Source organism: Salmo salar, chromosome ssa11, assembly GCF_905237065.1.
Source record: "Salmo salar chromosome ssa11, Ssal_v3.1, whole genome shotgun sequence".
Taxonomy (NCBI): Eukaryota; Metazoa; Chordata; class Actinopteri; order Salmoniformes; family Salmonidae; genus Salmo; species Salmo salar.
This window is the reverse complement of record NC_059452.1, coordinates 72720962-72865140: the sequence shown is the minus strand read 5'-3', so window position 1 is coordinate 72865140 and position 144179 is coordinate 72720962. Positions and strand designations below refer to the sequence as shown.

At 42.0% G+C, this 144179-nt stretch overlaps 6 protein-coding genes across 7 annotated transcripts; 4 read left to right on the top strand and 2 right to left on the bottom strand.

Moving 5' to 3' along the window:
• The first annotated feature begins 31461 nt into the window (after positions 1–31461).
• On the top strand, positions 31462–36708 carry LOC106563034 (proteinase-activated receptor 1). Of its 2 annotated transcripts, none has more exons than XM_014128241.2 (3): positions 31462–31742; positions 32480–33373; positions 33589–36708. In XM_014128241.2, the coding sequence occupies exons 1-3, from the start codon at positions 31652–31654 to the stop codon at positions 33978–33980; spliced, it is 1377 nt and encodes a 458-aa protein (XP_013983716.1). In that variant the 5' UTR covers positions 31462–31651; the 3' UTR covers positions 33981–36708. The 2 variants fall into 2 exon arrangements, with proteins under 2 accessions (XP_013983716.1, XP_045545867.1); XM_045689911.1 differs by having other exon boundaries at positions 31483–31742; positions 32315–33373.
• A 1337-nt stretch (positions 36709–38045) lies between these two features.
• Positions 38046–41358, top strand: par-2 (proteinase-activated receptor-2a). Its single transcript, NM_001142721.1, is given in 2 exon segments — positions 38046–38226; positions 39657–41358. Coding segments are annotated over 2 exon segments (1155 nt in total). The 5' UTR covers positions 38046–38150; the 3' UTR covers positions 40736–41358.
• A 2937-nt stretch (positions 41359–44295) lies between these two features.
• Positions 44296–46922, top strand: par2 (Proteinase-activated receptor 2). The gene is given in 2 exon segments (NM_001140517.1): positions 44296–44397; positions 44857–46922. Coding segments are annotated over 2 exon segments (1155 nt in total). The 5' UTR covers positions 44296–44327; the 3' UTR covers positions 45942–46922.
• An 8449-nt stretch (positions 46923–55371) lies between these two features.
• LOC106563107 (cholesterol 25-hydroxylase-like protein 2) lies at positions 55372–57143 on the bottom strand. Its single transcript, XM_014128331.2, has one exon. It carries the CDS (start codon positions 57024–57026, stop codon positions 56067–56069), a length of 960 nt encoding a protein of 319 aa, XP_013983806.2. The 5' UTR covers positions 57027–57143; the 3' UTR covers positions 55372–56066.
• A 1151-nt stretch (positions 57144–58294) lies between these two features.
• LOC106563094 (protein S100-A1-like) lies at positions 58295–63596 on the top strand. The gene is made up of 4 exons (XM_045688883.1): positions 58295–58357; positions 58513–58543; positions 60260–60414; positions 63438–63596. The coding sequence occupies exons 1-4, from the start codon at positions 58295–58297 to the stop codon at positions 63594–63596; spliced, it is 408 nt and encodes a 135-aa protein (XP_045544839.1).
• A 25474-nt stretch (positions 63597–89070) lies between these two features.
• LOC106563108 (corticotropin-releasing factor-binding protein) lies at positions 89071–142729 on the bottom strand. Its single transcript, XM_014128333.2, has 7 exons — positions 142427–142729; positions 142016–142109; positions 141245–141402; positions 138838–139048; positions 137140–137288; positions 136630–136747; positions 89071–89817 (listed from the first exon to the last, which is right to left on the bottom strand). The coding sequence occupies exons 1-7, from the start codon at positions 142505–142507 to the stop codon at positions 89663–89665; spliced, it is 966 nt and encodes a 321-aa protein (XP_013983808.2). The 5' UTR covers positions 142508–142729; the 3' UTR covers positions 89071–89662.
• Between the last annotated feature and the right edge of the window lie 1450 nt (positions 142730–144179).

Below are 144179 nucleotides of genomic sequence, written 5' to 3'. Positions count from 1 at the left end.
CACCAGCAAAGCACCCCCACACCATCACACTTCCTTCTCCATGCTTTAAAGTGTGAACCACACATGCGGAAATCATCCGTTCACCTACTCTGCGTCTCACAAAGACACTGCGGTTGGAAGCAAAAATCTCAAATTTGGACTCATCACACCAAAGGACAGATTTCCACCGGTCTAATGTCCATTGCTCTTGTTTCTTGGACCAAGAAAGTCTCTTCTTCTTATTGGTGTCCTTTAGTAGTGGTTTCTTTGCAGCAATTCGACCATGAAGGCCTGATTCACGCAGTCTCCTCTGAACAGTTGATGTTGAGATGTGTCTGTTACTTGAACTCTGTGAAGCATTTATTTGGGCTGCAATTTCTGAGGCTGGTAACTCTAATGAACTTATCCTCTGCAGCAGAGGTAACTCTAACTCTCCTTTCCTGTGGCGGTCCTCATGAGAGCCAGTTTCATCATAGCTCTTGATGGTTTTTGCGACTGCACTTGAAGAAACTTTCAAAGTTCTGGATTGTCTGACGTTCATGTCTTAAAGTTATGATGGACTGTCGTTTCTCCTTGCTTATTTGAGCTGTTCTTTCCATAATATGGACTTGGTATTTTACCAAATAGGGCTGGCTATCTTCTGTATACCACCCCTACCTTGTCACAACACAACTGATTGGCTCAAACACTTTAAGAAGGAAAGAAAATCCACTAATGAACTTTTAACAAGGCACACCTGTTAATGGAATTGCATTCCAGGTGACTACCTCATGAAGCTGGTTGAGAAGAGAGAAGGCTTGGAGTGTGCAAAGCTGTCGTAAAGGCAAATGGTGGCGACGTTGAAGAATCTCAAATATAAAATTGATTTTGATTTGTTTAACCTCTCTAGGGTATGTGGGACGAAATCATCCCACCTAGTCAACAGCCAGTGGAATCGAGTGGCGCGATATTCAAATACCTTAGAAATGCTATTACTTCAATTTCTCAAACATATGACTATTTTACACCATTTTAAAGACAAGACTCTCATTAATCTAACCACATTGTCCGATTTCAAAAAGGCTTTACAACGAAAGCAAAACATTAGATTATGTCAGGAGAGTACCCAGCCAGAAATAATCACACACCCATTTTTCAAGCTAGCATATAATGTCACAAAAGCCAAAACCACAGCTAAATGCAGCACTAACCTTTGATGATCTTCATCAGATGACACTCCTAGGACATTATGTTATACAATACATGCATGTTTTGTTCAATCAAGTTAATATTTATATCAAAAAACAGCTTTTTACATTAGCATGTGACGTTCAGAACTAGCAAGCATACCGAAAACTTCCGGTGAATTTACTAAATTACTCACGATAAACGTTCACAAAAAACATAACAATTATTTAAAGAATTATAGATACAGAACTTCTTTATGCAATCGCGGTGTCAGATATTAAAATAGCTTTTCGGCAAAAGCACATTTTGCAATATTCTGAGTAGATAGCTCGCCATCACAGCCTAGCTAATTTGACACCCACCAAGTTTGGCGTTCACTAAACTCAGAATTACTATAAGAAAAATTGGATTACCTTTGCTGTTCTTCGTCAGAATGCACTCCCAGGACTTCTACTTCATCCACAAATGTTGTTTTGGTTCAAAATAATCCATAGTTATGTTCAAATATCCTCTGTTTTGTTCTTGCGTTCAAGACACTATTCGAAGGGTGACGCGCGGACGCGTATCGTGACAAAAAAAATCAAAATATTCCATTACCGTACTTCGAAGCATGTCAAACGCTGTTTAAAATCAATTTTTATGCGATTTTTCTCGTAAAATAGCGATAATATTCCAACCGGGAGACGTCTTTTTCGTTCAAAGACTGAAAATGTAAAATGGCCTCTTCACTAGCACGTGCGCACCCGTCTCATTGTTCTCAGATCGACCACTATCCAAATGCGCTACTGTTTTTCAGCCATGGGCTGCAAAGTCATCCTTCAACGTTCTGGCGCCTTCTGAGAGCCTATGGGAGCCTTAGAAAGTGTCACGTTACAGCAGAGATCCTCTGTTTTCGATAAAGAGAGTATAGAAGGCCAAGAAATGGTCAGAGAGGGCACTTCCTGTACAGAATCTTCTCAGGTTTTGGCCTGCCATATGAGTTCTGTTATACTCACAGACACCATTCAAACAGTTTTAGAAACTTTAGGGTGTTTTCTATCCAAATCAAACAATTATATGCATATTCTAGTTTCTGGGCAGTAGTAATAACCAGATTAAATCGGGTACGTTTTTTATCCGGATGTGAAAATACTGCCCCCTACCCTAAAGAGGTTAACACTTTTTTTGGTTACTACATGATTCCATATGTGTTATTTCATAGTTTTGATGTCTTCACTATTATTCTACAATGTAGAAAATTGTCAAAAAATAAAGAAAACCCCTTGAATGAGTAGGTGTGTCCAAACTTTTGACTGGCACTGTACTTTCATTGCAGTAGAGTACTTCAAACATCTTTGGGCTATCAAGTTAATGCTGCCAGCCTAATTTTCTGCTGCTGAAGAACTAGTCTCGCAACATCCACAATAAGCAAACACCACCCATTAGTGGTAACCAGTCAATCCCTGTCATGTGTCGTTTAGAAAACATTCTTTTGCCTGGAGTTGTGCCATCCTCTCAGTGAAGCTTTATTGATGGGAATGACGTTTACACCTGCTAAAGGAGCAGGACTATGACACTTTTTATAGATCAGATAAACAAAAAGGGTGGTTAAGAGAACTACTCTATTGGTGTACTGATCAAGTCACTTGAGCTATTTAGTCAAACAGAAAGTAACACTCCAGTAAACTTCCATTTGATGTATGATCTTATCTTAGTAACAATACTTCTAATACTGATTCATAAACAGTGAAATATATGACGTGGTAAAATGACACACATTTCTGTCTGTTTCCTGTTTGTCAGTGAGGCCCTTCAGTGACTTTTTCAGCCAGTACAGGGGACTGCAGAACGAGGAAGGAAATGCCTGTCTGAAGCTGATAAGCTAGTCCGAACAAGAGCCTTTCTACTCATATTTTACATATCTTTACACGTCATCTTCACATATCTTCTGAGGGAACTGTTGCCTACAGAACAAAGCGTTTTGCTAACAAAAAGCCCCCTGCTCTAACTGTAGGAGGCAATTAGACAAAACCAATCATATTTTTACAGATCACCAAAATAGAAGTCTAGAATAAGCCCCCTGATCTAAAGTGTTGTATTTATTTTTTTATTTAGCATTTTTGTTATTTCGATCAGGCTCCAGCAGCTCCAAGGTGTGACCCTGTGGCACGTCTTGTTGTGTCTGTGCCTCTGACGCACAGGATGCTAGCTGACAGGAAAGAGATGAGTGTATTCTAATCATGTCTGAATGATCCTACCAGAGACCCAAACCACGCGGTCCTGTAGACATTTCTGAGACGAATGATTCTCACATGTTACAGACAGGGAATAAATGCAATATTTTGGGTGAATACTGTAGGACATGGTGGTGTAATTGATATATGACTGGATTGGGTGAATACTGTAGGACATGGTGGTGTAATTGATATATGACTGGATTGGGTGAATACTGTAGGACATGGTGGTGTAATTGATATATGACTGGATTGGGTGAATACTGTAGGACATGGTGGTGTAATTGATATATGACTGGATTGGGTGAATACTGTAGGACATGGTGGTGTAATTGATATATGACTGGATTGGGTGAATACTGTAGGACATGGTGGTGTAATTGATATATGACTGGATTGGGTGAATACTGTAGGACATGGTGTAATTGATATATGACTGGATTGGGTGAATACTGTAGGACATGGTGGTGTAATTGATATATGACTGGATTGGGTGAATACTGTAGGACATGGTGGTGTAATTGATATATGACTGGATTGGGTGAATACTGTAGGACATGGTGGTGTAATTGATATACTGTATAATTGGAGGACTACAGTGACTCTTGGCGTTTCCCTGACAATATAGGGTGTAGGGGGTGAGTCCCAAAGACCCTCCCCATTATTGATTAAGGGGACCTTAAGGTTCATATGTTTTGCTGCAAATATTGTCTGATTGCTAATTTCACCAATAAACCAATGATTGACAAGGAACAAGGAACCTACCCCGACAAGGGCTAGTCATTAACAACGCACATGTTTTTAACACCCATGATGTTGCCATGCGTTAAAAACATGAATGCTTTTAGTGCTCCCATAATACAATATAACGTATTATGTTATGTTACAGCAGTGCTGGGCACTCTTGGCCTGGTACATTCTGTAATACGACCCCGAAGTAAGTAATCAACAAAGATTAAGCAGAAGAATCCACAGGTTCTCTTTTCTCTGCCTTCCTCATTTGACCACTAAGGCCTGTCAGATCAGATTGTATTACAGCCTCTCTGGTCCTGATGACATTCTGTTAGTCTGTATATTACTATTGTCTGGGGAGTTTTGCTATTTACCATTTAGTCAGTTATCTGATGTTGATTTAGGTTTTATTATGTTATTACACAACATGGCATGGATTATGTAGCATTGCTATTCACATCATCAATGCATTGATTGGTTCACTGAGGTTTATAAGTGTCTATTGCATTAATCTGTATATTAATTGGACTGCGTTTTCGTAGAGATATGACTGGGTTTGGCATGGCTTGATTTTAAGGAAACAGCTAAGTATCTCCAACAGAGGGCAGTGTTGCCCAATTGGCTTTTTATTAGGGCTGACTACAAACTGGAAGCTGCTTCAATGATGCACCATCCATGTTGGTCAGCACTGTGTCTCTTTCAGTGGCAGACATAATTGGTCAATTTGGATGTTTTCCCAGTGCTACCCCATTCCTGGTAGTCTAGCTGGTCATTATGTGCCTGTTATATAAATGTATTTAGATCTGGGCTGCATCACAAGCCAGGAGAGTTATCCCCTGGAAGGATCCCTAGCCAACTAAAGTATGCCAGGGAGCTAAACCCTCTGGCATAGGTGACAGCATTAGTGCAGAAACTGGTTCTATCACAGCTGTCCAAGTGTCTGAGCTCTGTAGAGGGCAGTGAACAAGGACAGAACTATCTATAGGGAACAGCTTTCTGGAATGGAACGCAGCACTGGCCTCATGCCATAGAGTTAACCCCTGTGCTCTGTGTTGTCATGGTCAGTTTCCTGCCTTCTCCCTTAGCAAGAATGAGCTGGTGTTAGTGGTGAATCAGTTAGTGGTCTTCTGAGCAATGTGACCCAAACACAGGGTACTGTTTTAAAGTCTAGCTGCACCTTCAGTGGAAAGAACAGAATATGACGTAACACACACATGCAAGCACCACACACAAACTTAAACCCATAACTGAATATATAACATTACTGTGATAAATGCAACACATTTTGGGACCGTTCCACCTCAATGAAAATCCTAATGTTTCCCTAATAAGTAAAGCATGAGGCAGTTGAAAGTGAGAGAGTGTGCATTGCTACTGTAGTAGTAATGTGAGTGAGTGTGTGTGTTCTTGTTTGAACCCAGGGTGTGTGGTTCTGAGTTTTCACTGCCTTCTCACTGTCCCAGGGTAAATTATCCATGCTTCCCCTCTCCCTCCCACACACACTCCTATTCCATCGCCCCACACACACACATATAACCTTTCCCTCAGCCCTCACACAGCACCCATGAATAGTCCCCCATACAGCCAGGACTAGCTCAACATGATCTGATAGATGAGGATTCACTGATGATTTACAACATTAAAGTACAGGTGCAGGAAACTGCTTAAACATGTCTCTATTATTTCAGTTTTTTAGGAGTTTGTAAAGTGTTAATATTTCAATAATTTCACTGTAAATTGTGCAATTGTACAAGGATTTCTTGAACATATGTCTTTCTATAAGGGCACAAGGCGAGACCCAGATGCAGACACATGAGGCAGATGGTTGGGGACTTAGATGTTTACTCATTCAAAAAGGGGTAGGCAGGAGAATGGTCGTGTACAGGCAAAAAGTCAAAACCAGTTTTGAGTCCAGTAAGTACCGAAGGGCAGGTAGGCTCGAGGTCAAGGCAGGCAGTCAGGCAGGCGGGAATGGAGTCCAGAAAACAGGCAAGGGTCAAAACCGGGAGGACTAGCAAAAGAGAATATAAAAAGGAGTACAGGGAAAAAAACACGCTGGTTGACTTGATAAACATACAAGACGAACTGGCACAGAGAGACAGGAAACACAGGGATATATACACCGGGGAAAATAAGCGACACCTGGAGGGGGTGGAGACAATAACAAGGACAGGTGAAACAGATCAGGTTGTGACACTTTCTCTCTCTCTAATTCTGGATAGCAATCTTTGTGAATATCTGCCTTCCTCTATCATCAGAGGAGTGTTCAGGTCAGATTGCTGTAAACCACTCAGGCCCGATGCAGTGCAGACAGACAGTAGTTGTTCAGTACTGTAACTTCAGCAACATTTTAGGATTGGTTGAACTGGCCTTTACACCTAATTTCCTATCTCTGGCTGAAAAATGTCATGTGATCTCCGGGAAATAGCGGAAACCCAAACCCATGAAACAAAGACACCACCCTAAACACACACACACACACACACACACACACACACACACACACACACACACACACACACACACACACACACACACACACACACACACACACACACACACACACACAGAGAGAGAGAGAGAAAGAAGACAGTCTGTCTGTGCAGAAAGCTCTGTCTGGATAAACTAGCATCATATTTAATCTGCCTCTCTAGACAGGAAGGACATTAACAGATAACACCAGATGGACCCTGGTGCTGCTGTAGGTCAAAGTTTGACTATCCAGCCTCTTCCGTAAAGAACCATGTTTTTCTTACATGTTTACTTTGTAACTGTCTGTCTCCTACTACCTTTTCCCAGCAGTAGTGGCAGTTATCATGAAAATGTCAGATCTGAGAATCCTTAACCAAACTGGAAGGCAGAACCCACCTACTGTTACTCAATTATAAGCCATCACTATGAGTTAATTGCGAACCAGATTCCCGGTAGTGTGTCTAGGGTCACAGTTACGTTCTGGTACAGTGACTTTATTGCAAACACCGCTTGATTATTTCCTTGCCTTGTGTGGCTGGGAATGGTTTGATAAATAAAAAAAAATAGGACAACTATTTTGTGTATGCCACAGATAACGACCATAAGACGTCAAATATTTCAACGTTGTTGTGCGTTTCTGGCCAGTTGCCCTCATAGAGCATTTTTGTTATTTCCTTACTACGCTGAGAAATAATCATTTGCTTACATTCTGTTCAATCCTTCAGACTGAAGTTGGCAACGAGACTTTCAGTAACTCCACAGCGAAAATAAGATGAGCACAACTTTGTCACACTGAGACAACATCAGAAATTCTTACCCAGAGTGCATACACTTTTATACTGGTCCGCCATGGGAATCGAACCTACAACCCTGGAGTTGCTAGTGCCATGCTCTACCAACTAAGCCACACGGGAGCCATATGAGACAGCTTTGTATATAACGTACAGAAAGACCAAGGTTAAGGCTTATCCTTCCACAGCTACTTCAGTAGTGGACTCATGCCTTCACGGTCAGACTGTTACGTAACTCCCTCCCCCCCCCAAAAAAAACAAATTAGAAGAAAGGCGAAAGAGAGAGTTGTGGTACTTCGTAATCAAAGGCTACGTTCCAATGTACTGTACTAGCATACCACTTTAAGACATCCCCAGTACATTGCTCCATTTTAAGAGCCACTAGGTCTACTATGGATATTGGAAAACAGCCTTGCCACGCCTCCAAAGCCGAATAGACTTCTATAAACAACATCAGGGTAACCACTAACCAGAGTCTAAGTAAAAGTTACGCAAGTGACTTAGTCACTTATTAACTCTGATATAATCAATGAAGTCATCTGTGGATGTGGATTAGATGGACTGGATAGAGAGTGGACTCTGACCTATGGATAGAGTGGGGGCTTATGTTACCCTACAAGGAGAATTTAGTCATATCCAGTGCAGGGTGTGCTGCAGCGCAGTCAGATACAGCATCTCAAATAAAAATGTATCTGTCACATACACAGTTTACAGCCGGTATGAGAGGAAATGCGCTAGCTCCCTCAACAAGGCAGTAACAATAAAAACAATAACATTAATAAAAAGAGTAAAACATAGCAAGTAATAGAAGTAATAAGAGCGGTAGTATGCATAATAATAGCCTGTATTAGGCAACACTGTATTTACAATATAAAGTGAGCAGTGACCTTGGTCACGCAGTTGAATAAATAGTATATAATAGAACAGCAGCATTGACTGTCTGTGTGTGCAGTATGTGTGTGTGAGTTCTGAGTGTGTGTGTGTGTTTATGAGTGGTTGTGTGTAAGTGTTGGTTGTGTGGGTAGTCAGAACATGATACATTGGCAATTTTGTAGGGCAATATTGCCAAGCCATGTTGCTGGCAACAGAGTGGGGCATGAGACACTGGATCAATGATGAGCATTGATGAGCATTGATGAGCAGCGATGAGCAGCGATGAGCAGCGATGAGCAGCGATGAGCAGCGATGAGCAGCGATGAGCAGCGATGAGCAGTGAGCAACAAGGACATGAATAATAGATTTCATATGAATCAAATCAAACTTTATTTGTCACATGCGCCGAATACAACAGGTGTAGACCTTACCGTGAGAGAGTTGCTTACTTACAAGCCCTTAACCAACAATGCTTTAAGATGTTTTTAAGAAAAAAAAGTGTTAAGTAAAAAAATCGAAAATATAAGTAACAAATAATTAAACAGCAGCAGTAAAATAACACTAGCGAAGCTATATACAGGGGGTACCGGTACAGAGTCAATGTGCGGGGGCACAGGTTAATCGAGGTAATTGAGGTAATATGTACATGTAGGTAGAGTTAAAGTGACTATGCATACAGTGAGGGAAAAAAGTATTTGATCCCCTGCTGATTTTGTACGTTTGCCCACTGACAAAGAAATTATCAGTCTATAATTTTAATGGTAGGTTTATTTGAACAGTGAGAGACAGAATAACAACAAAAAAATCCAGAAAAACGCATGTCAAAAATGTTATAAAATGATTTGTATTTTAATGAGGGAAATAAGTATTTGACCCCTCTGCAAAACATGACTTAGTACTTCGTGGCAAAACCCTTGTTGGCAATCACAGAGGTCAGACATTTCTTGTAGTTGGCCACCAGGTTTGCACACATCTCAGGAGGGATTTTGTCCCACTCCTCTTTGCAGATCTTCTCCAAGTCATTCTCCAAGATTTCGAGGCTGATGTTTGGCAACTCGAACCTTCAGCTCCCTCCACAGATTTTCTATGGGATTAAGGTCTGGAGACTGGCTAGGCCACTCCAGGACCTTAATATGCTTCTTCTTGAACCACTCCTTTGTTGCCTTGGCCATGTGTTTTGGGTCATTGTCATGCTGGAATACCCATCCACGACCCATTTTCAATGCCCTGGCTGAGGGAAGGAGGTTCTCACCCGAGATTTGACAGTACATAGCCCCGTCCATCATCCCTTTGATGCGGTAAAGTTGTCCTGTCCCCTTAGCAGAAAAACACCCCCAAAGCATAATGTTTCCACCTCCATGTTTGATGGTGGGGATGGTGTTCTTGGGGTCATAGGCAGCATTCCTCCTCCTCCAAACACGGCGAGTTGATGCCAAAGAGCTCCATTTTGGTCTCATCTGACCACAACACTTTCACCCAGTTGTCCTCTGAATCATTCAGATGTTCATTGACAAACTTCGGATGGGCATGTATATGTCCTTTCTTGAGCAGGGGGACCTTGCGGGCGCTGCAGGATTTCAGTCCTTCATGGTGTAGTGTGTTACCAATTGTTTTCTTGGTGACTATGGTCCCAGCTGCCTTGAGATCATTGACAAGATCCTCCCGTGTAGTTCTAGGCTGATTCCTCACCGTTCTCATGATCATTGCAACTCCACGAGGTGAGATCTTGCATGGAGCCCCAGGCCGAGGGAGATTGACAGTTCTTCTGTGTTTCTTCCATTTGCGAATAATCGCACCAACTGTTGTCACCTTCTCACCAAGCTTCTTGGCGATGGTCTTGTAGCCCATTCCAGCCTTGTGTAGGTCTACAATCTTGTCCCTGACATCCATGGAGAGCTCTTTGGTCTTGGCCATGGTGGAGAGTTTGGAATCTGATTGATTGCTTCTGTGGACAGGTGACTTTTATACAGGTAACAAACTGAGATTAGGAGCACTCCCTTTAAGAGTGTGCTCCTAATCTCAGCTCGTTACCTGTATAAAAGACACCTGGGAGCCAGAAATCTTTCTGATTGAGAGGGGGTCAAATACTTATTTCCCTCATTAAAATGCAAATCAATTTATAACATTCTGCATTTTTTTGTTGTTATTCTGTCTCTCACTGTTCAAATAAACCTACCATTAAAATTATAGACTGATCATTTCTTTGTCAGTGGAAAAACTTACAAAATCAGCAGAGGATCAAGTACTTTTTTCCTTCACTGTAGATAATAAACAGAGAGTAGCAGCAGCGTAAAAGAGGGGTCTGGGTAGCCATTTGATTAGCTGTTCAGGAGTCTTACGGCTTGGGAGAATCTGTTAAGAAGCCTTTTGGACCTAGACTTGGTGCTTCGGTACCGCTTGCCGTGCAGTAGCAGAGAGAACAGTCTATGACTAGGGTGGCAGGAGTCTTTGAAAATGTTTAGGGCCTTCCTCTGACACTGCCTAGTATGGAGGTCCTGGATGGCAGAAAGCTTGGCCCCAGTGATGTACTGGGCCGTACGCACTACCCTCTGTAGTGCCTTGTGGTTGGAGGCCGAGCAGTTGCCATACCAGGCAATGATGCAACCAGTCAGGATGCTGTCGATGGTGCAGCTGTAGAACCTTTTGAGGATCTGAGGACCCATGCCAAATCTTTTCAGTCTCCTGAGGGGGAAAAGGCTTTGTCCTGTCCTCTTCGTGACTGTCTTAGGATGTTTGGACCATGATAGTTTGTTGGTGATGTGGACACCAAGGAACTTGAAGCTCTCAACCTGCTCCACTGCAGCCCTGTCAATGAGAAGGGGGGCACGTGTAACAGTGTAGGTTCCGTCCCTCTCTTCGCCCCAACCTGAGCTTGAACCAGGGACCCTTGCACACGTCAACAACTGACACCCACGAAGCATCGTTACCCATCGCGCCACAGTTTAGTCATTTAGCAGACGCTCTTATCCAGAGCGACTTAGAGTAGTGAATACATACATTTCATGCATTTTTTTTTGTACTGGCCCCCCGTGGGAATCGAACCCACAACCTTGGCATTGCACACACCATGCTGGCATTACAAACACCATGCTCTGCCAACTGAGCCACAGGTTGTGGGCTCAGTTGGGCCACAAAAGCCGCGGCCCTTGCAACGCAAGGGGAACAACTACTTAAGGTCGCAGAGCGAGTGACGTCACCGATTGAACCGCTATTAGCGCGCACCACCGCTAACTAACTAGCCATTTCACATCGGTTACACATGCTCGGTTCTCCTTTTCCTGTAGTCCACAATCATCTCCTTTGACTCGATCATCATTGTTGGTGATCAGGCCTACTACTGTTGTGTCATCAGAAAACTTGATGATGGTGTTGGAGTCATGCCTGGCCATGCAGTCATGAGTGAACAGGGAGTACAGGAGGGGACTGAGCATGCACCCCTGAGGGGCCCCCTTGTTGAGGATCAGCATGGCGGATGTGTTGTTACCTACACAACTCTTACCACCTGGGGGCGGCCCGTCAGGTAGTCCAGGATCCAGTTGCAGAGGGAGGAGTTTAGTCCCAGGGTCCTTAGCTTAGTGATGAGCTTGATGTTGAACGCTGAACTGTAGTCAATGAATAGCATTCTCACATAGGTGTTCCTTTGTCCAGGTGGGAAAGGGCAGTGTTGAGTGCAATAGAGATTGCATCATCTGTGGATCTGTTGGGGCGGTATGCAAATTGGAGTGGGTCTAGTGTTTCTGGGATAATGGTGTTGATGTGAGCCATGACCAGCCCATGACCAGCCTTTCAAAGCACTTCATGGCTACAGACGTGAGTGCTACCAGTCAGTAGTCATTTAGGCAGGTTACCTTAGTGTTCTTGGGGACAGGGACTATGGTGGTCTGCTTAAAACATGTTGGTATTACAGAGTCAGTCAGGGACAGGTTCAAAATGTCAGTGAAGACACTTGCCAGTTGGTCAGCGCACGCTCGGAGTACACCTCCTGGTAATTTACCTGTTTAAAGGTCTTACTCACATCGGCTATGGAGAGCATGATCACACAGTCTTCCGGAACAGCTGATGCTCTCATGCATGCTTCAGTGTTACTTGCCTCAAAGTGAGTACAGACGTAATTTAGCTCATCTGGTAGGCTCGTGTCACTGGGCAGCTTGTGGCTGTGCTCCCGTTGTAGTCTGTAATAGTTTGCAAGCCCTGCCACATCTGATGAGTGTCGGAGCCGGTGTAGACGATTCAATCTTAGTCCTGTATTGACGCTTTACTTGTTTGATGGTTCGTCGGAGGGCATAGCGGGATTTCTTATCAGCTTCTGGGTTAGAGTCCTGCTCCTTGAAAGTGGCAGCTCTACCCTTTAGCTCAGTGTGGATGTTGCCTGTAATCCATGGCTTCTGGTTGAGATATGTACGTACGGTCACTGTGGGGATGATGTCATCGATGCACTTATTGATGAAGCCAGTGACTGATGTGGTGTACTCCTCAATGCTTTCGGAAGAATCCCGGAACATATTCCGATCTGTGCTAGCAAAACAGTCCTGTAGCTTAGCATGTGCTTCATCTGACCACGTTCTTATTGACCTACTTTAGTTTTTGCTTGTAAGCAGGAATCAGGAGGATAGAATTATGATCAGATTTACCAAATGGAGGGTGGGAGAGATTTGTACGCGTTTCTGTGTGTGGAGTAAAGTTGGTCTAGCGTTTTTTTCCCCCTCTGGTTGCACATTTAACATGTTGGTAGAAATTAGGTAAAATGGATTTGAGTTTCCCTGCATTAAAGTCCCCGGCCACTATGAGCACTGCCTCTGGATGAGCGTTTTCCTGTTTGCTTATGGCCGTATACAGCTCATTGAGTGCGGTCTTAGTGCCAGCATCGGTTTGTGGTGGTAAATAGACAGCTACGAAAAATACAGATAAACTCTCTTAGTAAATAGTTTTATCTACAGCTTATGATGAGATACTCTACCTCAGGCGAGCAAAACGCTGAGACTTCCTTAGATTTCATGCACCAGCTGTTGTTTACAAATATACATAGACCGTCACCCCTTGTCTTGCCAGAGGCCGCTGTTCTATCCTGCCGAAAAGCTTAAAACCTGTCAGCTTTATGTTATTCATGTCGTCGTTCAACCACGACTCGTGAAACATAAGATATTACAGTTTTTAATGTCCCATTGGTAGGATATACGTGATCGTAGTTCGTCTATTTTATTATCGATTGATTGTACGTTGGCTAATAGGACCGATGGTAAAGGTAGATTACCCTCTCAGCGACGGATCCTTACAAGGCACCCGGACCGTCGTCCACGATACCTCGGTCTCTTTCTCCTGCGAATGACGGGGATGAGGGCCTTGTCGGGTGTCTGAAGTAAATCCTTCCCGTCCGATTCATTGAAGAAAAAGTATTCCTCCAGTACGGGGTGAGTAATTGTTGTACGGGGTGAGTAATCGCTGTCCTGATATTTAGAAGCTCTTTTCGGTCATAAGACACGGTGGCAGAAACATTATGTACAAAATAAGTTACAAATAAAGCGAAAAAACATACACAATAGCACAATTGGTTACGGGATCGTAAAACGGCAGCCATTTCCTTCGGCGGCATTCTTTATACAGTGAGTATACGAAACATTAAGACCACCTTCTCTATGATATAGACTGACCAGGCGAATCCATGTGAAAGATATGATCCCTTATTGACGGCACTTGTTGAATCCACTTCAATCAGTGTAGATGAAAGGGAGGAGACCGGTTAAATAAGGATGTTTAAGCCTTGAGACAATTCAGACATGGATTATATACAGTATGTGTGCCATTCAGAGGGTGAATGGGCAAGACAAAATATTGAATTGCCTTTGAACAGGGTTCAGTAGTAGGTGCCAGGCACACCGGTTTGTGTCAAGAACTGCCACGCTGCTGAGTTTTTCACACTCAACAGTTTCCCATGTGTATCAAGAATGGTCCACCACCCAAAGGACAACATGGGCCAACATCCCTGTGGAACGCTTTTGACACCTTGTAAAGTCTATGCCCCGACAAATTGAGGCTGTTCTAAGGGCAAAAGCGGGGGTGCAACTAAATATTAGGAAAGTGTTCCTAATGTTTGGTATACTCAGTGTATATCAACTGAAAACTCAATTTCCACATTTATTTAAGAATATCCTATAGCTTTTTGTTGCCTGTTGACTGTCACATCTGTATGGAATTTATCAGCTAACAAACAAGCAACAAACAGGTGTTTCCCCTACCCTGGGGATCCACTCAACCTACTTCCAGTCAAGTCAATGACAACGCAGACAAAAGGAAAACTAGATTTTAGGTAGTGTAAATGGTATTCATCAAGCTAGCCCACTAGTAAATCATACAAAAAGCAATATAAAATGAGAAACGAAATGTAGCCTGTTTGTCCCATTGATGTAACATGCATGGGTTGCTGTTAGCGTGCTAATCAATTGGAACATTTCCAAATATTTTGGAACAGCAGCCTGTTCACATGACCAATATCTGTCCTCTGATTGGAGGATTCCTACAAATTGCCCACTAAGTGGAGCTGCCGATCAAGATCCCCCAGATAATAAAAAGTTGCTCATTTTCAATAAACACAACATGTAGCGCTGAAATTAAAGATCCCAGAATTGTTCTATACACACAAAATGCTTATTTCTCTCAAAATATGTGCACAAATTTGTTTACATCCCTGTTAGTAAACATTTTCCCTTTGCCAAAATAATCCCTCCACCTGACAGGAGTGGCATATCAAGAAGCTGATTAAACCGCATTTTCATTACACAGGTGCACCTTGATGCCGGGGACAATAAAAGGCCACTCTAAAATGTGCAGTTTTGTACACTGTAATAAAGCCTTTTTGTAGGGATAACTCATTCTGATTGACAGGCCTAACTCCCCAGTGGGTGGGCCTTTGACCTCCCAGGCCCACCCATGGCTGCGCTTCTGCCCAGTCATGTGAAATGAATAGATTATGGCCTAATTAATTTATTTCAATTTACTAATTTCTTTATATGAACTGTAACTCAATAAATCATTGAAATTGTCGCATGTTGCATTCAAATTTTTGTTCAGTATAGTTGCCAGTGTTTCATGGCCTTTAGGTGCAGATAGTCTATGAGGCCCTATTCCCACTACGAGAGATGAAGGAGAGTCTAAGGAGCGGAGTGCCGAAAGAGATTTCTACTTTTCAATTCACATTAAATCCTTGCCTTAACTTTCGTTATGGCTGGCAAAGCAACATTCTTGGCCTGCAGCTCAAATTGATGATAACTTTTACAGTAGACCCTACTAGCCAGTAAGCACAAACTATACTAACAATCCAATAAACTTTTCTTTTAAAACATATTACAATAATGCAACTTTTTCTCATCAATTAACATTAAATTAGCTGACTATACACAGCTAACTCCTTAGCTAGCTAGCTAACAGACAACATGCTTCATGATCAAGTAATGTTAGCATATCAATAATGAACATTGACCCCTCCCATTCGAATATAAAAGTACAATAACGTTATCATACATTTCCATTCATATTATAATATAGCAAGGCTACACAGCTAAGTAATGTTAGCAAGGCTACACAGCTAAGTAATGCTAGCTAGCTAGCTAGCTAAATAAAACAAAATAATGTCTGCATCTTTCTCACATCAACATACTGGCTATTAGCTGAATGCTGACGTTTAGCTGAACCATAGCTAGATTAGAGCGCTTAGGCTTACACTACCTTAGAACAAACCTGGCTTTATTTTGTCAATATCATGGAAGTGATTAGGCCTATATGTAATAGGCTGTTACTACAATTTCAGGTAAAAACAAAATAAAGTATCAAAAATAAGGAAAATGTATGTACATTTCAGCTGTTCCAAAAACATTGCTCTGTTATTGCATGTTTTACTGTAGTGTAAGGGTGTTGGCTCAATGTTTACACTGCCCTGCAGGGGGGTAACTGTCAGGCGAGTGTCCTCCAGAGGCAGTGTCCTCTCCAGTGGTAAACCATGACTTTAGGACCTAGGCCTTCAGAAGAACCAAATATATTCCAATATGTTGTATCAAACTAAAAAAATCTATAAACGTTACAGAAAACATAGCTTCACTTAATGCGCCCAACATTATATTGTAATGACCCGGCTGGGTCATAAAGGAAAAAGAGACGGACTCTAGGTGTGCAGGTCAGAACACAGGTTTATTCCTAAACTGGGCTATTGTTCAGGCCACAGCCCACGCCGCTAAATGCCGAATGTACACAACTATACCAAGTCTAATTAATGTTTACTCCCATAGGAACAGATCAAGGCCCCGAACAGAAAGAGAGAGAAGATGAGACAGTAATCCCTATTTATCATTTCCAAATCCCGCGGGATTACCCATCATACCCCCCCAACCTTTCCCTCTGTCCTGACATATTTAACCCCTGCTAGTAGCCATGAGAACCATAACACACCCACAAACACAGAACACAATACCGGGTCGTTAGCCCCTAGGGTTACACAACAAAATCCTTAAAACGACCCGGAGGTCGCATCAGTCTCTTGGGCCTCCCCGTGGCTCTCACCGGTGAACCCCCAGAACACTCATCTGCCCCAATGTCATTTCCAGCGCCCTCCGAAGAAGCAGCCCCCATCCCAGGCTCAGGTTGCGCTAGAGTCTCCTCGTTAGACTGTTCCCGTGGGCTCACATCAGAGACCTCACTCCCATTTCCTACCGTTTTCCTCCCTCTGTAGGGTGCCAATCGGTCCCGGTGGACCACCACCTTCCTGCTCCGTGGGGGGACCTCCACCCGGTACGTCACCTCCCCACTCTCTCTATCACCAGACACGGCCCCACCCATGCACTGTCCAGCTTTGGGCACCGCCCCTTCTTGCGCGTGGGGTTGTGAAGCCACACACATTCTCCCACTCCAAAGTGCCTCCCCCTAGCGCGCGAGTCGTAGTGGCGCTTTTGGCGCACCCCTGCGTTCTCGAGTTGCTCTCTTGCGAAGGTGTGAGCCGCTTCTAACCGGTTCTGCAGACGACACACATAGTTCGGGCCAGGCAAAACCCCGTCGTCATTATCAGGAGGGTGGCCAAACGTCAGTTCGGCTGGGGTGCGCAACTCACGACCTAACATTAGTAGCGCTTGGGAGCACGCAGTCGATTCTTGAACAGCCGACCTACATGCCATAACAATAAACGGTAAGTGGGTGTCCCAATCTCTCTGGTGTTTTGAGGTAACGATGGCCAGCTGCTGTGCTAACGTTCTGTTAAATCTTTCCACCAGCCCATCACTCTGGGGGTGAAGCGGAGTAGTGCGCGTCTTCTCCGCGCCTAACCGTCTACACAACTCTGAGAACACCCGTGACTCGAAGTTTCTCCCCTGGTCGCTGTGAATAGACTGTGGCACCCCAAACCGACTGATTATTCCCCCCACCAACGCATCAGCTACTGTGTCTGCCTCCTGGTCTGGGAGAGCGTAAGCCTCCGGCCACTTGGTGAAGTAGTCCATAGCGGTTAGAATCCACCTGTTACCTCTGTCTGTGGTTGGAAACGGCCCCACTATGTCTACCCCCAGTCTCTCCATGGGCTCCCCCTACTGGGAATTGTTGTAGGAGGGCGTGTGACTGACCTGGAGGTCCTTTTTAGCAGCACACTCGTCGCACTGCCTACAAAAGTCCTCAACATCCCTCCTGTGCCTGGCCCAATAGAAGCCTTTACGCATGCGCTTTAACGTTTTGGAGACCCCAAAATGCCCTGCGCCAACTCCCCCATGAAGCTGCTGTAACACGCTCCCCTGCAGCCTTTTGGGCACCACTACCTGCCACGTAATTTCTCCAGTCGCTGGCTTTTTCCACCCCCTCTGGAGCACTCCCTCAGCCACTCTAAGGACTGTGAATTTAGCCCACAGTCCCTTGGTGACTGGTGATAGAGGGGCTACTTCCCCCCACGGCGGTCGTCTTCTCTCTTCCACCCACCGCAGCACAGGACGCAGCTCTGCGTCCTCCTCCTGGCGACGCCTCCACTCCCCAACGTCCACAGCCTCAAGCTCCCGGCACTCTGTCACACTCAGCTGACTCACCGTGGCGGTGACTCCCTCCTCCCTGCACAGTTCTCTCTCTCGCTCCACCCGTTTGGCGCAGTACCCACAGCCATCCTCAGCACACGGGCGGCGGGACAAGGCGTCTGCATTGCTGTGGCGAAGGCCGGCTCTGTGCTCCACCTGGAAGTCGTAGGGTTGCAGCTCCTCCAGCCAGCGGGCAATCTGACCCTCTGGCTCCTTGAAGGAGAGAAGCCACTGCAGGGCGGAGTGATCCGTCCGGACCACAAACGGCAGGCCCCCAGGTAGTACTTGAAATGGCGTACTGCTGCCACGACAGCCAAAAGCTCTCTCCTTGTCACGCAGTAGCGTTTTTCAGCCTTATCAAAAGTCCTGCTGTAATAAGCTACTACGTGTTCCCCATCAGGACCACGCTGAGCCAGCACAGCCCCCAAACCCTCATTGCTTGCGTCGGTGTCCAGGATGAACGGACGGTTCGGGTCTGGTGAGGCCAGGACAGGGGCCTCCATCAGGGCACTTTTGAGAGCCTCAAACGCCCGCTGGTGCTCTTCGGTCCACTGAAAAACAGTGTCCTCCTTGAGAAGGTGGTTCAACGGAGCCGCTACCCCCGCAAACCCCTTCACAAACCTACGATAGTAGGATGCCAGCCCCAGGAAGCTCTTAACCTCTTTTTTCCCCCTGGAACTGGCCACCCCCTCACAGCCTCTACTTTGTCTGGCATCGTGCTGATGCCCTCACCACCCAGCTGATGCCCCAGGAACGCCACCTCCCTTTGCATGAAATGGCACTTTCCCGGATGTAATTTTAGCCCCGCCCCGAGATCCTCTCTAACACTCGCCTAAGTGCCCCCAGTGCCCCCTCAAACGATGTGCCGTGCACCAATATGTCGTCTAGGTACACAACACACTCGTCTCTCGGAACCCCCGCCAGCACTCTGTCCATGAGCCTCTCAAAGGTGGCAGGAGCATTACAGAGCCCGAAGCACAGCACCTTGAACTGCCAATGGCCCCTATCTGTGGAGAAGGCCGTTTTTTCACGTGCCCCTGGCGAGAGGGGCACCTGCCAGTAGCCACTGCGCAGATCAAGGGAGGAGAACCACGAGGACCCTCTCACGTGGTCTAGCGACTCATCAATCCTCGGTAGGGGATAAGAGTCTTTAGTGGTGACAGAATTTAGGCCCCTGTAGTCAACAAAAACCTAAGTTTACCCCCTTTCTTAGGCACCATGACGACCGGCGCGGACCATGGGCTATCTGATGGCTCAATGAAATCAGCCCGCAACATGTCAACAATAGCTGTGTCTGCTGCTTCCCTCCTGGCAAGGGGAATACGACGGGGCCGAATTTTAATGGGTCGGGCGTCCCCAGTGTCTATTTCATGCTGAACTAGGTGCGTTTGTCCTACCTCATCTTCCCCCAAGCGAAGCTATCTTTAAAGTCCAACAGCAGCTGCTTTAACTGTCTCTGTTGTCTGTCATCCAGACCCTGACAGTTCTTCAGCCACACAGCCTCGACGGCGTCGATAGCTTCCTCCTTCCCCCCGTCGGGTTGATGGGGTGAAGGAGCCAGTGTGTTTTGGGCTACTGAGCTGCCTGTGCTTGCACCATGATGGGGAGTGAAGGCCGTCGCCGCCGGAGACAGCTGCTGGAATGGCACAACGACCAAGGGAGCAGCCGGGATGACCGGTGGAGTTTCTGCAAGCTTGGAGGAAGACGGAGGGACAGCCCTGCCCCCTGCTGGCTCTCCCGAAGGCGACATTCCCACTGTGGGCCCCCCCGACAGCCTCAAAGTGCCCGACGCTAAGTCCAACTGAGCCCCACAGTTTTTCAAAAGTCCATTCCCAGTATACAGGGGTCCTGCACCGCTGCTACCCACGCCAGACACCCCACAGTTCTCCCCCCCACAGTCACAGATAGCTGACACTTCCCTAACATGGGGGCTAGCTCCCCCGTGACAGTCCGTAGCTGGACAAGGGTCGGCTCCACCCGCACCCCAACAGGTAGTATGTCTGGTCTCACCAGGGTTACTGTAGAGCCCGTGTCGACCAGGGCCAAACATTCCACCCCCTCTACCTTGACGATGACATTGCAGAAGTCCCCAACGGTGGTACGTCCCACCACAACTACCGGACTAGGAAACACGGCGGCAGCTACACCCTGGGGGAGCAGGTCCCCACCCTCTTGTCTGCGCTGCTGGGTACCTCTTTTGCTTACAGTGGGTTTGGGGGCCGGGGGGTGGGTCCGCGCTGCCCCCTGCGCGAGAACCCGCCGTCGTTTCCCTGGTGACGGGGGAATCTGCCACACTCCCGCTGAATGTGGCCAGGCTGGCCACAACCCCAGCAGACAATAGGAGTTGAGCTGACACTGCGACGCTGCCTGGAGCCCCTCTCCATGACAAGCGAAGCAGTCTTGACTAGCCCGCCCAACTCGTCGACCCTCTCTGGTTTCGTGACCCCTGGCACTCCAGCCACCACTGCTCTCACCTCTGGTTGACTGGCGACTTCCACTCTCACTCCCTCACCCCAGATCAGCTCCCTCTTCCTAGCTATCTCCACTGCAGCCCGCAGAGATGGTGGGTCCGCCATCTGAACATGCTTACCCAGTTCGGTGGAAGAGAGCGCTCTAATAAAACTGTCCCGTGCCAGCTCGTCTTGCACCCCAATCGGCATAGTTGCATAAGCCCGCCTGGTCAGGCTCAGAATACCACTTGCCAACGCCTTTAATGATTCCCCCTGAAGTCTCTTTTTGTTACTCAGTTCAATCCGCAGCATGTTGGGCTGCGCGTCGCTGCCGAAACGACCCTCCAATGCCTCCACTATCGCACCGTAGTCGCCCCTCTCGTCCGGGGCTAGCGTTAACAGGCATTCCGACGCCTCCTCTGTCAGGCTCAGGGCAAGCTGTAACGCTTTCGTCTCGTCAGACCACCTCCCGGCTCTAGCCAACAACTCGAATTGAGTGAAAAAAACTTCCCATTTACCTTGTCCATTGAACTTTGGCAGTTTAGCCGCTACCATGGCTAATGGCAATAGGCCGCTGCCATCTCTGTTTACATAAGCAGGCCCCGCCATTTCCGCACCTGGTGACGTCGATATCCCCGTCGCCGTGACGTCTGCTCTCGAGCGGCGTGAAGGAAAACCCGCCAGTTCTGCCATCTTGCTGACTGACAATTTAACTCCCGCCTTGTGGCCCTCCAGTTCTTCTACGGCAGTCGCCGCCCGACCCTCCCGACCGGGTACCCCCGAGCCCACAACGGACACATTGTCCGACTCTTCCTTAATTTTCCGCCTCGCCCCAAGCATCATGACCGTAGATCCGAGTCACGCTAAAGCTAACCCAGCCTATACTAAACAGCTAACTCGCCTAGTCTTGGTCCCGTAGTTCGAAAGCACTTCTGACGCCAATGTAATGACCCGGCTGGGTCATAAAGGAAAAAGAGACGGACTCTAGGTGTGCAGGTCAGAACACAGGTTTATTCCTAAACTGGGCTATTGTTCAGGCCACAGCCCACGCCGCTAAATGCCGAATGTACACAACTATACCAAGTCTAATTAATGTTTACTCCCATAGGAACAGATCAAGGCCCCGAACAGAAAGAGAGAGAAGATGAGACAGTAATCCCTATTTATCATTTCCAAATCCCGCGGGATTACCCATCATACCCCCCCAACCTTTCCCTCTGTCCTGACATATTTAACCCCTGCTAGTAGCCATGAGAACCATAACACACCCACAAACACAGAACACAATACCGGGTCGTTACAATATATTCTGTAGTGGGACCATTCTAGTTCTAGCATAGATAGAACAATAAGACATATTTAACCGGATGTATAAATGTGAAGCATCCGGTTGGCGGTTCCACTCACTACCAAATATGGTGATGAGAGGAAGCCCAGTGGCCGACAGTGGGAGAAGATTGAGCGAGATAGATTTTGGACGACATTCTGCTAATTTTCTCATCGATGAAACATTTTCTCTCCATACAGTTTTCTGTTTCCAAAACTATAATCTGTAACAAACGGAGTACACTCGACATACCTAACTGTTTATAGAGATGACTTTGTTTAGGACCATGTGCACTAAGTAGTGGGCGTTTTCCTAATGAACAACGTCATGCTCATTCAGTAGGGCACAAATGGTCCTCATCCTCATCTTGAAGGTAGTGTAACAGTGTAGGTTCCGTCCCTCTCTTCGCCCCAACCCGGGCTCGAACCAGGGACCCTTGCACACATCAACAACTGACACCCCACGAAGCATCGGCCCTTGCAACTTCAAGTCTCAGAGCGAGTGAAGTCACTGATTGAAACGCTATTAGCGCGCACCACCGCTAACTAACTAGCCATTTCACATCGGTTATACTCACCCCCCTTTGACCTCCTCCTTTTCCGAAGCAACCAATGATCCGGGTGAACAGCATCAATGTAACAGTGTAGGTTCCGTCCCTCTCTTCGCCCCAACCTGGGCTCGAACCTGGGACCCTTGCACACATCAACAACTGTTACCCATCGCGCCACAAAAGCCGCGGCCCTTGCAACGCAAGGGGAAACCCTACTTCAAGTCTCAGAGCGAGTGACGTCACTGATTGAAATGCTATTAGCGCGCAACACCGCTAACTAACTAGCCATTTCACATCGGTTACAGTAGCTAGCTAGCCTGTCCCCCGTAGATAGAGCTGGCTAGCCCATTCACAACTCACAAAAAAAACATTAAAAACGTGACCTGAGCCTGCCTGTCTGCCGTTCTGTACCTCTTGACACTGCCCTGGATTACTGACCTCTGCCTGCCCTGACCCTGCCTGCCGTTCTGTACCTCTTGACACTGCCCTGGATTACTGACCCCTGCCTGCCCTGACCCTGCCTGCCGTTCTGTACCTCTTGACACTGCCCTGGATTACTGACCCCTGCCTGCCCTGACCCTGCCTGCCGTTCTGTACCTCTTGACACTGCCCTGGATTACTGACCTCTGGCCTTGACCTGTCGTTTGCCTGCCCCGTTTCGCAAAATAAACATTTATTTTGAACTGTCTGGATCTGGGTCTTGTCCTGAGGTCTGATACGTAATCGGAATGGTCCCACCCATTGCAAGTCAAAATGTGATTGGTTCATTCCACTGTCACTCAAATTCTGCTCTAATGCCGTTGAACGGCAGAGGCCTTCTTTCCAGCTTCTTAAGTCCTAGCCAATGGCTGGCTGAGCTAGATTTCTCTACCCAGAGACCAACAAAAACCCTGATTGGATATTTTTCTTCAGTATTAACCCTTCTCAACAAACTGAAGAGAGGAAATCAGAAAATTACTGTAAAGATGAAATAGAAATTAAAACAGTATTAAATAAAAAATATACATGTTTAGGCCTTCTCTGAAGTGTAGTAAGTGTAAAGACCCTCTAAGGTGCAGGTCTGTGCAGGGAGACAGCTAGGGTTAGCTGTTCAGCAGTCTGATCACATGGGCGGTATTCGCTGTCTCGGATCCTGTTGGAGGAAGCTGAGCACGCACCCCTGGGTGGCCCCTGTGTTGAGGATCAGGGTGGCAGAGGTGTTTTTGCTTACCCTCGCCATCTGTTTTGGTCATTGTAGCTAAGGAGGAGTTTTACACATTAAATCACAGATCAAAAGTGCAGAAAATCCCAATTTTGTTTTGTCGTTCAATTTTACACCATGTTTTTCACTAGTTCAATCATCTAGAAATAGTGTTCATGATTGATTGAATCTGAACATGTACATGTAGACAACATTCGGGGGACTGTTTCTAAACAGCAAGGTCAGTTTACTTTCCCAGGGAAAAGCAGCCTCTGGGAATAGACAGGAAAACAGAGAAGTGTTTAAATGCTTGAGCGAGGTCAACATCAGTACAAACACATTCCTCTTACAGGATTCACACCAAGCCGGTATCAGACCTCAGGATAAGACCCAGATGTAGACAGTTCAAAGTAAGAAAAGTCTATTACAAAAACAGGGGGCAGGCAGATGACAGGTCAAGGACCTGCATCCCAGAACAGAGTCAGAACAGAGTCAGCAACCCAGAACAGAGTCCAAAAGGTACAGAACAGCAGCCAGGGTCAGGCCAGGCAGAATGGTCAAAACCTTCAAGATTAGAGCAAAGAAACAGGAGTACAGAGAAAAATGCTGGTAAGCTTGACAAGACAAACTGGCAACAGACAAACATAAAACACAGGTATAAATGCACAGGAGATAATGGGGAAAATGGGCAACACCTGGAGGGGGGTGGAGAGAAGCACAAGACAGGTGAAACAGATCAGGGTGTGACAGCCGAGACATTTTGATTGGTAAAAAGTATAGCCAATTATAAATTCCATTATGAAGTACATTATATAATAATGTGTCATCCCACAGTGATTTATTCAGTGTTATACAACGGGTGGGTGAATGCTGATTGCTTAAAACCACATTCCAGTCCGGGTTTATTCCACAAGTTACCATTGGCTAAATCTTTGACGTTAAAATGCCTATTTATTCTGTTCCATCTGACTGTGCAATCCACTGTCTCATCAGCCCAGCCAGGCAATTTATAAACTTGATCTCCACTATAAAAAGCATCTAGACATTATGTAACATTTCTTTTAGACTTACATGTAGTTTTCAACAGTTGAGATTTGTCTAAACCTTGCTGTCTGTATCTCCGACATTTGCAACATTGTTTCAATATTCAAATTCGATCTCCAGCTGTCCTATCGTAATGAACATGTCGGGAGTCGGAATGAGACAGACAGGCAGTCAACTTTTCTCAGCCAGTCGAAATCATGAGTCAACATAATTTTGGGGATATATACAAAGAACTATCAATAGAAAACAGATAAAATGAAACGAAGTACAGCCAGTTTGCTGTCTTTCTAGCTTCAGTTGGAAGTGATTGTGTTAGTTGTGTTGTTGGCTAGCTCCTCTGAATAACAGTGTCCTGACGAGAGAGCTGTAGCGTCTGCTTCCAACTCACACTCTCAAACACGTAGATCCCCTGAACGCAGCTCACGTTCCAACTCACACTCTCAAACACGTAGATCCCCTGAACAAAGCTCACGCTCCAGATCCTAATCACCTGAATTCTGATCACCTGTTCACACACCTGTATGTCATTATCACACACTATTTAGTTCAGTTCTTTGCACCCCATCATTGTGAGATATTGTTTGTTTTGTGACACACTTCTATTCGGAGTGCTGGGTTTCCCGTAATTTACCCCTGGACCCAGCTACCTGCCTCCTCCTGTGGTCCTTTACAATAAACACCTGATATGCGCTGAGCTTCAAATGAGCTCTCTGTCTCCCATCGTGTTCATTACAAGAGCACATTTTCTAGGCCAGTTGAAATCGTGCATCATTAGCTCGTTGTTATGGATCTAAATGTCACTAGAAAACAGCATAAATTAACGGAAATGCAGCTACTTTGCTGTTTTTCTGGCTGCAATTTTTGACGTGACTGTAAGTTAGCCGTAGTTGGCTAGCTAGCAAGCAAGGAATAAGTAAGATGCCAGCCGGTATGGCAATGGAACATTTAGAACGAACGACTGGGTCGCGTCCATAGATAGACAGAGAACAAAAAGACTGAACAACTGGGTTACGGCTTTGGCAACCGAACCGATAGAATGAACGACCAACCGGCTTGGGTAGCAACCCTAGATTTGTGTTGGGACTATATCTTGTGATAGTATGAATAAATGAATCAATGTTTTTAATTGAAATGTCAATCATTATTTGAGTATGTTGGTAACCCATAGTATAAAAGTGGTAATGCCCTCGAAGCCAGTGTTTGGGGCCCAACAACACCCATGCCAATATATCCTCCAAACACCGGCTTCTCTGGCATTATCACTTAATTATAAATGTGCTCTGCTGTACCACAGAGACGCAGCTGCAAATGTTGTCTCTGCTCTTACAGAAAGAAATTCCTTGCCATTCTTACACATCCTCTTGCTCACTCTCTCCCTCTTGAAAAAATGGGCAATTCCAGGAAATTCTGATGCTGACCATTATCAAAAGCAGATCTGCACAAAATAGAGGAAATGCATCTTACAGGGGCACAACTTTCACTGGGGGAAATTGCATTTTGTCCCCACCAGTTTTATCATTGGAATGTGATACAAACAAGGAAACGGTGTGCTTCAAGACCATGCGGATGCCTCCAAGCGGTCAGGTAGACTGTTTGGAGTGTTTATCTGACAAAAATAATAATAATAATATATACTGCTCAAAAAAATAAAGGGAACACTTAAACAACACATCCTAGATCTGATTGAAAGAAATAATCTTATTAAATATTTTTTTCTTTACATAGTTGAATGTGCTGACAACAAAATCACACAAAAATAATCAATGGAAATCCAATTTATCAACCCATGGAGGTCTGGATTTGGAGTCACACTCAAAATTAAAGTGGAAAACCACACTACAGGCTGATCCAACTTTGATGTAATGTCCTTAAAACAAGTCAAAATGAGGCTCAGTAGTGTGTGTGGCCTCCACGTGCCTGTATGACCTCCCTACAACGCCTGGGCATGCTCCTGATGAGGTGGCGGATAGTCTCCTCAGGGATCTACTCCCAGACCTGGACTAAAGCATCCGCCAACTCCTGGAAAGTCTGTGGTGCAACGTAGCGTTGGTGGATGGAGCGAGACATGATGTCCCAGATGTGCTCAATTGGATTCAGGTCTGGGGAACGGGCGGGCCAGTCCATTGCATCAATGCCTTCCTCTTGCAGGAACTGCTGACACACTCCAGCCACATGAGGTCTAGCATTGTCTTGCATTAGGAGGAACCCAGGGCCAACCGCACCAGCATATGGTCTCACAAGGGGTCTGAGGATCTCATCTCGGTACCTAATGGCAGTCAGGCTACCTCTGGCGAGCACATGGAGGGCTGTGCGGCCCCCCAAAGAAATGCCACCCCACACCATGACTGACCCACCGCCAAACCGGTCATGCTGGAGGATGTTGCAGGCAGCAGAACGTTCTCCACGGCGTCTCCAGACTCTGTCACGTCTGTCACGTGCTCAGTGTGAACCTGCTTTCATCTGTGAAGAGCACAGGGCGCCAGTGGCGAATTTGCCAATCTTTGTGTTCTCTGGCAAATGCTAAACGTCCTGCACGGTGTTGGGCCGTAAGCACAACCCTCACCTGTGGACGTCGGGCCCTCATACCACCCTCATGGAGTCTGTTTCTGACCGTTTGAGCAGACACATGCACATTTGTGGCCTGCTGGAGGTCATTTTGCAGGGCTCTAGCAGTGCTTCTCCTGCTCCTCCTTGCACAAAGGCGGAGGTAGCGGTCCTGCTGCTGGGTTGTTGCCCTCCTACGGCCTCCTCCACGTCTCCTGATGTACTGGCCTGTCTCCTGGTAGCGCCTCCATGCTCTGGACACTACGCTGACAGACACAGCAAACCTTCTTGCCACAGCTCGCATTCATGTGCCATCCTGGATGAGCTGCACTACCTGAGCCACTTGTGTGGGTTGTAGACTCCGTCTCATGCTACCACTAGAGTGAAAGCACCGCCAGCATTCAAAAGTGACCAAAACATCAGCCAGGAAGCATAGGAACTGAGAAGTGGTCTGTGGTCCCCACCTGCAGAACCACTCCTTTATTGGGGGTGTCTTGCTAATTGCCTATAATTTCCACCTGTTGTCTATTCCATTTGCACAACAGCATGTGAAATGTATTGTCAACCAGTGTTGCTTCCTAAGTGGACAGTTTGATTTCACAGAAGTGTGATTGACTTGGAGTTACATTGTGTTGTTTAAGTGTTCCCTTTATTTTTTTGAGCAGTGTATATATATATAGTACCAGTCAAAATTTTGGAAACACCTACTCATTCAAGAGTTTTTATTTTGCTATTTTCTGCATTGTAGAATAATAGTGAAGACATCAAAAATATTAAATAACACATATGGAATCATATAGTAACCAAAAAAGTGTTAAGCAAATCAAAATATACTTTATATTTGAGATTCTTCAAAGTAGCCACCATTTGCCATTTGTAATGCATTCCAGGTGAATACCTCATGAAGCTGGTTGAAAGAATGCCAAGAGTGTGCAAAGCTGTTCACAGGTGTGCCTTGTTTTGTTGAATGTCTTTCATTCTTAATGCTTTTGAGCCAATCATTTGTGTTGTGACAATGTATACAGAAGATAGCCCTATTTGGTAAAAGACCAAGTCCATATTATGGCAAGAACAGCTCAAATAAGCAAAGAGAAATAACAGTCGATCATTACTTTAAGACATGAAGGTCAGTCAATCTGGAAAATTTCAAGAACTTTTCAAGTTTCTTCAAGTGCAGTCCCAAAAATCATTAAGCGCTATAATGAAACTGGCTCTCATGAGGACCGCCACAGGAAAGGAAGACCCAGAGTTACCTCTGCTGCAGAGGATAAGTGCATTAGAGTTACCAGCCTCAGAAATTAACTGCACCTCAGATTGTGCTTCGCAGAGTTCAAGTAACAGACACATCTCAACATCAACTGTTTAGAGGAGAGTGCGTGAATCAGGCATTCATGGTTAACTTTTTATGGATAGGGGGCAGTATTTTCACGGCCGGATAAAAAACGTACCCGATTTAATCTGATTATTACTCCTGCCCAGAAACTAGAATATGCATATAATTATTAGCTTTGGATAGAAAACACTCCAAAGTTTCTAAAACTGTTTGAATGGTGTCTGTGAGTATAACAGAACTCATTTGGCAGGCCAAAACCTGAGAAGATTCCAAACAGGAAGCGCCCTCTCTGACCATTTCTTGGCCTTCTTGATCATCTCTATCCAAAACAGGGGATCTCTGCTGTAACGTGACATTTTCTAACGCTCCCATAGGCTCTCAGAAGTCCATATTATGGCCAGAACGTTGAATGATGACTTTGCAGGCCATGGCTGAAAAACAATAGCGCATTTGGATAGTGGTCGATCTGAGAACAATGAGACTGGGGGCGCGTGCACGAGAAGACTCCATGTTTTCATTTTCAGTCTTTGAACGAAAACAACGACTCCCGGTCGGAATATTATCGCTTTTTTTACGAGAAAAATCGCATAAAAATTGATTTTAAACAGCGTTTGACATGCTTCGAAGTACGGTAATGGAATATTTTGAATTTTTTTGTCACGAAACGCGCTGGGCGTGTCACCCTTCTTTACCCTTCGGATAGTGTCTTGAACGCACGAACAAAACGCCGCTATTTGGATATAACTATGGATTATTTGGAACCAAACCAACATTTGTTATTGAAGTAGAAGTCCTGGGAGTGCATTCTGACGAAGAACAGCAAAGGTAATCCAATCTTTCCTATAGTAAATCTGAGTTTGGTGAGGGCCAAACTTGGTGGGTGTCAAAATAGCTAGCCCGTGATGGCTGGGCTATCTACTCAGAATATTGCAAAATGTGCTTTCACCGAAAAGCTATTTTAAAATCTGACACCGCGATTGCATAAAGGAGTTCTGTATCTATAATTCTTAAAATAATTGTTATGTTTTTTGTGAACGTTTATCATGAGTAATTTAGTAAATTCACCAGAAGTGTTCGGTGGGAATGCTAGTTCTGAACATCACATGCTAATGTAAAAAGCTGGTTTTTGATATAAATATGAACTTGATTGAACAAAACATGCATGTATTGTATAACATAATGTCCTATGAGTGTCATCTGATGAAGATCATCAAAGGTTAGTGCTGCATTTAGCTGTGGTTTTGTTTTTTGTGACATTATATGCTAGCTTGAAAAATGGGTGTCTGATTATTTCTGGCTGGGTACTCTGCTGACATAATCTAGTGTTTTGCTTTCGCTGTAAAGCCTTTTTGAAATCGGACAGTGTGGTTAGATAAAGGAGAGTCTTGTCTTTAAAATGGTGTAAAATAGTCATATGTTTGAAAAATGGAAGTTTTCGGATTTTCGAGGACTTTGTATTTCGCGCCACGCCCATCATTGGATATTGGAGCAGGTGTTCCGCTAGCGGAACGTCTAGATGTAAGAGGTTAAATTGCTGTAAAGAAACCACTACTAATGGACACCAATATTAAGAAGAGACTTGCTTGGGCCAAGAAACAAGAGCAATGGACATTAGACCGGTGGAAATCTGTCCTTTGGTCTGATGAGTCCAAATGTTAGATTTTTGGTTCCAACCAGCATGTCTTTGTGAGATGCAGAGTAGGTGAACAGATGATCTCCGCATGTGTGGTTCCCACCTTGAAGTATGGAGGAGGAGGTGTGACGGTGTGGGGGTGCTTTGCTGGTGACACTGTCAGTGATTTATTTAGAATTCAAGGCACACTTAACCAGCATGGCTACCACAGCATTCTACAGCAATACGCCATCCCATCTGTTTTGTGCTTAGTGGGACTATCATTTGTTTTTCAAAACACACCCCCAGGCTGTGTAAGGGCTATTTGACCAAGAAGAAGAGTGACGGAGTGCTGCATCAGATGACCTGGCCTCCACAATCACCCAACCTCAAACCAATTGAGATGGTTTGGGATAAGTTGGACTGCAGAGTGAAAGAAAAGCAGTCAACAAGTGCTCAGCATATGTGGGAAATCATTCAAGACGGTTGGAAAAGCATTCCAGGTGACTACCTCATGAAGCTGGTTGAGAGAATGCAAAGCTGTCATCAAGGCAAAGGGTGGCTACTTTTAAGATAAAATATATTTTGATTTGTTTAACACTTTTTTGGTTACTACATGATTCCACATGTGTTATTTCATAGTTTTGATGTCTTCATTATTATTCTACAATGTAGAAAATAGTAAAAATAAAGAAAAACCCTTGAATGAGTAACTGTGTCCAAACTTTTGACTGGTACTGTATATGTCCCCGACTTCTAAATCCAAAGTTGAGCCCCTGCAGCTTTTTATTATCAAAAACAAGAACATACACACTGAACTAAAACACATCAAACTGGCAAAATAGCAATCTTCACATATGACCTCAGTGTTTGAAATAAATGAAATTGTTGAAAAATATTATTGTCTGCTCTTGTCAAACTTTATGTTGTGGGTCTAGGAAGAAATAACTGGGACTATCAGTGTCAGAAAAGTAACTTTTGTTTTCCAAAAATCCGTAGGCTAGGTCTATTTAATAACAATTATCCTAACAAGAAAACAACATCGATCTCCATTCAGTCAAAAATGTAATTCAACATGAAATATTGCCAACGTGAAATCTTTGACATGCAGCTTCATTATTCTTCCGTTCCGATCTTTGATCCTATCTGATGACATCAGAAGAAATGAATGCGCGCCCTGCTGAAAAAAAATGCTATGATATGCGTCATGGTGGGACAGGCGCCTGTGAACTGTCTGAAAGCGACAGTTTAGTACAGCAACATAGAGGAGACAGACCAAACCTACAGGTTAAAAAAACGTTTCCAGATCTAGCAGGAGCGCTGTAGGCTTTATTAGTAAACCTGTTCATCTTGATGGGACTTCATTGCGGTTCTGGTAGGATGTTGTATAGAACTTTTCTTCTCCTGGCAGCCGTGCATGCGGCGTCGTCCGCGGTTTATAACGGTGAGTAGAATTCCCCATGTGTGATGAAATGTTTGTTTCCTCATAAACTGTGTCACTTTTACTTAAAGTATTACATACAAACAACGTGTAGGCGACACTTAGTAGACCCTCTTGATACATAGCCACACAAATGATTTTCCAAATGTTAACTCATTCTTCTAGGCTATAATAGGTCGGTGTGGAAGGTGACTTCATTTTTAAGCACTGAATTATCACAACATAGGCCTAAATGTAGCCAACAAAATCATGCACGTTTTTTGTTGTTGTAAATTGTCGCCAAACATTTATAGACAATCAGGCATACATATTCCTGAATATAAATGACCAAGTCATGGTATATTTTCAATAGGCCTATAGACTATTGTAACCAGAAATAATGGTTTATATTCATTCTCTCACATTGTGTACTTTACTGATATACCTTTCATTCATAGGCTGTGATGGATCAAAACACATTGAAATGAATTGCCATGGTCATGACCCCAGAAGTGTTCTTTTTGAACACATTTAAGTAGTTGGCCATTTTATTGACAGGATAAGCATTTTATTAACATTGTATCCTCTCATATCAGGACATGCCTCATCCCATTTCAAGGAAATCCTATAAAGAAAACCAAACAGTCTGTTTGAGGCTCTCCACACCACTGAGCTCTATGACTGTATTACAATGTAGACTGCAGTGCTCCACACCTATCCTCATGTGTGGCTGACTCACGTCTCTATGTTTTTCTGCTCAGGCAGCTCCATCGTTAGGACCTTTGCCAGGAGATTAGTCACGGAACGGCCCCTGGTCACAGACGAGCATATAGATCTGGACCTGCTGGACTACTACCCAAACGAAGACAGAAATGGGCCCCGAGGCAGACTCAACAATGGATCCGCACCAGGACAGAGAGTTGGGTTTATTAACGGGTCCAGACTGGGACAGGTAGAACTGGGCTCGGTCAGGAATGTTACAGGAGTCTGGTCTTACGCTATCTCTGTTACGGCCAACAACTTCCTCACAGGCCGTCTGTCCACCATCTTCATCCCGACGCTTTACACCGTCGTCTTCCTCATCAGCGTGCCCCTCAACACTGTTGCCATGTTGTCCTTTGCCCGACGGATCCGGCCCATGAAGCCGGCGGTGATCTACATGCTGAACCTGGCGGCCGCTGACCTCCTGTTCACCCTACTGCTGCCCTTCAAGATCGTCTACCACTACAGTGGCAACGATTGGGGCTTCGGCGAGGGGATGTGCCGCCTGGTCACCGCCGCCTTCTACTGCAACATGTACTCCTCCGTTCTCCTTATGACCTGTATCAGCGTGGACCGCCTGCTGGCCGTGGCCTACCCCATCAACTCCCTGGCCTGGAGGAGTCCATGTAACGCAGCCCTGGCCTGCAGCTCCATGTGGGTCCTGGCTGTGGGCGGCTCGCTGCCCCTGGTCCTCTCTCAGCAGACGGTCTACTACGACCCACTGGGCATAACCACCTGCCATGACATCCAGGACCTGAAGCTGTTAGAGGGGCGCTACCTCTTCTTCTTCCCCATTCTCTCCTGCACCCTCTACTTCCTGCCGCTGTTCGTCATGGTGACCTGCTACTCCCGGGTGGTGCAGGTGCTCAACAGGGCTCCACGCGGCGTCATAGGTAAATAGAAACCAGACTCATGCACTTCACAAATGATATGCAGCACAGTGACCACCCACTGTCATCATGCAGTTTTACTAATAGGAGCGGTTTTCCAGACCAAGTTTTTGGTCTAAAAAGTTGGCTCTTTGTATTGATTCTCTTTTCCATGTCTTCTGCACAACAACCTTCCCCATAAGAGGATAACAACGTTTTTTTATTGGCATTTGATCTAGGTCGTTCAAGGCAGAAGGCACGAGCAGTGGTGATGGTGGTAATCGTGCTGGTGGTGTTTGTGTTCTGTTTCACGCCCACCAACGCCATCCTCCTGGCTCACTACCTCCAGATTGGTGGGCGGGTGGCAGGGGAGCCGGACGCCACTCACGTGGCCTACCTGGTGTCTCTGTGTGTGGGGAGCATAAGCTGCTGCCTGGACCCCCTGGTCTACTACTTTGGCTCGTCCCGGTGCCAGAGGCAGCTTGCGGGGGCTTTGGGGTGCCGGGCGGCTGCAGAGGGAGGGAAGAACCTGGCCTCATCCTCTGGTTCTTCCAGGACCAGCACCAGGATAAGTAAGGTGGATACCTTCCAGGCCAGCCTCAGCAGCCAGTACAATAAACTCCTGGTCTGATGGATGGAGATACAGAGAGCTGTTTCTGATTCATTTACTAAAGTGAAGAATATATATTTAATTGACTGAAGTGAGGAATATATATTTAGTATGTACACTGAGTATACCAAACATTTGGAACACCTTCCTAATATTGAGTTGCACCCCACTCTTTTGCATTTAGAACAGCCTTAATTCTTCTGGGCATGGACTCTACAAGGTGTCGACTCCAATGCTTCCTACAGTTGTGTCAAGTTGGCTGGATGTCTTTTGGGTGGTGGACCATTCTTGATACACACAGGAAACTGTTGAGTATGAAAAATCCAGCAGCATTGCAGTTCCTAACACAAACCAGTGCGCCTGGCACCTACTACCATACCCTGTTCAAAGGCACTTCAATCTTTTGTCTTGCCCATTCCTCTGAAAGGCACACATACACAATCCATGTTTTAATTGTCTCAAGGCTTTACCTGACTCCTCCCCTTCAACTACACTGATTGAAGTTGATTTAACAACTGACATCAATAAGGGATCATAGCTTTCACCTGGATTCACCTGGTCAGTCTATGTCATGGAAAGAGGTTCTTAATGTTTTGTATACTCAGTGTATTTCCCCCTTTTCAGACAGTGCAGAAAGTGTATATATGGTCTTAAAGATAGCCATGGACCAAAGCTAGGTTTTTTCTGAGGAGACGGAATGGATTTCGCTCATACATTGAATTCAGTCAGACATACATCTGTAGCCTGTGACTCCTGGGCCTGGTTTGGCTATGCCCAACTATATGAAGAAGATCCATTTTAAAAAAAAATGTTTTTTAAATAAAAACAATAATTTGACCTTTTATTTAACTAGGCAAGTCAGTTAAGAACAAATTCTTATTTACAAGGACGGCCTACCCCGGCCAAACCAGTGCAAGAAGCTGCTGGTCTGATTGAAATGGATCAAAGCTGTTTCTGACCTGAACCCAACCACCAAGAAGGTACATTAGGGTGTGAGAAAAGGAACATTTCCATTTATAAAAGTGTAATGCATGATAATGTATAACATCTTAAATTTGTATCTTAAATATATTTCCCATGGAAGTTGAAGTTGCTATTCTTGAAGCAGGTTTATGGTCCCAAAAGCAGTGTCTATGAAGTTTGATGGTTTGTGTTAAGGGAATAACAAAGGGGTCTTTGTTCAATCATGTATTGTACTGTTTCTTAAAAGAACACTGTTGACAATACAAGGAAATGCTTTTATACGCCGGTTTTAGTGAGCTCACGTCCATGCCTGTAATGTAGGATCTGTTTCTGTTCATTTTGTTAACATTTACAATTTTTTTCTATGTACAAATATTTACTCGGCAATGTGAAATATATAGCCTATGTTGTCGATGTTGCATAGAAATACCATGCACTATATATTATATCGCTACAAGACTCTCCTTTATCTAACCACACTGTCCGATTTCAAAAAGGCTCAGACTCATTATTGCAGTAAATTTCCAATTGTGTGAATAGATAGTGTGTTTGCAGTAATGGAAAAGCTTTCAGACAACTCCAATACTCAGCCTAGGGGTGCTAAGGTAGCGTAAGTAGTGCTGTGATGCCCCCTATTGGTGTAAATCATACTTACTTCAAGTCAATTTTATTTCACATTACATCCAGCGGGTGGTGCTTCGTAGCTACTTATACTGAACAAAAATATAAATGCAACATGTCAAGTTTTGGTCCCAAGTTTCATGAGCTGAAATAAGATCCCAGAAATTTTCCATACGCACAAAAAGGTTATTTTCCTAAAATGTTGTGCACAAATCCCTGTTAGTGAGCATTTCTCCTTCACCAAGATAATCCATCCATCTGCCAGGTGTGGCATATCAAGAAGCTGATTAAACAGCATGATCATTACACAGGTGCACCTTGTGCTGGGGACAATAAAAGGCCACTCTAAAATGTGCCGTTTTGTCACAGATGTCAGAAGTTTTGTGGGAGCATGCAGTTGGCGTGCTGACTGCAGGAATGTCCACCAGAGCTATTGCCAGAGAATTGAATGTTCATTTCTCTACCATATGCCGCCTTCAATGTCATCTCACAACCACAGACCACGTATAATCACACCAGCCCAGGATCTCCACATCCGGCTTCTTCACCTGAGAGATTGTCTGAGACCAGCCACCCGGACAGCTGATGAAACTGAGGAGTATTTCTGTCTGTAATAAAGCCCTTTTTTCGGGGAAAAACTCATTCTGATTGGCTGGGCCTATGCCCTCCCAGGCCCACCCACGGCTGCATCCCTGCCCGTTCATGCGAAATCCATAGATTAGGACCTAATGTATTTATTTCAATTGACTGATTTCCTTATATGAACCTCAACTTAGTAACATTTTTGAAATTGTTGCATGTTGCATATTTGTGTTCGGTATATAGTTCAAACAAGTACTCAGCTTGCTAATAGAACATATTTGGTTTGAATAAATTAAACATATGCTGAATTTTAATGGTCTTAGGTGCCATAAAGCCATTACAAGTCTTTCCTGTGGCTCAGTTGGTAGAGCATGGTGTTTGCAACACCAGCATGGTGTGTGCAACGCCAGTGTTGTGGGTTTGATTCCCACGGAGGGCCAGTACAAAAAAAAAATGCATGGTATGAAATGTATGCATTCACTACTGTAAGTCGCTCTGGATAAGAGTGTCTGCTAAATGACTAAAATGTAAATTACAAAAAAGCAATGGTAAGTGTTTATAATAAAGCATTCTTTCATTTTTAGTATCCTTTCATTTAAAAAAAATGTTTATTAGGAGGAAGGATTTCAAATAATGGAGAAGGCATTGCGATTTGCTGAAATATTGAGTAATACATTTTAACGCACACACACACACACACACACACACACACACACACATATACACACACTCATACATGTTGATAATTTCAGGTAGTTGACCAAATGAGTTCTACAATAAACAATACTTTTTTTCCCTATTATGATCTTAAGACAAAAGGTCAGATAACATTGTTACTTCCCGTCCTCCCATACCATCCCCCATCACCACCAATCCTATCCATTCCATTCCTCCTTTCCACCTGAAGAAAGACAAACAGAGCATGAGAAAAGCACCTGAGAGTCCTCAAGCAACTAGCCTTCTGCATTAAAGGACACATTTTATTGGCCAAACAGAGATGCTAGTGACTAAGTCAAACAAAAAGACCAAACCTTTGGAACGTCCACTGAGCCTGCCCTGAGGACACTGAACCTTATGCAACACACTCTCTCATTCATCTCATAAACCTTTGTTATGTGTTGCAACTGGGACCATAAAGAAGGAGAAGAAAATGGCAGAGGATAATCTATTTGTTATTCTTTAAACGTGAGGAAATATTCTTGATGCACTTTTCTTTTCCACTAAAAGGTTAACCCACTATTTACTAAAAGCCTACCTACTGATCTACTGCTGTGCAGTGCTGAGCTGTAATTTTCTTTAGACCTATGCAGGTGGTGTTGAAGTTGCCCCTTGGCACAGCTCTAGGATCAGCTTATACCAGGGGTCTCCAACTGGACAAATTTGGCCACACAGGTGGTTTTATTTGGCCCCCATGTTTTCTGAGCAAAAAATAAATAAATATTAATTGTCTGACATATTGTTTTTATACAAACACCAGAAAATCAGCTACAAGTTATTTTAATTTGGGAAATCTGTTACCAACTATTTCCACGCATAATTGAGAGAGATGTGGTCTTATACAAACGTCAGCAAGGTTTGAAATGATGTTTTAGTCAAATCTGTTTGGGTTTCCCGTGGTCAATTTGCAGTCTACAAATTAGTTGTAATTATTTTCCAGCCCCCGACCATCCGCTCAAGAAAAAAATCGTCCCGAGCGCTGCTGAATCTAGTTGATGATCCCTGTCTTATACCTTCCCTAAATTCTAACTTTGTGTAAAAACACAAAACTGACCTTAGATCAGTGTCTGCGGGCGAGATCCTACTAGAGCCAGTCAGCCTGAGGACACAGACGCGTACGGCCACATGACATCACACAGGTATTTTTTCTTCCCTCCTGTTACGTGAGGGCGGGATGTTGTACTTCCTCTTTAGGTCACTTTCACGTCGTGCAGACAGAAGGAATCCGCAAACAAACGCGCCGTCGGCACTCAACACTCTTCATACATCGCAGATAGATTGTTGTTGGATCCTTTTGTGGAAGTTAACATGAGTTTTAAGACACATTGTTTGAAACTTATGTCTTTATTGGCCTGTGCCGAACACTGTCTGTCTCAGGAAACTGGTAAGAGCTAGCCTTTCCCCTCGTCTAGTTCTTATTATTGGTGTGTGTTTTTGTTCGTTGTGATATTCTTAAATGTATTTATGGTAAAAGTATTGAGTCGGATCCCCTCTCTGATTCCTAAATTAATACCAAGTTTGTGAAATACTCCTGCTTGTCATGTGATGTCGTTGTTCTTACAAACCTTAAGACATCAAAAGGTTCGATTAATGTAGCCCGGCGCCCGTGTAGGGGTGTCACTTGCACCTTCTGAAAGTTGACTGCATTCGTTTTGGAACCGGTGTTGTGCCGAAAATCTCCCCACCTGCCAGAATCCCCCCCCCTTAAAAAAAAAAAGTCCTTAATTTTGTGGCTAGAGTCAAATACTTTCTGTGGCACAAACTTCAGGTCAGGCAACCGAAATGAATAATACATGTAGGTGTGTTATATTAAACATGGAGGAGGGAGTAAAATGTTGGAAAGCAATAAACATTTCAGAACAACTATGGCTGAATTATTATCCTTACACTTTCAAAAATACTAGTCGAATAAGACATGGGAGAGAAGATGAATTTTGGCGATGAGATGTATTTATAGACTAATACAAAGTCAGTAGCGGATTTAAGTAAGGGCGGCATCTTGCGGTAGGGGTTTGCCCCGTGTGCCATACAAACTAGAACAGCCACATACACTTGAAACCAACAGCCAAACCGAAAACTGCTGACAAAAATGCTTTATGCTACTAAGATCAGTGAAATGTAGGCTAGGCTGACAACGGAGTGCAGAGCAGAAGTCTCAACTAGTTAGGGCCTAATTAAGGAGGTGTAGTAACCTAATTTGTAAGATTGTTTCCCTATGCAAAAGTGAATGCTTTATCTGCTTTCCCAATGAAAACGAATTAGAAAATTCTAACATTTTATTGAATGGAGAAGAGATGTTCTATCACAGAACAATGAGACATATATTTCACTGGATGTATAAATGTAACACATCTGATTAGCGTTTCCACTCATTTCCCAGTTATTTTGAAGGTGGCGGTGTTCCCCTGCTCAGACGTTGCATGCATCAACCAATGGTTGCGTGCCACATCATCGACTGACATTATCGCAATCTGTATGTGGTTAGCTGATGGGTAAAAATACTTATCCAGGCTTTGTAAGATCTGGCAAAGGTGAGCAACACCTGGGCAGAGGAACGCGGCCAAAATGTCATCCCACATACTAATGACAGACTTTCCAAAGTCAAGATTTAAGAGAGAATGACCACCTGGAGTCTTATTAGTTGACTTCATATAATTTGTCTTTATGTTGGCTCTATGTAAGAGTTGAAGAGTGAACCTGACAGAGAATTAAATCACATGTCTATTGTATTCAAATGGCATACTTTTTAACCCCATTGTCAGAATTCCTTAATAGCCCTGTTCCTACTCGCCTTGTTCCTCTTCTCTTTCTCAGAGCAGAGCAATGCTGATGTTGAAAACCGAGGCTTCACGGGGACCGAGTCACCGGAAGGAGTGTGGGTCTCCCAGACGGCCCACATGGTCCTGGACAGCCGTCTGACCACGGTGTTCCTCCCCATCGTCTACATAGTGGTGTTTGCTGTGGGGCTCCCCACCAACGCCATGGCCATCTGGGTCTTCCTGTTCAGGACCAAGAAGAAGCACCCTTCCGCCATCTACATGGCCAACCTGGCTCTGTCCGACCTGCTCTTTGTCATCTGGACTCCCCTGAAGATTGCCTACCACTTCAACGGCAACAACTGGATCTATGGTGAGGGGTTGTGTAAAGTCCTGGTGGGCTTCTTCTACGGGAACATGTACTGCTCCATCCTCTTCATCACCTGTATTAGTGTGCAGCGCTACTGTGCCATCGTCAAACCACTCTCCCAGAATAGGAGAAACAACGAGGTAGCCATCGGCGTCTCTGTCGCAGTCTGGGTGGGGGTCTGGCTGATGACCACCCCTCTCTACCTCTATGACCAGACGGTCACAGTGACCAACCTCAACATCATCACATGCCACGACGTCACCCGACCCAGCCAGAATAGCATGGCCGCAGGTTACTTCCTGACCATGGGAATCCTGGGATTTGTAGTTCCCACTGTGGTGTGCGTGGTGGCCTACATTCTGATGCTCAAGTCCCTGAAGAACTCCATGACAGATGCCAGCATCACCAAGAATCGGCGCAAGGCGGTGGTGCTAATCATCACCGTGTTGGTCATGTTCCTGGTCTGTTTCACCCCCAGTAACATCATGCTGCTGGTGCACTACTCCCTCCTGCTGGCCGGAGGAGTGAACAACGGCTACGGCTTCTACATCTCCACCCTGTGTCTGGCCGCCCTCAACAGCTGCGTGGATCCATTCATTTACTACTTCATCTCAGAGGAGTTCAGACAGCATGTGAAGAACACACTGAGATGCCGCAGTGAGAGGACGGTGGAGAGAATGAGGGTCTCGTTCAACGCTCTGAAGTACTCCAAAAAGAGTAGCACCTACACTTCCGACTCTGGGAAAACACAGAGCAGCTCCTGTTAAGGGTGGGGTTGTCATGTGGAAATAGTTGGCTGTACTGATGTTTTTCAAAGAACTGGATGAGTGAAAGGGAATACCGGGTTGGTGTCGATTTACCATGTTTCTTTCACCTGACATCTGTTTTCATCAGTAACAATGGAGACTAAGCCATTTTAAATGGAGATGCAACCCCAGACTACTTCATATTATGTGCTTATTACTTTGCCTTCTCTCTCATACATTTTTAGTTTTTGTGCAGATTTTGTTGGTTTTATGTAGAGGACAATATTGATAAGCGTGAAGAGGCATTGTTTTTATTCTGTGTTTCTGATCCACATTTAGACAGTCCGACGTCCATTAAGTTTGTTCCAGCACTGCAGCTCTCTGAAACTGTAAACTTAGTTCTCAGTGCCCTATAGCACTGACCCTTCACTTCTGGTAATGCGCACTGTTCTTTATCAAATGAGCCATACTTGACCTAAATCATGAATCGCTGATCTTTGTAGCACCTATGCATCCTTGTAAATGCACATCTGATTGACTCAGGTGACATGTATAAAATGTTTATTTAATGTTTTTTTTTTAAATTGTGTATACATTTTCTTTTTCTGCATGGAAGTATGTCATGTCTTTATTTTATTTTTAATAAAAAATAAAACAAATCTTTGGCCTTGGTTTTCAGTCAGTCGAGTGGCATTCAGCATTGGTTCCTTCTGTTGTGAGATTGCTTGCATGAACAAATAGAAAGGGGAAATTCGGATCATTATCTTGAATGCACAGCATAGCTGTGAGAAGTGGGGGTGGGGGTGCTGCGATTTTAAATTGTCTTCGAAGGGAGTAGTTTGGGGTTGGGAACGATATTGTCTGCGCTGCCGACAGCTCTATTGATCTGTGAATAAAGGACTTCAAAATCTAGTGCTTTTTTTTTTCATGGGTTGCTGCAGAACCCTCATACCCCTACTTCCTGCGGCTATGATGCACAGTATGTATAGTTCTGTCAGTGACTTTAGCCTAAACCCTGAGAGATGTTGCTGAAATGGCACTCTTCAACTTGGTTGACAAATCTATTTCATCAGAATAAAGAAATGGTGGAATGGGTCTATTTCAAAGTGGAAAAAGCACATATCTAAAAAGCATTGCCTCAAGTGACCATAGTCCAGGCATACATGAAATGGTAAATACTTTGTTTATTGCAGCAATGCCCAAGAGAACCAATACCAGATTGGCATAGTTCTTGTATTTAAGACAACACCATGCATTTGCAGTTTGATTTACATATAATCAAATCAAATGTATTTATATAGCCCTTCTTACATCAGCTGATACCTCAAAGTGCTGTACAGAAACCCAGCTGAAAACCCCAAACAGCAAGCAATGCAGGTGTAGAAGCACGGTGGCTAGGAAAAACTCCCTAGGAAGAAACCTAGAGAGGAACCAGGCTATGAGGGGTGGCCAGTCCTCTTCTGGCTGTGCCGGGTGGAGATTATGACAGAACATGGCCAAGATGTTCAAATGTTCATATATGACCAGCATGGTCAAATAATAATAATCACAGTTGTCGAGGGTGCAACAAGTCAGCACCTCAAGAGTAAATGTCAGTTGGCTTTTCATAGCCGATCATTGAGAGTATCTCTACCGCTCCTGCTGTCTCTAGAGAGTTGAAAACAGAAGGTCTGGGACAGGTAGCACGTCCGGTGAACAGGTCAGGGTTCCATAGCCGCAGGCAGAACAGTTGAAACTGGAGCAGCAGCACAGCCAGGTGGACTGGGGACAGCAAGGAGTCATCATGTCAGGTAGTCCTGAGGCATGGTCCTAGGGCTCAGGTCCTCCGAGAGAACGAAAGAAAGAAAGAAAGAAAGAAAGAAAGAAAGAGAGAATTAGAGAGAGCATACTTAAATTCACCCAGGACACTGGATAAGACAGGAGAAATACTCCAGATATAGCAGACTGGCCCTAGCCCCCCGACACATAAACTACTGCAGCATAAATACTGGAGGCTGAGACAGGAGGGGTCAGGAGACACTGTGGCCCCATCCGACGATATAACCACACCAATTTGTAAAGGACAGATGTAGGTTGTTTGTATCAAGTTTTGAATACACTACCATAAACAATCTCTGAGAAACTGATGAAAAGGTGAAGTGTTACAACCATCCCTGGTCTCCCTTACCCATTTCTATATAAGTCAGGAGTGAAGTGTTACAATTTACCCCATGTTCTGGTTTAGTTGTAACAGTGCTTGGGGTGTATTGTAACAGAATGAAAAAGTGCATAAATCATGACATGCAACTAATTATTGAATGCTTTTGAGACCATGAGAGCAACATTGCCAAGTTTACCTTTTGTTTGGCAGAAATAATACACTTATTTTACCCTCCTAAATGGTTCTCAACCAAACAACTAGGCTAAACTAAACACCTGAACGTGTGTTTGCGTGCGTGGCTGTGTGTGACAATGTTGGACATGTTCACTTAATCAGAGTCACAGTTGTGACAGTGGTATGGCTGTCCTGGGGTACAGGCTTGGTGGGCCCATAATTTGCTTTCCCAGCAACACACTCATGCACACAATGCAGAAGTTTTCTTCAAGGAATCTGGATCTTCTGGTTCAATCTGCTTTGTTTTGGCTTTTTTCTTAGGTAGGACCGTTTTTTGATGTTGTTCAGTGTGGTTTGTCTTGGCTTGCTTCTTTCCAGCAGTTTTTTTAGGCAGGGCAATGAACATTTTTGCCTTCTGAGTGCTTGACTTTTTATGCTCTTCTTCCGGTGCCTGCTTGATGGGTGTATCCATCAAAATCAGTTTTTCTCCTCTTCCGACCCCTTGTTGCAATTTTCCTGGGCCCTGCTTTTGAGAAGGCGTAGATCAACTGGGTTGAAATCAGATATAACCCTGATATAAGTTTGGTGAACAGAACTACAAAGCCATGTATATGCCATCACAAAAACAAATTGACCTAGAAATCAGATTTCTGTCAATGGAATCTGCAGTTCATCACAGAGACTTGCTTTTTCACATGAGAGTTCAATACTAAACTGAGCATGTGCACAGTGAATCAAATGATTCTACCTCGCTCCCGATTGGAGTAATTGCAAGCGTTACAACAATCCCCGGTCTCCCCTACACATCCCTATAAGATTTACATTGAATTAACTGCGATTTGTCTGCGATCCTTAGATATGACCAAACAGGTAAGAGCAGTATCGCTCTACTCAGCTACGCGATTACCTTCCCTGTTTAGACTCGAGATGTTGTAAAAGCCAAAGGAAACTACTTGTATGCTTAGTGAAGGACTGTAGATTTGTAAGCAGCATACAAATATGGTGTTTCATACATTGTCATCTCTCCTATTGGTTTAGTGATTCCTGTTAACCAAAGCACTATGCTACAGGCAGGTGGAAACTCACAGACACTCGAAACCATGTAACGTGCGTGCAGAGAGAGGGCGCACGGTGTTTGATTCCGTCAGTCTCTGGTAGTTGTTAGGGTGTGTCCTGTTTAGGGCAGAGAGAGAGAGAGAGAGAAAGGTATATTGGACAATCGGAGTGAAGCTAACAACCATTTCGAACTCGGTAGGACTAGATACACAGACCATTCATTCTGTCCAAAGTTCACGGACAATGGCCTCATCTCGGATACTTTCCTGCTTATTGTTGCTCGGTTGTGCGTGTGCAGCAAATCCGTTTCAAGGTAAGATTTACCTTTTGTAAAGTATCTCATGTCTTTTTCAGTAGACCTGTAAAGACCGTGTGTTGTGCTTAGCGTACTCGTCGGTTCCAACCTGTGGTTAACCTACTTTTTCAGAGTATCATCAGTTCTTTATTGAAAATGCTTTTTCGTGTGTCAGGAATATATATTGTTTGTGTTTACCCATTTAGTATGGATCGCCTAGAGATGGAACGACCCTATATATTTGAGATATTAAGAAGACTGTGAAAATCGAGTTAATACCTTATCATGTTTGACCTTTTTTTTTAAGTACATTTTTTTTAACAATGTAGAACCTGTCTTTCAAATCATTGCTTAATTGAATGATTTGTGTATGTTTAGCCATGTTGTTTTTTCTTACAGTAACGTATTGTATGTTGGTGCTCACCAAAACATTATAGGTCTTTGTCAGTGACGTTTCTCTCCTGTGTTTATCAAAAGGACGAGGGTTCATCGGGGTGGTTGACCCTCAGGATGCCGACCGTGTTACAGTGTCCAAGGCGACCGCGGACACGCTGCGGAGCAGTCTGACCACGGTGTTCCTCCCCATCGTCTACATAGTGGTGTTTGCTGTGGGGCTCCCCACCAACGCCATGGCCATCTGGGTCTTCCTGTTCAGGACCAAGAAGAAGCACCCTTCCGCCATCTACATGGCCAACCTGGCTCTGTCCGACCTGCTCTTTGTCATCTGGACTCCCCTGAAGATCGCCTACCACCTCAACGGCAACGACTGGATCTATGGTGAGGGGTTGTGTAAAGTCCTGGTGGGCTTCTTCTACGGAAACATGTACTGCTCAATCCTCTTCATCACCTGTCTGAGTGTGCAACGCTACTGGGGTGTGGCCCATCCTCTATCTCAGCAGAGGAAGAACAACAAAGTGGCGGTTGCTGTCTCTGTCTCTATCTGGGCCTTCATCTGGCTCACCACCACCCCTCTGTACCTGTACAACCACACGGCCAAGCTCAAGGACCCTAACATCACCACCTGCCATGACGTCAACATCATCCATGACCTGGAGGACCCGTTCCCTGACGTAGCGCTCCCCTACTTCTACTTCGTCCTCATGGCCGGCATCGTGTTCCTGGTCCCCTCGCTGGTCATCATCCTGGCCTACATCCTCCTCCTCAAAGCTCTCGGGAATGCCATGCAGGACGGGAGCGCCGGGAAGAACCGTCGGAAAGCCGTGGTGCTGATTGTGACCGTGCTGGTCACCTTCCTGGTGTGTTTCATCCCCAGTAACATCATGTTGGTCGTCCACTACTCCCTCCTCAAAGACGGGGTGGTCAACAACGGCTACGGCTTCTACATCACCACTCTGTGTCTGGCCAGCCTCAACAGCTGTCTGGATCCCTTTATCTACTACTTTGTGTCTGAGGACTTCAGGGACCATGTGAAGAACACACTGCTGTGTAGGAGCAGCAGGACGGTGGAGAGGATGAGGGTCTCCTTCAGCTCCATGAAGTACTCCAGGAAGAGCAAGGCCTACGTGTCTGAGTCTGGGAACACACAGAGCAGTACCTGCTAGCAGTGGATGACTTGGGGAAAGACGCTGGCAGAGGGTCGTCGGGGGGAAAAAAGGACTGTGATGCGCTGGAACTGGCTGTGCGCGCCTTGTGAAAATGTAGAGACCTAAAAGGGTCTCTCCTATTAACCGTTGTGAAATAGAATAATTGACAAGAAAGGGATCATGATGGTGTGTTATTGTGTGGGACAGACGCACAACCTGACTTCTCACAGGACCAGGACATCGAGTCCGGAAGAGGAGAAAATGGGTCTCGGCACAGTAAGCGAACCACCCAAAAGAGGAACTTTATTAGTTATCTGTCTAACAGTGTGTCAGTAGGAGTTTTAGTAAGTTTTTTAAATTAGGACTCCGCCACCGCCGAGTCACCTTATACAGACGACTAGTGAAAATGGCTGTGTATATATGTGTATATAGATAGATAGATATAGATATAGATTTAGATAGATAGATAGCCTGGACTTGTTACTCCTTTTGTGATTTTCAGATGAATGACGTTAGAGGGCAAATGTGAAAGATGTAAATATCTAGTTAGATATTGTCTTAATGTGAAGATTAAGAGGTCAAACAGCAATGCATATCGGACGTGTTATTGCCTAGCACATGGGGGAAACAACATGTCTTATGAAATCCCCCTGTTAGACTTTTACATTGTGCTAAATTTAAAGGAACGTGCTGTCAAATGTCATGCAGTTAGGTGTAAAGTATTGAGTATTATGGTGATGAGTTAGCCATATTTTAGAGCGGCAGTGTTGGGGCCAAACTGGCTGTAAGTCTATAGTCTACATGTCTTCACTGTTTTATGCCTTTTATACTATATATTTGCCTCAGTGAGATCATATAGGCTGTAGGCCAGACATATTAACACTGTGCATTTTTACTTTTGTGCCATTGTTTTAAGCCATTAAAAGTTTGTTTTAAGCCATTCAAATATTTGTTGTTTTTAAGTTTGTTTGTTTCTTAAATAAACGTATGACATACAATAAGCTAATGGTGTTAGCTAGTTTCTATAGTTAATATTGTTCTTTTAATGTGTAACTTTGTCTCGGTTGCGTAATCCTTATCACATTCCAATGCCCTGGTGCTCATGGAGGTGGGTAGACTGACTCACTCCACTCACATGGTGGAAAATGACGTTACAACAAGAGTCATTGTCTGTAATTATAGTCTTCTTCATTCACAGGTTGGATTCTGTGAAACGTGTCCTGATGACTTTGTGTGACAATCTGAGGACAGATGTTTCTGTGGATCAGTTAACAGCTTGGTTTGTTTTTTTTCTCCATGAAGGTCAATGTATCAGCACAACTGTGGAAAAACTACAGGGATTTTTCAGGTTCTCTTCTATTACAAAGACTTTCTGTCTCAGTCATTCAGAGGTAGTCTAGGCTGGGGAGTGTTTCAGAGCGAGATGGGACATGTTTCCATGGTGTCAGCTATTTTACTTATTTTATTTTTCACACAGATAACTGGTCTCGAGGAGCCTCTTGAGAGCAGGCAGGAACAACCTCTGATTACTGGTTGGCTGCGATACACCCCTCACTGCCCCTTAATAGGTATATATATTTTATGAGTATTTTGGAGAGAGGAGTATTTTGATGGAGGATATTTCAATATAGAGTAAGCCGTGCAACGTTGCGCTGTGGGAACAGGTTTGTTCTGTAGAGTTTGTGTAAAACTAAATGTAGTCTACTGGAAAATATAAGGATCTAGAGAGATGACCATGTTCAGCTCACTCCCTAGCTCTGTGTTTATACAGACACCCTAATCTGTCCTGGTAGAACTAGACACTACAATATAAACTCTTCATAGCTTAAATTCTTTAGGGATCTGTGTGTTAGATTGCTGCGTGATATTGCGGACTCCAAGGAGCAGAAGGTATGTTTCTGCAGGGATGACCGGAGACAGCCAATTGGCACTCACCCACGAGCGTGCTGGAAGGGTGAACACCAGCCCAGCCGTAATCCTAAAGGGCTGTTAGTGTGGCGATCAACCAACTCCATCACATCTGACTCCAGTGACCAATCCAGAGCCGGAGCGTCTTGTTTTTTTTTCTTCGTGGAATCCCGATGGAAGACGTCATTGAATGGGTTGTCATCACGACCACCGCCCACCCTGCTTCCCCGAAGAAATGCAGGAGAGGACTACGTAGGAAGACGGCAACACCCAAAGTCCCTGCAACATACACGGCGCAAGAAACAGTAATTAACTTGTCCACTGCTACATGTTCATCTGCCCTAGGTAAGGGACTATCATTTGTCCGAACATCACAGGCCAATGACTTTGATACAGTTGAAGACTTAAGTTTTTCCATAGTTTTTGAGATTGACACAAATTTTTTGTATTTTTTTTATTTATTTAATTTTTTGTAATGGGGTTTCTCCCTATGCACCTGCCAATGTTAATCCATTGCACTATAATAGTAGCCAGACAGAATATAGTGCTAATGTTTTTCCCATTGATAACCTGAAGGACAAAACTTGACTCTCGCCCTGAGGACATGGCAAGGGAAAGGCTCATTTTAAGAGGAAAAGCAGATTTTTACCAGATTTTTACCAAAACGAACAAGGTATTCCACAATATGTCCAAAGCAGAGAAAGAATCTCTTATGGAACTCAAAAATGACTCCAGTATCATTATCAAACCTGCCGACGAAGGCGGTGCGGTGGGGATACAAAATGCAGCAGCCTATGAAAAGGTCATTCTGAGACAACTCGGTGATGATGAATTTTTACAAAAGACTCTAAGCACCCGACTAATCAATTCGTCTCTGATCCATGATAAATTGTCTTGAAGTGGAAATGACAATGGAAGAATGAGTATATGAAAGTTGACTGCCAAACCACACCTGTCATATACGCTCTCTCCAAAATTCACAACAGCATGACACCAGCTATACTAGGCAGTAGTAACGGATCTCTGACAGAGAATATCTCTACCTTTTGTAGACCACCTTGTGAAACCCTGGGGCCATCTCCCTCCCCACGTATACTAGAGAGACTTGATTTTATTCATCTTTTGAAATCTGTGGACTGTATAGCTGAAAATTATATTCTGTGTACTTTTGATGTTACCGGTCTATATACAAACATCGCCCATCAGGTCGGCCTAGAGGCCATTATGTTCTACCTCATTGAAACTCCCCTTAATGCTCTTCCCTGCATCAATTGTATTGTGGACTTGGCTGAACTGGTACTGACCTCCCAACTATTTTCTCTTCAGAGGAGACTTCCTCCAGACCAAAGGGACAGCGATGGGGAGCACTATGGCTCCTAATTATGCTAACCTATATCTAGGAATGTTTGAAAAACATGTGGTGCTGAATCCAGACCCTTTTCTCTCCAATATTCTCCTAATTCTGAGATATTTGGATGCCATTTTCGTGATCTATGCAGGAACCCAGGAAGAACTTTTGGAATTCCATGCTTATCTTAACTCTATGAACGAACACGTTTCACCATTAACTATGACCTATCACAAATCTGTTTTCTTGATGTGATGGTTATTAAGCACAACACCTCCCCCTCTACAGATCTCTACAGGAAACCTACGGACAGGAATACCCTCCTTAGAGGTGACAGCTTTCATCCACGTCCACTTATTAAAAGTCTTCCAATAAGTCAATTCAGTTACATCAGAAGAATATGCAGCTCTGATGCCTCTTACCAGAAACGGACCACGGACCTCACACAAAGGTTTAAGGGGGTACAAAGACAATTGGGTAAAACATGCCAATTATCTTTTTGAAGGACAAACACAGTCGAATGTTAAAGAAAAAGCAGAGCATGTCCCCCCGATGGGGAAGGCATTTAAGGACACGATCAGAAAGCACTGGTACAGTATTGATACTGACCCACAGTTGAAACCCATCTTTAAATATCCCCGACGTATGGTCTTTAAAAGACCCCCAAACATGAGAGACATTGCGGTTAAATCTGATTATCCACAGAGAAAAGGGGAACTTTCATAGACAAGGTTCTGGAGGTTAATTACAAATGTGGCTCAATGCAGCTTCACATACAAATGTAACTCATTTACCCACCCCCACACAGGATAAAGATTTAAGATCTGATTACCTGCACGTCCACCAACGTTATTTACATGTTAATGTCCTTGTGGTCTGTCTCACATAGGGAAAACCCGTAGAAGCCTTAAGACACGGATCAGTGAGCACCGCAGCAATATATGGACAGGTGAGACAAAAAAATCTGGTTGCTGCTCATTTTGTACAAGCTGGACTTCCTATTAGTTCTCTGAGATACATTGGAATAGAAATAGTCAAGATGTCACGCAGGGGAGGAGACATTGAGAGGAAACGTCTTCAAAGGGAATCTTTCTGGATCCACAGGCTCAACACACTGTCTCCTCTTGGCCTTAACGAGGAGTTTGACTTGAAACCGTTTTTATAGTTTCAAAATGTCAAAATTATAGTTTTTTTTATCATACTAATTTGAATATTGTACGTGTATATGTTACTGTAGATATTGATCACATTCCTTGTGTATGATCATATATTTAAATACATTGAATGTTAATAGTGTGAACCTATGTTATATATTTTTTACTTCCTGTTTCAGGAAGTGATGTCACTGAGTACTGTGTGTGTGTGTATATATATATATATATGACCTTCCACCTGGGATATGGATGCCTGATGCAGACCTAAGGGTCGAAACATTGTTATAAATAAATATCACCTGGGAGTATGAGCAGCAGTGTGCAGCATTTTCCTTTCTGTTTTTCTTAGAATGCTGCCCTCCCTTAACAATCCACCGTCTTGCATAATACTATTCTGCATCTTACATTTATGACCATTGAAAAGTGCTATTTCCTGCTGATATTTCAATTGTCAAATTAAAGTTAAAATGTTACAATGGAGAATGATAGATAAGGAGGATTGTTTGGTGGCGAGACTGGATCCTGTCTTTCATCTGTAGATAATGATTAGACAAGGTGAACCCAGTCATCTCCTGTAGTCCAACACAATGACCCAAGTGTTACCATTGTGCTATAGAGCCCCACAGTGGAGGTGTCATAAAACCTAGCGGTCAAACAGGGAAATGGCTACATTTTTTTTTTTTTTTACACCATTCATTTTTCCTATAGGGGATTTTAGAAACGCTTAAAATAAGGGCTGTGTTTCGTGTAGGCTTACCCTGGCGTGACGTTTTGATAACCATGTAAATCTCTCTGACAAGGTGACTTTATATTTTTGTTCAGTGCATATTCAATATACCAGGAACAGTGTTATTTCGGTTGTTAATCGGATTCGTTCCGACATTTCGTGATTCGTTTTTTAAAAATGTATTTGTTCATTTTTTGGGGTATTATTTGTGTGCTATTTGACATTAAACTGCGTTGTTATGAGCTAGTAACATAAGCGTTTCGCTGCACCAACCAATAAACATTGATTTCATTTCTGATGTATTCATTGTTTGGTTAAGAGAAAGGCTGTACACAGCAACTTTTGATAAAAGAGCAAAGTCTGAGCAGAGCATTGTGTTTTCAGGGAGGATAGATTACTCCAGGTTCTTTCAGAGATTATATATTGCTGCGGGGTGTCACCATCCCCCAGCCTATTGCCACTATTCTCTGTAAGTAAAATATCTGCTTCACGCAACTAGGCTGCCACAGACAGGACCACTTCACTTCCTGACTACATTTCCTTCACACATACAGGCAGGGCCCTTTTAAAAAGTCATTATATGCACATAGTATAGTCACAGAGGGCCCCTACGAAACCTGATTGAAGAGAGTAGTGAGGGTGGCTAGTACAGAGGTAACATAGGAGTACAGTACACAAACTATTACTTTAAATGAGACATTTCCTTTAAAATACAAGGTAGCTTTTATGTAGTTCCGCGTCCGCCGATGACTGATTAGCCCAGGTTGTCCATTGTAGAGCATGATTTCAATATGGCGGAAGACTAACTCAGGTACAACTCTCAGTGAACATTATGTGTAGACAACTCTCTACAAAGGTAGCATGGCAATGAGACATGCTAGGTATGACAGGAATGGGAGAGGATGTTAGCACAGTGGTAGAAAAAGTATCCAATTGTCATACTTGAGTAAAAGGAAAGATACCTTAATAGAAAAAAAGTCACACAGTAAAATACTGCTTGAGAAACAAAGTATTTGGTTTAAAGATACTTAAGTATCACAATTAAATGTAATTGCTAAAATATGCTTAAGTATCAAAAGTAAAAGTATAAATCATTTCAAATTCCTTATATTAAGCAACCCAGACAGCACATTTACGGCTAGCCAGGGGCAGACTCCAACAGCATTTGTGTTTAGTGAGTCAGATCAGAGGCAGTAGAGATGACCAGGAATGTCCTCTTGATAAGTGTGTGAATTGTACCATTTTTGCTGTCCTGCTAAGCATTCAAAACGTAACAAGTACTTTTGGGTGTCAGAGAAAATGTATGGAGTAAAAAGTACTTTATTTTCTTTAGGAATGTAGTGAAGTAAAAGTAAAGTAAAGTACAGATACCCCCCAAAAACGACTTATGTAGTACTTTAAAGTATTTGAACTTAAGTACTTTACACCACTGGGTTAGTATACAGTTTGTACAACCAGCAGATTCTACACATCCATAAAATACCATGAAAAAAGAGAGTACCCATACCCATACAGCCAGTTCTGTTGTAGCAGCATTTTGACCACTGTTGTGATATAATTACTCTAAGGACGTTGATTTGTTAAATCAGGTTTGTTATGGTAGGGCTGCAGGAAAATCCTGCCTCTTCAGTAGATCTCCAGGGAGACTGTTGGGTGTTATTCTGTGTATCAGTCAAATGATCAGTGTGCTGAAACCCTTCGTGTTTACAGGGTAGACCACTGGATTTGCATCAACCTGAGGGGGAGAGAGGGAGGATTGTTTACAAGTCACACAGTATCCTCCCAATGATCATAAAATGATTAATTTCCATTTATTGGCAGGTTATGGAACAGTTTGGGACAAGAAGATAGGGATCGATTATGACAGATGGTTTAACAGAGGGGAGGGGGAGGTTAGGGAACAAGAAAGAAAGAAAGAAAGAAAGAAAGAGAGAGAGAGAGAGAGAGAGAGGGGGGGGGGGCAGTAAAATGGTGACTGACGGGTTTTTGCGTCTTCCAGATCGCGCTGATATCGTAAACGTTGTGGATGAGGGCAGGAAGGGGCCGTCCTGTCCTGAAGGTGGCCAGGGGAGAAACTACCACATAGTTCTATCAATAACACTTATGACTCACATATGCGGTTTCGCTAAACCCGATCGCACACTGAGTCTCTGTTTCAGCCAGTCCCTCAAGGGCCGCATTCAAAAATAGGCACTTTGTGTTGCAACGCTTGAGTTCCGCTCCATGCCTCGACACACCAAACTTGTTCGGCAAGTACCGTCACTCTATGAATAACAACAAGCAAAGGCACAGTGTGTCATGACATGCCATAGGTTTTAACCAGAATTACAGTATGACCTCTTTGCCTACAACAACAGAGATTCTATAGTAGCCCTATAGGTTCATTCATAGTGATTGAATGTAATGTCAAGTGTGTGGGTGTGTGTTGAATTATTCAACAGTGTCTATTACATTACATGACATAAATAGTTGTTGAATATTGAACTTCATGACTGAAACTCCAAATGGCAGATGTTCCAATGAGGGGAAGTAACTGTGGTCTGCTTTAGGTTACAGGAATAAACTATACATGTTATAAAATGAATTATGGTCTGACCTTTTCCTATTTATGGAAGTCCAGGTATGTCTGTGTCTAATTCATACTGTACTTCTCATTTCTTAACCAGGGTACGACGTCTCAAATAGTACTTCATGCTTAGCAGGACCTCTGGCGGACTGTTTGTGAAACTGCTTGTATTAGTGAAGAGAGATACTGCGTGTGGACACTTAGCCCAAGATGTACTGAAGGAGTGTAGGCTAGCTAGCCTACTCTTTTAGGGTCAATCAGCAGTTGCTACATCCATCTTTGGACTCATAAATTAATGATATGTACCCATTGATTCTTGAAGAATATAATGTATAAATGCCTCATCATGAGCTTAGTTCAACTGTCATACCCCACCAGAACCCCAAATATAAGCTTGTTTGTAACTAATGTAAACATGGTTAAAACTATAATTTTGATATCATGGATGGAAATGCAAAGATACACTTAGCCTACTGTACTCTGTTTTTACCAGGGGCGCAACTTTCACTGGGGACATGCCCCCCCCCCCCACATTCTGAAATTGCATTTTTATCATTGGAATGTGATACAAAACGAGGCAACGGTGTGCTTTAGGACCATGCGGATGCCTCAGAGCGGTCGGGTAGATGGTTTGGAGTGTTGGATCCGACTGGATAAAAAATATATAAAAACATTTATAAAAAAGTTATGTCCCCCCCACTAAAACCAAAGTTGCGCCCCTGGTTTTTACACAGTTGCAGCCAACAGTATTTTTTAGTCACAACACTTTACTGGAATTCTTTTTCTGTTACACACAGGTGTTCGGAGACACTAGATTGCTAATTAAAACAGGTTGGCTTCTCTGTCTTCTGTAAACAAGCTGTAACATATGGCCTTGTTGGAATCGTGTCAAAAAGGTTTATAGTAATTGTACCTTTTGTGTTTAGAAAATAATTTCTCGACGACATGAAAGTTAAGTTCAAAGGGTTTCAAAACTGTGACACAAGCGAGGATTATTAACGTGTAGAAAGAGCACACATCGGCTGTGCCGTCGTCAATTAATGGAATGAAAATCCAAGAGGGGGCCCTTTTGGGTGAACAATAGTTAGTGCACACAGAATGAATGAAAATTGTAAACGTCGGCACATTTACAGCACTATAAGGATTCCATCTCACAGCGGGACGATGACTTTTAAATGACAATCAACATTCATATTTCTTTAATATTTCCAAAATTATAGACCCTTTCCCAACAGTAGTTTGACAATCTGATTAAAACACAGCTGACATTTCACCCTGCTCTCTAACTCTTCAACGGCCCTCTGCTCCAATCATCATCCACAGTACAAATATTCGGCAGTTTCCCATATTAATAATCTATTAGAACACAAGCGAATTCTCTAGGAATACCAAGTATTCTTGATGCTCTGCCAATGACATGCTTGAAAAGAGAAATAGTTGTGTTTGGTTTTTGTTTAGGCCCCAGGCTGAAGATCATGGATCACAAAGAAGGTGTTTTGTCGTGGGAGGGGCAGTGTAGAGGTCTCTGCCAAAGAGATTATTGACAGCGTCTGAAAGAGAGGATGATAAATTAGTATTGGCCCCACGCATCGCTCTGGCGGCACACTGGACACCGCTAAAAGACTGCCATTCAGCTTTCTGGTTTTTGTGTATGTGTGTGTGTGTGTGTGTGTGTGTGTGTGTGTGTGTGTGTGTGTGTGTGTGTGTGTGTGTGTGTGTGTGTGTGTGTGTGTGTGTGTGTATGTGTGTGTGTGTGTGTGTGTGTGCGCATTTCCTTTGTGTTACCCTGCTTGAATTGCTGTGCTGCAATCCTTCAACTGTGTTATTTCAACAAAACACACATTTTCCAAAAATACTACATGAGTTATTAAAATACCTATAAAACATTTGTGCAGTCTTATGTTTACATCTCTCTCATCTACAAACAGACAGTTATGCTATATCAGGTTATCCATACAGTGTGTCATAGGATTTACCCCCAAAAAAAGCATTAAAAAAGAGTTCAAAACAGAGAAACATAGGAAAATGTCAATAGCAAACAGCTTAGCAAAAATATAAAACTCCATTCAGCATGGATTTTTAGCGGTATTAGTAAAACACACACATTTCAAATGCAGGGAAGTCTGACCTGAGAATGCCATGGAAACCAATGAAAAAAACCACAGAGTAATCCCAAACAAATCAATATCATACAAAACCAGAGATCTGACAGAGAGCTACAGAGCGCAGTTAGTGTAAAGTCATTACATTTCATGAAGACAAAGAAAGATGGAAAAGGGGAAGAGCGAGAGAGCGAAGAGAGAGAGAGAGAGAGAGAGAGAGAGAGAGAGAGGTGGACAGAGAGAAAGACAGGAGAGATAGAGTAAGGAGGGGAGAGAGATTGGATGAAATACACACAAAAAGCAGTCAAGGGAGAGAGGGAGGAGAAAAAAAGCAACACTCAAGCTCCTTTATCCTTCCTCCCTTTCAGACCTTCCTCAACATATTTATCTTTGGAGGGGGTGGGCACCATGTTAGTCCCCCCCAGCCAGTCCCAGTGGGAGAAGAACGGGGCGAAGTTTGTCCCGGGCATCCGGTGGTGAGCGTCGTGTTTGGGGGGTCCGCCCCACAGGCCGAAGGGCACCAGGCGGTGCAGCGACCAGGGGAAGTCGTAGCCACAGTGGTCCTCAGTGGACACACAGATGGTGAACACCATGAAGCCCCAAGCGGTCAGGCAGTGGCACTGCAGCAGGAGGGGGTCCACAGTGGTCCAGAAGCCCGAGCTAATCAGCTCCCAGGCGGACACGTACTGGGTAACCAGGCTGAAGGGCTGAAGGTACTGGTGGTGCATGGCGTGGAAGGTACGGTACAGCCATGGGACTCTGTGGTGTAGAAGATGCCAAAGGTAGAACTGGAAGTCAAAGACCACCATGCACCCCAGGATGCCCAGGAGGAAGCTCATTAGAGTGGGTGCGTCACGGGGGAGCGGGATAGGAGGCCTCCACAGCCACTGGCCCACAGCAGCAGGAAAGATATAGACCAGGTGGTTGTAGGCCGTGAGATACAGGGTGGTCCAGATGTTGTCCCAGGTGACAGGTCTGTCTGGGTGGAGCTTGTAGCTGTTGAGGGCTGGCCAGCTGGGGGCCAGGAGGTCTAGCAGAGTGTAGAGGGTCACCAGGAGAAGGTAGGTAGAGACAGAGATGACCACAGGGAACAGAGGGCTCCGCAGCTCAGCCTGGTGGTGCTGCAGAAGGTAGTCCCACGCCGGCTGGAGGACGGACTGCTCCGGGAGCCCCAGACCCAGGGTCAGGGTAAGGTTAGCCACGGTCAGGTGAGACATCCAGGGGAGAGACACACCGCTGAACAAACCGCCTGCACTCATTGTGTCCCAACTAAAGTCTAATAGTCTCAGAGGATTCATTTATATCTGGGTTGGTTGAAACAGACTCCACAAGAATGGCAAAGATACTTCCAGCTGTAATGTAATGTTTGTTTTTCTGCAAAAGGCAAATAATCTGGTGCCGTAGTGCCAAATTAGGTTGGCGGTCGATCTTAGCCTCTTATGTAGATCGAGGCGCCACCTCCTCCTCCCCCCCTTCCCCTCCCACATTTCTGACCCAGATCTGAGAGAGCTGCCTCCCGCTGTTCAGAAGTGACAAAGACAAAGTCAAGTGTTTTCTTTACTGGCATTGAGGAGAAACAATACACTGTGTTCAAAGCCAAACGTTGGTACTCATGTATTAATGCAGAAACTTGTGAACTGTCAAATTTGATAATTTTGGTTAAATCAGTTGATTATTAATTAAAAACAACTTTAAAAAAATATATGTTTTCCTATTTTTCTTTTTTCTTTCTCTCTCCCTCTCCTCTCTTCCTCTACCTCTCTTCCCTCCCTCTCTCTCTCTTCCTCTCTCCCTCTCCTCTCTCTCTCTCCTCTCTTTCTCTTATGGACTTGTTGTTGGAGGTCAACAGTAATAAATCATAGAAAGCTGTCAAAAGTGACTTTGAGTTCAAAGGCTCCACATTATTCATGTTGAATTACATTTGTGTTTTTGTGTGGTTCGTCTAGCATCATGCTGGTTAGAATAAGGTCTGATGGTTAGGAGTGAAAAGAGGCAAGTGGAGCTGACCACAGAGATGGTTTCTATGGTGGAGCTCAAGTAATCACTTTCTAACTCAAAGGAGGCTTTATATTATTATATTATCTAAATTAACCAAATAAGGTAATGAATTCTGATCCAATGTTTTGCGATCATCATAGAACATTATAGCATCATGAAACACATGTTGACTGCACAGGCTCTCTGAGACCGCTAGAGGGCAGTCAAGTATCATTGGAAGAAAGACGGTTCTGCTCTGGAACAGAGATGGTAGTTTCTGAAGTTTTACACTTACTTTATTGGAATGTTAATTCTAAAACTTTTCATTTTGTGGACACAAACTCCCTTCGGTTAGGTTTACATATATCCTTTAATTATGACATAGAGTATTGATGTATGCACTGTCTAGGTGCATCAGGAAGTACATCAGGAAGTGCATAGAGGATGTTGTTCCCACTGTGACGATTAAAACTTCTCCAAACCAAAATTCGTGGATAGATGGAAGCATTTGCACAAAACTGAAAGCGCGATCGCCATTGCACTGCACACTGCCCTATCCCACCTGGACAAGAGGAATACCTATGTAAGAATGCTACTCATCGACTTCAGCTCAGCCTTCACCTCCAAGCTCATCCTTAGCTCGGAGCCCTGGGTCTGATCCCCGCCCTGTGCAACTGGGTCCTGGACTTCCTGACGGGCCGACCCCAGGTGGTGAAGGTATCCAATAACACCTCCGCTACGCTGATCCTCAACATGGGGGCCCCACAAGGGTGTGTGCTTAGCCCTTTTTGGTGCTGTTGGCGGTAGGTACACTTGATTCAGAAGCCCTGCGCTCGGGGTAGGCAAAGTGTTCCCGTTTTGAACCTCTTCGGCGGACTGGGAGATCTGCGGCTAAATCGAGTGCGCCTACTACGCTGGCCAATCGGATAGCTCAAATAACCGTGCCTACAGCTTCCACGACCCCGACCACAGCAAAGTTTGATATTAACCTACGTGAGATTTCATAACTTTTAAAACCTTGACCAGGGATTGTCAAAGAATACAGCAAAGAGCTACTGTTTTATGAGTGAGTTCATGTCTACGTTTTTATTCAGCATTGTCAGCACTGTTTTTATTCAACACTATTACAAAACATAAAACGTGCTTCTCCCTACTTCCACTCGCGCTGCAGCTGCAATCAGTGAGTAGCCTAGTGTGTCGATAGCCCTGTGTTTTTATTATTATTAGCAGCTCGTCGTATCTATTTGACAATCGAGGAACATTTCACTTACTCTGGTCACAGGAACAACATGAATTTGTGCATGAGGCACATGCGGTGGGACTCGAGTTTCGTCATCAGTTGGAAGACGGTGTCCCCTCGCTCTTAGCCTCAGGAAAGGAAGGAGAGAGCAGGGACTGTGAGAGGCGGACCCTCTGCTGCTCTCTCCCTCCCTCCGCTGAGACAAATGCCGTGTTCAAAACAACTGGAAACTCGGGACTCGGAAATCTCAGACTTCCGACTTCAGTGCGTTCAAGACAACTGGGTACTCTGGGAAAAAAAGAGGAGCACACTGGACATCTATAGCAGCCGGTGTCACAGAAAGGCCAACAAGACCATCAAGGACCTCAGCCACCCGAGTCATGGCCTGTTCACCCCGCTGCCTTCTAGAAGGTGGAGACAGTACAGGTGCATCCAAGCTGGGACAGAGAGACTGTTAAATAGTCACCACCAGCCAGCCTCCACCCAGTACCCTGCCCTGAACTTAGTCACTGTTACTAGCCGGTACTCTACCCTGCACCTTAGAGACAGCTGCCCTATGTACATAGTCATTGAACACTGGTCACTTTAATAATGTTTACATACTGTCTTACCCACTTCATATGTACACTGAGTGTACAAAACTCTTTCCATGACATAGACTGGCCAGGTGACTTCAGGTGAAAGCTATGATCCCTTATTGATGTCACTTGTTGAATTAACTTCAATCAGTGTAGATGAAGGGGAGGAGACCGGTTAAAGAAGGATGTTTAAGCCTTGAGACAATTCAGACATGGATTATATACAGTATGTGTGCCATTCAGAGGGTGAATGGGCCAGACAAGATATTGAAGTGCCTTTGAAAAAAGGTTGGTATGGTAGTAGGTGCCAAGTGCACTGGTTTGATTGTGTCAAGAACTGCACCGCAGCTGGGTTTTTCACGCTCAGCAGTTTTCCAGCGTGTATCAAGAATGGTCTGCCACCCAAAGGACATCCAGCCAACTTGACACAACTGTGGGAAGCATTAGAGTCAACATGGGCCAATATCCCTGTGGAACGAGTTGGACACCTTGTAGAGTCCATGCCCTGACAAATTGAGGATGTTCTGAAGGCAAAAGGGGTTGCAACACAATATTATGAAGGTGTTCCTAATGTTTGTACACTCAGTGTAAATACTGTATTCTAGTCCAGGCTCATCCTATATAACGAATGCTGTACACACATTTTCTATTCATATACTGTCTATACTGTCTATATACACCATCATATATACAGTATATACAGTGGTGTAAAGAACTTAAGTAAAATACTTTTAAGTACTACTTATCACCATCCTGCCAAGCCGACTTCAAGGTGCTGTGGACAGTAGAACAGTTTTCTACAACTACTCCGGGAGCGATGGAGACAAACACAAGCTCAACAAGGGAGAGCTGAAACAACTCTTGAACAGTGAACTCACTGTCTTCCTCACGGTGAAGAAGATGTCTAGTATCCATCATTTCTCATGTTCAATATAGTTTTACGTTATTTTGGTATTCTCTTCACTTGACCAGGTTTAACAGTTGAAAGGCTGAAAATCGGTCTATTTCTGAGGACCTTGCATGAATGGGCCTAGGAAGAAATATTTGACCTCTTATGGCACTATTTCACTGTTGTTTTTGTGAAACCGTAAAACGTGAACAGGAAAAAGAAGACTGTATAAGTTCTATTCGTGTCAAGCTCTTTTTACTTGGCACCACGTAGTAAGAAGTGTCACAAGTTATTGCCCTCTCCTCCTCAAACAGTGACATGTTTTTGAATAGATGTAGCACATTAGCTGTGTGCTGAACCTCAAGTAATATGTTGTCGTGAATTAGAGCCATCCTTGTGACAGTTGGAGTAGTGGAACCCACGTATTTAGATGAAATATTAACAGCACATCACATCCAGCTGTCGTTACGTCAACGACGTGTTCATTATTGGAAATGTTTTTGGTTTAGCGGAGCGTGACCTTTTCAACTTGTTTTCTTTCCTTCCGTTGATTTCATGGTGATCAACAGTGAGGATTATGCAGTACTCATGGATGTGTTCGGGGGCTTCTTAATCCTACTTGATTACCCATTGAGACTTGAAAGATGAACAAGACAACTAAGTGCGTATTGAATTTGCAAATGTCCAGCGTTTAAAAAAAACACACTCGCTCAACTCGTTGCGGTACAAATTCATGTCGTCTGTTATGTTCATTTTGTTCTAATTATAGACCTAGGCCTACAACACACAATTTACATGATTCTCAAAGATGTGAAGAGTGGCAATTTCGTTTTTCTGTTCTTCGATATACCTCAGTGGCTACAATTTCATCGCTCTTTTGTTGCAGAGAATTTTCCTGCACAGCAGGAAATGCAAACTTGTAGTGTATTCAAGGTTTAAAAAAGGCTTCTAAAGTTTGTCATTTCCACTTTAAAATGTCAGACTTGAGTTGTCCTAACGAAAAATGTATCAACCCCTACAAAATGTATCCATGAATTATAATCCACATAATAATTCACATTTTCTGTTGCTGCAGGAATATTTTCCTGCTGTAGAAAACTGCCTTGTATTAAGATCCTAGTCTTACATCTACAGAAAGTATACAGCTAGAACACGGTTGATTAAGAGAATGGTAGAGTTATCCACTTGTCCAAAAAGGAAAGCAAGAAAGAAACACTAATGCAAAGGGTAATTATTTGATATTCTCCTTCTACATTATGCTGGATTAGTTTCCTTGCTGTGAAGTTTTGAGTTCTGGTTAAGTTGAGTATAACTTCATTATTTTGTTACTCTCCACTGCCCTCTGTGAGTGAGGGGTTGAAGAGACAAATCTCTCCTCCTTCCCTTTTCCTTTCCCCCTCTATTCCCTGGTGTTTTCTCACTACCTCTCCTCCCTCACTCTGATGGAAGGAAGCCTCAGGTGTCTGTGCATCATCAGCAGTGGCCCACATCACCTCCAAATATAGACTTAGACTACTCCCTTCTGATGTCACTAGTCTCCACCCACTGACGTACCTCTGACAAGTATAGAGACGGTGTCCTGGTACCAGTCTTGCACACATTTAGGACGCGTCACAAAAGTAATCCTATTCCCTATAAACTACTTGTCAAAAGTATTTCTAGTCCCTATAAACTACTTGTCAAAAGTAATCCTGTTCCCTATAAACTACTTGTCAAAAGTAATCCTGTTCCCTATAAACTACTTGTCACAAGTAATGCACTATGTAGTGAATATGTGGCCATGTGGGATGCAGACTCATACTGTAGCTTCATATCCTAGGGTCAACATTGAGCTAATTAGTGATTAAAACATTTAAAAATTCATAATCTATCACTGAGTAATTCTGTCATTGATCAATCACACTGTATGCTGAGGCGATAGATACTGCTTACTGTTGAATTAGATCCACCGTTGTTACCTTGGGCCAAATAGTAACCTTTCACGTAAATGTCAATGAAGATTTGCACATATCCAGTCAAACTATCAAATCAGGATATGGCCCCCTGAGCTGTGTGTGTGTGTGTGTGTGTGTGTGTGTGTGTGTGTGTGTGTGTGTGTGTGTGTGTGTGTGTGTGTGTTACATACCTCCATTAGCTCCATATCACCACAGCCTGAAGTCACCACAGGGCTCTGTATCCCAGACTGGCTTGGCTTGACTGAAAGAAGCCATCCAACGGTCACCATCTCACACACACACACACACACACACACACACACACACACACACACACACACACACACACACACACACACACACACACACACACACACACACACACACACACACACACACACACACACACCTCTGATCGGTCTCAGCTCATGTGTCATTGATTATTGCCACTGTCACACTAGCTTCCAGTGGACATTGGCTGTGTGGTGAGGTGCGGTGCTGTGCCCAGTCAGTACCTTAGGGGGTCTAATATCCTGGATGGGGCTTCAGCACCATGAATCCAATGACTCAGAGCCTGAGGCATCTCTCCTCAGATCTCCATCTCAGATCTCAGGCTGGGAGATTGACACAGGGCCTAATTGCAGTCTGTTGTCCGAAGGGAACGTATTTATTGGCCAGGCAGCTGAATCCAGACATAAGACCTATCAGGATTCAGGACGGTCCATTTCCTGGTAGTGCTGTGTGGAGTAGTAGAGTAAGTCAGAGACTTGTGCGTGTCCTGACGTCAACTGGAATAAGCCCAGGGGAACAGAACACTAGAGTTAAAGTCTGGAAGATTTGCAGCTGTTCAATGGTTATTTCATTCATGAGATATGCCTATATATTTGTAAAGGTTTTATAGACTCAAAACGATGTAGATCTTATTGACTTTCAGTCCTTGCATAATAGCTGTGCCTATGAATTTGAGCGTGGTTACATTCTCTCAGCCCCATCCCTTAAATTATCAAATTTACTTAATCAGGGTTTGAAAATATTGATTGGTGGATAGATCTTTGATAGATTGATTAATTGTTCATTCTTTTAATTTCCAGTCTCAGAAAGACCCCATGCTGCTGGAGAAGATCATGAATGCTCTGGACTCCCACAAAGAGAACGAGGTGGACTTCAATGAGTTTGTGGTTCTGGTGGCGACCCTGACCGTAGCCTGCAATGACTTCTTCCAGGAGCAGCAGAAGAAGAAAGTCAACTAACGGGTTGAGTCCAAAATGGCTTCCTATTGCTTATACATGCACTATTATTGGCCAAACCCTCATAGTGCTATGACCGGTCTATGAATGGTTCTGGCTAAAAGTAGTGCATTGCATAGGGAATAGGGAGCCATTTCAGATTGGCCTGTGGATCAAAGTAGAATTAGAAACCAACCACACCCATCACGCTGAACATTGATTTACATTATGGTTTCAGTGCTACTAAAAGCCTTACACTAAATATGTTGTTGTTTTTTGCATCAAGAATGTCAACAGCAGAAGTGCACTAGACTAAAGTAGAAAGCATCCATTGACATACTCTTGCTAGAGATAGGATCCTTCTGTGCCTCCGACGCGTCAAAAACAGATTACTTCAAACAGATGTTAACATGTTGTCACACTAGCCTAAGTGCCAGACTGTTTCTGTTCTCAACAACACTTCTTGCCAGAGAAGATAACCATAAAAGATCTGGCTAGACCAAAACAGACCGGCACCCAAACAATAATTTTCCTCTGACGCTTGGTCAGTTGATTGATTGATTCTGTCATTCATCCGCCGGTTGGTTCATAGATTTTTGTAATGTAACTATGAGTTTGTCAGAAATGTCCATCAGAAATGTACTTGAGAATGTTCCTGTCATTGGCAATTAACTTGTGTCACGTAATGAGACATTTAAATCAAATGTCACAGTTGCATGAGCGTGTTTCTTAATCGTGATGAAATTATTCATTTTGATTTTGACAGCATGATATTGTCAAGCAAAGTGATTAGCTTGACAATAATGTTATTGTATTGTGACAGTAACACAGCATAATAAAGTGCTGTTACCCAAGACCTTGAGTGTCTGTGTTTTAGAGTTTATGTTAATGTGCGTGCGTGTGTGCACTGTAAAAAAAAATGTTTTTTTAAATAGCCAATTTAAGCAATTGCTTAATCAGCGTTATTCTGTGAGTTGAATGGACTTGAAAAGGACAATAATTTCAGCTACTGTTTTACATTCTGTTACCCAACATACTCTGCTCAAAGTGAGACGAATTTGAATAAGCTTGTTGAGTAAAATTTCAGATTCATGTTTGCTCAAAAATCACTCAGAACACGCCCATCATTATCATATTTCCCAGCATTCATTATTGCAGGTTGCTTTTCAGAATTGTTTGTTGCAATACCTGTGTTTATGCATGTAAATTGATTGGTTGATTAATCTGATGCTACACTAACAAAAATAATATACATGTTTCTAAACTAATCCAATATGTTAGTAGTTAGACTTATTGCACCCATTATTGAGATGGCTGTTCCAGTTTATATGATTAAGGTCGGCTCAATATACATTTTTCCCTATCCTGGCAGTCATTCTCAATGTAGGTTGTGGGTCCAATTGTTGGATCTCCTCATTCTGTCTGGATTCCAATAGGAATTACATATCACTTTGCAAGCCAGCATTATGTGATTTGCAGGCCTGATGTGACCTGTAACCAAGGAGTTTCAGACCACTGTGTTATTGTGTATTTGTAATGTATTGTTTAAAGAGTTTAATTGAAGATAGAATATTCACTTGGACACTTACTTGGTGAAGGCTACAGGACTGAAAGCCATTGAATACAACAACCATGTCTCTGTCACTAACAAATACAGCCATTGGTGGTAACTGCACTTCACACAAAAGGCACACTGGGAAATATGCAAATAAGGTAGAATACATTCTCAAATTGAATTGTATGTTCCCTCAACCTCAAAAAGTTGAGTGAACATACGTTCTAAGGTTGAATTGTATGTTGGTTCAGCCAGTGGTGGAAAAGGTACCCAATTGTAATACTTGAGTAAGCGGATTTTGAAAAGGCATTTGATAAAGTAAGACTGGATTTTATTTATAAATAGATTTTTTCAATTTTGGTAATTATTTTATAAAATGGGTAAAAATAATGTATAGCAACCCCAGGTGTAAAATAGTAAATAACGGCTACTTCTCAGAGAGTTTTGAATTGTCAAGAAGAGTTAAACAAGGGTGTCTGCTGTCACCATATCTATTCATTATGGCCATCGAAATGCTAGCTATTAAAATCAGATCCAATAAGAACATTAGAGGATTAGAAATCCAAGGCTTAAAAACAACGGTGTCCAGGTATGCCGATGACTCAAGTTTTATGTTAAGTCCGCAAGCTAGATCCCTGCAATGTCTCATTAAAGATCTAGATAACTTTTCTATACTCTCTGGACTAAAACCTGATTATGATAAGTGTACAATATTACGTATTGGATCCTTAAAAAATACAACTTTTACATTACCATGCAGCTTACCTATAAAATGGGCTGATGGTGAAGTACGCATACTCGGTATTCATATCACAAAAGATATAAATAAGCTCTCCACAATGAATTTCAATAGAAAACTTGTAAAAATAAACAAGATCCTGCAACCATGGAGAGGTAAATACCTGTCTATTTATGGCAAAATTGCCCTGATTGACTCCTTAGTCATATCTCAGTTTACTCACTTACTTATGGTGCTGCCTACTCCTGATGATTCGTTTTTCAAATCATATGAGCAAACAATATTTTGCTTTATCTGGGATGCTAAACCAGACAAAATAAAACGAGCCTATCTATATAATGAATAGGGTGGGTTGAGATTATTAAATATAAAAGCACTAAACCTCTCTCTAAAAGCTTCACTCATTCAGAAGTTTTATTTGAACCCTACATGGTTAAGTAGATTAATAAGAAAAGCTCATCCATTGTTTAAAAATGGCCTTTCTGCCTTTGTGCAGATTGCCATGTCTCATTTTCGACTTAATTGAAAATGACACTTTTTTTCAAAGTATCTGTCTTTTTCAAACAAGCATTGCAGAGCTGGCTACAATTTCAATTTCATCCCCCTGAAAAGATAGAACAAATATTACAACAAATATTATGGCTGAACTCAAATGTGCTGGTTGATAAAATACCTGTACTTATGGGAAAGATGTTAGAAAAGGGTATTTTGTTCTTAAATGTTATTGTAAAGGTAGAGTTATGTCCTTCATGGAGTTATCAGAATTGTACGGGAGGGTCTGCTCAATCCAAGAGTACAACCAATTGATTACAGCATTGCCTGTCACGGCTGTCGTATGAAAGAGACCAAGGCGCAGCATGCGTATCGTTCCACATCTTTATTTCTATGTGAAACTATGCAAGACAGACAATAAACAAAAACAACAAACCGTGACGAAGAGGTGCTACATGCATAAACTCAAAATAATCTCCCACAAACACTAGTGGGAAAAACAACAACTTAAATATGATCCCCAATTAGAGACAACGATGACCAGCTGCCTCTAATTGGGAATCATACGAAAACCCCAACCTAGAAAAAAGAACCTAGAACACAACATAGAAAATGTAAACTAGACAAAAAACCCAACATAGAAAAAACAAACTAGAACCAAACATAGAAATAAATAAACTAGACAAAACCCCCCAGTCACGCCCTGACCTACTCTACCATAGAAAAATACGAGCTCTCTATGGTCAGGATGTGACATTGCCCCAAAAATGGAGGAGGCGGGTGGCAGCGGGAGGAGGTAGGGACTAGTCTGTCTGCCCAATATAAAGGATCAAAACTGGCGGAGGAATAAAAACAGCATAAATAGGAAAGTATACCCGTTTTATTTGAGGACCAGGATGTTGACAACTGTGCCATACAGATTGCAAAATAGTTGGGAAGAGATTTTTGATGTACCGATTCCATGGTACAGGTTGTATGAGTTGATATATAAAACAACGCAAGATTCAAGACTTTGTGCTTTTCAGCTAAAATTATTATATAGAATTCTTGCCACCAACAAAATGTTGAATATTTGGGGCATAAAATCATCGAAGCTCTGTAGATTTTGTTGTGAGGATACAGAATCAATAGACCATTTATTTTGGTATTGCCCTCAGGTAGCCTGTTTCTGGTCTCATGTTCAGGAATGGCTGAAAATGCATAGCATTGATCTAAAATTGACCGTAGAAATAGTACTATTGGGAGATCTGGAGAGACCCGGTCAGTCAATTACTAATATACTAATACTCTTAGTAAATGTAAGTGGGAGTGGAGTTGCTGTGTGTGAGAGAGAATGATGGTCAAAAGATAAAGGGGAAAAAAGTCAAAATGAAACATAATAAAAGTACATTTGAATGACACTAAGTGGCAGTGTTTTTACAACTAATGCCGGTTTGCCTGAGGCTGATGCCATGCAGGGGTTTGTACACATGCATATACACACACTCTCATTCAAATAAACACATACAAGAACACACATATACATGTAATAGTGCCAGACATGCACACAAACATATACAGTTGGCATTGCTGTTATGATTTCAGTTGTCCTTGATGACCCTTGTTTTAAATTTATCTTGTATTTTTTTGAATTGTTGTCTGCTGTTTTCTTCTGTCTTTTCCTTTTTTCTCTTTAGTTCATTCTCTTGGTTGTTGGTGCATTGGGGCATTTTTGGGGGTGGGGAATGGATTTTTTATTTCTTTATTTTTCTGGGGGGGGGGGGGCTGCAGGAGGGGTCTGGAATGGTTGAGGGACAGCTATTGGGGATCTGTGGGGGGATCTTGGAGGGTTCGGGTTTCACAAGATTGTGATCATGAAAAAGGAAACTTTGACATATATTTTATATCACTATCATGCACACGCACCCTCACACATAAGGATGGCTCTGTTGCGGAAAGACTGATACATGTTTGATAGTGTCTTGATGCTGTATTGTTTGTCCTTCATGTTCTAATACTTTAATGTTACCCCTTCCTTGTGTTTTTTTGTAATAAATAATATATATATATATATATTTTTTAAATATATAAAAAAACTTGAGTAAAAGTAAAGTCACCCAGTAAAATTCTACTTGAGTAAAAGTATTTGGTGTTAAATATACTTAAGTATCAAAGTATAAATCATTTCACATTTCTTATATAAAGCAAACCAGATGGCATAATTTTCTTGTTTTTTTGTATTTACGGATAGCCAGGGGCATGCTCCAACACTCAGACATCATTAACAAACAAAGCATGTGTTTAGTGAGTCCGCCGGATCAGAGGCAGTAGGGATGACCAGGGATGTTCTCTTAAAACCTCTATGGGCTAGGTGGGACGCTTGCGTCCCACCTACGTAACAGCCACTGGCAGCCTGTGGCGCGATTTTCAAAACGTTAAAAATCCTATTACTTCAATTTCTCAAACATATGACTATTTTACAGCTATTTAAAGACAAGACTCTCGTTAATCTAACCACACTGTCCGATTTCAAAAAGGCTTTACAACGAAAGCAAAACATTAGATTATGTCAGCAGAGTACCAAGCCAGAAATAATCAGACACCCATTTTTCAAGCCAGCATATAATGTCACCAAAACCCAGAAGACAGCTAAATGCAGCACTCACCTTTGATGATCTTCATCAGATGACAACCCTAGGACATTATGTTATACAATACATGCATGTTTTGTTCAATCAAGTTCATATTTATATCAAAAACCAGCTTTTTACATTAGCATGTGACGTTCAGAACTAGCATACCCCCGCAAACTTCCGGGGAATTCGCTAACATTTTACTAAATTACTCACGATAAACGTTCACAAAAAGCATAACAATTATTTTAAGAATTATAGATACAGACCTCCTCTATGCACTCGATATGTCCGATTTTAAAATAGCTTTTTGGTGAAAGCACATTTTGCAATATTCTAAGTACATAGCCCAGGCATCACGGGCTCGCTATTTAGACACCCGGCAAGTTTAGCACTCACCATAATCATATTTACTATTATAAAAGTTTGATTACCTTTTGTTGTCTTCGTCAGAATGCACACCCAGGACTGCTACTTCAATAACAAATGTTGGTTTGGTCCAAAATAATCCATCGTTATATCCGAATAGCGGCGTTTTGTTCGTGCGTTCCAGACACTATCCGAAATAGTAAAGAAGTGTCGCGCGCATGGCGCAATTCGTGACAATAAAATTCTAAATATTCCATTACCGTACTTCGAAGCATGTCAACCGCTGTTTAAAATCAATTTTTACGACATTTTTCTCGTAGAAAAGCGATAATATTCCGACAGGGAATCTCCTTTTCGGCAAACAGAGGAAAAAAATCCCAAAGGCGGGGGCGGTCGGGTCACGCGCATAAGCCCAGTGTCCCTTGATCGGCCACTTGAGAAAGGCGATAATGTGTTTCAGCCTGGGGCTGGAATGACGACATTCTGTTTTTTCCCGGGCTCTGAGCGCCTATGGACGACGTGGGAAGTGTCACGTTAGAGCAGAGATCCTTAGTAAATGATAGAGATGGAAAAGAAGTTCAAGAAATGGTCAGACAGGCCACTTCCTGTAAAGGAATCTCTCAGGTTTTGACCTGCCATTTGAGTTCTGTTATACTCACAGACACCATTCAAACAGTTTTAGAAAATTTAGGGTGTTTTCTATCCATATGTAATAAGTATATGCATATTCTAGTTACTGGGTAGGAGTGGTAACCAGATTAAATCGGGTATGTTTTTTATCCAGCCGTGTCAATACTGCCCCCTAGCCCTAACAGGTTTTAATAAGTGTGTGAATTAGACCATTTTCCTGTCCTGCTAAGCATTCAAAATGTAACGAGTACTTTTGGGTGTCAGGGAAAATGTATGGTATAAAAGAACAGAATTTTCTTTAGGAAAGTATTGAAGTAAAAGTTGTAAAAAATATAAATAGTAAAGTACAGATACCACAAAAAAACGACTTAAGTAGTACTTTCAAGTATTTATACGTAATTACTTTACACCACTGGGTTCAGCTATATGCCCAAATGTTGAGCAACTCACAATCCAATTGCAGCTGGTTACCTTGCAATTGTACGTTGAATCAACATATTTTTTCTACAGCGTCTGTGTGTGCCTGTCCTGTGTGTCCTTCCCCATTACTCCTCTTGGAGGGTTCAGAACATTTCTCAAGGAGAGGTTGCGCTGTGCTTTTGGGAGGTCTCTATATAACGCGCCTGGTGATGCATTCGATGATGCATGATGATGACGATCCACATTAACCAGCTGGCCCCTCCACCACCTGGTCAATCAAAGTGACACATGACATCCCTCCTTCAGCAGCAATCAGTGGCAGTTTCTCCTTGCGATTCACAAAGTACGCCCATGCTAGAAAGGGCAGAAGAATAAAATGTTTCATTTACAAATGTGATTTTTAACCCCTAACCCTTACAGAAAAAATGGCCATGATTTCACATGTGAAATCTTCACACATTTTGCTACATTTTCTGAACACTTCACATGGACCTTTACAAGTGATCACATAACCTTTCCAAGGTGAAATCATGTGGTTTTGGAACACTTCCCATGTGATGATATTTCACATAAAGTTTCACATGTGCATTCACATTTTTACATGATGCCCCGCAAACAAAAATGAGTCATTAGGATGTCACAGAAAACCTCCAAACTGCTGAAATAAGTGAATACAATCAATGATTAACTGATAACTAAAATGGCGCTGGTTATGAGTTCAAAACCCAGGCGGGGTCATATTGAAAAGTCTGTACTAAATGAACATGCCAAATGTAATCATATTGTCATTGATTAACTATTTGTACATAACTTTTTCTGAACAGCGTACCACTTACCTTACAGTTTTTCTCAGTCGCTTTGGTGCATTTCTTAGATCAAAAGTGCCATTCTTGAAACTACTTGTACAAATTCCAAATCATCTAGTCACTTGTGCACATCATTAAAGCAATTTCTTATTCCTTTGAACAAATTGCAATTGCTTTTGTACATATTGCAATTGATAATGTACAAGTGTCAGCTTTTTTCCACATTTTCAATTGCTCATGTCATGTTGATCAAAATATAGTAATGGTTCTCTGTTGAATAGTCTTACCCCTCAAAACATCTAGGCATTAGTTCCTTGCATAAGCCATTACATGCAAAATTGTTGAACTATTTGTCATAAAGTGTCAAGCATAGTTTTACACATTTCTATTAGACCTTTTGTACAAAAACGTGAATTGATGAATGGTGCAGGTGAAATTGACCCTCACTCATGAAGGAATGTAAAGTGTTAGTTCAACCAACAATTAACCAGTTGTCTAAATTGCTCAAAGGTGCATCTCATGAAGAATCAATTGGGCAAGCATATATAGACAGACCACAACACAGAGTTGCAATTTTCCAATAATGGATGGACCAGGAAACAAACAGGGTCAACAGCCAAGAGGAGGAAGAAGAGGAGCAAGGATGCGTGGTGGAAGGCAAAACAGAGGAAGAGGCAGAAGAGGACATAGGCGCATATCTGATGACATAAGGGCCACTATTGTAGACCATGTTGTCAATCATGGCCTTACAATGGCTGAGGCGGGTCGAAGGGTGCAGCCGAATATTGGGAGATCAACCGTGTCCTCAATAGTTCAAACGTTTCGAAGAGAGAACAGGTATGTCCATCAATGTACAGTGCACAGTTACTGTATATAAGCGGTATACTGTATACTTCCTACAATGCTTCATATTACAGTAGTCCACTTGTATTTCACAGCATACAGAAATATACTCTATACAGATACATACTGCTCCTTACATGCACCCACCTGTATGTTTTACAGTAAAATGTGTGTTCGCATAGTTTTTGTCTATGTGAAAGTGTGCGATGCATCACTGCATTTTTCCCCACATAGGACTGCAAGATTACCTCAAACCGGTGGCAGAGGACGCCTTTTCACACCTCAACAGGAGGAGGCTATTTGCACCATGGTCCGAGCAAACAATGCCATGAGACTCAGGGAAATACAAAGGACCATTATAGAAGACAACGATGTCTTTGAAAACATCCATACGGTTAGCATCTCAACCATCGACAGGGTGCTGCATAGAAACCAGATGAGTATGAAACAGCTGTACCGTGTACCATTCCAAAGGAATGAGGACAGAGTTAAGGAGCTACGGTACCAGTATGTACAGGTAAAACATATATCTATGTAACTACTTTACAGCAACATTTTATAGTGATATATAGTACAGTAAGCATAAACTACACACATTTCCATTGCTGTGGAAGGAACATGCAATATATGTACATTTTATGTCACTCTTCCTTACCAAAACAAATTTAACTGTGTGTTCTGGGATATAGCGTATAATGGAGTTGGAATCAAGTGAACCCTCTCACAACTTTGTATACGTGGATGAGGCTGGCTTCAACCTGACCAAATGCAGAAGGCGGGGTCGGAATATCATCGGTCACAGAGCTACTGTGGATTTGCCAGGCCAACGGGGAGGAAATATCACCATGTGTGCTGCTATTTCGGAGCATGGTGTCCTAACCCATATCCCCCTTATAGGGCCATACAACACCCAGCATCTACTCAAACTTTTTAGAGACTCTCTACAGGGCTCTCATCCCTGATGATGAGAGGGGTCTTTTTAAAGAGGATTTGCCAAAGTATGTGGTCATTTGTGATAATGTGAGTTTCCATCGATCAAACATCATAAGGCAATGGTTTGTGACCCACCCGAGGATGCTCATAGAATTCCTCCCACCTTATTCACCATTCCTTAACCCAATTGAGGAGTTCTTTTCAGCATGGTGGTGGAAGGTGTACGATCGTCAGCCACACACACGGATGACCCTGCTGGCTGCAATGGATGCAGCATGTGAGGACATCACAGTAGACGCCTGCAGAGGATGGATAAGGCATTCCAAAAGATTCTTTCCACGTTGCATTGGAAGGGAAAATATGTGATGTGGATGAGAATATGTGGGCCGACAGACAGGAACGTCTGGATGTGAGGAGACAGCACTAGAACAGTGCTGCGGGCAAAGTTGTGCCTTAGGGGAGGTTTCCTGTGTTTCTTTCTAATTTAGTTTTTTTTCCTTTGTGTCCCTTGAGTTGTCCAGTCTCTTTCAATCAATAACCCACATACAGTAATATGTAAATAGTACTATTGAAATTGATATATGCCATAGAAGTGCAGCCTTGTGCATTTTCAATACAGTAACTGTCATCCAAACTGTAGCCTAAGTTTACATCAGGTAATACTGTCAAAGTACACAGTTCCATTGACAACGTGCCTAAACATTTTGACGACCTTGTTCGTGAACAATGACTCAATGACTTATCATTCTGATGACACTGACATGATCATTGGCATGAATATTTACTTTTGAGAGATGTACTAAGGATTTTTAGTGACTGACTAGCTTTAGAAACACATCTATTGTATATTGCAGTTTGTACAAATTGTTCTGAGAAATGCACTTATAATTTTGCACATGTTAGGGATAATGTGAAAAATGCACCAAAGCGACTGAGAAAAACTGTAAAACCCCCATACCATTTCATTACTTCCCTTACAACAAGAAAAAACATGTGAAATGTATAACAGTTTTCACATGTTGAGCTAACATTTTCACATGTGAAAACAAGAGCCATGTGAGGTCAGTTGTTCACATGTGAAACCATATGTTCACATGAATTCAATATAGAATTCACATCATAAATCCACCTTTTCACATGTGAAGAAAATAACATGTTTTTACATTGCATGTGAATTGCAGATTCACATGTTGAATTTACAGTGGTTACATGGTCCCCCCACATTCTGAAATTGCATTTTTGTCCCCCACCCCCCAGTTTTATCATTGGAATGTGAAACAAACGAGGCAACGTTGTGATTTAGGACCATGCAGAAGCCTACGAGCGGTTGGGTAGGCTGTTTGGAATGTTTATCCGACTGACAAAAAATGTCTAATCATAATTATGCACCCCCCCCTTCTAAAACCAAAGTTGCTCCCCTGGTTTTACATGTCACATGTTATCACATTTACTTCACATGTGATCACCTGAAATTGCTGGGGGGGTTTTCTGTAAGGGGAACCCTAACTTTTACGCTAACCTCACATCCATCCACTGACCCATTACAACCAACAAAGCATCTTTGGGTTTTAGAAAAGTGCCATATAAGAACTGTTTTGTTAACAACAACAATATATACAGTATCTCATGAATTCTCAGCAGTTCAAACAATATCACCAATGTTGTCTGAAACCATAACATTTAGAAGTAGTTGTCTTAATTTCCTTTTTGCAAACCCACATCCACCTCTCTCTACTCTGACACATCTTTGTGAGGATCCTGAAGCAAAAAGATTAACGAGCGATCATCTATGTTAGCACTAATTCACACACGCACACACGCGCACACACACACACACACACACACACACACACACACACACACACACACACACACACACACACACACACACACACACACACACACACACACACACACACACACACACACACACACACACAAAGGTCAATTCTCAGTTCGGTGTGATTGGTTGTAATTGAGCAAGATAATGAGTCTGTCTGGTGGGAAATTATGTGATGATTATCTTTTTTTGTGACATTTCACAATAGCTGTAATCATAGAGGACCTCTCATCGATTTAGAAATAGTACTTATTTTTCCTAGAATTATAGATTCTCCCTTTGTTAGAGAACTTGTACTTGGCGTGACCCTCTTATCTTTTGCTATCCCTCTCCCTTGGAGTGATGTCGTTTCTTACAGCTCAAGTTGGCTGTTGTGTCATTTTGTTCCAATGGAAGCATACTACACGAATGCATTGTGTAGCTTGTCAGTCTCTTCACTTAATATTGGTGTACTGTAGGTGACATGATAAGAACAGTCATTTTTACATCATGGCTTCCATGAACGAGCCTAGTGTTGGCAGTGTGTCTCAGTTGGCCTCGTTTGTACACACACACACACACACACACACACACACACACAGATGTGTGTACAAAGCACACGCATGCACGCACCTTCCCTATCACAGCCCCATCTGAAGTCCGATCCCTCTCCTTGTCCCCCTGAGATACTGAGATGTAGCTGAAGCCATGTCCGAGTTGGAAACACAAAGAAACATCGAGAGACACAGAGTCTATTCCCATACACGTCATGTCCAATTGGTTTACGGAACTGTGAACGCCATTATCCATGCTCCGCGTCACGCACACACACACAACGGCCTGGAAAGAAACTGAGAAAACCACACGACATAGAGCCTACTGGAGGAAATATATGGAATGCTTATTCTGCAGTCCCCAAGAAACAAAATGTTTAATAGACGCACACACAGCTATGTACTTTACTGAACATGAACGAAATGTTGTTATGTGTAACGTAACTAACGATCTGGAGGAAAGACCACACCTGGAGCAATCTACGTCTCTTACCCTTTCAACAATCAAACCATTTACAACACCTCCCCTCCTGCTTATCAAACTATTTTCTATTCCTCCCTTCGCCAATCATTGGCTGTGTATGTACTCACCCAATCCAGTCCCTGTTATTTGAATATTTTCTGTCAAAACACCTGCTCCCGTCATGTCTTGCTCACAAACCTCTACTACGCCGTTCGCCTCTTAACCTCGCTGTTGAAATCAGTTGGTTCTTGGTGTTTCATGCTTTAGAGCAGGGCTCTCGAACCCTGTTCCTGGAGCGCTACCCTCCTGTAGATTTTCAATCCAACCCCAGTTGTAACTAACCTGATTCAGTTTATCAACCAGCTAATTCTTAGAATCAGGTGTGCTAGATTAGGGTTGGTGCGAAGACTTACAAGGACGGTAGCTCTCCAGGAACTGGGTTGGAGAGCCCTGCTTTAGTTTTATATTCAGTCCGTTGCTGCCTTCGGGTTGTTTATACCTCATTCCTCTCGTATCACGGACCAGCAAGCTACCTACCTAACCAATGGCTCCTCTCCTCTTCCTCTTGCTCCTCAATCATCTCATTCCAAAGTCATGGGCATTAATATGGAGTTGGTCCCCCATTTTCTGCTATAACAGCCTCCACTCTTCTGGGAAGGATTTCCAATAGATGTTGGAACATTGCTGCGGTGACTTGCGGTGACTTGCTTCCATTCAGGTCACACATAGGCAGGCAGCCCACTTCTGATTTCTGCCAAATTAGCGGCAAAAGACCGGATCTGATTGGTCAAAAAACAATTTGTGGCAAAATAATCATAATTGGGCTGCCTGTGTAAACACAGATGTTGCATCATGCTAATGTTAACCTTTTATTGGCCACCATACTATTTAAACTCACACAATCTAGGAATGCCTATCGCTATGTAATGGTGTGGAGATCCATCCTGCCATGATTCATTTCTCTCTTATCTTGCTCCCTTCTCACTTTTCTTCCACTAAACTACAGTACTTCTCCCTCTCTCCGGTTGGTCACCTAAAGCTGCCACTCTTCCCTGGGGCTACAACCATATCCACCTCCACCCATTTTGCCCGCCTCCTGATAATACCATGCTCCCAATAATGGTCAGGGGCTGTTTTTCATAGTTCGGGCTAGGCCACTTAGTTGCAGTGAAGGGGAAGGCCCTTTCCTGTTTCAGCATGACATCACCCCCGTGCACAAAGCGAGGTCCATACAGAAATGGTTTGTCGAGATCGGCGTGGAAGAACTTGACTGGCCTGCACAGAACCCTGACTGCGACTCCATCGAACACCTTTGGGATGAATTGGGAACGCCAACTGCGAGCCAGGACTAATCTACCAACATCAGTGCCCGACCTCACTAATCCTCTTGTGTCTGAATGGAAGCAAGTCACCGCAGCAATGTTCCAACATCTATTGGAAATCCTTCCCAGAAGAGTGGAGGCTGTTATAGCAGAAAATGGGGGACCAACTCCATATTAATGCCCATGACTTTGGAATGAGATGATTGAGGAGCAAGTGTCCACATACTTTTGGTCATGTAGTGTACTTCTCAGGCTCTCCGGGTTGGTCGCCTAATGCTGCCACTCCTCCCTGGGGCTCAACCACATCCACCTCCACCCATGTTGCCCACCAACTGATAATACCATGCTCCCAAGGTCCACCATGATGACATCCCCTGCGGCCTCCATTGCCGTATTCCACCACCATCAACTAGGCCCAAACCAGCTCCAGACCTGGATTCTCAGACAGCTTCCACAGACTACGACCTGGCATCCAACGCAGCCTTCTGCTTTCACGTCGCTGCGGCTACAGCTCCCCCTGACGGCCCAGAAGCTTCCAGCAGGATGGCTCCCCCTGCCAGCAGTCCACACTCTCTCCCTCTACCCGCTCTCTCTTTTTACCTGAACACAGGTACTCTTCCCTCTCCACTATCTCCCCCCTTTCTCTTACGCACCTGAACAAAGATGACGACCCAGCATTTGACATAGCCTCAACAGCACCCTCTGCAGGCCCAGCGGTGCCCATTCCTACTGCGTCTTCCAGCGCTGCTCCCCCTGCAGGCCCGGAGGTTGCAGCCATCTTGTCCTCATGCCACAGGCCACAATCCCATCCCTCCCCGCCCCGAGCGCAACGTGCAACATCCCCCTTCACTATCCTGACCATTTTCAGGCTTGCCTGCACTCCACCGGCAGATCATACAGGATTCCTTGTCTATGCAAGCTATCCGGCATCTTCCCCATCGAGTCTAGTTCCTCAAGGTTTCTTCCTTCTAGGGAGTTTTCCTTTCTTATGCTAGCTTTCAGTGTCAACAGAATTGCTTCTTAACAAACTTCAATCTGATCCTGTCCGCAATCAACCATAAGACCCTCTACACATGAAGTTATGGCTGCCTGTGAATTCAAGATCATGACTAGAAGCTATCATACAACCACTACAGACTTCCTTTTCCACATGTGAACAATGCTATACAAGAACCATTCTTCCTAAGTAATTCTTCAAACTACAAGATCCAAGCTCAAGATTGCCCCATCTTCACCACCAAATGCAATAAGAGGACTGCACTACCTCCTTCCTCATCACCTCAGTTCCCATCTCAACTCAGACGTTTCCCATCCACATCATCTGTCCCCTGGTCCCTGGACTCTCAAGCCATCAGAACTATGATCTTTCCATTCAAACCACCAAACCCTCTGACATGTTCTCGCTGCTTTGTTCACAGACGTCTCGGGAGTCCTGGCCCTTCCTTTTTGAGGATTAACTCTGCGCCGAGAAGCAGAGACCACCAGTACTCCCACCCAAAAACTCCCCTTCCCTATCCTGTGACGACCAAGCAACTATCCTCCCGAACCATCAAGGTCCACCAACCATAAGAACCATCAAGCTCCTCCAACCATCCCGAACCATCAAGCTCCACCAACCATCCTGAACCATCAAGCTCCTCCAACCATCCCGCTCCTTCAAGCATCATGAACAGTCACTCTCCCTTCAATCATCCAGTGTCTTCCTCTCAAATCCCGCCTACAAAGACGTTTCCATTCTACAACCACCTATCATCAAACTTCACTCCAAGCTCAAGCTCATTTCAGTATGACATCATTCTCTATTCATACCTTGCAACCTTTCCTGCATTAAGCTATATCAAACGTGCATAGCTATATGTTGAAGGTGTGGTCTGTACCTAGTGAATACAAGTTAGAACACCAAAAGAGCTGTGTATTCCAAACCTACTAGTCTTCAGTACTAGAAGCACGTTGTTACAGTAGAGAATCATGAAGAGTCCCCCGTCGAGTTGACTTTAAACTGGTCCGTCAAAGAAACCCCTTCTATTGAACTTCCATGTCCCTCCAAGTATATCTGAACACAGTATCTGTGGTGGATCAAGTTGCGCAATTATATCCAGCTGAAAGAAAAGTCAGCAGGGTGTGCGTGAGTGTGTTACAGTAGAAAGTTATTGGGGGCTGCCACCCTCCAGACAGCAGGACAGGTACCAGAGCACGCTCTATAGACACAATAGGAGGTTGGTGGCACCTTAATTGGGGAGGGCGGCTCATGGTAATGGCTGGAATGGAATACATGGAATGGTCATCGAACTCATCAAACACATGGTTTCCATGTGTTTGTTTCCCTTCCGTTCGCTCCTTTCCAGCCATTATTATGAGCCGTCCTCACCTCAGCAGACTCCTCTGATGGACACTATGAATATAACTCAGAACAACTATTACCTGTCCCTTAAGATGGTTTCCTTATATGGCTGCCCTGCAGCACACAAACACACACACACACACACCATTCCTTTTGACCGCTGTCTCTCCCCATCACACAGACACAGCCCTCCCTCTCTCTGTCAGAAAGCCTCATTTATTTCTTTGGTGGCAACATTTATCTCCTCCTCTTGCCAAACCCTGAGCGGTCCCCATCAGCCTCTGACGTCTACAGAACTGATGATGAAGGGCTTGTTTTGCCATTTGAGCGTAAACTGCTACCATCGATCACTCCCCCTCACGTCATGCTATGTTTGGGATAGGGAGATGGAGGGTTGTGATGGTAGATTTTTATTTTCACAGCAACAGCCCATTTTTTAACACTAGAATATCTTCAGATGGTCCCTTGGTGTCGGTCTCTGTGTCTGTCTCCGTGTCTTTCACCTAACAATGGGGCTTCATATTGAAAGGATCGGCTCTCGCTGGTGCCTGTTATCTGTAGTAGATCTGTGGTCCTTCTCTCTCTAATCCATTTCCTGAATGCAACAGGAAGTCAACAAAGCCTGACAGGACTGACTGACTGACTGTATGTCAGCGATAGCCACAACCAGGGTCTATCTACACTCCAATGGCCAGGGATCAGCCATCAGTAGGCTAATACAGGGAAATGTTTCCTCCACTGGGGACGTAGGACTGTATTGTTCAAAGGAGGCATATCAGCCTATTAGAAAAAGACACTCAAACCATTACATCCAAGGTTGTCCTTTACAGTTTCTCTCTGTATGCCCCCAAAATAACGTAAAGAGGGAAAGAGAGAGGTTAAGAGAGAGAGAGAGCAAGAGAAAGAAAGAGAGGGATGAGAGTGAGAAACGAGAGAAGGAAAGGGATAGAGGGAGAAAGAGAAAGAATAAGTGTGAGATTTATCACCTCCGGGGGGCTAGATGTAAAGAGACAGAGAAACGGATCGTTCAGACGTTTTCACACCGTGGTGCTCTCCTTCAGCGACAGATGGAAACTCATGCTAACAAACAACACGTGAGGCCCAGCCTCCAGGACAGGTCAGTTTGTTCTGCCAAACAGCATTGGTCATCCCCTGGGGCCTAATGACAGACAGAGTGAACGAGAGATGGAGAGAGTTGCCATCATAGAAGTACAATGAACTAGATTACTAGAAAGAGAATCCCATTCAAATTTATGCTCTGTGGTCATCACTATCTAACCATTCTATGTAACGCACGTACACACGCGCACACACACACACACACACACACACACACACACACACACACTACACACAGTATGCCCCCCTATCCTATGGGTTTCAGTATTGAGTGGGATCATTTTCCTGTTTCAGTGTAACTGAAGGGTTTGCATGGTCTTTGCGTCAGTTATGACTAGGGTTGCACATTTTGGGGAATATTCAGAGGTGGAAACTGTCCGTGGGAATTAACGGGAATATATGGGAATTAATGGGAATATATGGGAATTAATGAAAATATTAGCAAATTAATATTAATACCATTTAAAACTAGATGTTTTTTGCATTGGATATATTTATCATATCATATGGAGACAGAAACATAAACCTTTTACCTTATCATAAGTAGACATAATTGCAAATGATTAAATCCTTCCAATAGAAATAAAAACCACAATTTAGTTATGAATTGAATTTAAATGAAATTAGTTGACTCTTCACATGGGATGATTTCACTGAAAAACAAAAGGGAATATTGAATGATCCCCAATGATCCATCGCATCTCAAATTGTTCTTCAACATACATCTGTAAAATGATAGTCTAGAAACTAAAGCTTTGGTTGTCTTCCTCTCAGGCTTCCATGTCTTCTCCCTGGACCTCCTCAATGTCCACCTCTTGAACATCAGACTCTGAGACCTCCTCTTCACTGTCACTTTCCAACCTTGTTGAGGAAGGCTCGTTGTCAGACTCAAAAAGCCTCAAATTTGCCCGGATGGCCATCAATTTTTCAACCCATGTATTGGTCAGCGTGTTGCGTGCTTTAGTGTGTGTTACCAAACAAGGACCAGTTGCGCTCTGAGGCGGCTGATGTTGGTGGGATTTGGAGGATGATGGAGGCAACAGGGGAAAGAACCTCAGATCCACAAAGTCCCTTCCACCAGGTGGCTGATGAGATATGTTGGCACAACTGCCATATTGCATCTCCATCTCAAAGCCCTTGCTTGGAAGAGTACTTCACCAGACTGCCAAGAACCTTGCCCTCATCCAGGCCAAGATGGCGAGACACGGTAGTGATTACACCATAGGCCTTGTTGATCTCTGCACCAGACAGGATGCTCTTGCCAGCATACTTGGGGTCCAACATGTACGCTGCGGTGTGTATGGGCATCAGGCAGAATTCTTCACGCTTTTTGATGTATTTCAGAACTGCAGTTTCCTCTGCTTGGAGCAACAGTGAAGTGGGCAGGGATGTCTTCTCTTACATCTGCAAGCAGAGTCTGAACATCAGACAGGATGGTATTGTCTCTCTCAATCCGTTATCCCTTATCCACCCGATTGGTGTTGCTGGCCAGCTTCAATGTGGTGCTCTTATTCTTCTCACTTTGCTTGGTGAGGTAGATTGTTGCTATAACTTGATGACCCTTCACATACCTAACCATGCCCTTGGCTCTCTTGTAGAGTGTATCCTTTGTTTTCAGTGCCATGATGTCCTTGAGGAGCAGATTCAATGCATGAGCAGCACAGCCAATGGGTGTGATGTGAGGGTAGGACTCCTCCACTTTAGACCAAGCAACCTTCATGTTCGCAGCATTGTCTGTCACCAGCGCAAATACCTTCTGTGGTCCAAGGTCATTGATGACTGCCTTCAGCTCATCTGCAATGTAAAGACTGGTGTGTCTGTGCTCTTGTAGAATACTGGTTGAGGGATGGAGATGATGCAGTTAATTATTCCTTGCCCACAAATATTTGACCACCCATCAGAGATGATTGCAATACAGTCTGCTTTCTCTATGATTTGCTTGACCTTCACTTGAACTCTGTTGAACTCTGCATCCAGCAAATGAGTAGATAAAGCATGTCTGGTTGGAGGGGTGTATGCTGGGTGAAGAACATTCAGAAATCTCTTCCAATACACATTGCCTGTGAGCATCAGAGGTGAACCAGTTGCATACACAGCTCGAGCAAGACATTCATCAGCATTTCTCTGACTACGTTCCTCCATTGAGTCAAAAACTTCTGACTCCAGGAGGACCATGAGTTGTTGCTATTGATAAGGTGTCTTATTCATCATTTTCACCTCGAATAGAAGTAGAGGGACTTTTGTCAGAGGTTGCTTGTTGTGAGTGCTGAGGGAACTTTATGCACTTGGCCAGATGATTTTGCATCTTTGTTGCATTCTTCACAAATGATTTGGCACAGTGTTTGCAAATGTACACAGCTTTTCCTTCTACATTAGCTGCAGTGAAATGTTACCACACATCAGATAGTGCCCGCAGCATTTTCCTGTAAAGATTAGAACAAAGAGTAAAAAATAAAATACAATTCTATGTACAGATAAATAGTTAAGCAGTTAGATTAAACAACTCCTTTGTAAGATAAATGTTTTAAAATGAAACATGTATGGAAACAGGTGAATTTACACTCCTCAGTTAGCAGGCTCAAGAAAGTTAAAACCCACATGGTACAGCAGCAAAAACTAACTAGCAGAAATTGTTAACAAGTTAGAAATGATTTCAACACACTTTGCTGTAGGCTACTATTTACTAGTTAACAAAAAAAAATAATGTGTCATATAAAATATATTCACCCCACCCAGTATTGTAATCAAAACTTACCAGAAAGCATGTAGTCCCCTGCTCAGACAGTGTAGTAGTGTGGGCTCAATAGCATCTCATTAGTGTACAAGATCTTGAGGATCAGATGTACATGTGATGGAAGAATGCACTGCGCATGCAGAGGCTTGCAATTCCATTGAATTGGGGTTAGTTTAACCAAAATATGCCAGAATACCTATTTCCTTATGTGTATCCCACAAAAAAAAGGTTTTTTGATGAATTTAAGAAGAATTCCCCAAATTCCAGGGCTTAACTTAACATGGGAAAATTCTGGGAATTTACCGGAAAGTTTCCAACCCTTTGCAACCCTAGTTATGACGTCCCTTGTGATTCCTGTTTTACTGTAAGACTTTCACTTCTTATGACTTTGTCACGAAAAGAGCCGTGTTGAATAGACCAAACTGCAGCGGGAATATGGATACTCATATTTTAATTTAAAAAAAAAGGAGTAAAGCATCCACTGGAAAAAAAAACAATACACACGACAGGAACAGTCTTACAGGCATACAAAAACGCAGTGCAAGAACAATCCCCCACAAATGACAAACACAAAACACACCCTAATATATGGGACTCTCAATCAAAGGCAAATAGACCACACCTGCCTTCAATTGAGAGTCCCCACCCTAATTAACTAAACATAGAACCAGACTACCTAGACTAAACATAGAATACATGAATCTCAAACAGTGCCCAAAAAACCCCGGAATACTTAAATCAAATGCCCTTACTACAAAAACACCACCCCGAACCACATAAACCAAATACCCTCTGCCACGTCCTGACCAAACTACAATGCCAGTTAACCCTTATACTGGCCAGGACGTGACAGTACCCCCCCCTAAAGGTGCTAACCCCGGAAGCACCTCAAGAAAAAAATAAATAAAACAACCACAAAAAATCCCCCTAAACTAAAGGGAGGGAAGGGAGGGTGGCTGCCGTCAACGATGGCACTGTGCTACACCCCCCCTCCCCAACCCACCTATATCTGGAGGTGGCTCCGGTTCTGGCAGTTCCGGGCAGACGGGCCACTCGGGCTGGGCCGGAGGACAGTCGGGCCACTCGGGCAGACCCGGAGGGCAGTCGGGCCGCTCTGGCAGACCCGGAGGGCAGTCGGGCCGCTCTGGCAGACCCGGAGGGCAGTCGGGCCGCTCTGGCAGACCCGGAGGGCAGTCGGGCAGCTCTGGCGACTCTTGACTGACGGGCAGCTCTGGCGACTCTTGACTGACGGGCAGCTCTGGCGACTCTTGACTGACGGGCAGCTCTGGCGACTCTTGACTGACGGGCAGCTCAGGCGACTCTTGACTGACGGGCAGCTCTGGCGACTCTTGACTGAGCCGACGCACTTGAAACCTGGTGCGTGGTGCTGGGACTGGACGTGCCAGACTGTGAACACGCATCTCCAGGCTAGTGCGGGGAGCGGGAACAGGACGAGTCGGGCTGGGCTGACGCACTTGAAACCTGGTGCGTGGTGCTGGTACTGGACGTGCCAGACTGGGAACATGCACCTCCAGGCTAGTGCGGGGAGCGGGAACAGGACGAGTCGGACAGGGCTGACGCACTTCCGGGTCCGCACGAGAGACAGGAACTGGAAACACCGGGCTATGGAGGCGCACAGGCCGCCTTGATCTTACCTCCTGCACAACCCGTCCTGGCTGGATGGAACTAGTAGCCCTGTCCGAGCGGGGTGCTCGTACAGGGCGGACTGGGCTGTGCAGGGGCCTGATGGTTGCCGTGCGTAGAGCGGGAGTTGGGTAGCCTGGTCCTAGGAGGCGTACCGGCGACCAGATGCGCTGCGCAGGCATCCTCCTACCAGGCTGGATGCCCACTCTAGCACGGCACCTGCGAGGGGCTGGAATAACTCGCACCGGACTGTGCGTGCGTATGGGTGAAATTGTGCGCTCTTCCGCAAAACATGGCGCCCTCCACCTCATACGCTCCTCCATATAATCACGGGTAGCTGGCTTCTGGCTCTTCCTTGGCCTAGCCAAACTACCCGTGTGCCCCCCCCAAAAAAATTATTGGGGGTGCCTCTCATGCTTCAACGCCAGTCGTGTTCCTCGGTAACGTTCCCGGTCCTTACCAGCCTTTCTCCATGGGCCCTCTCCGGCCACAATCTGGTCCCAAGTCCATTTCTCACGAGTGTCCCTGTCAAAATAATTAGTGTTCTGCTCCTTCTTCCGCTGCTTGGTCCTGGTTTGGTGGGAGATTCTGTCACGAAAAGAGCCGTGTTGAATAGACCAAACTGCAGCGGGAATATGGATACTCATATTTTAATTTTAAAAAAAGGAGTAAAGCATCCACTGGAAAAAAAACAATACACACGACAGGATTGGTCTTACAGGCATACAAAAACACAGTGCAAGAACAATCCCCCACAAATGACAAACACAAACACACCCTAATATATGGGACTCTCAATCAAAGGCAAATAGACCACACCTGCCTTCAATTGAGAGTCCCCACCCTAATTAACTAAACATAGAACCAGACTACCTAGACTAAACATAGAATACATGAATCTCAGACAGTGCCCAAAAAACCCCGGAATACTTAAATCAAATGCCCTTACTACAAAAACACCACCCCGAACCACATAAACCAAATACCCTCTGCCACGTCCTGACCAAACTACAATGACAATTAACCCTTATACTGGCCAGGACGTGACAGACTTGCTTGCTGCAGGAGAAATGGGACAGTTTCCATTGAGAGGGAATGTGGTGACTGACATGATTGCTGCAGTTTTTCCAGCTGCACTAAAAGGTCAATGTCATCATGAGAAAATCAAGGGACATAAAGAACTATAGAGAGGAAATGTATATTAGGCAGTATACTGTATATATCCAAAAGAAAAATAGTCAAATAGAAAGAATCAGAAGAACGTTATCGCTCTTCAACAATGTCAACGGGAATCATTCCTGTCCTAAGAGGGGATCGGTGAGGAAGAAAGCACCATGGAAGCATAGCCCAGGGTAAGGACATGTAAGGTTACACTGTTATCTGGAGACAAAGCTCCAGGAGGCCCCTTCCGTGTCAATCTCCCTGCCGATCAGAGTCACTCTGTCGGGTGGTGGGACACTGGTATGTGGGGGGTGGAGATAAGACAAGGGCTCACTGTCAGGAGGGAGGAGAGTTAGCGAAACGGCAAAGGAGAGGGGAGGGGAGGGGAACAAATAAAATACGTCAGAGAAGAGAGGAGATGAGAAAAGCTGTAATGGCTCCTGCTGATACCAGGCGATACCTGAGAGGAAGAGAGGAGGAGGAGGAGGAGGAGAAGCACAACCCAGTGGAGGAAGAGAGATTAAAGTCCAGTCATACAGGAGAAATACACTCAGATCGATAGTGTAGGTCTTAAACAGGCAGGGAGAAAATGGATGAAGAGAAATGGGATATGGTCGGCTCCTGATGAGTGCACATCGGTTCAGTTCTGCAGAGCTGTATAACCCTGGGCGCTGGATGATTTTCTGAACCCCTAAAAACATTTTTGTTTTATTATTAATATTTCTTCAGAGCTTCAGGGCATTATTTCCATTTGGTTGATTTGTCAGTCTCTCTCTCTCTCTCTCTCTATTTATCTCTTTCTCTCTCGTTTTCTCTCCCTCTCTCTTTCCTCTGTCTCTTTTCTCTCTCTCTTTTTTCACATTTTCTCTCTTTCTCTCTCTCTCTTTCTTTCTATCTCTCTAAACACCAGTTTATAGTGTTTAGTGTTACATAATGGGGAAAAGAAAAGTGTGTCTAATTTATTCTTCAATATTTAGCCCCATTAGAGACTCGACTGCCTAAGTAGAAAATGACCATGTAATATGGTAATGAGGGCAAGAAATACCTCCATAAAAACACACACAATATAGATTTATTTTCGGATCTGTAATGGACTGTCATCCATTAGACAAAAAGTACTTTTATCACCCTGACTCTTTATGGCTGGGTTGAAGGTACAAACAATGCTTAGGTCACCATCAAGTCCTATGTAAAATAATAATTACTCAACAGGACCATTAGCACGGTTTGGTTTAAAAGGACCTCATGCCTGATTCATCCTCTTTGGCATTTCCCTTCTATCAAAGTGCATATCGCCTTTGTCTATGTTTAGATTTAACATGCTTGGAAAACATTGTAAATCGTGTGCATTTTGTCCTGCTATGATGATGGACATTTATGTAATGTAACAAAACACCTGGCAGTAGTGTCCTCTGTTCTGGAGTCTGGCAGTAGTGTCCTCTGTTCTGGAGTCTGGCAGTAGTGTCCTCTGTTCTGGAGTCTGGCAGTAGTGTCCTCTGTTCTGGAGTCTGGCAGTAGTGTCCTCTGTTCTGGAGTCTGGCAGTAGTGTCCCCAGTTCTGAAGTCTGGCAGTAGTGTCCTCTGTTCTGGAGTCTGGCAGTAGTGTAGCGCTTAAGTGTAACAGCTAGAGCAGGCCTTGAACCAGAAACTCCTGCAGATACAGGTCATACATTTCTCAGGTCACAAAGGCTGCCTGATCTTTTTGCCAAAGATCAAAATTAGGCTGCCTGTGTAAACGCAGCCATAGGCTCAGAATGAGTTTAGCCAACATGTAATCAGAAATCAATACATACGCCACAATTGCCTCAGAGCTTCCATCATAGATTCCCCCCCCCTACACACACTTATTTTCCACTAGTTTAGGCATTGATGTGAGTCAGTGTGAGACTAATTTCCAATTGAAGATGACTTAGAGTTGTGACATCACTGCAGGACTCTTCACAAAGCTGCGTACCCTCCACTGCTACACACACACACACACACACACACACACACACACACACACACACACACACACACACACACACACACACACACACACACACACACACACACACACACACACACACACACACACACACACACACACACTGTCCTCCCTGCGGAGGGGGGGGGAGTAGAGTATTACTCATACATACGTCAGACATACGGCACTTTTAATGAAGGAGAACTTGAAATGCGGCTTAATGAATCCTTCATGAACCCTTTATAAAGGAAATCAGAAGTAATTCATAAGTAATGCCATGCCATATAAAAGGTGGCAGAAAGGTTGATTGTGTTCAGGGTTTTTTCTTCTTCAACAAACAGGTAGAAGACAGTGGGCTTATTGAGGCTCCGATATTTGTATTTGGGTAATATCACTGAATATCTGTTTGTGATTAATTCTGTGTACAGGAAACCAAATATGAAGTACTGTTTGACACTAAATTAACCATAAAGCTTTAAACCATCAACCCTTGGTATCAAAAGTAGCCCATTTCTAAAAGTGTCTCATCAAGATAATTTGTTATTGGTTTGTTTCATGTGCGATGTGGGATAATGCTGCAAAGCAATATATGAATAATTGACTGTATTAATACATTCTAATCTAAATGTAATCATGAACTAGAGGGATTGAGCTTCAGGATATGGAATGACTTGGATACCAAAATATCACAGTGTTCTTTCTGGTTCTATTGAAGTAAACTCAACTAATCAAATATGATTAACATGTATTTAACTATTGACTATTTTAAGAGTGCTTAAATTCTGTGTAATCGGGAACTGGAGAGGGTTTTCTTGTTAGGTTGAGACATGCGACTGATGTTGACATCTTCCATTCCTCTTCATAGTGACCCCACGAGACCCCCCTCCACCCAGCATCCTTCCCCTGACAGCCAACCCTGTTAGTTCTGCATCATTTTACTGATTCAAAAAATGAAAGGAATTATCATCTCCAATGAGTGCTTTCTCATGCGATTCAGTTTTATTACAAAAAAATTGTTTGATACAAATGAATATAGATCACAGCAATGAACATGTATTTGACATGCTCCATTGAACACTCGTCTCCATCCACAGTCCTGTAACCGCACACATCGTCTCGCAAAATAAATAGAAACATTCCGTTTTTCAGAACCCTTTCCTGTACAGAATGTGAACCAAAAACGCCCTGCTTAACACCCTCACTGGCCCATTTGTACAGTCATGTACTGCATATAATCACACAGGTTAAACAATCTAAATACAGAATCAAAACCAATATTAGAAACGCCCACAAACACAAAATAACACTTTATTAAGCTTGAGCGCCAGCCACAATTCATTGAACATATAGTGAGCAACAAATAAAAAATAAAAAAACGAATGAGGTACAAAGTTAATAAATCTCTTTAAATTCAAAATGTAGTACAGAACAGAATTTTATGGCAATCTTCAGGCTTTTTTTCTGTAATCAGTCTCATAGTAGATTTGGCAGCCGGTGATGGGTGGTCCCCGTTAGCTAGGTGGCAGATAGACAACATGTTGGCGGGGGAGATAGATAAAGAGACAGAGCTCAGCCAGTGAAGCAGAAATCCTCCACACTGTTCACCTTGATCCTCTGCAGCTCCTGCCGGTCCAGCAGGCGGTACTGGAACGCCACCCGGTTGACAAACTTCCCGCTGGACACCATCCTAACCACCGTGTTATCGCAACCGATCTTCATCTGGGCTGTAGGACAAGGAAAAGAGACAGAAAAAAGAGAGAAAGTCAAAAACAGTCAGACATTATATTGCACACGGTAAGCAAAGCAACATAAACAAAAACATTCCATTCAAAAATGGCTAATAAAGATATATTCTAGTATGGATGGTGATGGTGGCTAATAAAGATATATTCTAGTATGGATGGTGATGGTGGATAATAAAGATATATTCTAGTATGGATGGTGATGGTGGATAATAAAGATATATTCTAGTATGGATGGTGATGGTGGGTAATAAAGATATATTCTAGTATGGATGGTGATGGTGGGTAATAAAGATATATTCTAGTATGGATGGTGATGGTGGGGAATAAAGATATATTCTAGTATGGATGGTGATGGTGGGTAATAAAGATATATTCTAGTATGGATGGTGATGGTGGCTAATAAAGATATATTCTAGTATGGATGGTGATGGTGGATAATAAAGATATATTCTAGTATGGATGGTGATGGTGGGTAATAAAGATATATTCTAGTATGGATGGTGATGGTGGGTAATAAAGATATATTCTAGTATGGATGGTGATGGTGGGGAATAAAGATATATTCTAGTATGGATGGTGACGGTGGGTAATAAAGATATATTCTAGTATGGATGGTGATGGTGGGTAATAAAGATATATTCTAGTATGGATGGTGATGGTGGGTAATAAAGATATATTCTAGTATGGATGGTGGTTAATAAAGATATATTCTAGTATGGATGGTGGCTAATAAAGATATATTCTAGTATGGATGGTGATGGTGGCTAATAAAGATATATTCTAGTATGGATGGTGATGGTGGCTAATAAAGATATATTCTAGTATGGATGGTGATGGTGGGGAATAAAGATATATTCTAGTATGGATGGTGATGGTGGGTAATAAAGATATATTCTAGTATGGATGGTGATGGTGGGTAATAAAGATATATTCTAGTATGGATGGTGATGGTGGGTAATAAAGATATATTCTAGTATGGATGGTGATGGTGGGTAATAAAGATATATTCTAGTATGGATGGTGATGGTGGGTAATAAAGATATATTCTAGTATGGATGGTGATGGTGGGGAATAAAGATATATTCTAGTATGGATGGTGATGGTGGGTAATAAAGATATATTCTAGTATGGATGGTGATGGTGGGTAATAAAGATATATTCTAGTATGGATGGTGATGGTGGGTAATAAAGATATATTCTAGTATGGATGGTGATGGTGGGTAATAAAGATATATTCTAGTATGGATGGTGATGGTGGGTAATAAAGATATATTCTAGTATGGATGGTGATGGTGGGTAATAAAGATATATTCTAGTATGGATGGTGATGGTGGGTAATAAAGATATATTCTAGTATGGATGGTGATGGTGGGTAATAAAGATATATTCTAGTATGGATGGTGATAGTGGGTAATAAAGATATATTCTAGTATGGATGGTGATGGTGGGTAATAAAGATATATTCTAGTATGGATGGTGATGGTGGGTAATAAAGATATATTCTAGTATGGATGGTGATGGTGGGTAATAAAGATATATTCTAGTATGGATGGTGATGGTGGGTAATAAAGATATATTCTAGTATGGATGGTGATGGTGGGTAATAAAGATATATTCTAGTATGGATGGTGATGGTGGGGAATAAAGATATATTCTAGTATGGATGGTGATGGTGGGTAATAAAGATATATTCTAGTATGGATGGTGATGGTGGGTAATAAAGATATATTCTAGTATGGATGGTGATGGTGGCTAATAAAGATATATTCTAGTATGGATGGTGATGGTGGGTAATAAAGATATATTCTAGTATGGATGGTGACGGTGGGTAATAAAGATATATTCTAGTATGGATGGTGACGGTGGCTAATAAAGATATATTCTAGTATGGATGGTGACGGTGGCTAATAAAGATATATTCTAGTATGGATGGTGATGGTGGGTAATAAAGATATATTCTAGTATGGATGGTGATGGTGGGTAATAAAGATATATTCTAGTATGGATGGTGATGGTGGTTAATAAAGATATATTCTAGTATGGATGGTGACGGTGGGTAATAAAGATATATTCTAGTATGGATGGTGATGGTGGGTAATAAAGATATATTCTAGTATGGATGGTGATGGTGGGTAATGAAGATATATTCTAGTATGGATGGTGATGGTGGCTAATAAAGATATATTCTAGTATGGATGGTGATGGTGGGTAATAAAGATATATTCTAGTATGGATGGTGATGGTGGGTAATAAAGATATATTCTAGTATGGATGGTGATGGTGGGGAATAAAGATATATTCTAGTATGGATGGTGATGGTGGGTAATAAAGATATATTCTAGTATGGATGGTGATGGTGGGTAATAAAGATATATTCTAGTATGGATGGTGATGGTGGCTAATAAAGATATATTCTAGTATGGATGGTGATGGTGGCTAATAAAGATATATTCTAGTATGGATGGTGATGGTGGGGAATAAAGATATATTCTAGTATGGATGGTGATGGTGGTTAATAAAGATATATTCTAGTATGGATGGTGATGGTGGGGTTAATAAAGATATATTCTAGTATGGATGGTGATGGTGGGTAATAAAGATATATTCTAGTATGGATGGTGATGGTGGGTAATAAAGATATATTCTAGTATGGATGGTGATGGTGGGTAATAAAGATATATTCTAGTATGGATGGTGATGGTGGGTAATAAAGATATATTCTAGTATGGATGGTGATGGTGGGTAATAAAGATATATTCTAGTATGGATGGTGGCTAATAAAGATATATTCTAGTATGGATGGTGATGGTGGCTAATAAAGATATATTCTAGTATGGATGGTGATGGTGGATAATAAAGATATATTCTAGTATGGATGGTGGTTAATAAAGATATATTCTAGTATGGATGGTGATGGTGGATAATAAAGATATATTCTAGTATGGATGGTGATGGTGGCTAATAAAGATATATTCTAGTATGGATGGTGGTTAATAAAGATATATTCTAGTATGGATGGTGATGGTGGGTAATAAAGATATATTCTAGTATGGATGGTGATGGTGGGTAATAAAGATATATTCTAGTATGGATGGTGATGGTGGGTAATAAAGATATATTCTAGTATGGATGGTGATGGTGGCTAATAAAGATATATTCTAGTATGGATGGTGATGGTGGGTAATAAAGATATATTCTAGTTAGGATGGAGATGGTGGGTAATAAAGATATATTCTAGTATGGATGGTGATGGTGGTTAATAAAGATATATTCTAGATAGGATGGTGATGGTGGGTAATAAAGATATATTGTAGTAAGGATGGTGATGGTGGGTAATAAAGATATATTCTAGTTAGGATGGTGATGGTGGGTAATAAAGATATATTCTAGTATGGATGGTGATGGTGGGTAATAAAGATATATTCTAGTATGGATGGTGATGGTGGGTAATAAAGATATATTCTAGTATGGATGGTGATGGTGGGTAATAAAGATATATTCTAGTATGGATGGTGATGGTGGGTAATAAAGATATATTCTAGTATGGATGGTGATGGTGGCTAATAAAGATATATTCTAGTATGGATGGTGATGGTGGCTAATAAAGATATATTCTAGTATGGATGGTGATGGTGGCTAATAAAGATATATTCTAGTATGGATGGTGATGGTGGGTAATAAAGATATATTCTAGTATGGATGGTGATGGTGGGTAATAAAGATATATTCTAGTATGGATGGTGATGGTGGGTAATAAAGATATATTCTAGTATGGATGGTGATGGTGGGTAATAAAGATATATTCTAGCATGGATGGTGACGGTGGGTAATAAAGATATATTCTAGTATGGATGGTGATGGTGGGTAATAAAGATATATTCTAGTATGGATGGTGATGGTGGGTAATAAAGATATATTCTAGTATGGATGGTGATGGTGGGTAATAAAGATATATTCTAGTATGGATGGTGATGGTGGGTAATAAAGATATATTCTAGTATGGATGGTGATGGTGGGTAATAAAGATATATTCTAGTATGGATGGTGATGGTGGGTAATAAAGATATATTCTAGTATGGATGGTGATGGTGGGTAATAAAGATATATTCTAGTATGGATGGTGATGGTGGTTAATAAAGATATATTCTAGTATGGATGGTGATGGTGGGTAATAAAGATATATTCTAGTATGGATGGTGATGGTGGCTAATAAAGATATATTCTAGTATGGATGGTGATGGTGGCTAATAAAGATATATTCTAGTATGGATGGTGATGGTGGCTAATAAAGATATATTCTAGTATGGATGGTGATGGTGGGGAATAAAGATATATTCTAGTATGGATGGTGATGGTGGCTAATAAAGATATATTCTAGTATGGATGGTGATGGTGGGTAATAAAGATATATTCTAGTATGGATGGTGTTGGTGGGTAATAAAGATATATTCTAGTATGGATGGTGATGGTGGGGAATAAAGATATATTCTAGTTAGGATGGAGATGGTGGGTAATAAAGATATATTCTAGTTAGGATGGTGAGTAATAAATATATATTCTAGTTAGGATGGTGATGGTGGGTAATAAAGATATATTCTAGTATGGATGGTGATGGTGGGGAATAAAGATATATTCTAGTTAGGATGGTGATGGTGGGGAATAAAGATATATTCTAGTTAGGATGGAGATGGTGGGTAATAAAGATATATTCTAGTTAGGATGGTGAGTAATAAATATATATTCTAGTTAGGATGGTGATGGTGGGTAATAAAGATATATTCTAGTATGGATGGTGATGGTGGGGAATAAAGAAATATTCTAGTATGGATGGTGATGGTGGGTAATAAAGATATATTCTAGTATGGATGGTGATGGTGGGTAATAAAGATATATTCTAGTATGGATGGTGATGGTGGGTAATAAAGATATATTCTAGTATGGATGGTGATGGTGGGGAATAAAGATATATTCTAGTTAGGATGGTGATGGTGGGTAATAACGATATATTCTAGTTAGGATGGAGATGGTGGGTAATAAAGATATATTCTAGTTAGGATGGTGAGTAATAAATATATATTCTAGTTAGGATGGTGATGGTGGGTAATAAAGATATATTCTAGTATGGATGGTGATGGTGGGTAATAAAGATATATTCTAGTTAGGATGGAGATGGTGGGTAATAAAGATATATTCTATTTAGGATGGTGAGTAATATATATATATTCTAGTTAGGATGGTGATGGTGGGTAATAAAGAAATATTCTAGTATGGATGGTGATGGTGGCTAATAAAGAAATATTCTAGTATGGATGGTGATGGTGGGTAATAAAGATATATTATAGTATGGATGGTGATGGTGGTGAATAAAGATATATTCTAGTATGGATGGTGATGGTGGCTAATAAAGATATATTCTAGTATGGATGGTGATGGTGGCTAATAAAGAAATATTCTAGTATGGATGGTGATGGTGGGTAATAAAGAAATATTCTAGTATGGATGGTGATGGTGGGTAATAAAGAAATATTCTAGTATGGATGGTGATGGTGGGTAATAAAGATATATTATAGTATGGATGGTGATGGTGGGGAATAAAGATATATTCTAGTATGGATGGTGATGGTGGGTAATAAAGATGTACTGTAGTTAGGATGGTGATGGTGGGTAATAAAGATATATTCTAGTTAGGCTGGTGATGGTGGGTAATAAAGATATATTCTAGTTAGGATGGTGATGGTGGAGTTAATAAAGATATATTGTAGTTAGGATGGTGATGGTGGGTAATAAAGATATATTCTAGTTAGGATGGTGGGGAAATCAAGATATATTGTAGTTAGGATGGTGATGGTGGAGTTAATAAAGATATATTCTAGTTAGGATGGTGATGGTGGGTAATAAAGATATATTCTAGTTAGGCTGGTGATGGTGGGTAATAAAGATATATTGTAGTTAGGATGGTGATGGTGGGGAATAAATATATATTCTAGTTAGGATGGTGATGGTGGAGTTAATAAAGATATATTCTAGTTAGGATGGTGAGTAATAAAGATATATTCTAGTTAGGCTGGTGATGGTGGGTAATAAAGATATATTGTAGTTAGGATGGTGATGGTGGGGAATAAAGATATATTGTAGTTAGGATGGTGATGGTGGGGAGTAAAGATATATTGTAGTTAGGATGGTGATGTTGGTATTAAATATATATTCTTTTTAGGATGGTGATGGTGGAGTTAATAAAGATATATTGTAGTTAGGATGGTGATGGTGGGTAATAAAGATATATTCTAGTTAGGATGGTGGGGAAATCAAGATATATTCTAGTTAGGATGGTGATGGTGGAGTTAATAAAGATCTACTGAAGTTAGGATGGTGATGGTGGGGAATAAAGATATATTCTAGTTAGGATGGTGATGGTGGGGAATCAAGATATATTCTAGTTAGGATGGTGATGGTGGAGTTAATAAAGATATATTCTAGTTAGGATGGTTATGGTGGGTAATAAAGATATATTCTAGTTTGGATGGTGATTTTAGGTAATAAAGATATATTGTAGTTAGGATGGTGACGGGGGGGAATAAAGATATATTGTAGTTGGATGGTGATGGTGGGGTTAATAAATATATATTCTAGTTAAGATGGTGGTGGTGGGGTTAGTAAAGATATATTCTAGTTAGGATGGTGATGGTGGAAACCCAAATTGGTCTACATGGACAAGTTCTGGCCTGGTTTAGATCTTATCTGTCGGAAAGATATCAGTTTGTCTCTGTGAATGGTTTGTCCTCTGACAAATCAATTGTAAATTTTGGTGTTCCTCAAGGTTCCGTTTTAGGACCACTATTGTTTTCACTATATATTTTACCTCTTGGGGATGTCATTCGAAAACATAATGTTACATTTCACTGCTATGCGGACGACACACAGCTGTACATTTCAATGAAACATGGTGAAGCCCCAAAACTGCCCTCGCTAGAAGCCTGTGTTTCAGACATAAAGAAGTGGATGGCTGCAAATGTTCTACTTTTAAACTCGGACAAAACAGAGATGCTTGTTCTAGGTCCCAAGAAACAAAGAGATCTTCTGTTGAATATGACAATTCATCTGGATGGTTGTACAGTCGTATCAAATAAAACTGTGAAGGACCTCGGCGTTACTCTGGACCCTGATCTCTCTTTTGAAGAACATATCAAGGCTGTTTCAAGGACAGCTTTTTTCCATCTACGTAACATTGCAAAAATCAGAAACTTTCTGTCCAAAAATGATGCAGAAAAATTAATCCATGCTTTTGTTACTTCTAGGCTGGACTACTGCAATGCTCTACTTTCCGGCTACCCGGATAAAGCACTAAACAAACTTCAGTTAGTGCTAAATACGGCTGCTAGAATCCTGACTAGAACCCAAAAAATTGATGATATTGCTCCAGTGCTAGCCTCCCTCCACTGGCTTCCTGTTAAGGCAAGTGCTGATTTCAAGGTTTTACTGCTAACCTACAAAGCATTACATGGGCTTGCTCCAACCTATCTTTCCGATTTGGTCCTGCCGTACATACCTACACGTACGCTACGGTCACAAGACGCAGGCCTCCTAATTGTCCCTAGAATTTCTAAGCAAACGGCTGGAGGTAGGACTTTCTCCTATAGAGCTCAATTTTTATGGAATGGTCTGCCTACCCATGTGAGAGACGCAGACTCAGTCTCAACCTTTAAGTCTTTACTGAAGACTTATCTCTTCAGTAGGTCCTATGATTAAGTATAGTCTGGCCCAGGAGTGTGAAGGTGAACGGAAAGGCTGGAGCAACGAACCGCCCTTGCTGTCTCTGCCTTGCCGGTTCCCCTCTCTCCACTGGGATTCTCTGCCTCTAACCCTATTACAGGGGCTGAGTCACTGGCTTACTGGTGTTCTTCCATGCCGTCCATGGGAGGGGTGCGTCACCTGAGTGGGTTGAGTCACTGACGTGGTCTTCCTGTCTGGGTTGCCCCCCCTTGGGTTGTGCCGTGGCGGAGATCTTTGTGGGCTATACTCGGCCTTGTCTTAGGACGGTAAGTTGGTGGTTGGAGACATCCCTCTAGTGGTGTGGGGGCTGTGCTTTGGCAAAGTGGGTGGGGTTATATCCCGCCTGCTGTGGCCGTGCTGCTGCTCCAGTTTCAACTGTTCTGCCTGCGGCTATGGAACCCTGACCTGTTCACCGGACGTGCTTGTTGCACCCTCGACAACTACTATGATTATTATTATTTGACCATGCTGGTCATTTATGAACATTTTAACATCTTGACCATGTTCTGTTATAATATCCACCCAGCACAGCCAGAAGAGGACTGGCCACCACTCATAGCCTGGTTCCTCTCTAGGTTTCTTCCTAGAGAGGAACCAGGGAGTTTTTCCTAGGGAGTTTTTCCTAGCCACCGTGCTTCTTTCACATGCATTGCTTGCTGTTTGGGGCTTTAGGCTGGGTTTCTGTACAGCACTTTGAGATATCAGCTGATGTACGAAGGGCTATATAAATACATTTGATTTAATAAAGATCTACTGTAGTTAGGATGGTGATTCTGGGGTTAATAAAGATATATTCTAGTTAGGATGGTGATCGTGGGTAAAAAAGATATTGTCAAGTCCTGACCATAGAAAGCTGTTATTTTCTATGGTAGAGTAGGTCAGGGCGTGACAGGGGGGTTTTCTAGTTTAGTTTTTCCATGTTGTCATGTTCTAGTTTTGTATTTCTATGTTGGGTTTTGTTTGGGATGATCTCCAATTAGAGGCAGCTGTTCATCGTTGTCTCTAATTGGAGATCATACTTAAGTAGGTGTTTTTCCCACCTGGGTTTGTGGGAGATTATCTTTGCGTCAGTGTATGTTTCACCTCTGCGTCACGGTTTGTTGTTTTTGTCATTCAGTTTATTTATATGTATTGCATAGTTTCACAGTGTAAATAAAATGTGGAACAACACACGCTGCACTTTGGTCCGCTCCTCCTTTCGACAACCGTGACAGAATCTCCCACCATAAAAGGACCAAAGAACGTGCCCAAGAGGAGCAGGGATCCTGGGCCCGGGAGAGGATAGAGTGGAGGACGTCATGGACCTGGGAGGAGGTGATGGCAGGGGACAAGACCCTGCCGTGGAAGCAGGTGGAGACAGCGAGGGAGGAACGGCAACGTTACGAGGAACTAGCACGACAACAACGGAAGCACGAGAGGCACCCCCCCCCCCAAAAAAATGGGGGGGGGGGCACACGGGGAGATTGGCAGAGTCAGGGTGGAGACCTGAGCCAACTCCCCGTGCTTACCGTGGGGAGTGAGTGAAGAAGCAAGCATCGTGTTATGCGGTGATGCGCACTGTGTCGCCAGTGCGCATTCACAGCCCGGTGCGATCTGTGCCCGCGCCCCACATTTGACGAGCTAGGTTGAGCATCCAGCCAGGACGGGTTGTGCCAGCTCTATGCGCGAGACCTCCAGTACACCTCCACGGCCCAGTATATCCTGTGCCTGCCCCACGTACCCGGCCTCCAGTGAGTCTATCCAGCCTGGTACGCCCTGTTCTTGCTCCCCACACCCGTCCTGAGGTGCGTGTCACCAGTCTGGCGCCACCTGTGCCAGTCCCACGCATCAGGCCGCCAGTGCGCCTGCCCAGTCCGGGGTGTCCTGTTCCTGCTCCCCGCACTCGCCCTGAGGTGCGTGTAACCAGTCTGGCGCCACCTGTGCCAGCACCACACATCAGGCCTCCAGTGCGCCTGCCCAGTCCGGGGTGTCCTGTTCCTGCTTCCCGCACTCGCCCTGAGGTGCGTGTAACCAGTCTGGCGCCACCTGTGCCAGCACCACACATCAGGCCTCCAGTGCGCCTGCCCAGTCCGGGGTGTCCTGTTCCTGCTTCCCGCACTCGCCCTGAGGTGCGTGTTACTAGTCTGGCGCCACCTGTGCCAGCCCCACGCATCAGGCCTCCTGTGCGCATTCCCTGTCCAGAGCTTCCGGCGACAGTTCCCAGTCCGGAGACTCCGGTGACGTTTTGCAGTCCGGAACCTCCTGAGACGGCCCGCAGTCCGGAACCTCCTGAGACGGCCCGCAGTCAGGAACCTCCTGAGACGGCCCGCAGTCCGGAACCTCCTGAGACGGCCCGCAGTCCGGAACCTCCTGAGACGGCCCGCAGTCCGGAACCTCCTGAGACGGCCCGCAGTCCGGAACCTCCTGAGACGGCCCGCAGTCCGGAACCTCCTGAGACGGCCCGCAGTCAGGAACCTCCTGAGACGGCTCGCAGTCAGGAACCTCCTGAGACGGCCCGCAGTCAGGAACCTCCTGAGACGGCCCGCAGTCAGGAACCTCCTGAGACGGCCCGCAGTCAGGAACCTCCTGAGACGGCCCCCAGTCCGGAACCTCCTGAGACGGCCCGCAGTCCGGAACCTCCTGAGACGGCCCGCAGTCCGGAACCTCCTGAGACGGCCCGCAGTCCGGAACCTCCTGAGACGGCCCGCAGTCCGGAACCTTCAGTGACGGCCCGCAGTCCGGAACCTTCAGTGACGGCCCGCAGTCCAGAGTCTTCAGCAGTGGCCCGCAGTCCAGAGTCTTCAGCGGCGGCCCGCAGTCCAGCACCTCCAGCGGTGGTCTGCAGTCCAGAACCTTCAGCGGTGGTCTGCAGTACAGAGCCTCCGGTGATGATCTACGGTCTGGTTCCTCTGACGACAATCCACGGTCCGGTGGCACAAAAGCAGAGGGATCAGCGGGCGGAGCGAGGGTTAAGCCCCGAACAGGAGCCGCCTCCTCTGTTGGAGGATCATCGGGATGATAAGGTTCTGCTTACTGTACCAGAGCCGCCATAGACATTTGTCACCCTCCCTAACCCTCCCTTTTTTGGGGGGTTCTTTTGTCGTTTAGGTGTGTTTGGAGTCCGCACCTTTGGGGGGGAGGGTACTGTCATGTCCTGAGCATAGAAAGCTGTTATTTTCTATGGTAGAGTAGGTCAGGGCGTGACAGGGGGGTTTTCTACTTTAGTTTTTCTATGTTGTCATGTTCTAGTTTTGTATTTCTATATTGGGTTTTGTTTGGGATGATCTCCAATTAGAGGCAGCTGGTCATCGTTGTCTCTAATTGGAGATCATACTTAAGTAGGTGTTTTTCCCACCTGGGTTTGTGGGAGATTATCTTTGCGTCAGTGTATGTTTCACCTCTGCGTCACGGTTTGTTGTTTTTGTCATTCAGTTTATTTATATGTATTGCATAGTTTCACAGTGTAAATAAAATGTGGAACGACACACAAACTGCACTTTGGTCCACTCCTTCTTTCGACAACCGTGACAGATATATTCTAGTTAGGATGGTGATGGTGGGTAATAAAAATAATTATAGTTAGGATGGTGATTGTGGGTAATAAAGATATACTGTAGTTAGGATGTGATGGTGGGTAATGAAGATAAATTCTAGTTAGGATGGTGATGTGGGTAATAAAGATATATGGTGGGTAATAAAGATATATTCTAGTTAGGATGGTGGTGGTGGAGTTAATAAAGATATATTCTAGTTAGGATGGTGATGGTGGGTAATAAAGATCTAATGTAGTTAGGATGTGATGGTGGGTAATGAAGATATATTCTAGTTAGGATGGTGATGAAAGGTAATAAAGATCTACTGTAGTTAGGAAGGTGAAGGTGGGTAATAAAGATATATTCTAGTTGTGATGGTGGGTAATAAAGATATATTCTAGTTAGGATGGTGACGGTGGGTAATAAAGATATATTCTAGTTAGGATGGTGATGGTGGAGTTAATAAAGATATACTGAAGTTAGGATGGTGATGGTAGGTAATAAAGATATACTGTAGTGAGGATGGTGATGTTGGGTAATAAAGATATACAGTAGTTAGGATGGTGATGGTGTGGAATAAAGATATATTGTAGTTAGGATGGTGATGGTGGGTAATAAAGATATACAGTAGTTAGGATGGTGATGGTGAGGTTAATACAGATATACGGTAGTTAGGATGGTGATGGTGAGGTTAATACAGATATACGGTAGTTAGGATGGTGATGGTGGGTAATCAAGATATATTGTAGTTAGGATGGTGATGATGGGTAATCAAGATATATTGTAGTTAGGATGGTGATGGTGGGTAATAAAGATATACAGTAGTTAGGATGGTGATGGTGAGGTTAATACAGATATACGGTAGTTAGGATGGTGATGGTGGGTAATCAAGATATATTGTAGTTAGGATGGTGATGGTAGGGTTAACAAAGATATATTCTAGTTAGGATGGTGATGGTGGAGTTAATAAAGATATATTCAAGTTAGGATGGTGATGGTGGGGTTAATAAAGATATATTATATTTACGATGGTGATGGTGGGTAATAATGATATATTCTAGTTAGGATGGTGATGGTGGGTAATAAAGATATATTGTAGTTAGGATGGTAATGGTGGGTAATAAAGATATATTCTAGTTAGGATGGTGATGGTAGGGTTAGTAAAGACATATTCTAGTTAGGAATGGCGATGGTGGGTAATAAAGATATATTCTAGTTAGGATGGTGATGGTGGGGAATAAAGATATATTCTAGTTAGGATGGTGATGGTGGGGTTAATAAAGATATATTGTAGTTATGATGGTGATGGTGGGTATTAAAGATATATTCTAGTTAGGATGGTGAGGGTGGGGAATAAAGATATATTGTGGTTAGGATGGTGATGAAGGGTAATAAAGATATATTCTAGTTAGGATGGTGATGGTGAGTAATAAAGATATATTGTAGTTAGGATGGTGATGGTGGGGAATAAAGATATATTCTAGTTAGTATGGTGATGGTGGGGAATAAAGATATATTCTAGTTAGCATGGTGATGGTGGGGTTAATAAAGATATATTCTAGTTAGGATGGTGATGGTGTGGAATGAAGATATATTCTAGTTAGGATGGTGATGGTGGGTAATAAAGATATATTCTAGTTAGGATGGTGATGGTGGGGAATAAAGATATATTCTAGTTAGGATGGTGATGGTGGGGTTAATAAAGATACACGGTAGTTAGGATGGTGATGGTGGGGAATAAAGTTATATTCTAGTTAGGATGGTGATGGTGGGTAATAAAAATCTACTGTAGTTCGGATGGTGATGGTGGGTAATAAAGATATATTCTAGTTAGGATGGTGATGGTGGGTAATAAATATATATTCTAGACAAGATGGTGATGGTGGAGTTAATAAATATATATTCTAGTTAGGCTGGTGATGGTGGGGAATAAAGATATATTGTAGTTAGGCTGGTGATGGTGGAGTTAATAAAGATATATTTTAGTTAGGATGGTGGGTAATAAAGATATATTCTAGTTGGATGGTAATGGTGGGTAATAAAGATATATTCTAGTTAGGATGGTGATGGTGGGGAATAAAGATCTACTGTGGTGAGGATGGGGATGGTGGGGAATAAAGATATATTCTAGTTAGGATGGTGATGGTGGGTAATAAAGATATATTCTAGTTAGGATGGTGTGGAATGAAGATATATTGTAGTTAGGCTGGTGATGGTGGAGTTAATAAAGATATATTCTAGTTAGGATGGTGATGGTGGGGAATAAACATATATTCTAGTTAGGATGGTGATGGTGGGGAATAAAGATATATTCTAGTTAGGATGGTGATGGTGGGGTTAAAAATATATATTCTAGTTAGGATGGTGGAGTTAATAAAGATATATTGTAGTTAGGATGGTGATGGTGGGGTTAATAAAGATCTACTGTAGTGAGGATGGTAATGGTGGGGAATAAATATATATTCTAGTTAGGATGGTGATGGTAGGGTTAATAAAGACATACTGTAGTTAGGATGGTGATGGTGGGGAATAAAGATATATTCTAGTTAGGATGGGGATGGTGGGGAATAAAGATATATTCTAGTTAGGATGGTGATGGTGGGTAATAAAGATATATTCTAGTTAGGATGGTGATGGTGTGGAATGAAGATATATTGTAGTTAGGATGGAGATGGTGGGAAATAAAGATATATTGTAGTTAGGATGGTGATGGTTGGTAATAAATATATATTCTAGTTAGGATGGTGATGGTGTGGAATGAAGATATATTCTAGTTAGGATGGTGATGATTGGTAATAAATATATATTCTAGTTAGGATGGTGATGGTTGGTAATAAATATATATTATAGTTAGGATGGTGATGGTGGGTAATAAAGATATGTTCTAGTTAGGATGGTGATGGTGTGGAATGAAGATATATTGTAGTTAGGATGGTGATGGTGGAGTTAATAATGATATATTCTAGTTAGGATGTTGATGGTGGGTAGTAAAGATCTACTGTAGTTAGGATGGTGATGGTGGGGAATAAAGATATATTGAAGTTAGGATGGTGATGGTGGGGAATAAAGATATATTCTAGTTAGCATGGTGATGGTGGAGTTAATAAATATATATTCTAGTTAGGATGGTGATGGTTGGGAATAAAGATATATTCTAGTTAGGATGGTGATGGTGGGTAGTAAAGATATATTCTAGTTAGGATGGTGATGGTGGGTAATAATTATATATTATAGTTAGGATGGGGATGGTGGGGAATAAAGATATATACTAGTTAGCATGGTGATGGTGAGGTTAATAAAGATATATTCTAGTTAGGATGGTGATGGTGGGCAATAAATATATATTCTAGTTAGGATGGTGTGGAATGAAGATATATTGTAGTTAGGCTGGTGATGGTGGAGTTAATAAAGATATATTTTAGTTAGGATGGTGGGTAATAAAGATATATTCTAGTTAGGATGGTGATGGTGGGGAATAAAGATCTACTGTAGTGAGGATGGTGATGGTGGGGAATAAAGATATATTCTAGTTAGGATGGTGATGGTGGGGAATAAAGATATATTGTAGTTAGTATGGTGAAGGTGGGTATTAAAGATATATTCTAGTTTGGATGGTGATGGTGGTTAATAAAGACATACTGTAGTTAGGATGGTGATGGTGAGGAATAAAGATATATTCTAGTTAGGATAGTGATGGAAGGGTTAGTAAAGACATATTCTAGTTAGGATGGTGATGGTGTGGAATGACGATATATTCTAGTTAGGATGGTGGAGTTAATAAAGATATATTGTAGTTAGGATGGTGATGGGGGGGTTAATAAAGATATATTCTAGTTAGGATGGTGATGGTGGGGAATAAAGATATATTCTAGTTAGGATGGTGATGGCAGGGAATAAAGATATATTCTAGTTAGGATGGTGATGGTGGGGAATAAAGATATATTCTAGTTAGGATGGTGATGGTGGGGTTAAAAATATATATTCTAGTTAGGATGGTGGAGTTAATAAAGATATATTGTAGTTAGGATGGTGAAGGTGCGGCTAATAAAGATCTACTGTAGTGACGATGGTAATGGTGGTTAATAAATATATATTCTAGTTAGGATGGTTATGGTAGGGTTAATAAAGACATAATGTAGTTAGGATGGTGATGGTGGGGAATAAACATATATTCTAGTTAGGATGGTGATGGTGGGTAATAAAGATATATTCTAGTTAGGATGGTGATGGTGGGTAATAAAGATATATTCTAGTTAGGATGGTGATGGTTGGTAATAAATATATATTCTAGTTAGGATGGAGATGGTGGGTAATAAAGATATATTCTAGTTAGGATGGCGATGGTGGGTAATAAAGATATATTCTAGTTAGGATGGAGATGGTGGGTAATAAAGATATATTCTAGTTAGGATGGTGATGAAGGGTAATAAAGATATATTCTAGTTAGGATGTGATGGTGGGCAATAAATATATATTCTAGTTAGGATGGTGTGGAATGAAGATATATTGTAGTTAGGCTGGTGATGGTGGGGAATAAAGATCTACTGTAGTGAGGATGGTGATGGTGGGGAATAAAGATATATTCTAGTTAGGATGGTGATGGTGGGGAATAAAGATATTTTGTAGTTAGTATGGTGAAGGTGGGTATTAAAGATATATTCTAGTTTGGATGGTGATGGTGGTTAATAAAGACATACTGTAGTTAGGATGGTGATGGTGAGGAATAAAGATATATTCTAGTTAGGATGGTGATGGAAGGGTTAGTAAACACATATTCTAGTTAGGATGGTGATGGTGTGGAATGACGATATATTCTAGTTAGGATGGTGGAGTTAATAAAGATATATTGTAGTTAGGATGGTGATGGTGGGGTTAATAAAGATATATTCTAGTTAGGATGGTGATGGTGGGGAATAAAGATATATTCTAGTTAGGATGGTGATGGTGGGGAATAAAGATATATTCTAGTTAGGATGGTGATGGTGGGGAATAAAGATATATCCTAGTTAGGATGGTGATGGTGGGGAATAAAGATATATTCTAGTTAGGATGGTGATGGTGGGGTTAAAAATATATATTCTAGTTAGGATGGTGGAGTTAATAAAGATATATTGTAGTTAGGATGGTGATGGTGCGGTTAATAAAGATCTACTGTAGTGAGGATGGTAATGGTGGGTAATAAATATATATTCTAGTTAGGATGGTGATGGTAGGGTTAATAAAGACATACTGTCGTTAGGATGGTGATTGTGGGTAATAAAGATATATTCTAGTTAGGATGGAGATGGTGGGTAATAAAGATATATTCTAGTTAGGATGGTGATGAAGGGTAATAAAGATATATTCTAGTTAGGTTGGTGGGTAATAAAGATATATTCTAGTTAGGATGGTGATGGTGGGTAATAAAGATATATTCTAGTTAGGATGGTGATGGTTGGTAATAAATATATATTATAGTTAGGATGGCGATGGTGGGTAATAAAGATATATTCTAGTTAGGATGGTGATGGTTGGTAATAATTATATATTATAGTTAGGATGGCGATGGTGGGTAATAAAGATATATTCTAGTTAGGATGGTGATGGTGGGGTTAATAAAGATCTACTGTAGTGAGGATGGTAATGGTGGGTAATAAATATATATTCTAGTTAGGATGGTGATGGTAGGGTTAATAAAGACATACTGTAGTTAGGATGGTGATGGTGGGGAATAAAGATATATTCTAGTTAGGATGGGGATGGTGGGGAATAAAGATATATTCTAGTTAGGATGGTGATGGTGTGGAATGAAGATATATTCTAGTTAGGATGGTGATGGTGGGTAATAAAGATATATTCTAGTTAGGATGGTGATGGTTGGTAATAAATATATATTCTAGTTAGGATGGAGATGGTGGGTAATAAAGATATATTCTAGTTAGGATGGTGATGAAGGGTAATAAAGATATATTCTAGTTAGGATGGTGGGTAATAAAGATATATTCTAGTTAGGATGGTGATGGTGGGTAATAAAGATATATTCTAGTTAGGATGGTGATGGTTGGTAATAAATATATATTATAGTTAGGATGGCGATGGTGGGTAATAAAGATATATTCTAGTTAGGATGGTGATGGTTGGTAATAAATATATATTATAGTTAGGATGGCGATGGTGGGTAATAAAGATATATTCTAGTTAGGATGGTGATGGTGTGGAATGAAGATATATTCTAGTTAGGATGGTGATGAAGGGTAATAAAGATATATTCTAGTTAGGATGGTGGAGTTAATAATGATATATTCTAGTTAGGATGTTGATGGTGGGTAGTAAAGATCTACTGTAGTTAGGATGGTGATGGTGGGGAATAAAGATATATTGAAGTTAGGATGGTGATGGTGGGGAATAAAGATATATTCTAGTTAGCATGGTGATGGTGGAGTTAATAAATATATATTCTAGTTAGGATGGTGATGGTTGGGAATAAAGATATATTCTAGTTAGGATGGTGATGGTGGGTAATAAAGATATATTCTAGTTAGGATGGTGATGGTTGGTAATAAATATATATTATAGTTAGGATGGCGATGTTGGGTAATAAAGATATATTCTAGTTAGGATGGTGATGGTGGGTAATAATTATATATTATAGTTAGGATGGGGATGGTGGGGAATAAAGATATATTCTAGTTAGCATGGTGATGGTGAGGTTAATAAAGATATATTCTAGTTAGGATGGTGATGGTGGGCAATAAATATATATTCTAGTTAGGATGGTGTGGAATGAAGATATATTGTAGTTAGGCTGGTGATGGTGGAGTTAATAAAGATATATTTTAGTTAGGATGGTGGGTAATAAAGATATATTCTAGTTAGGATGGTGATGGTGGGGAATAAAGATCTACTGTAGTGAGGATGGTGATGGATGGTAATAAATATATATTATAGTTAGGATGGCGATGGTGGGTAATAAAGATATATTCTAGTTAGGATGGTGATGGTTGGTAATAAATATATATTCTAGTTAGGATGGTGATGGTGGGGAATAAAGATATATTGTAGTTAGTATGGTGAAGGTGGGTATTAAAGATATATTCTAGTTTGGATGGTGATGGTGGTTAATAAAGACATACTGTAGTTAGGATGGTGATGGTGAGGAATAAAGATATATTCTAGTTAGGATGGTGATGGAAGGGTTAGTAAAGACATATTCTAGTTAGGATGGTGATGGTGTGGAATGACGATATATTCTAGTTAGGATGGTGGAGTTAATAAAGATATATTGTAGTTAGGATGGTGATGGTGGGGTTAATAAAGATATATTCTAGTTAGGATGGTGATGGTGGGGAATAAAGATATATTCTAGTTAGGATGGTGATGGTGGGGAATAAAGATATATTCTAGTTAGGATGGTGATGGTGGGGAATAAAGATATATCCTAGTTAGGATGGTGATGGTAGGGAATAAAGATATATTCTAGTTAGGATGGTGATGGTGGGGTTAAAAATATATATTCTAGTTAGGATGGTGGAGTTAATAAAGATATATTGTAGTTAGGATGGTGATGGTGGGGTTAATAAAGATCTACTGTAGTGAGGATGGTAATGGTGGGTAATAAATATATATTCTAGTTAGGATGGTGATGGTAGGGTTAATAAAGACATACTGTCGTTAGGATGGTGATTGTGGGTAATAAAGATACATTCTAGTTAGGATGGAGATGGTGGGTAATAAAGATATATTCTAGTTAGGATGGTGGGTAATAAAGATATATTCTAGTTAGGATGGTGGGTAATAAAGATATATTCTAGTTAGGATGGTGATGGTGGGTAATAAAGATATATTCTAGTTAGGATGGTGATGGTGGGGTTAATAAAGATCTACTGTAGTGAGGATGATAATGGTGGGTAATAAATATATATTCTAGTTAGGATGGTGATGGTAGGGTTAATAAAGACATACTGTAGTTAGGATGGTGATGGTGGGGAATAAAGATATATTCTAGTTAGGATGGGGATGGTGGGGAATAAAGATATATTCTAGTTAGGATGGTGATGGTGTGGAATGAAGATATATTCTAGTTAGGATGGTGATGGTGGGTAATAAAGATATATTCTAGTTAGGATGGTGATGGTGGGTAATAAAGATATATTCTAGTTAGGATGGTGATGGTTGGTAATAAATATATATTCTAGTTAGGATGGAGATGGTGGGTAATAAAGATATATTCTAGTTAGGATGGCGATGGTGGGTAATAAAGATATATTCTAGTTAGGATGGAGATGGTGGGTAATAAAGATATATTCTAGTTAGGATGGTGATGAAGGGTAATAAAGATATATTCTAGTTAGGATGGTGGGTAATAAAGATATATTCTAGTTAGGATGGTGATGGTGGGTAATAAAGATATATTCTAGTTAGGATGGTGATGGTTGGTAATAAATATATATTATAGTTAGGATGGCGATGGTGGGTAATAAAGATATATTCTAGTTAGGATGGTGATGGTGTGGAATGAAGATATATTGTAGTTAGGATGGTGATGAAGGGTAATAAAGATATATTCTAGTTAGCATGGTGATGGTGAGGTTAATAAAGATATATTCTAGTTAGGATGGTGATGGTGGGCAATAAATATATATTCTAGTTAGGATGGTGATGGTGGGGAATAAAGATCTACTGTAGTGAGGATGGTGATGGTGGGGAATAAAGATATATTCAACTTAGGATGGTGATGGTAGGTAATAAAGATATATTCTAGTTAGGATGGTGGGTAATAAAGATATATTCTATTTAGGATGGTGATGGTGGGGAATAAAGATATATTCTAGTTAGGATGGTGATGGTGTGGAATGAAGATATATTGTAGTTAGGATGGTGATGAAGGGTAATAAAGATATATATTCTAGTTAGGATGGTGATGGTGGAGTTAATAATGATATATTCTTGTTAGGATGTTGATGGTGGGTAGTAAAGATCTACTGTAGTTAGGATGGTGATGGTGGGGAATAAAGATATATTGAAGTTAGGATGGTGATGGTGGGGAATAAAGATATATTCTAGTTAGGATGGTGATGGTGGGTAGTAAAGATATATTCTAGTTAGGATGGTGATGGTGGGTAATAATTATATATTATAGTTAGGATGGGGATGGTGGGGAATAAAGATATATTCTAGTTAGCATGGTGATGGTGAGGTTAATAAAGATATATTCTAGTTAGGATGGTGATGGTGGGTAATAAATATATATTCTAGTTAGGATGGTGATGGTGGGGAATAAAGATCTACTGTAGTGAGGATGGTGATGGTGGGGAATAAAGATATATTCAACTTAGGATGGTGATGGTAGGTAATAAAGATATATTCTAGTTAGGATGGTGGGTAATAAAGATATATTCTATTTAGGATGGTGATGGTGGGGAATAAAGATCTACTGTAGTGAGGATGGTGATGGTGGGTAATAAAGATATATTCTAGTTAGGATGGTGATGGTGGGGAATAAAGATATATTCTAGTTAGGATGGTGATGGTGGGGAATAAAGATATAGTCTAGTTAGGATGGTGATGGTGGGTAATAAATATATATTCTAGTTAGGATGGTGATGGTGGGGAATAACGATATATTGTAGTTAGGATGGTGATGGTGGGGTTAGTAAATATATATTCTAGTTAGGGTGGTGATGGTGGGGTTAGTAAAGATATATTCTAGTTAGGATGGTGATGGTAGGTAATAAAGATATATTCTAGTAAGGATGGTGATGGTGGGGTTAGTAAATATATATTCTAGTTAGGATGGTGATGGTGGGGAATAAAGATATATTTTAGTCAGGATGGTGATGGTGGGGTTAATAAAGATATACTGTAGTTAGGATGGTGATGGTGGGTAACAAAGATATATTCTAGTTAGGATGGTGATTGTGGGTAATAAAGATATATTCTAGTTAGGATGGTGATGGTGAGGAATAAAGATATATTCTATTTCGGATGGTGGGTAATAAAGATATATTCTAGTTAGGATGGTGATGGTGGGGAATAAAGATATACTGCAGTTAGGATGGTGATGTTGGGCAATAAAGATATATTCTAGTTAGAATGGTGATGGTGGGGTTAGTAAAGGTATATTCCAGTTAGGATGGTGATGGTGGGGAATAAATATATATTCTAGTTAGGATGGTGGAGTTAATAAAGATATATTCTAGTTAGGATGGTGAGGAATAAAGATATACTGCAGTTAGGATGGTGATGGTAGGTAATAAAGATATATTCTAGTAAGGATGGTGATGGTGGGTATTAAAGATATATTCTAGTTAGAATGGTGAGGTTAGTAAAGGTATATTCCAGTTAGGATGGTGATGGAGGGGAATAAAGATATATTATAGTAAGGATGGTGATGGTGGGTAATAAAGGTATATTCCAGTTAGGATGGTGATGATGGGTAATAAAGGTATATTCCAGTTAGGATGGTGATGGTGGGTAATAAAGGTATATTCCAGTTAGGATGGTGATGGTGGGTAATAAAGGTATATTCTAGTTAGGATGGTGATGGTGGGGAATAAAGATATACTGCAGTTAGGATGGTGATGGTAGGTATTAAAGATATATTCTTGTTCGGATGATGATGTTGGGTAATATAGATATATTCTAGTTAGGATGGTGATGGTGGGGTTAGTAAATATATATTCTAGTTAGAATGTTAATGGTGGGTAATAAAGATATATTGTAGTTAGGATGGTGATGGTGGGTAATAAAGATATATTCTAGTTAGGATGGTGGAGTTAATAAAGATATATTCTAGTTAGGATGGTGGAGTTAATAAAGATATATTCTAGTAAGGATGGTGATGGTGGGTAATAAAGATATATTCTATTTAGGATGGTGATGGTGGGTAATAAAGATATATTGCAGATAGGATGGTGATGGTGGGCAATAAAAATATATTCTAGTTAGGATGGTGATGGTGGGTAATAAAGATATATTGCAGATAGGATGGTGATGGTGGGCAATAAACATATATTCTAGTTAGGATGGTGATGGTGGGGAATAAAGATATATTCTAGTTAGGATGGTGATGGTGGGGTTAATAAAGATATATTGTAGTTAGAATGGTGATGGTGGGGAATAAATATATATTCTAGTAAGGATGGTGATGGTGGGTATTAAAGATATATTCTAGTTAGGATGGTGGAGTTAATAAAGATATATTCTAGTTAGGATGGTGAGGAATAAAGATATACTGCAGTTAGGATGGTGATGGTAGGTAATAAAGATATATTCTAGTAAGGATGGTGATAGTGGGTATTAAAGATATATTCTAGTTAGAATGGTGAGGTTAGTAAAGGTATATTCCAGTTAGGATGGTGATGGAGGGAATAAAGATATATTATAGTAAGGATGGTGATAGTGGGTATTAAAGATATATTCTACTTAGGATGGTGATGGTGGGTAATAAAGGTATATTCCAGTTAGGATGGTGATGGTGGGTAATAAAGGTATATTCCAGTTAGGATGGTGATGGTGGGCAATAAAAATATATTCTAGTTAGGATGGTGATGGTGGGTAATAAAGATATACTGTAGTTAGGATGGTGATGGTGGGGTTAGTAAAGATATATTCTAGTATGGATGTTGATGGTGGGTAATAAAGATATATTCTAGTTAGGATGGTGATGGTGGGTAATAAAGATATATTCCAGATAGGATGGTGATGGTGGGTAATAAAGATATATTCTAGTTAGGATGGTGATGGTGGGGAGTAAAGATATATTCTTGTTAGGATGGTGATGGTGGGTAATAAAGATATATTCTAGTTAGGATGGTGATGGTGGGGAACAAAGATATATTCTATTTAGGATGGTGATGGTGGGTAACAAAGATATATTGCAGATAGGATGGTGATGGTGGGTAATAAAGGTATATTCCAGTTAGGATGGTGATGGTGGGGAATAAAGATATATTCCAGTTAGGATGGTGATGGTAGGTAACAAAGATATATTCTTGTAAGGATGGTGATGGTGGGTAATAAAGATATATTCTATTTAGGATGGTGATGGTGGGTAACAAAGATATATTGCAGATAGGATGGTGATGGTGGGTATTAAAGATATATTCTAGTTAGGATGGTGAGGGTTAGTAAAGGTATATTGCAGTTAGGATGGTGATGGAGGGGAATAAAGATATATTCTAGTAAGGATGGTGATGGTGGGTATTAAAGATATATTCTAGTTAGGATGGTGATGGTGGGTAATAAAGGTATATTCCAGTTAGGATGGTGATGGTGGGTAATAAAGGTATATTCCAGTTAGGATGGTGATGGTGGGCAATAAAAATATATTCTAGTTAGGATGGTGATGGTGGGGTAATAAAGATATATTCTAGTTAGGATGGTGATGGTGGGGTTAGTAAATATATATTCTAGTTAGAATGGTGATGGTGGGTAATAAAGATATATTCTAGTAAGGATGGTGATGGTGGGTAATAAAGATATATTCTAGTTAGGATGGTGATGGTGGGTAATAAAGATCAACTGTTGTTAGGATGGTGATGGTGGGTAATAAAGATATATTCTAGTTAGGATGGTGATGGTGGGGAATAAAGATATATTCTAGTAAGGATGGTGATGGTGGGTAATAAAGATATATTCTATTTAGGATGGTGATGGTGGGTAACAAAGATATATTGCAGATAGGATGGTGATGGTGGGCAATAAAAATATATTCTAGTTAGGATGGTGATGGTGGGTAACAAAGATATATTGCAGATAGGATGGTGATGGTGGGCAATAAACATATATTCTAGTTAGGATGGTGATGGTGGGGAATAAAGATATATTCTAGTTAGGATGGTGATGGTGGGGTTAATAAAGATATATTGTAGTTAGAATGGTGATGGTGGGGAATAAATATATATTCTAGTAAGGATGGTGATGGTGGGTATTAAAGATATATTCTAGTTAGGATGGTGGAGTTAATAAAGATATATTCTAGTTAGGATGGTGAGGAATAAAGATATACTGCAGTTAGGATGGTGATGGTAGGTAACAAAGATATATTCTAGTAAGGATGGTGATAGTGGGTATTAAAGATATATTCTAGTTAGAATGGTGAGGTTAGTAAAGGTATATTCCAGTTAGGATGGTGATGGAGGGGAATAAAGATATATTATAGTAAGGATGGTGATGGTGGGTATTAAAGATATATTCTACTTAGGATGGTGATGGTGGGTAATAAAGGTATATTCCAGTTAGGATGGTGATGGTGGGCAATAAAGGTATATTCCAGTTAGGATGGTGATGGTGGGGAATAAAAATATATTCTAGTTAGGACGGTGATGGTGGGGTAATAAAGATATATTGTAGTTAGGATGGTGATGGTGGGGAGTAAATATATATTCTAGTAGGATTGTTGATGGTGGGTAATAAAGATATATTCTAGTTAGGATGGTGATGGTGGGTAATAAAGATATATTCTAGTTAGGATGGTGATGGTGGGGAATAAAGATATACTGCAGTTAGGATGGTGATGGTGGGGAATAAAGATATATTCTACTTAGGATGGTGATGGTGGGTAATAAAGATATATTCTAGTTAGGATGGTGAGGTTAGTAAAGATATATTCTAGTTAGGATGGTGATGGTGGGGAATAAAGATATACTGTAGTGAGGATGGTGATGGTGGGTATTAAAGATATATTCTAGTTAGGATGGTGATGGTGGGGAATAAAGGTATATTCCAGTTAGGATGGTGATGGTGGGGAATAAAGGTATAGTCCAGTTAGGATGGTGATGGTGGGTAATAAATATATATTCTAGTTAGGATGGTGATGGTGGGGAATAAAGATATATTGTAGTTAGGATGGTGATGGTGGGGTTAGTAAATATATATTCTAGTTAGGGTGGTGATGGTGGGGTTAGTAAAGATATATTCTAGTTAGGATGGTGATGGTAGGTAATAAAGATATATTCTAGTTAGGATGGTGATGGTGGGGTTAATAAATATATATTCTAGTTAGGATGGTGATGGTGGGGAACAAAGATATATTTTAGTCAGGATGGTGATGGTGGGGTTAATAAAGATATACTGTAGTTAGGATGGTGATGGTGGGTAACAAAGATATATTCTAGTTAGGATGGTGATTGTGGGTAATAAAGATATATTCTAGTTAGGATGGTGATGGTGAGGAATAAAGATATATTCTATTTCGGATGGTGGGTAATAAAGATATATTCTATTTAGGATGGTGATGGTGGGGAATAAAGATATACTGCAGATAGGATGGTGATGTTGGGCAACAAAGATATATTCTAGTTAGGATGGTGATGGTGGGGTAGTAAAGATATATTGCAGATAGGATGGTGATGGTGGGGAATAAACATATATTCTAGTTAGGATGGTGGATGGTGTAATAAAGATATATTCTAGTTAGGATGGTGATGGTGGGAATAAAGATATACTGTAGTTAGGATGGTGATGGTGGGGAACAAATATATATTCTAGTAAGGATGGTGATGGTGGGTATTAAAGATATATTCTAGTTAGGATGGTGGAGTTAATAAAGATATATTCTAGTTAGGATGGTGATGGAGGGAATAAAGATATACTGCAGTTAGGATGGTGATGGTAGGTAATAAAGATATATTCTAGTAAGGATGGTGATAGTGGGTATTAAAGATATATTCCAGTTAGAATGGTGAGGTGGTAGTAAAGGTATATTCCAGTTAGGATGGTGATGGGGGGAATAAAGATATATTATAGTTAGGATGGTGATGGTGGGGTTAGTAAATATATATTCTAGTTAGGATGTTGATGGTGGGTAATAAAGATATATTCTAGTTAGGATGGTGATGGTGGGGTAATAAAGATATATTCTAGTTAGGATGGTGATGGTGGGTAATAAAGATATATTGTAGTTAGGATGGTGATGGTGGGTAATAAAGATATATTCTAGTTAGGATGGTGAGGTGGGTAATAAAGATATATTCTAGTTAGGATGGTGATGGTGGGGAATAAAGATATATTCTAGTAAGGATGGTGATGGTGGGTAACAAAGATATATTCTATTTAGGATGGTGATGGTGGGTAACAAAGATATATTGCAGATAGGATGGTGATGGTGGGCAACAAAAATATATTCTAGTTAGGATGGTGATGGTGGGTAATAAAGATATATTGCAGATAGGATGGTGATGGTGGGCAATAAACATATATTCTAGTTAGGATGGTGATGGTGGGGAATAAAGATATATTCTAGTTAGGATGGTGATGGTGGGGTTAATAAAGATATATTGTAGTTAGAATGGTGATGGTGGGGAATAAATATATATTCTAGTAAGGATGGTGATGGTGGGTATTAAAGATATATTCTAGTTAGGATGGTGGAGTTAATAAAGATATATTCTAGTTAGGATGGTGAGGAATAAAGATATACTGCAGTTAGGATGGTGATGGTAGGTAATAAAGATATATTCTAGTAAGGATGGTGATAGTGGGTATTAAAGATATATTCTAGTTAGAATGGTGAGGTTAGTAAAGGTATATTCCAGTTAGGATGGTGATGGAGGGGAATAAAGATATATTATAGTAAGGATGGTGATGGTGGGTATTAAAGATATATTCTACTTAGGATGGTGATGGTGGGTAATAAAGGTATATTCCAGTTAGGATGGTGATGGTGGGTAATAAAGGTATATTCCAGTTAGGATGGTGATGGTGGGCAATAAAAATATATTCTAGTTAGGACGGTGATGGTGGGGAATAAAGATATATTGTAGTTAGGATGGTGATGGTGGGGTTAGTAAATATATATTCTAGTTAGATTGTTGATGGTGGGTAATAAAGATATATTGTAGTTAGGATGGTGATGGTGGGTAATAAAGATATATTCTAGATAGGATGGTGATGGTGGGTAATAAAGATATATTCTAGTTAGGATGGTGATGGTGGGGAGTAAAGATATATTCTAGTTAGGATGGTGATGGTAGGTAATAAAGATATATTCTAGTAAGGATGGTGATGGTGGGTAATAAAGATATATTCTATTTAGGATGGTGATGGTGGGTAATAAAGATATATTGCAGATAGGATGGTGATGGTGGGTAATAAAGGTATATTCCAGTTAGGATGGTGATGGTGGGGAATAAAGATATATTCTAGTTAGGATGGTGATGGTAGGTAATAAAGATATATTCTTGTAAGGATGGTGATGGTGGGTAATAAAGATATATTCTATTTAGGATGGTGATGGTGGGTAATAAAGATATATTGCAGATAGGATGGTGATGGTGGGTATTAAAGATATATTCTAGTTAGAATGGTGAGGTTAGTAAAGGTATATTCCAGTTAGGATGGTGATGGAGGGGAATAAAGATATATTATAGTAAGGATGGTGATGGTGGGTATTAAAGATATATTCTAGTTAGGATGGTGATGGTGGGTAATAAAGGTATATTCCAGTTAGGATGGTGATGGTGGGTAATAAAGGTATATTCCAGTTAGGATGGTGATGGTGGGCAATAAAAATATATTGTAGTTAGGACGGTGATGGTGGGGAATAAAGATATATTGTAGTTAGGATGGTGATGGTGGGGTTAGTAAATATATATTCTAGTTAGATTGTTGATGGTGGGTAATAAAGATATATTGTAGTTAGGATGGTGATGGTGGGTAATAAAGATATATTCTAGTTAGGATGGTGATGGTGGGTAATAAAGATCAACTGTTGTTAGGATGGTGATGGTGGGTAATAAAGATATATTCTAGTTAGGATGGTGATGGTGGGGAATAAAGATATATTCTAGTAAGGATGGTGATGGTGGGTAATAAAGATATATTCTATTTAGGATGGTGATGGTGGGTAATAAAGATATATTGCAGATAGGATGGTGATGGTGGGCAATAAAAATATATTCTAGTTAGGATGGTGATGGTGGGTAATAAAGATATATTGCAGATAGGATGGTGATGGTGGGCAATAAACATATATTCTAGTTAGGATGGTGATGGTGGGGAATAAAGATATATTCTAGTTAGGATGGTGATGGTGGGGTTAATAAAGATATATTGTAGTTAGAATGGTGATGGTGGGGAATAAATATATATTCTAGTAAGGATGGTGATGGTGGGTATTAAAGATATATTCTAGTTAGGATGGTGGAGTTAATAAAGATATATTCTAGTTAGGATGGTGAGGAATAAAGATATACTGCAGTTAGGATGGTGATGGTAGGTAATAAAGATATATTCTAGTAAGGATGGTGATAGTGGGTATTAAAGATATATTCTAGTTAGAATGGTGAGGTTAGTAAAGGTATATTCCAGTTAGGATGGTGATGGAGGGGAATAAAGATATATTATAGTAAGGATGGTGATGGTGGGTATTAAAGATATATTCTACTTAGGATGGTGATGGTGGGTAATAAAGGTATATTCCAGTTAGGATGGTGATGGTGGGTAATAAAGGTATATTCCAGTTAGGATGGTGATGGTGGGCAATAAAAATATATTCTAGTTAGGACGGTGATGGTGGGGAATAAAGATATATTGTAGTTAGGATGGTGATGGTGGGGTTAGTAAATATATATTCTAGTTAGATTGTTGATGGTGGGTAATAAAGATATATTGTAGTTAGGATGGTGATGGTGGGTAATAAAGATATATTCTAGTTAGGATGGTGATGGTGGGTAATAAAGATATATTCTAGTTAGGATGGTGATGGTGGGGAGTAAAGATATATTCTAGTTAGGATGGTGATGGTAGGTAATAAAGATATATTCTAGTAAGGATGGTGATGGTGGGTAATAAAGATATATTCTATTTAGGATGGTGATGGTGGGTAATAAAGATATATTGCAGATAGGATGGTGATGGTGGGTAATAAAGGTATATTCCAGTTAGGATGGTGATGGTGGGGAATAAAGATATATTCTAGTTAGGATGGTGATGGTAGGTAATAAAGATATATTCTTGTAAGGATGGTGATGGTGGGTAATAAAGATATATTCTATTTAGGATGGTGATGGTGGGTAATAAAGATATATTGCAGATAGGATGGTGATGGTGGGTATTAAAGATATATTCTAGTTAGAATGGTGAGGTTAGTAAAGGTATATTCCAGTTAGGATGGTGATGGAGGGGAATAAAGATATATTATAGTAAGGATGGTGATGGTGGGTATTAAAGATATATTCTAGTTAGGATGGTGATGGTGGGTAATAAAGGTATATTCCAGTTAGGATGGTGATGGTTGGCAATAAAAATATATTGTAGTTAGGACGGTGATGGTGGGGAATAAAGATATATTGTAGTTAGGATGGTGATGGTGGGGTTAGTAAATATATATTCTAGTTAGATTGTTGATGGTGGGTAATAAAGATATATTGTAGTTAGGATGGTGATGGTGGGTAATAAAGATATATTCTAGTTAGGATGGTGATGGTGGGTAATAAAGATCAACTGTTGTTAGGATGGTGATGGTGGGTAATAAAGATATATTCTAGTTAGGATGGTGATGGTGGGGAATAAAGATATATTCTAGTTAGGATGGTGATGGTAGGTAATAAAGATATATTCTAGTAAGGATGGTGATGGTGGGTAATAAAGATATATTCTATTTAGGATGGTGATGGTGGGTAATAAAGATATATTGCAGATAGGATGGTGATGGTGGGCAATAAAAATATATTCTAGTTAGGATGGTGATGGTGGGTAATAAAGATATATTGCAGATAGGATGGTGATGGTGGGCAATAAACATATATTCTAGTTAGGATGGTGATGGTGGGGAATAAAGATATATTCTAGTTAGGATGGTGATGGTGGGGTTAATAAAGATATATTGTAGTTAGAATGGTGATGGTGGGGAATAAATATATATTCTAGTAAGGATGGTGATGGTGGGTATTAAAGATATATTCTAGTTAGGATGGTGGAGTTAATAAAGATATATTCTAGTTAGGATGGTGAGGAATAAAGATATACTGCAGTTAGGATGGTGATGGTAGGTAATAAAGATATATTCTAGTAAGGATGGTGATAGTGGGTATTAAAGATATATTCTAGTTAGAATGGTGAGGTTAGTAAAGGTATATTCCAGTTAGGATGGTGATGGAGGGGAATAAAGATATATTATAGTAAGGATGGTGATGGTGGGTATTAAAGATATATTCTACTTAGGATGGTGATGGTGGGTAATAAAGGTATATTCCAGTTAGGATGGTGATGGTGGGTAACAAAGGTATATTCCAGTTAGGATGGTGATGGTGGGCAATAAAAATATATTCTAGTTAGGATGGTGATGGTGGGTAATAAAGATATATTCTAGTTAGGATGGTGATGGTGGGTAATAAAGATATACTGTTGTTAGGATGGTGATGGTGGGTAATAAAGATATATTCTAGTTAGGATGGTGATGGTGGAGAATAAAGACAAATTCTAGTTAGGATGGTGATGGTAGGTAATAAAGATATATTCTAGTAAGGATGGTGATGGTGGGTAATAAAGATATATTCTATTTAGGATGGTGATGGTGGGTAATAAAGATATATTGCAGATAGGATGGTGATGGTGGGCAATAAAAATATATTCTAGTTAGGATGGTGATGGTGGGTAATAAAGATATACTGTTGTTAGGATGGTGATGGTGGGTAATAAAGATATATTCTAGTTAGGATGGTGATGTTGGGGAATAAAGATATATTCTAGTTAGGATGGTGATGGTAGGTAATAAAGATATATTCTAGTAAGGATGGTGATGGTGGGTAATAAAGATATATTCTAGTTAGGATGGTGATGGTGGAGAATAAAGATATATTCTAGTTAGGATGGTGATGGTAGGTAATAAAGATATATTCTAGTAAGGATGGTGATGGTGGGTAATAAAGATATATTCTATTTAGGATGGTGATGGTGGGTAATAAAGATATATTCTAGTAAGGATGGTGATAGTGGGTATTAAAGATATATTCTAGTTAGAATGGTGAGGTTAGTAAAGGTATATTCCAGTTAGGATGGTGATGGAGGGGAATAAAGATATATTATAGTAAGGATGGTGATGGTGGGTATTAAAGATATATTCTACTTAGGATGGTGATGGTGGGTAATAAAGGTATATTCCAGTTAGGATGGTGATGGTGGGTAATAAAGGTATATTCCAGTTAGGATGGTGATGGTGGGCAATAAAAATATATTCTAGTTAGGATGGTGATGGTGGGTAATAAAGATATACTGTTGTTAGGATGGTGATGGTGGGTAATAAAGATATATTCTAGTTAGGATGGTGATGGTGGAGAATAAAGATATATTCTAGTTAGGATGGTGATGTTGGGGAATAAAGATATATTCTAGTTAGGATGGTGATGGTAGGTAATAAAGATATATTCTAGTAAGGATGGTGATGGTGGGTAATAAAGATATATTCTATTTAGGATGGTGATGGTGGGTAATAAAGATATATTGCAGATAGGATGGTGATGGTGGGCAATAAAAATATATTCTAGTTAGGATGGTGATGGTGGGTAATAAAGATATATTGCAGATAGGATGGTGATGGTGGGCAATAAACATATATTCTAGTTAGGATGGTGATGGTGGGGAATAAAGATATATTCTAGTTAGGATGGTGATGGTGGGGTTAATAAAGATATATTGTAGTTAGAATGGTGATGGTGGGGAATAAATATATATTCTAGTAAGGATGGTGATGGTGGGTATTAAAGATATATTCTAGTTAGGATGGTGGAGTTAATAAAGATATATTCTAGTTAGGATGGTGAGGAATAAAGATATACTGCAGTTAGGATGGTGATGGTAGGTAATAAAGATATATTCTAGTAAGGATGGTGATGGTGGGTATTAAAGATATATTCTAGTTAGAATGGTGAGGTTAGTAAAGGTATATTCCAGTTAGGATGGTGATGGAGGGGAATAAAGATATATTATAGTAAGGATGGTGATGGTGGGTATTAAAGATATATTCTAGTTAGGATGGTGATGGTGGGTAATAAAGGTTTATTCCAGTTAGGATGGTGATGGTGGGTAATAAAGGTATATTCCAGTTAGGATGGTGATGGTGGGCAATAAAAATATATTCTAGTTAGGACGGTGATGGTGGGGAATAAAGATATATTGTAGTTAGGATGGTGATGGTGGGGTTAGTAAATATATATTCTAGTTAGATTGTTGATGGTGGGTAATAAAGATATATTGTAGTTAGGATGGTGATGGTGGGTAATAAAGATATATTCTAGTTAGGATGGTGATGGTGGGTAATAAAGGTATATTCCAGTTAGGATGGTGATGGTGGGTAATAAAGATATATTGCAGATAGGATGGTGATGGTGGGCAATAAAAATATATTCTAGTTAGGATGGTGATGGTGGGTAATAAAGATATATTGCAGATAGGATGGTGATGGTGGGCAATAAACATATATTCTAGTTAGGATGGTGATGGTGGGGAATAAAGATATATTCTAGTTAGGATGGTGATGGTGGGGTTAATAAAGATATATTGTAGTTAGAATGGTGATGGTGGGGAATAAATATATATTCTAGTAAGGATGGTGATGGTGGGTATTAAAGATATATTCTAGTTAGGATGGTGGAGTTAATAAAGATATATTCTAGTTAGGATGGTGAGGAATAAAGATATACTGCAGTTAGGATGGTGATGGTAGGTAATAAAGATATATTCTAGTAAGGATGGTGATGGTGGGTATTAAAGATATATTCTAGTTAGAATGGTGAGGTTAGTAAAGGTATATTCCAGTTAGGATGGTGATGGAGGGGAATAAAGATATATTATAGTAAGGATGGTGATGGTGGGTATTAAAGATATATTCTAGTTAGGATGGTGATGGTGGGTAATAAAGGTATATTCCAGTTAGGATGGTGATGGTGGGTAATAAAGGTATATTCCAGATAGGATGGTGATGGTGGGCAATAAAAATATATTCTAGTTAGGACGGTGATGGTGGTTTATAAAGATATATTGTAGTTAGGATGGTGATGGTGGGGTTAGTAAATATATATTCTAGTTAGATTGTTGATGGTGGGTAATAAAGATATATTGTAGTTAGGATGGTGATGGTGGGTAATAAAGATATATTCTAGTTAGGATGGTGATGGTGGGTAATAAAGATCAACTGTTGTTAGGATGGTGATGGTGGGTAATAAAGATATATTCTAGTTAGGATGGTGATGGTGGGGAATAAAGATATATTCTAGTTAGGATGGTGATGGTAGGTAATAAAGATATATTCTAGTAAGGATGGTGATGGTGGGTAATAAAGATATATTCTATTTAGGATGGTGATGGTGGGTAATAAAGATATATTGCAGATAGGATGGTGATGGTGGGCAACAAAAATATATTCTAGTTAGGATGGTGATGGTGGGTAATAAAGATATATTGCAGATAGGATGGTGATGGTGGGCAATAAACATATATTCTAGTTAGGATGGTGATGGTGGGGAATAAAGATATATTCTAGTTAGGATGGTGATGGTGGGGTTAATAAAGATATATTGTAGTTAGAATGGTGATGGTGGGGAATAAATATATATTCTAGTAAGGATGGTGATGGTGGGTATTAAAGATATATTCTAGTTAGGATGGTGGAGTTAATAAAGATATATTCTAGTTAGGATGGTGAGGAATAAAGATATACTGCAGTTAGGATGGTGATGGTAGGTAATAAAGATATATTCTAGTAAGGATGGTGATAGTGGGTATTAAAGATATATTCTAGTTATGTTTAAGTATCCAGTTAGGATGGTGATGGTGGGTATTAAAGATATATTCTACTTAGGATGGTGATGGTGGGTAATAAAGGTATATTCCAGTTAGGATGGTGATGGTGGGTAATAAAGGTATATTCCAGTTAGGATGGTGATGGTGGGCAATAAAAATATATTCTAGTTAGGATGGTGATGGTGGGTAATAAAGATATACTGTTGTTAGGATGGTGATGGTGGGTAATAAAGATATATTCTAGTTAGGATGGTGATGGTGGAGAATAAAGATAAATTCTAGTTAGGATGGTGATGGTAGGTAATAAAGATATATTCTAGTAAGGATGGTGATGGTGGGTAATAAAGATATATTCTATTTAGGATGGTGATGGTGGGTAATAAAGATATATTGCAGATAGGATGGTGATGGTGGGCAATAAAAATATATTCTAGTTAGGATGGTGATGGTGGGTAATAAAGATATACTGTTGTTAGGATGGTGATGGTGGGTAATAAAGATATATTCTAGTTAGGATGGTGATGTTGGGGAATAAAGATATATTCTAGTTAGGATGGTGATGGTAGGTAATAAAGATATATTCTAGTAAGGATGGTGATGGTGGGTAATAAAGATATATTCTATTTAGGATGGTGATGGTGGGTAATAAAGATATATTGCAGATAGGATGGTGATGGTGGGTATTAAAGATATATTCTAGTTAGAATGGTGAGGTTAGTAAAGGTATATTCCAGTTAGGATGGTGATGGAGGGGAATAAAGATATATTATAGTAAGGATGGTGATGGTGGGTATTAAAGATATATTCTAGTTAGGATGGTGATGGTGGGTAATAAAGGTATATTCCAGTTAGGATGGTGATGGTGGGTAATAAAGGTATATTCCAGTTAGGATGGTGATGGTGGGCAATAAAAATATATTCTAGTTAGGACGGTGATGGTGGGGAATAAAGATATATTGTAGTTAGGATGGTGATGGTGGGGTTAGTAAATATATATTCTAGTTAGATTGTTGATGGTGGGTAATAAAGATATATTGTAGTTAGGATGGTGATGGTGGGTAATAAAGATATATTCTAGTTAGGATGGTGATGGTGGAGAATAAAGATAAATTCTAGTTAGGATGGTGATGGTAGGTAATAAAGATAAATTCTAGTTAGGATGGTGATGGTAGGTAATAAAGATATATTCTAGTAAGGATGGTGATGGTGGGTAATAAAGATATATTCTATTTAGGATGGTGATGGTGGGTAATAAAGATATATTGCAGATAGGATGGTGATGGTGGGCAATAAAAATATATTCTAGTTAGGATGGTGATGGTGGGTAATAAAGATATACTGTTGTTAGGATGGTGATGGTGGGTAATAAAGATATATTCTAGTTAGGATGGTGATGTTGGGGAATAAAGATATATTCTAGTTAGGATGGTGATGGTAGGTAATAAAGATATATTCTAGTAAGGATGGTGATGGTGGGTAATAAAGATATATTCTATTTAGGATGGTGATGGTGGGTAATAAAGATATATTGCAGATAGGATGGTGATGGTGGGTATTAAAGATATATTCTAGTTAGAATGGTGAGGTTAGTAAAGGTATATTCCAGTTAGGATGGTGATGGAGGGGAATAAAGATATATTCTAGTTAGGATGGTGATGGTGGGTAATAAAGGTATATTCCAGTTAGGATGGTGATGGTGGGTAATAAAGGTATATTCCAGTTAGGATGGTGATGGTGGGCAATAAAAATATATTCTAGTTAGGACGGTGATGGTGGGGAATAAAGATATATTGTAGTTAGGATGGTGATGGTGGGGTTAGTAAATATATATTCTAGTTAGATTGTTGATGGTGGGTAATAAAGATATATTGTAGTTAGGATGGTGATGGTGGGTAATAAAGATATATTCTAGTTAGGATGGTGATGGTGGGGAATAAAGATATATTCTAGTTAGGATGGTGATGGTAGGTAATAAAGATATATTCTAGTAAGGATGGTGATGGTGGGTAATAAAGATATATTCTATTTAGGATGGTGATGGTGGGTAATAAAGATATATTCTATTTAGGATGGTGATGGTGGGTAATAAAGATATATTGCAGATAGGATGGTGATGGTGGGCAATAAAAATATATTCTAGTTAGGATGGTGATGGTGGGTAATAAAGATATATTGCAGATAGGATGGTGATGGTGGGCAATAAACATATATTCTAGTTAGGATGGTGATGGTGGGGAATAAAGATATATTCTAGTTAGGATGGTGATGGTGGGGTTAATAAAGATATATTGTAGTTAGAATGGTGATGGTGGGGAATAAATATATATTCTAGTAAGGATGGTGATGGTGGGTATTAAAGATATATTCTAGTTAGGATGGTGGAGTTAATAAAGATATATTCTAGTTAGGATGGTGAGGAATAAAGATATACTGCAGTTACCATGGTGATGGTAGGTAATAAAGATATATTCTAGTAAGGATGGTGATGGTGGGTATTAAAGATATATTCTAGTTAGAATGGTGAGGTTAGTAAAGGTATATTCCAGTTAGGATGGTGATGGAGGGGAATAAAGATATATTATAGTAAGGATGGTGATGGTGGGTATTAAAGATATATTCTACTTAGGATGGTGATGGTGGGTAATAAAGGTATATTCCAGTTAGGATGGTGATGGTGGGTAATAAAGGTATATTCCAGTTAGGATGGTGATGGTGGGCAATAAAAATATATTCTAGTTAGGATGGTGATGGTGGGTAATAAAGATATACTGTTGTTAGGATGGTGATGGTGGGTAATAAAGATATATTCTAGTTAGGATGGTGATGGTGGAGAATAAAGATAAATTCTAGTTAGGATGGTGATGGTAGGTAATAAAGATATATTCTAGTAAGGATGGTGATGTGGGTAATAAAGATATATTCTATTTAGGATGGTGATGGTGGGTAATAAAGATATATTGCAGATAGGATGGTGATGGTGGGCAATAAAAATATATTCTAGTTAGGATGGTGATGGTGGGTAATAAAGATATATTGCAGATAGGATGGTGATGGTGGGCAATAAACATATATTCTAGTTAGGATGGTGATGGTGGGGAATAAAGATATATTCTAGTTAGGATGGTGATGGTGGGTAATAAAGATATATTCTAGTTAGGATGGTGATGTGTGGAATAAAGATATATTGTAGTTAGGATGGTGATGGTGGGGTTAATAAAGATATATTGTAGTTAGAATGGTGATGGTGGGGAATAAATATATATTCTAGTAAGGATGGTGATGGTGGGTATTAAAGATATATTCTAGTTAGAATGGTGAGGTTAGTAAAGGTATATTCCAGTTAGGATGGTGATGGAGGGGAATAAAGATATATTATAGTAAGGATGGTGATGGTGGGTATTAAAGATATATTCTAGTTAGGATGGTGATGGTGGGTAATAAAGGTATATTCCAGTTAGGATGGTGATGGTGGGTAATAAAGGTATATTCCAGTTAGGATGGTGATGGTGGGCAATAAAAATATATTCTATTTAGGATGGTGATGGTGGGTAATAAAGATATATTGCAGATAGGATGGTGATGGTGGGCAATAAAAATATATTGTAGTTAGGATGGTGATGGTGGGTAATAAAGATATATTGCAGATAGGATGGTGATGGTGGGCAATAAAAATATATTCTAGTTAGGATGGTGATGGTGGGGAATAAATATATATTCTAGTTAGGATGGTGATGGTGGGTAATAAAGATATATTCTAGTTAGGATGGTGATGTGTGGAATAAAGATATATTGTAGTTAGGATGGTGATGGTGGGGTTAATAAAGATATATTGTAGTTAGAATGGTGATGGTGGGGAATAAATATATATTCTAGTAAGGATGGTGATGGTGGGTATTAAAGATATATTCTAGTTAGAATGGTGAGGTTAGTAAAGGTATATTCCAGTTAGGATGGTGATGGAGGGGAATAAAGATATATTATAGTAAGGATGGTGATGGTGGGTATTAAAGATATATTCTAGTTAGGATGGTGATGGTGGGTAATAAAGGTATATTCCAGTTAGGATGGTGATGGTGGGTAATAAAGGTATATTCCAGTTAGGATGGTGATGGTGGGCAATAAAAATATATTCTATTTAGGATGGTGATGGTGGGTAATAAAGATATATTGCAGATAGGATGGTGATGGTGGGCAATAAAAATATATTGTAGTTAGGATGGTGATGGTGGGTAATAAAGATATATTGCAGATAGGATGGTGATGGTGGGCAATAAAAATATATTCTAGTTAGGATGGTGATGGTGGGGAATAAATATATATTCTAGTTAGGATGGTGATGGTGGGTAATAAAGATATATTCTAGTTAGGATGGTGATGTGTGGAATAAAGATATATTCTAGTTAGGATGGTGATGGTAGGTAATAAAGATATATTCCAGTTTGGATGGTGATGGTGGGTAATAAAGATATATTCTAGTTAGGATGGTTATGGTGGGGAATAAAGATATATTCTAGTTAGGATGGTGATGGTGGGTATTAAAGATATATTCTAGTTAGGATGGTGATGGTGGGGAATAACGATATATTCTAGTTAGGATGGTGATGGTAGGTAATAAAGATATATTCCAGTTAGGATGGTGATGGTGGGTATTAAAGATATATTCTAGTTAGGATGGTGATGGTGGGTAATAAAGATATATTCTAGTTAGGATGGTGATGGTAGGTAATAAAGATATATTCCAGTTAGGATGGTGATGGTGGGTAATAAAGATATATTCTAGTTAGGATGGTGATAGTGGGTAATAAAGATATATTGTAGTTAGGATGGTGATGGTGGAGTTAATAAAGATATACTGCAGTTAGGATGGGGATGGTAGGTAATAAAGATATATTCTAGTAAGTATGGTGATGGTGGGTATTAAAGATATATTCTAGTTAGGATGGTTATGGTGGGGTTAGTAAAGGTATATTCCAGTTAGGATGGTGATGGTGGGTAATAAAGATATATTCTAGTAAGTATGGTGATGGTGGGGTTAATAAATATATATTCTAGTTAGGATGGTGATGGTGGGTAATAAAGATCTACTGTAGTTAGGATGGTGATGGTGGGTAATAAAGAAATATTATAGTTAGGATGGTGATGGTGGGTAATAAAGAAATATTATAGTTAGGATGGTGATGGTGGGTAATAAAGATATATTATAGTTAGGATGGTGATGGTGGGTAATAAAGATATATTCTAGTTAGGATGGTGATGGTGGGTAATAAAGATATATTCTAGTTAGGATGGTGATGGTAGGTAATAAAGATATATTATAGTTAGGATGGTGATGGTGGGTAATAAAGATATATTCTAGTTAGGATGGTGATGGTGGAGTTAATAAAGATATATTCTAGTTAGGATGGTGAATGTGGGGTTATTACAGATATATTCTAGTTAGGATGGTGATGGTGGGTAATAAAGATCTACTGTAGTGAGGATGGTGATGGTGGGTAATAAAGATATATTCTCGTAAGGATTTGATGGTGGGGAATAAAGATATATTGTAGTTAGGATGGTGATGGTGGGGAATAAAGATATATCCTAACTACATTCTTCTTTGATATTGACATTCAAGTGGTAGGTCACGTTCTGAAATACTGTATTCTATTTTCATATTTATATGTGGTGGAGTTCACTATGCACATGTCCTGATGTGTATATATGATTAGTGTATTGTTAGCTAGCTACATAGTTGTATCTGCTGTCTTTGTATCAAGGATAAAGGTGTAGCTCTGAGGAACTAACAAGGTTAGCTAGCCAGCTGTATTCGTTCATTCGTTCTCACCGTTTTCGAAACGGCGTCAACACCATAACACCACAGCCACTGCTAGCTAGCCAACTTTACCAATTAGCAGTACTGTAGAAACTATATTCATTACAACGGAACAATTTGACTAGTGTAATGTTAGCTAGCTACATAGTTGTCTTTGTATCAAGATAAAGGCGTAGTACAGAGTAACTATCGAGGTTAGCTAGCCAGCTACATTTTCTAACATAGTCTACAACGCGCCCACTGCTAGCTAGCTAACTCTACCAGCTAGCTGTATCATTTTTAGTCAATAAGATTTTTGCAACGTAAGCTTAACTTTCTGAACATTCGAGATGTGTAGGCCACTTGTGTAGCTAGCAGGACTGACTTTGTGTTAGCTAGCCAACGTTTAATTACTTCTGCGTTATGAAGTAGACACGGACACGAATGATCCATTGGTAGCTTGTTGTTACCAAGTATTGGTGCTAACCGTGTGTTTATAGGATGCTAGCATGCTAGTTAGCTAGTCATAGGACACGGTGCACTAGGTGGGTTTTCACGGAAGAATACTGTACCAAGTTATCTAGCGGAATAAACTAAGTTTGGGCCTATTCCTGGAAACATTGAACCACTGTAGTTTACATCAATTTTAATTTCTAGTGGAAGCTAGAAAAGTTATATTTTAGCGTTTTAGTGTTTCAGTGAATTGTTAGTGAGGGAGGCCCTACTCTCTCGCTTCCCCAGTTGTTTAGTTAATTTTTCATGCCAATCTCCTTTGCATTAGCGTAGCCTCTCCTGTAGCCTATCAACTATGTGTCGGTCTATCCCTGTTCTCTCCTCTCTGCACAGGCCATACAAACGCTTCACATCGCGTGGCCGCTGCCACTCTAACCTGGTGGTCCCAGCGCGCACGACCCACGTGGAGTTCCAGGTCTCCGGCAGCCTCTGGAACTGCCGGTCTGCGGCCAACAAGGCTGAGTTCATCTCAGCCTATGCTACCCTCCAGTCCCTCGACTTCTTGGCGCTGACGGAAACATGGATTACCACAGAAAACACTGCTACTCCTACTGCTCTCTCCTCGTCTGACCACGTGTTCTCGCACACCCAGAGAGCATCTGGTCAGCGGGGTGGTGGCACTGGAATCCTCATCTCTCCCAAGTGGACATTCTCTCTTTCTCCCCTGACCCATCTGTCTATCTCCTCATTTGAATTCCATGCTGTCACAATCACTAGCCCATTCAAGCTTAACATCCTTACCATTTATTGCCCTCCAGGTTCCCTTGGAGAGTTCATCAATGAGCTTGACGCCTTGATTAGTTCCTTTCCTGAGGATGGCTCACCCCTCACAGTTCTGGGTGACTTTAACCTCCCTACGTCTACCTTTGACTCCTTTCTCTCTGCCTCCTTCTTTCCACTCCTCTCTTGACCTCACCCTCTCACCGTCCGCCCTACTCACAAGGCAGGCAATACGCTTGACCGGATCTTCACTAGATGCTGTTCTTCTACTAATCTCACTGCAACTCCCCTCCAAGTCTGTGATCACTACCTTGTATCCTTTTCCCTCTCGCTCCCCTCCAACACCACTCACTCTGCCCCTACTCAGATGGTATTGCGCCGTCGCAACCTTCGCTCTCTCTCTCCTGCTACTCTCTCCTGTTCCATCCTATCATCTCTTCCCTCTGCTCAAGCCTTCTCCAACCAATCTCCTGATTCTGCCTCCTCAACCCTCCTCTCCTCCCTTTCTGCATCCTTCGACTCTCTATGTCACCTATCCTCCCGACCCGGCTCGGTCCTCCCCTCCTGCTCCGTGGCTCGACGACTCATTGCGAGCTCACAGAACAGGGCTCCGGGCAGCCGAGCGGAAATTGAGGAAAACTAGCCTCCCTGCGGACCTGGCATCTTTTCACTCCCTCCTCTCTACATTTCCTCCTCCGTTTCTGCTGCTAAAGCCACTTTCTACCACTCTAACTTCCAAGCATCTGCCTCTAACCCTAGGAAGCTCTTTGCCACCTTCTCCTCCCTCCTGAAACCTCCTCCCCCCCTCCTCCCTCTCTGCGGATGACTTCGTCAACCATTTTGAAAAGAAGGTCGACGACATCCGATCCTCGTTTGTTAAGTCAAACGACACCGCTGGTCCTGCTCACATTGCCCTACCCTATGCTTTGACCTCTTTCTCCCCTCTCTCCAGATGAAATCTTGCGTCTTGTGACGGCCGGCCGCCCAACAACCTGCCCGCTTGACCCTATCCCCTCCTCTCTTCTCCAGACCATTTCCGGAGACCTTCTCCCTTACCTCACCTCGCTCATCAACTCATCCTTGACAGCTGGCTACGTCCCTTCAGTCTTCAAGAGAGTGAGAGTTGCACCCCTTCTCAAAAAACCTACACACGATCCCTCCGATGTCAACAACTACAGACCAGTATCCCTTCTTTCTTTTCTCTCCAAAACTCTTGAACGTGCCGTCCTTGGCCAGCTCTCCTGCTATCTCTCTCAGAATGACCTTCTCGATCCAAATCAGTCAGGTTTCAAGGCTGGTCATTCAACTGAGACTGCTCTTCTCTGTGTCACGGAGGCTCTCCGCACTGCTAAAGCTAACTCTCTCTCCTCTGCTCTCATCCTTCTAGACCTATCTGCAGCCTTTGATACTGTGAACCATCAGATCCTCCTCTCCACCCTCTCCGAGTTGGGCATCTCCGGCGCGGCTCACTCTTGGATTGCGTCCTACCTGACATGTCGCTCCTACCAGGTGGCATGGCGAGAATCTGTCTCCGCACCACGTGCTCTCACCACTGGTGTCCCCCAGGGCTCTGTTCTAGGCCCTCTCCTATTCTCGCTATACACCAAGTCACTTGGCTCTGTCATATCCTCACATGGTCTCTCCTATCATTGCTACGCAGACGACACACAATTCATCTTCTCCTTTCCCCCTTCTGATAACCAGGTGGCGAATCGCATCTCTGCATGTCTGGCAGACATATCAGTGTGGATGACGGATCACCACCTCAAGCTGAACCTCGGCAAGACGGAGCTGCTCTTCCTCCCGGGGAAGGACTGCCCTTTCCATGATCTCGCCATCACGGTGGACAACTCCATTGTGTCCTCCTCCCAGAGTGCTAAGAGCCTCGGCGTGACCCTGGACAACACCCTGTCGTTCTCCGCTAACATCAAGGCGGTGACCTGATCCTGTAGGTTCATGCTATACAACATTCGCAGAGTACGACCCTGCCTTACACAGGAAGCGGCGCAGGTCCTAATCCAGGCACTTGTCATCTCCCGTCTGGATTACTGCAACTCCCTGTTGGCGGGGCTCCCTGCCTGTGCCATTAAACCCCTACAACTCATCCAGAACGCCGCAGCCCGTCTGGTGTTCAACCTTCTCAAGTTCTCTCACGTCACCCCGCTCCTCCGCACACTCCACTGGCTTCCAGTTGAAGCTCGCATCTGCTACAAGACCATGGTGCTTGCCTACGGAGCTGTGAGGGGAACGGCACCTCCGTACCTTCAGGCTCTGATCAGGCCCTACACCCAAACAAGGGCACTGCGTTCATCCACCTCTGGCCTGCTGGCCCCCCTACCTCTGCGGAAGCACAGTTCCCGCTCAGCCCAGTCAAAACTGTTCGCTGCTCTGGCACCCCAATGGTGGAACAAGCTCCCTCACGACGCCAGGACAGCGGAGTCAATCACCACCTTCCGCAGACACCTGAAACCCCACCTCTTTAAGGAATACCTGGGATAGGATATAGTAATCCTTCTGACCCCCCCCCCCCCCAAAAAAAAAGATATAGATGTACTATTGTAAAGTGGTTGTTCCACTGGATATCATAAGGTGAATGCACCAATTTGTAAGTTGCTCTGGATAAGAGCGTCTGCTAAATGACGTAAATGTAAATGTAAATATATTGTAGTTAGGATGGTGATGGTGGTTAATAAAGATATACTGTAGTTAGGATGGTGATGGTGGGGTTAGTAAAGATATATTCTAGTTAGGATGGTGATGGTGGGGAATAAAGATATATTCTAGTTAGGATGGTGATGGTGGGTAAAAAATATATATTCTAGTTAGGATGGTGATGGTGGGTAATAAATATACATTCTAGTTAGGATGGTGGAGTTAATAAAGATATATTCTAGTTAGGATGGTGATGGTGGGTAATAAATATATATTCTAGTTAGGATGGTGATGGTGGAGTTCATAAAGATATATTCTAGTTAGGATGGTGATGGTGGAGTTAATAAAGATCTATTCTGGTAAGGATGGTGATGGTGGGGATAGTAAAGATATTGTAACGTCCTGACCAGTATAAGGGGTTATTTGGTTATTGTAGTTTGGTCAGGACGTTGCAGGGAGTATTTGTTTTATGTGGTTTGGGGTTTAATGGGATGTGTATTTATGTAAGAGGGGTGTTTGATTTATGTGTTCCGGGGTCTTTGGGTAATGTTCTTGTTTTGTATTTCTATGGTTTTCTATGTTGTGTATTTCTTTGTCTTGGCCTGGTATGGCTCTCAATCAGGAACAGCTGTACATCGTTGTTGCTGATTGAGAGTCATACTTAGGTAGCCCTGTTTTCACCTGTCCCTTTGTGGGAAGTTGTTGTTGCACTCTTGTGTGTTAGCCTGCAATACTGTTCGTTCGATCGTTTTCTTGTTTTGTTTGTTACGTGTTCAAATAAAGTTAAGATGAGCACTCAACCCGCTGCGCCTTGGTCTACTACGTACGACGGCCATTACAGAACTTCCCACCACAAATGGACCAAGCAGCAGGGTAAGGAGCAACAGAGGAATTATGTGGACTATTCGGAAACTTGGACATGGGAGGAGATCCTGGACGGGGTGGGACCATGGCACCAGGCTGGGGAATATCGTCGCCCACCGGAGGAGATAGAGGCAGCCAAGGTGGAGCGACGCCGGTATGAGGCTCTATACACACGGTTGACATTTAAGCCTGAGGGGCAGCCCCAATAAAAAAAAATGGGGGGGCACAAGGGTAGTTTGGCTGGGCCAGGGTTAAGCCCCAGGCCAACTCCCCGTGCTTATCGGAAGCAGCCTATTAATGGTCAGGTCCCGTGCTTTGGGTGATGCGCACGGCGGCGAGGCCGAGCATTCACAGGCCCACAGTCCGGAACCGAGTGAGACGGCCCACAGTCCGGAACCGAGTGAGACGGCCCACAGTCCGGAGCTCCCAGAGTCGTCCTTCTGCCTAGAGCTCCCAGAATCGTCCTTCTGCCTGAGGTCTACAGCGAAGTGCTTCAGCCCGAGGTCCACAGCGATGTGTCTCAGCCAAAGGTATTCAGCGGGGGTGGACAGGTTAGGTGGTGGACTAAGGCCAGAGCCTGAGTCACCTCCACAGTAGGAGGATTGGGGAGGGGGGGTGTAGCACGGGAAGCCACCCTCCCTTCCCTCCCTTTAGTTTGTGGGGTTTATTTTGTGTTTAATTTTGTGTGAGGTGCATCCGGGGTCTGCACCTTTGGGGAGGGGGGGGGAGTACTGTCACGTCCTGACCAGTATAAGGGGTTATTTGGTTATTGTAGTTTGGTCAGGACGTGGCAGGGGGTATTTGTTTTATGTGGTTCGGGGTTTAATGGGGTGTATTTATGTAAGAGGGGTGTTTGATTTACGTGTTCCGGGGTTTTTGGGTAATGTTCTTGTTTTGTATTTCTATGTTTTGTATTTCTTTGTGTTGGCCTGGTATGGCTTTCAATCAGGAACACCTGTACATCGTTGTTGCTGATTGAGAGTCATACTTAGGTAACCCTGTTTCACCTGTCCCTTTGTGGGAAGTTGTTGTTGCACTGCTGTGTGTTAGCCTGCAATAATGTTCGTTCGATCGTTTTGTTTGTTACGTGTTGAAATAAAGTTAAGATGAGCACTCTCACCCACTGCGCCTTGGTCTACTACGTACGACGGCCGTTACAAATATATTCTAGTTAGGTTGGTGATGGTGGGGTATATAAAGATATACTGTAGTTTGGATGGAGATGGTGGGTAATAAAGATATATTCTAGTTAGGATGGAGATGGTGGGGTTAGTAAAGATATATTGTAGTTAGGATGGTGATGGTGGGGTTAAAAATATATATTCTAGTTAGGATGGTGATGGTGGGTAATAAAGATATATTCTAGTTAGGATGGTGATGGTGGGGAATAAAGATATATTCTAGTTAGGATGGTGATGGTGGGGAATAAAGGTATATTCTAGTTAGGATGGTGATGGTGGGGAATAAAGATATTGTAGTTAGGATGGTGGGTAATAAACATATATTCTAGTTAGGATGGTGATGGTGGGGAATAAAGATATATTCTAGTTAGGATGGTGATGGTGGGGTTAGTAAAGATATTCTAGTTAGGATGGTGATGGTGGGTAATAAAGATATATTCTAGTTAGGATGGTGATGGTGGGGAATAAAGATATATTCTAGTTAGGATGGTGATGGTGGGGAATAAAGGTATATTCTAGTTAGGATGGTGATGGTGGGGAATAAAGATATTGTAGTTAGGATGGTGGGTAATAAACATATATTCTAGTTAGGATGGTGATGGTGGAGTTAGTAAAGATATTCTAGTTAGGATGGTGATGGTGGGTAATAAAGATCTACTGTAGTGAGGATGGTGATGGTGGGTAATAAAGATATATTCTAGTTAGGATGGTGATGGTGGGGAATAAAGATATATTCTAGTTAGGATGGTATGGTGGAGTTAATAAAGAAATATTGTAGTTAGGATGGTGATGGTGGGTAATAAAGATATATTCTACTTAGGATGGTGGGTAATAATGATATATTCTAGTTAGGATGGTGATGGTGGGGTTAATTAAAGATATATTGTAGTTGTGATGGTGGGGAATAAAGATATATTCTAGTTAGGATAGTGATGGTGGGTAATAAAGATATATTCTAGTTAGTATGGTGATGGTGGGTAATAAAGATATACTGTAGATAGGATGTTGATGGGGGTTAATAAAGATATATTGTAGTTAGGATGTTGATGGCGTGGGTGCCACTCACCGGGACCGTTAAAGTTGTAGCAAAGGTCAGCTACAGGGAACATTTTAGACGGGTCCATTCCGTTCCCTCCCAGCAGCTCCACAAAGTCCCCTGCTCCCGCACAGCCTGGGATGGACCTCTGTAGAGAAAGACCAGCTCAATGGATTAACAAGTATTTTTACTTCCCTCCCTCCCTTTCTTTCTTCCTTCCATCTTTCCTTCTACACTCTCACACTCATCTCCACCGACTCCAAGCATCCACTCATCATCACTGGGAGCTAACACGGGTGTCTAGGTCTTTGGCAGGGTAGTTCACTAAACCACCTCCAGCCAAAAGCCAGAATCGTTGATGTTTTTTCTATTCTTCCCTTCTAATCAGGATTTTTGATTCAGACCTGTGACACATGGTGAGTGGAATCTCTGGCTAATTAGTGAGTGACATTAATCAACCAAAACATTTCCCGGGGGCGAAAAGAAAATGAGCAGTGCTTCAGACCTCTAGGCTCAGAGGTTTCCCTGCTCGGGGCTCACCTTGATGGGGAAGTCGTTGAGGTGTCCCAGGCTGAGCTCAGCAATCTTGATCTCTACGGGGTAGATGATGGAGAAGCTGCAGTTCCTGTGTTGCTGGGGTATCACCATGGTGAAGCTGCCCTCTGGTGTCTGGGAGATGATATTACAGGCTGTAGGGGGAGAGGTGGAAGGGGGGTGGCATGAGAAAGGAAGGGGGATAACTCATCAGTTGCACAACTGAATGCATTCAACAGAAATGTATCTTCCGTATTTAACCCAACCCCTATGGATCAGAGAGGTGCGGGGGGGGGCTGCCTTTATCGACGTCCACGTCATTGGCGCGCGGGTTGGGGGATGTATCAGTGTCTCTAGACGTGTTCACCTTATAGCAAAAATGCATCCATTTAAGTGGGCAAAATTTCTTAGTACAAATGCAAACACACACACAAGTACGGCTTAGACGTGAGCAGCTTGAACAACCTAAAGGGTCACCTAAAGCATTAGCACACAACCCTGGCATTACAACGTGGTATAAAGTACTATTATAGCATTACATTGGCATCCTGCCCCATGTTGGCGCACCTAATGGCACGCCTGTTATTACAGTCCTTGGCCTTTCTGTACAATGTTTTCCAGTATTTTATTTCTATTTTTCACTGGCATTGGACGTGGGAACGGGAGAACCCTTTTTCTCTCATTCGGGATGATATCTCCTCATAAATATCCTTACTTCTATATGCGTTATCTAATTTCGATTGGCCTGTGGCATCCGACCACAGTGCCAGTATAGGCACTTCGTTTCTAATGAAGACCATGATGTTAATTCTGGAGGAATTGTAGAGGTATCATTGTCCATAATTACTATTTCAACTGGCCAGTGTGATTTATTTTTAGAGAGCGGGACAAGCGGGAACTTGGCCAAAAGGAATAAAAGGCTCTACATGGTCAATCCGACATCTTTTTATTTATTTTTTCTTAACCTTTATTTAACTAGGTAAGTCAGTTAAGAACAAATTCTTATTTACAATGACGGCCTAGGGACAGTGGGTTAACTGCCTTGCTCAGGGGCAGAACGACGGATTTTTACCTTGTCGGCTCGGGGATTCGATCTAGCAGCCTTTCAGTTGCAGTGGCCGTACAGCATTTACTGCACTGAGGCCTCCGCAGAAGTCAGATCATTCATAGGCCTACTTCTTGCCGCTCGTGGAGCAGATCAGAGCTGTTGTCAAGGAAATTAGTTTGTGTTTATACAGGACCTCTTGCTCCCACCTACCATCAACTAATCATGTCAATGAGGAGCTATACAGAGCCCTACGCATTGTTACAACATTTGGGAGGCACGCGGCGATGCGGTACGGAGCTCGATTTGGCAAGCCTCCGGAGACTCTGCAATTGCTTCAAACCTTCTCTACGGTGCTTCCCAGAGCAAGCATAAATTGGCTTTAAGCTTTAGTTGTCCGGATCTGTTTACACTTCAAGGAAATCCGTACAAGATGCGTCTTCGACTACCTCTGGATGTGGTCAGGAAGATCTAATCACAATCAGATCACAATGCGACTTTTGTCTGTCTACACCTGTCGACAAATGTGGGGACAATCAGAATGTGGAGAAGATCAGGACAACTGATGCATGTTAGAACCAGGTATAAACAGGGCTTCAGTTCATGCACTCAAAGTAACACTAAGACTGGCCATCAAGCTAGTGCACGTCTCTACTCACGGAAAGGGTTGATGGGTTTCCTGACTGTCAGCGTGAAGGAGCTCCCGGCAGTGTGAATGCGGAAGAACAGCATGGCAACGTTCTGAGACGACCGCATGGTTCTCCTGACCGTCCCAGAGTCGCAGTAGTCCACATAGCGTTCCATCAACGGCAGGGCGTGGTCCTGGGAACTAGGGAACTTCTCTCCCTTCATCACCCAGCCATCAAACACCTGGGAGAGGAGAGAGATGTGGACTTAATCAAAAGCATTCAATCAAATCCAACTTCCAGAAGTTCTCTCTGTAAGCAAAACGAGGGTTCCAAAAAATGCAGATGAACAACCTGTTCACTGTAATTGACTTTTAAAGGTGACTTCCGTTTGAGCCAGTGTTCAAATCAGGAAGTGACCATGTGTCTGTGTGGTTAATTCCAAACACGATATCACCAAAGAACTAACCCAAGATAGACCACAGGGTATCGTTTCCAATGGGAGCAAGTTAAGCATAGTGGGCAGAACAAGCAAGACAGTGGGCAGAGCCAAGCACAAGCTAGCAAGATCCTATTGGCGCGTTGTAGCATGTATTTGCATATTTCCGTTAGGAAATGCGTACTCTGTGACTCAATTTGCCCTCGCACTCCTTCTAAACAATGCAATTTTTTTAAACGTCAAATTTCTACAGTTAAGTTTAGCCATTAATTCCGACTGGTTAACCCTTTACACTCGTGGGAATTGGCCGATATGAATATGGCTAAATTGAAATGTTTCTTACAGAAAAAATATGAAAAGCAAATGCATAAGCATGGTAGCAATTGAAAGAAACAGTTTTGAGATCATGGGGAAATTATCTGACCAAAGTTGATGAAACAACAGTTCACCTGACACAAGACTGAATCCAAACATTACACTGTTGATTTTATATTTACTGTACTTTTCACCGCATTTGTTGATAACGAAATCTGAAAATATTCTGGATTCTGGACATTTAGTAAGATGATAAGAATATTCCTGGAAAATTTGAGGTGGGTGCAACGTAAGACAAAAGAATAACAAGGATTTGAGTGAGAGGACTAACTCCAAGTGGCCAAACACCTCTCCAAAGCATTTACAGGTCCAAAGTAATTCCAATACACTTTTATGACTCAAAGAAGAGTCTTCAACTATATGGTGCTTTAGCTCTCCCATGTGCCGTTAAGGAACTAGAACGAGCACACTTGTAGTTGTTTTGTTTGGAACACAACCCTGCATCCAAACACAATTACTGTTAAAAAAAAAAAACGTACATTATTAATCGCAATCTGGGTCAGGTGGGCGTTACTTGCAAGCTTGTTCTGTTGCCAACATGACTAGCCAAGTTATAAAATAGGATCTTACAGTGTAAGGCTTTCCACAAGGCAATTCAGAGAAACCGATCGTCATTTTGGGGCGCATAGAAAGGAGTCATGTGTGCTTTCAGGCGGGTGTTCTTCACAATGAACAACCCAGGGTACGACCCCGTGTCATCTTGTAACTGTACATCAAACACAGCGATGAAAAGAACGTTGACACTGTATATGACATGAGTTGTATAATATAGAAATGTGAAGTGTACATTTGGACTCACGGGTGTTTGGCTTGCTTGTACGACATCAAATCAGTATTTATTATAATCCTCAACGTCTCATCTTTCAAAATACTGCTTTCCGATTAGGTGCTTATTAGTGCCCAAAGATGCCATTTTCAACCCACATACGCGTATGAGTATAAAGGGCTATGGTAAGGGTTAAGGTTTGGGATAGGGTTAAAACAGAAAAAAATACAAAAGAGTGCCTAGCACTGGGATTGAACCCGCCATCCTTGGAGCGTACTAGATGGTAATAGGTGCTCAGATTGCCCCTAGTGGAAGGTATTGGAGGCATCTCCCGATGTCCTGGGGACTTGGACAAACGTTGAATACTGAAGTCGATCTGGTATGACCTGGCTGTAAATCAAGGGTGGGACTCAACTGAAGCCTTAGCACAAATTCACAAAAGTCAAGTAAGAAAACGACACCGGAAAATAACCTATGTTACCCTTGATGACAGCATCGGCTAAGTGACTATATCATTTTGTGGTATTTAGGAGTCTGTAATTATCTTCTACTGAGAACGAGTGTTCCCAGGCCAGGGGGTAAGGTGAGGGATTACGCCTAGCCTCGGAGGAAGAGCACTACTCAGACCTGGGCACGAATAACAACAAAATAATCTGCCGGGAATTTCATCCCACCAACTGTCTGGAAAAGTGAATCTACCCCTGGACCTGGTGGTGCTGACGTCAGTCAAGGTGAAGGTGGGAGGGAATAGTATTTGGGATGTATGTGGGTGTGAAAGAGGTGGTGTGTGTGTATGTGTGTTTGCTGTGCGTGTGTACTTTTCATGTGTGCGTGCATGCCACATGTGCGCGCGCGGTTACCTTGATGAAGTCTCCTCCCCTGCAGTCGATGTCGACGCTGTTATACTCCACACTGATGACCTGGTCGGGCTCAGCGATGAAGAAAGCAGCACAGCTGAGCTGAGGCCGGTCTGCTGTGAAGGTGAACTGACCCTCTACTGCCACCATGTCCAGACAACCTGAGAGCGGGAGAGGATGAGGACGGGAGGAAGAAAGGGAAGGTGGTAGAGAAGGATAGGGAGAAGGAGGAGAGATAGAGGGGAGAGATAGGGAAGAGGGGAAGAAGGAGGGAGATGGGTGTGGGAGTAACAGAGAGGGGGAGAGTGGGAGATAGAGACAGAAAGAGAGATGACATGGAGAGGGAGAGAGAAATGGAGACAGAGACAGGGTTAACATTAAATTGTGTGCACATTGGCTGTTAATCATTTTTTTCTGACAAAAATGCAATCTAATATACATTTCCAATTCCTCAAGTAGTATACATCAATTTGTAAATTTAGTCAATAAAGTTATATACAGATTATAATTATATAAATTACAAGAGGCCTAAATCACACATTTATTATTTTCGATTATATAGTATTCACACAAATCCATACACAATTGTGACTGAAATTCAGATTTACATTTTTATTTACCTTTCATGCTAAATAAAAGCATTTTTGAAGATTTGATCATGTCGGCAAAAAAGAATGATTGCTTCACAGATCGACCGTATGCATAATAAAGGCTTTTAAGAAAGTACTTCAGTCAGTTACGGTTTTTAAAAAATTATTTAAGTTAGTTACTTACGGAGGGGTCGCCTGTAAATGAATGTCTCGGGTATTTCTCTTTTGAGCTCTGAATTAAGAAGTGCAAATAATCCCTCTGGTGTAATGTCATTTTCCTGCGCACAAAAACAACGACATTTAGATAAAAAAAAAAAATTTAAGTCAAGATTTAATGTGGACAACAATATACCGTCAAGCAAGATAACTCAAGTGTTTTAGTAAAGTTAGTAGCTCACATAATGCATAAATCAAGTGCACAATGACAGTTATTACAATGATAACATTATTTGACTTGAGTACAAAAAGTTGTAACAACTTTTCTCATACAGAAAACATTATTGCATTAAGTAAGCTCGTATGACAAAGTCTAGTACATTAAACACATGGGAACGAAAAAGGTAAATTAATGGGCAAAGTGACTTCAGAGGCTTACCTCGATGTATCTGGTGTCTCCCTTCAGAAACGACAGACATAACACAAGGAAGAAAAGCTGCTCTCGGAAAGTCCCCTCCATATTGCTCAGTATCTTTGTATTGAGTCTCTATCGCACCTCAAGAACAGAACAGGGGAAAGTCTGGTCCCGCGCTCCAAGCCGCACTCCTCTTTTATAGGTCGACACACCGCGCGCGTCTCAATAAAAACGTACCCGGTAAAGATCAATGGATACACTGTCCCTCATATAGGCTCTACCAACCAGACTGCGTGTTTGTGACGAGAGCAAATCAGGAATCACCGTGTGCCTGTGACTCTGTGTCAGATGAGCAGAGAGAGAGAGATGAGCAGAGGGAGAGAGGGGGGGGGGCTTCACTTCCTAACCTCCTGCTAGAGACACATATTCTCTCAGATTACACGACCAACAAAGAATTTGAGATCCAATTTTGATAAACTCTCCTATCTATTAGGTTAAATACCAGTGTGTCATCACAACAGCAAGATGTGTGACCTGTTGCCACTGTCACGCCCTGACCTTAGATTGCTGTTTATTTTCCCTTTTTTGGGGGTTAGGTCAGGGTGTGATGTAGGGTGGGCATTCTATGCCAGTCTATGTGTTCTATTTCTTTGTGTTGAGCCGAGTATGGTTCCTAATCAGAGGCAGCTGTCTATCGTTGTCTCTGATTGGGAATCATACTTAGGCAGCCCTTTTCCCTCCTTCTGTGTGGGATCTTGTTTTTGCACAGCTCTGTAAAGCCTGCAGAACGTGACGGTCGTGGTTTCTTTGTTTATTGTTTGCTTTAGTGTTCTGAGTTGAATTAAATATTTTTTCATGAGCACTGAACACGCTGCACCTTGGTCTACTCCTTACGAGATCGTTACAGCCACAAGAAAAGGGCAACCAGTGAAGCACAAACACCATTGTAAATACAACCTATATTTATCTGTTTTATTTATTTTCCCTTTTATACTACACAATTTGCACATTGTTACAACACTGTACATTTCAAATGTCTCTATTATTAAAAAAATGGTGTGTGTAGTGCTTACAATTTCTGATTGTTTATTTCACTTGTGTTTATTATCTATTTCACTTGCTTTGGCAATGTGAACAAAGGGTTCCATGCCAATAAATCCCTTTAAATTAAATTGAATTCAGAGAGAAAGAAAGAGAGAGCACTTTGCCCATCCTTTAGCTCAACTGTCCTGTGTTTTAAGCTGTCATCACAAGGTGTAAGGTACAGAACAATACCAGTTCAATACCAGTGTTTATCTAAAAATAGTCCTTCTGAACTGTAAAATAGTGTTACAGTTGGCAGTCATTTTGTAAGATGGCCACTACGGCCCCTAAGGCCCATGTCTAGGGTGTCTCCACAATCAAAATCTTTTCACAAAGTGAACGATTGAGTCAAATTTTGCAACTTAGCCTTTCCACTTTTACCGGAAACCTCCACAGATGTATATTTTGCCATACCATTCACCTCCTTCACAGTTCTCCCTCTCATCACCTCCCTCCCTCCCTCCTTCCTTCCCGACCCTCAAGCCACCAGGTCCTCCAGACGTTAAGAAAGGTCAGCTCCATCCCAGCATGGCATTTAGACCTTTCTGTACCTGTCCCTCCTGTCCTCCTGTCCTTTGTCACTCTCCATCAAAACAGTGCCAGGGGGTTAACAATGGCTGGAGGCCTTAGCCTACATCAGCTAGCTTAGCCTTGCACCATGAGTTGACCTCTGTGACTCATAGTGACTGATTTT

What these genes read in the sequence shown, in the direction of transcription:
- LOC106563094 (XM_045688883.1), top strand. Translation starts at nt 58,295, where the DNA reads ATGCTACTCATCGACTTCAGCTCAGCCTTCACCTCCAAGCTCATCCTT. An exon ending in TCAGAAGCCCTGCGCTCGGG is followed by an intron (nt 58,544 to 60,259) that starts GTAGGCAAAGTG and finishes AATACTTTTAAG; the next exon opens with TACTACTTATCACCATCCTG. An exon ending in AACTCACTGTCTTCCTCACG is followed by an intron (nt 60,415 to 63,437) that starts GTGAAGAAGATG and finishes TTTAATTTCCAG; the next exon opens with TCTCAGAAAGACCCCATGCT.
- LOC106563108 (XM_014128333.2), bottom strand. Translation starts at nt 142,507, where the DNA reads ATGGAGGGGACTTTCCGAGAGCAGCTTTTCTTCCTTGTGTTATGTCTG. An exon ending in CATTTACAGGCGACCCCTCC is followed by an intron (nt 141,403 to 142,015) that starts GTAAGTAACTAA and finishes TCCCGCTCTCAG; the next exon opens with GTTGTCTGGACATGGTGGCA. An exon ending in GGGGAGGAGACTTCATCAAG is followed by an intron (nt 139,049 to 141,244) that starts GTAACCGCGCGC and finishes CTCCTCTCCCAG; the next exon opens with GTGTTTGATGGCTGGGTGAT.
- LOC106563034 (XM_014128241.2), top strand. Translation starts at nt 31,652, where the DNA reads ATGGGACTTCATTGCGGTTCTGGTAGGATGTTGTATAGAACTTTTCTT. An exon ending in GTCGTCCGCGGTTTATAACG is followed by an intron (nt 31,743 to 32,479) that starts GTGAGTAGAATT and finishes TTTTCTGCTCAG; the next exon opens with GCAGCTCCATCGTTAGGACC. An exon ending in GGCTCCACGCGGCGTCATAG is followed by an intron (nt 33,374 to 33,588) that starts GTAAATAGAAAC and finishes CATTTGATCTAG; the next exon opens with GTCGTTCAAGGCAGAAGGCA.
- LOC106563107 (XM_014128331.2), bottom strand. Translation starts at nt 57,026, where the DNA reads ATGAATCCTCTGAGACTATTAGACTTTAGTTGGGACACAATGAGTGCA.